The 144,179-nt window shown below is 36.7% G+C and overlaps 6 protein-coding genes across 6 annotated transcripts in view; 4 read left to right on the top strand and 2 right to left on the bottom strand.

Annotated features, from left to right (window-relative positions):
• The first annotated feature begins 895 nt into the window (after positions 1–895).
• LOC127934209 (zinc finger homeobox protein 3) lies at positions 896–26,167 on the top strand. Its single transcript, XM_052531438.1, has 9 exons — positions 896–1,062; positions 8,051–10,777; positions 11,456–11,681; positions 14,631–14,720; positions 15,000–15,121; positions 15,424–15,624; positions 17,048–17,132; positions 17,294–22,549; positions 22,650–26,167. Exons 2-9 carry the CDS (start codon positions 8,087–8,089, stop codon positions 23,933–23,935), a joined length of 9,957 nt encoding a protein of 3,318 aa, XP_052387398.1. The 5' UTR covers positions 896–1,062; positions 8,051–8,086; the 3' UTR covers positions 23,936–26,167.
• A 16,835-nt stretch (positions 26,168–43,002) lies between these two features.
• Positions 43,003–50,884, top strand: si:ch1073-390k14.1 (deoxyribodipyrimidine photo-lyase). The gene is made up of 8 exons (XM_052531449.1): positions 43,003–43,780; positions 44,299–45,076; positions 45,689–45,861; positions 46,539–46,623; positions 46,713–46,945; positions 49,242–49,436; positions 49,692–49,917; positions 50,015–50,884. The coding sequence occupies exons 1-8, from the start codon at positions 43,556–43,558 to the stop codon at positions 50,542–50,544; spliced, it is 2,445 nt and encodes an 814-aa protein (XP_052387409.1). The 5' UTR covers positions 43,003–43,555; the 3' UTR covers positions 50,545–50,884.
• Positions 50,885–50,996: 112 nt separating this feature from the next.
• LOC127934228 (glycine cleavage system H protein, mitochondrial) lies at positions 50,997–53,210 on the bottom strand. The gene is made up of 5 exons (XM_052531467.1): positions 53,018–53,210; positions 52,716–52,795; positions 52,576–52,639; positions 52,284–52,415; positions 50,997–51,538 (listed from the first exon to the last, which is right to left on the bottom strand). Exons 1-5 carry the CDS (start codon positions 53,166–53,168, stop codon positions 51,441–51,443), a joined length of 525 nt encoding a protein of 174 aa, XP_052387427.1. The 5' UTR covers positions 53,169–53,210; the 3' UTR covers positions 50,997–51,440.
• A 2,363-nt stretch (positions 53,211–55,573) lies between these two features.
• LOC127934094 (otogelin-like protein) lies at positions 55,574–89,529 on the top strand. Its single transcript, XM_052531269.1, has 55 exons — positions 55,574–55,646; positions 56,399–56,491; positions 57,547–57,701; positions 57,794–57,915; positions 58,058–58,263; positions 58,503–58,627; positions 58,794–58,900; positions 60,070–60,176; positions 60,255–60,380; positions 60,577–60,685; positions 60,843–60,889; positions 61,578–61,723; positions 61,804–61,936; positions 62,380–62,557; positions 62,794–62,918; positions 63,258–63,467; positions 63,560–63,725; positions 63,841–63,915; positions 64,182–64,225; positions 65,147–65,321; positions 65,426–65,533; positions 66,139–66,277; positions 68,400–68,534; positions 68,679–68,825; positions 68,916–69,035; positions 69,681–69,797; positions 70,135–70,291; positions 71,141–71,167; positions 71,263–71,436; positions 72,402–72,680; positions 72,923–73,040; positions 73,748–73,827; positions 73,942–74,639; positions 76,193–76,370; positions 76,699–76,841; positions 76,934–76,957; positions 77,054–77,146; positions 77,568–77,751; positions 77,963–78,180; positions 78,815–78,956; positions 79,079–79,264; positions 79,350–79,562; positions 80,046–80,150; positions 80,235–80,342; positions 81,844–81,945; positions 82,050–82,154; positions 82,873–82,913; positions 83,028–83,091; positions 83,190–83,368; positions 83,778–83,882; positions 84,906–85,025; positions 85,111–85,156; positions 86,630–86,701; positions 88,212–88,291; positions 88,474–89,529. Exons 1-55 carry the CDS (start codon positions 55,574–55,576, stop codon positions 88,672–88,674), a joined length of 7,530 nt encoding a protein of 2,509 aa, XP_052387229.1. The 3' UTR covers positions 88,675–89,529.
• A 25,345-nt stretch (positions 89,530–114,874) lies between these two features.
• LOC127933869 (IQ motif and SEC7 domain-containing protein 3) lies at positions 114,875–137,866 on the bottom strand. The gene is made up of 15 exons (XM_052530914.1): positions 137,239–137,866; positions 134,554–134,628; positions 131,740–131,854; positions 131,318–131,626; positions 129,767–130,428; positions 127,355–127,516; positions 126,262–126,384; positions 125,953–126,119; positions 124,736–124,875; positions 123,456–123,581; positions 123,257–123,356; positions 122,267–122,425; positions 121,683–121,772; positions 121,552–121,592; positions 114,875–118,212 (listed from the first exon to the last, which is right to left on the bottom strand). The coding sequence occupies exons 1-15, from the start codon at positions 137,688–137,690 to the stop codon at positions 117,802–117,804; spliced, it is 3,132 nt and encodes a 1,043-aa protein (XP_052386874.1). The 5' UTR covers positions 137,691–137,866; the 3' UTR covers positions 114,875–117,801.
• An 832-nt stretch (positions 137,867–138,698) lies between these two features.
• The window catches only part of LOC127934570 (WASH complex subunit 1), an 8,245-nt gene continuing 2,764 nt past the window's right edge, over positions 138,699–144,179 (top strand). Inside the window, exons 1-7 of the mRNA XM_052532048.1 lie at positions 138,699–138,804; positions 139,453–139,593; positions 141,770–141,881; positions 142,214–142,360; positions 143,203–143,339; positions 143,443–143,578; positions 143,674–143,875. Of these exons, the coding sequence (XP_052388008.1) occupies positions 138,797–138,804; positions 139,453–139,593; positions 141,770–141,881; positions 142,214–142,360; positions 143,203–143,339; positions 143,443–143,578; positions 143,674–143,875 (883 nt within the window). The 5' untranslated portion in view covers positions 138,699–138,796. The remainder of the gene's footprint in view (positions 138,805–139,452; positions 139,594–141,769; positions 141,882–142,213; positions 142,361–143,202; positions 143,340–143,442; positions 143,579–143,673; positions 143,876–144,179) is intronic.

Raw genomic sequence — 144,179 nt, forward strand, 5'->3', positions numbered from 1 at the left:
CAGATGCATTTTTGTTAAGAATATCAGAAATCCGTTATTTAAAATAGGCTCTGAATATTTTTATATATAGGCTATTATGCAACGCATTGATAAGAGACAGATTGGGAATGAACAGTAAAACCAATTATTTATTACAAACATTTATATAATTTAAATGAACATAATTAAGACATTTTGTAAATGGATGCCTATCCATATTTATGTAGGCTATTCATCTCCGAGCAACGACGATTACTAAAATAAACCGCTATAATTTCATGCTCCATTTTAAAATTATTACTTCTGCCTTTATTTTACTGAATATCGTATCCAGTTTCCTTTTCTATACAAAATTCAACCAATACATCGATATTACATATTAAGCATAAATGCACTTCTTTCAGTAGTGCTTCAAACTTTCCATGAACCCTACTGATTGACAGAAATAAATGTTTTATATATGTATATATTAATAATAGGCTATTCAATGCATGCATAATTATATGATTATAACAACATCGCGGTCCCTTCTCTACTGCATAGGCTACTCATCATATGACTATTCTATATTTCTGTGAATATGTTTCCGCATATCATTTAGCTTCTCATTTCACGGCAACTTTGTTTTATACTCGTCTTTATTGTTTATGTGCAAATAAAAAATTGTCCTATAGTCTTATTCCACCACTTCCCTCCTCTCTCTCTCTCTCTCTCTCTCTCTCTCTCTCTCTCGTTTTCTTCCATCCTGGAATCTTATTGATCCAGGAGGAGCTAATTATCTCTTCCCCTCGTGACTGTGTAATCAGCACATGCGCAGTGTGTTAATTCCAGCCATTTTTTTACACGAAAGTAATTAGCAGGAATAAAGACCGGACTGATTTTTTTTTTTCACTCTCTCCTCCTTCCTCGAGCCGAAGCCAGGGCGCGTCTGCCGTCTGCAGAACCAGAAACGAACCCTTTTAAATGCTTTAAGAACAGTCAAATACCTCGTTTAACTTCAGCAGCATGATGAGTGAACGCATGCATCTGTGCCAATGGGATCTATAAACGTGTTTACTGGAATACAAAGCGACGCGTCCAAATGTAAGTTTGTATCCGATGACTGTTCTTCTCCGTTACAGTCGAAACTCTACTCATTTTACGCATTTATTTACGCAGCAAGTATAAACGCTAACACTAATCAACTGCATAATTGTGCATGTTTCTGCTTTAGTTTTTTACTAATTACTGTTATGACATGTTTATGACATTTTCGCGAATGTAGAGTGCGTCCTGTTCACTTTTTTTGCATGTCTTTCGCGAGTTCAGTTTGAAGTTAGAAAAGCTCTTCTGGTGTTCTCCTACCTGCTTTCTCCAAGAGTTGTCGCCCTCTTGTTAGTTGCTTGAGAAAAGACCGAAAAGCGTGAAGTAGCGTCCTTTTGTGTGCGTGCGCTTTTGCTTTTACGAGTGCTGTTGTTGTTGTTGTGCATGTCAGCACTGATGCATCAGGCATATTTCAGCGAATGCATCAGTATTGTCCACATCTTCCGTGCACTGATATGATACAGAGTATCCGAAGCCTCTGTGCGTCCTGCGCGTCGCGACGCACTTGAGCGCGTGCAATAGCGTATATTATTTATAGAGAGAAGCGGAGTCAGGGTGTAACTTTTTGGTTTTGCATCTGAAATGAAGCGTAGACGGTGGAAGAGGAAGAATTAAGGTGGTCCTGGTGTCCTGGGCATGTTTGGTCAAGCCTGCTTGCATTTATTCCTTAACTGTATGTGTGTGAATGTGAGTGCGTTTGTGTGTGACCGTGTGTGGGTGTGTTGTCCCCAGAAGTTAGGTAAATATAATAAAACCTAAAAGTGACTCACAAAGAAAGAGTATATTTTATTACATTCTAAAACGCAAGAATAAATTCAAAATTTATTTGAATAAAAAGTTTATGTGTGTCTCTGTGTGTTTACAACAATCCTATACTTTGGAGGAAAAAAAATCTATAAATTATCAATGATAAAATGATTCATAAATAAAGTTTCAATTAGTTGGAATGTAGTAATTGTAATTATTTTTAAATTGATCAAATCAATGCAAATCTGTAGTATGACCTCATTTAGATAAACATGTTTTGTGTGTGTGTGTGTGTGTGTGTGTGTGTGCTTGTGTGTGACCAACTGTGTTTGGGTATTGTTTTTTTGTCCTTTTGTGAATCTGTCACACTGTGACAAATAGTTTCTTTTTTATTCATTATACAATAGTTTTTGGATTAATAGTTGAATAGTTTGCTTTTGAGCAGCTGGGCAAGCACAAATTTCAAGCTTGATTTAGAAAAACAAAAACCTTTTTTGAGAGTACCCTAATTAGTCATTTAGCTCCCTTAATTTCAGAATATTCGCTTTTAGAAATTAAATAAAAACTAAATATTTCTAGGTTTAAAATCAATGCTTGGCCTGAATTGGAGTGCTTAAACCGGAGAAACCAGTTCTACTGCGAGAAAATAAACCCTGCGCTTGAGGAGCAGATACAAATGAAGCAAGCACAGACTCTTTCTTCTGAGAATGCACACAAACACAAGGAGATGGTGTGGGGCGAAAGAGGATTGGCTCACAGGTCAGAGTTCACGGAGTTAGGGAACCGGGTGAAAGGAAGAAGATGGGATGAAAGGGCACAGCGAGAGAAGAGAAAAGTGAACTCCGCAGGGTAGCGGTGTCTAAATGATAGTGCTGAGCCAATGAGAGGGTTTAAAGGAAATTGTTCACCATAGGGTTTCGTAGAAGCATTTCTTTTACTGCGTTAACCATATTTAGTGGATGCATTGTAAAAATCTGAATAAACATGATAAATGTTTATTTATATCATTCATAGCCAAATCAGAAACATATAAGAGTCACACGTTTTAGGGTGTGTTGGTTATGTTATGTTATGTTTATTTGATGTGTTAGTGTAGTCTCTAACCTTGCAGGACAGGGTAAAGATTGTGCAGATGTTGTGTTTGCAAATAAGGTGTCATGAAATCTGAATAATGAATTGTGAGTGTTCGTTTGTGAGTCTGTGAGCACATACTGCCTTCAGGGTTTGACTTTTTCTGTTTATCATAATAGCTGGGGTGGTGGAGAAGTGAGGCACATCGAAAGATCAGTCACTAAGGCCTCTCGTGCAAACACACACACACACACACACACTCACACACACAGCTAGAGAACAATGCAAGGGGGCCCAGCCTGTCAGTTCAAATTCTGCTCTCGATCCACGCCTTAAACAGACTGTGTTTGTGTGTGTGTGTGTGTGTGTGTGTGTGTGGGAGAAACGAGGGTGATCAGTGATTCTGCCTCACCTCCGCGTTACTGTCAACTCTCACCAGAATTCACTGCAAATATTGAACTATATTACACTGTCTGCTTTAGTCCAGGCAGAAGGAGGTCGGCGCTGTTTGCCGTTGCTGCTGAATATATAGATTAAAGGAATAGTTTATAAAAGGCGCATAAACCACAGTCATGCAAAGGTCAATGGAATTGTTGAACTCCTTTTCTCATAAATGGACTGGAAATGGAGACAGACAGTGAGACATTTTGCAGTGTTTTCAAATAGTGCTGAAATATATTTCTCTAGGGGTTCTGCGTATGATAAGCATTTTTCTTACATTTCTATAAAACAGGTTTTATTGAAGGACTGAGGAAAACTGCTCAGCATGACTATTTGGTGTCTTTACAAATGTCCTTCAATACTATTGTGTTGTCATTTTTTTACAGTTTGTATTTTCAGTAGTAATATTAATATTAAGTGTAATTGTAAAGTTAAGCAGTGACTTATAAAATATATAAATTATTTAAAAAAAATTATATATTTGTATTATAGACAGATAGTTATGTATTTTTATGTATATATTGTATCAATGTTTTTTTTTTTTTTTTTTTGCTTACAGTTTCAACATGAAACCAAAATTAGCACTATTCATGCATGTGCATCTGGATTGTTAGACAGTAGTCACATGGCTATTCAATTATTGTTTTAGCAAAAAAGCTAATTCGGTCTGGTTTTGCAATCCAATTAATTAATAAAATAATGTTATTTATCATCTACCTATTTGTCCTCCAACACAATGGAATCTCTTGTCCGTTTGTGATGTTGCATAAATCATTTGTTAATACCACTGATTAAAAATACTTTTTAATTTTTTTTTCCAGCTAGTCCATTGCATTTTTGTTTTGCTGGTTATTAAGCTCTACAGGATTTTGGATTATGATCTAGCATTTAAAAGGAGTTAATCTTGCACAAATATTTTCTTTTTTTTTTCATTTCACAGTGCATATACTCAGGTAATGAATGCGGGATATATACATGAATAATCCTAACAGATAAAAGCTTTAGTTCCCAGTGCCACTTTCCATGAGATGTGTATAGCAAGTGCTGCAATTTGACTGGAGAAGAGCAGTGTGCTCAAGCATTTCCCATGCGTTGTCAGAGGCATAAGATCAAGTCAAATGAATAAGAACTCCTTCAGTGTAGCATTGATTTCATAATCCCGCCGGGTCTTGCTGCAGTTTAGATCAATACGTTTACATCACGCTCAGACTTTCACACTAGAAACTGAAGCGTGTGTGACTTACTGTAAGCATACTTAACAGAATGCATTAGTGTGCATGTGTGAAACACTGGCCTGCGTTCCTGTCTGTCGGTAATTTATATACTCAAATGCAACTATTAATACATGCCTAAATTTTAAGGAGACCACTATCACAACACTGTAACGGCCCTGCCATAACATCAGCATTACCTTTTGACCTTTGACCCTGAATTTTTGTCTGTGACTTCCTTTTTGCTTGTCAATCAGGAAGAGCATCAGCATTTTACTTCCTGTTAGCATATTTTGTTCTTTGCTGGCTGACTAATGTAGAAACATTTTAAGGCCTCAGTTTTCTAAATCATATAAGTAATACATTTTCCCCACCACTCTCGCAATCTTTCATCCACTCTTTCTTTTTTTTCTCTTTCTCTCCTTCTTTTGAAGTTTTGCTCCTGAATAGGCTAGTGTCTCTAATGGAAATGGGGCATTAAATCAAAGATCAAAGACAAGCACACAGCAGAGAGGACAGCTGTCTAAATACAGTGGGAGAAAATGTGTATGTGTTTGCATGACTGCAAGAGAGAAGGGGAGAGGGTGTGGGGTTAGCAGGTTCAAGATTGCTTTGATTTCATACTTTCATTTTACAGTTCAACTCGTGTAACAGTTTTCATTCTTGTGAGTTCATGCATGTGCTTAAAAAGATCAAAAATAAAACTAACGTTTCAAAAGGTGGCTTTTTTTAACGATGTCTCAGGTGCTCTGTAATCTAAATACTTGCTGTGTCATAATGTAAAAAGCATGTTTCATAATTGTTATTTGTATTTGTGCAATAGTATTTTTGCTGTGATACTGAGGTAACATTAGATTATCATTAAAATGGAAGCCGAGACCTTGAATCAGCAAACTGCACTGTGAATGTGAAATCACTCTCTCCAACAAAACAGCAGGGCTTCCCACACCATGTTGTCTTTTTTTTTTTTTTTTTGTCAGGTTAAACTATTTATTTAAAATATAAGAGCTATTTAATTTATATGAAGTTTGCAACCTTTCATGCAATCAGTAAACAAAGTAAACATCAAATTGAAAGAACAGAAAAATACACTTAAATGAGTAACTGTGTTGTTACAGCTTTCTTTAGGGGTCAGTTAGTTTGGTTATTGATTAGTTTATTTCTCTGAATATACATATTATATACATTCAATGATTACTTATTTCTCAAGACACACACACACACACACACACACACACACACATATATCTCACCATCATATATCTTTGATCTCACCATCATCCAGTCTGTCTGGAATAACATATTAACATAAAGAAACAGAACAAACTGAGACGGAGTCAGTCAAGAAGAATTGTGGCAGTGTCTCCAAGAAACCTACAAAGCTACAGTACTGTGCAGTAAGTTTTAGGCACATTGTGTAAAAATGCTGTAAAGGAAGGAAGTCGTCAAAAATGATGCCATAAATAGATATTATTAATGAACTTCTATTTACTTAACTAAATTAAATAAACATTTGTTATGGCCACACTATGTGTTAAAAAAGCTTTTGTCCTAGGTGCACTTGCACATTGTTCTTCAGGTAGCTTTACAAGTAGGTTTCTTAAAGTGTCTGGGAGACATTGCCACAGTTCTTCTGGATTGAGTCTGTCTCAGTTTGTTCTGTTTCTTCATGTTATTCCAGACAGACTGGATGATGATGAGATCAGATCTCTGTGTGGAGCATTGGCTGTTGTATATAATTTTTATTTTTATTTTTTGGTGCACCTATCAGGGTTAGCTGGTACTGTTGGTGTCAGGGTTCATATTAGGATTAGTTCGGTTTTGTGTAATTCTCTGCCGACATCTTGGTCTTAATCTACACACAAAGAGTAATTGGTTTAAGATGTGTCTTGATTCCAGCTGTGTGTCCCCTATCAGGTATCCCATATAGATGGATAATTAACCTAGCAGCTAATGAGATACATCACTAATTACACCACACACACATGCACACACAGAACATATAAGATTGGATATTCAGGTATCTGTACAGGAAGTCTAGTCTGTGTCAGCATGGCAGTGTGTTTGTGAAAATGTATCTCCAGCACTCTGTAAATATTTGTATGCATTTAAATGAGTGGACTTCTATGTTCATTTTTGAAAAGGTTGCTTTTGGCCTTTTAAGCCTATAGTTTTAGGTCCTGTTTGAGCCTAAATCAGTGAACACATCCTTTAGCCTGGTGTGCTGGCATCCTGCTCTTACTTCCAGTAAGATGCTTAGCATTCACGCTATTGATTTTCCCATTAGCACTTTAGCCCCCTCCAGTAGAGAGGATCAGAGAGAGCTCAATATAACAGCTTGAATCTGAGTTCAAGAATCCGCACTCTTTAACCTAGAAACAGCAATTAGCCCACCAAATGCAATTCATAAACCCTACACTATCCTCAGACACCCTCTGTGCATATGCTTGTTGTTTTAACACTATTTAGGTGAGTTAACTGTAGATAAATCCAGTATAACTATAAGCACATTTTAATTATTTAGCTATAGCCTAAGGTGTAACTACAAGGAAGGCCTAAGAAGCAACATCATATGTTTGCATTTGTAAAATGTACCAGCAGCACAAACTTAAAAATAAAAGATTAAAATGCCTATCCAAATGTGAACCTGTTTCTAATTAGCATTCATTTAAATTGCAATTATTTTAGACACCTTATGTAAGTTGAACGCTGTTGTGAAAGGCTGCTTTAATATAAATGTAATTTTATTAATAAGATTCGGGAGGAGCGCGTCAGATACTTAGCCTAATCAACACAGGTGGACCATAATCAAGTAATCAATCCCATAGTATAAATATCGCTGACTTACCTCTATCCATTGACGGTTTATCAGCATCCCTCCTCCACCCCATCTCCTCACTTACAGTTCACTTTATAAATAGACGGGGAAGGGGGGGGTACTCTAGGTTCGGGCCATTCCCGAGCTCGGAGCCCTTCCCCGGACAGCACGCCAAATTCGCATACCATACCTCAGCTAATTATATGTAAGTGTGAACAAGTGAATTCAATTTAATTCACTTCAGCTGCTGTACTGATCAAGTCCTGTAGGGGCATGTCTCTGGAGAAACCTGGGACTAGAGTCAATAGGGAACTTATTCCGGGGCACTGTCATGGGGCAATCCCCCGTAGACACGGCCCTGTGTTCTGCTCAGTTGCCTAAAGGGAAATATAATGCAGATGGAGAAGCCGAGACAGACAGAGACATTTAATTGAGCAGATCTTGGTGATTCCAGGAATTGTTTCATGTAATATTCAGCTCTCGATAATACAGCTTGGCAAATAGCTATTGATCACAATCTAGAACTCTTTCTGTTTTTCTTCACCCTTCCAGGGTTGCTTCTCTCTGAATAGTGACACTAAAGTTTGTTATGCTGGTCAAATTTAATATACATATGTAATTTTGTAAAATTCTAAAAAGTTTCAGTATTCAAGTGATTTGGATTCTAAATTTGACCCCTTTATTCTCTATTTCTCTCTAGGCCAGGGTGGGATGAATTTGCTCAGTAGCTCAGAGAATGGAGTGTTGTGACTCTGTCTCCAACAATGGAGCGTCTGGCCCCCACACACAACAGCCTCCTGGGCTCTGCAGACCACTGGCCCCCAGTCCACTCCTGATGGCCAGAGATCAAGCCATTCATCGGAGCACAGTGAATCTGTCCAAGCAGGGTGGACTAGTGGGGCAGGCTGAGGAGGAGAGACTTGCTGGGAGGCATGAAGAAAGAGTTAGGGAAAAACAGGTTAATGAATGTTCAACTAGAGAGATGTTAAAAGAAGCAGCTGAGAAGGCAGTGGAGAAGGCTGATGAAGAGGAAGAATGTGATGATTTGGAGAGGCCTATTGGAGAGATCCTATACCAGCCTGATGGGTCTGTCTATGTGATGGAGAGTAGACTTACTAGTGGTAAGCCCTCCTCCTCATTAGGCGATCCATCCTCCATTAGAGCCTGTTACATTTCCTCATCTGAAAAACCCACTCCACAGATTTTTCATGTCTTCCAATTGCATAACCTTGACGATGGTGAGAGTCTAGCTCTGGTGACCCGCCAATCCAAAGATAGTGCTCCTGACGTGGCAGGATCATCAGAGACAGAAGTGACATGGTCCGGTCTAACCAAACACATCCTGATGTGCTTTCTGTGTCGGCTGTCCTTTGGCCGTACACACTCATTTAGGGCTCATGCTTCTCAGCAACACAATATCACCTTCAGTGATGAAGAACAACATCTGCTCTCATTTAAACACACCTCTGCCATCTTAAAGCCTGCCGGCCCAGGCAATCGGCCACTCCTCTGTTTCCTAAAACAAAAAAGGAATTGTGAGTCTGAGGTACCATTTAACCTGGAATCTCTGACTTCTGGGAACAGCACAGAGGAAACGGCAAGACTGAAAGAAAATGAAGAGGCTCTGACCTCTAAACCTGGACTCCCTCTCCTGCCCTCTTCACCCAGAACCTCCCCTGCTACCTCAGTACCAAGCCCTGCCAAAGACCCTTCAACCCTGGGAAGAGAGGGCACACAAAGGGGCAAGGAGGATGAGATAAGAAAGAATGGAGGAAGTAGTGAGGTAAGAGAAAGGAGATTGTGTTTAGAGGTAGGCAGCACTGTAGATAATGGTGCTCAAAGTATTAGCAGCAGTAGTGGACAAGAGCACATTACTGAAGCTGCTCTGTCAAACCAAAGCATTTCCAAACCTACAAACTCTGTAACAACAGCAACCAGCTTTATGAACAACACCAAAACCCTTACAGACTCTGAGTCAGAGTGTGGAACAAGCTTTAACTGCCACGACCCTGCACCTGCTTTCCTTGTTGTGGTAAACCCATCCACGGTCTCTTCTACAGAACAACTTGCCCACCAAGAGAGTGCCACAGCAACAGAACCAAATGATCATTTAGATAAAAGTAGCGCCATAGCAATGGAATCTGCCACCAGGTTGTCTGAAGATAACAAACATGTCACTCATTGTGACCTGCCCAATAATCATAGCCATTCCACGTCGCCTACTCTCAGTCCCACCTTAACCCAGACTGGTCAGCCTACTCTTGAAGAAGGGCACCAAGACACGGCCTCTAGAGGAAGGTTGGTGATGGCTGGTGATGGAGGCTTCGTTGCAGCTGGAGACGATGTCCAAGGATCATCTTTCAATTCTGGCATTCAAGCCACTCTGGTACACACCAGAAATTCCTGCAAGACATTGAAATGTCCGAAATGCAACTGGCACTACAAGTATCAGCAAACTCTTGAGGCCCATATGAAGGAGAAGCACCCAGAGTCAGAGTCTGAACAGTGCCCATACTGCAGCAGTGGGCAAAGCCACCCACGCCTAGCAAGAGGTGAAACATATTCTTGCGGATACAAGCCCTTCCGCTGCCAAGTCTGCCAATATTCCACCACCACCAAAGGCAACTTGAGCATCCATATGCAATCGGACAAACACCTCAACAACATGCAGAGCCTGCAGATGCAGTCACATACGCACAGCCCAGCATCCCAGCCCAACCCTTTAACCCATTCACATTCTACTCTCACTCAACCCACCCAAGCCAACTCACCCTCTCCATCTAAGCTCCGAGGTCATGCATCGTGGCGGTGCGAAGTCTGTGACTATGAAACCAATGTGGCACGGAACCTCAGAATCCACATGACCAGTGAAAAGCACACACACAATGTGCTTCTACTGCAGCAGAACCTGGCACACATGCAACATCAACGTAAGCACAATACCACTGAACTTTACCGTGTCTGCCAACCTCAGACTAAACTGCTCTGCAATGAAATCTCCTCACAGAAACTCTTTGAATGCATTCTATGTGGCTGCTTTTCTTGTGACACTCTAGAGGAGCTAAGTCAACACCTGACCATGCAGCGATCATTACCCAATTCCTACTGGAGGAGCACAACCGGAGACACCCATCATTGTCGCCTTTGCCATTATGCCACACCTTTGCGGGCTAACTTCCAACTGCATTGCCAGACAGACAAACACTTACAGCGCTACCAGCTAGCTGCACACCTTCGAGAAGCCAATGGTCAACATGGAAACAGCGAGGAGGAGGAGGAGGAAGAAGAGTGGCGCCTTAGGTGTGTTGCTGCTGGAAGTCAGGTGCAGCTCAGGTGCAATGCTTGTGACTACGAGGCGAGTAGTTTGGAGAAACTGAAGCTACACACCATGAACTCCAGACACGAGTCAAGCCTGAGACTATATAAGGTAAATCTCACAATTCAAAACCAGAATCCCAGTGTACAAAAAGTTTGGGGACTTTTCCCAAACAAAAAGATTTTCCTGTCAGTAAAACAAAAAGCCCAAGAATCCCTGAGTGACTCAATTCTTCCAAAGGCCAGCATGGCCTCTTTGGTAATTGAGATAGATTGTATGTTATTTTTTCCCTCCTGCTAATGTAGTCCATTAACTCAGCACATCTCTAATCAGTTTAGAGTTCTGTAAAACAAGTGGACTGGTGTTTCTCACCGTGGTTGTGTGTATGTGCTTTCGTGATTAGCGTGTGCATGTGATGTTTCACTGGGTTCATTTTCTTTTTATCTGTCTGCTCTGCTTTCACCAGACCTCAGACAGAAGGAGAGTTTTAATGTTTATTTGAACAAAGCATGTTAAGTAACAGCTACATAGGGTTGTTTTGATCCTGAATTGATCTGTATTGTGCTGTCCACATTAGAGGAAGCCACATATGGATAATTTATGACTATATGGTCAATATATGGCTTCTGCTAAAGTACTTGAGTATGTTATTTACTGGTGTTGAAATGTGAGCTCGATGAAGTAGAAGAGTGTTTTATTAATTGATTTAACTTCTCTCCTTATTTCCTTCCTTTCCTTTCACTCTCACACATGCATGTATTATTAATGTTTATCTTCGCTTTCTCTCAGTATTTGCAGCAACTGGATGGAGAGGAGTCTGAAGATGTCTGGCTGCACTGTGTGCTGTGTGATTTCTCCACTCAAAACAGCCTTTCTTTAGTGCAGCACTCCCATTCATTGAGCCACCAGAGAGGGGAGGGGCTGCTCAGACTACAGCGAATCAAGAAGGGTCTGCAGGATGGGGAGGAGCTTGGTGCCATCTTCACAATCCGAAAAAGCTCAGCTCAAGAAAATGGTATGAGACACACATGCACGGTGTGAATTGTAAATAACTTTGGATATGGAAAACTGTGTTACCTTCAAGGGTTTTGCAAAGCACCAGAAACTCTCTTCAAACCAGTTAGTTTAAAGTCACATTTCAGGTGAGGAAAATAAGCAGAATCCAACACAATCATAAGCAGAACACCGGCTTTTGATGCTAGATTCATGTTAGGGAGAAAGTCCGGGATAATTCCTTAAAAACCAAATCAAAGACTTAACTGCCCCTTGTGTGTTGTGCTTTTGACTCTCAAGGCTCTGAAACACACAACAGAACACCAGAGGGGGAGGGGCTGACAGACAAGCCGAAAAATAGAAAGAGGGCAGATATTTACACTGGTGTAATTTAGAAAACCCGGATGGTGGAGGCAGTTAACATTTAATTCTAACACAGAATAAGCTCAGCTAATAAGTTGAACAAAATCCTGTCCTTGGCACCCAGCCTGTTTGTATGTGTATATGTACATATGCATTTGTGTGCAAGATAGAGAGAAAGAGTCAGTGTTGTGCTTTTTGTATAGAATGGTAGGAAATTGATTTTCTTAATTGACTTGCCAATAATCACATTTGTAACACCTTCACTGGCCAGAAAGAGGCTAAACTAGAGGGTTAGCCAGTCAATGCAGCCAATAAAGGTGCAACCCGCTAACAAGGCATGAGTTAATTAACATTCTCCAATTAACATTTTAAAGGAAAGGCACAGAAAAAGCCTGATATATATTCTTAAAAACATTGTTAATAGAAATGTAGAAATCTTAAACATTGTGGAAAAAATCATGAACCATGAAATACAGTATATTAGTATTATATTAGCAATGAATAGAAATGGTGATACGCATAGTACAAGAAAATGTTAACAGCCAGTGTGTCATGTATAATCAATGCTAAAGTCAGTGAGTGAGAGTTGAGTAGCTGTTTCAGTATGAATTTGAACCTGTAGGAATATTGGATCAGTGCTGCGTATGACGTGCTGGAGTTCCACAGCTGAATAGCTGGTTTTTGATCTCTTTAGGAACACCAGGGCATTGCCTAATTTATAATCAATACTGGATCAATGCTGCTGAGCATTTGTATATTGATCCCTGGGACGAGAAGGAAGTGCTGATGAAGTGTGTGTTGAGTGTGCACCTGGAGTGTGTTAGCATGTGTGGGTGCATCTGATCACTTCATTACAGGCCAAAATGACCTCACCACACTGAGCCACGGCCATCTGTTTTGTCCAAGATGTACATACAGAAAGAAGTGCACACAGAAGCATCATGGCCATTCAGAACGAACACATAACCAACCACCTTTAGGTCTTGAAGTGGATTTTGAAAGCGGTTTCAAAATGAAAATATTTGTGCCTTAATTACTCTGATTTATTGCAGGTAAAAAAAAAACATTTTGTCTAAAACAGCCGTTCATCTGTTAAATTAGTTAAATTCAGATGCACTATTTTGTAGCAAATTGAATGTGACCGTAATAATAATTTCCTTCATTGCTATGTATATTTAGTTGCCGTTGTTCATTGATGTATTTGTTAAATTTTTTTTTTACATTTCCATTACTAAGCTTCTTTGTTGTGATTTTCCCTGTTAGAGATGCTCAACAATAGACTAATATTTTTGGTCCGGTTCAAAGCAGTGTGTGTGACTTTGAGAAAATGACTGAGAGAGAGGGCTCAATGGGGCGGTCGTAACTAGAGCAGATTTGACAGTTTCAGGTTATGTGTTCTGTGTTTATGGGTGTGTTGGTTTGATAGGAAATCAATAGCGTGTCTGTCAGGATAATTGGTGTTCAGATGGCCTTTCTCGCTCGCTCTCTCACCCTCCATCATAATCACCTTCTCAAAGAACCACCAGAAGATACCTCAGCCTGCCTTTGATTGGTCTGTTATGACAACCCTCATACATTTTTTTGTTTCCACTGCCCCCCCACCCCTTCCCAAAATCCACCCAAATCAACTCTGTTCTTATTTTCCCTTCCCCCATGTAGCAGAACAATCACTCTGCTAAGAAAGCAGAAAGCAAGAGAGAAGAGGATGAGGAGAGGGAGGGAGGGAGGGCATTGAATGGGGTATCTGGTTTAGTGTGTCCCGAGGCTGTGTGTTTTGTACCTATGGAGCTCGACTGAAGCTTTTAGACGCTGCAAAAGAACAACAGAGCGTCAATGCGCATTTCCAACTCTTTGGATTCTTTTTGATTGTAGATTCATCGGCAAGATTAAAAAACAACAAGCCGAAACTGAAGGCTGTTGTCAAAATAATGCCAGTAAATGTCATCCCACATTTTAGATATACAGTCAGTTCAGTTTTTAGAAAAAAAAAGCCTTTTTTGGTAAGAAAGCTACAACTAGCACAACAGCCTCAACTGGGCACAATGCAAAGACCTATTTTATAAAGATAATTTTTTTAAGCCTCTCATTGCAGCATTGTTCGCCAATTAGTGCTTTGAAATGGACTCTTTGTGTGTGACCCTCCTGACCTCTGCTGCATTATCTTCCTCCTGTGACTTTTAAAATCCCAACCAGTTAAATGAAGCTCTCCTGATGCTGGTGCCTAACTCTTCCTCATTGATTTTCTTTTCTAATATCTGTCTTTGTATGTTTTGCTGTAGAGGATCAATAATTGTAACTTTTGTGGTGTGCATTATTACTGTATTGTGTCAGTCTGTTTTTGTGTTAATGTGTCTGAGCAGGTTGGTTGGGTCTCTCCAAGCTAAGCTAGTGGTGACTGACCCCTATAGGTTTGGATTTGATCCTGCATTCAACCTTGTTTTACAATAGCACATGGAGTACTATTGTATTTAATGTGCTATTGTAAAACAAAAAAACTTTTAAACATAAGACTTTATGCAGTGACCAGTTACATAGTACACCAGATCGTGAATTTGTCAAATGTGATGCACTCTCTGAATTTGTATTTCTTTATTTTTTTGCTTTTAAGGAGATCAGAATGAAATGGACTCGCCCACGGAGGCTAAACTTAACCAGGAAAACCGAAATATGAATGGAGACAGAACGGAGAAAAAATCAGGTCCTTAAAATCTCTTGCCCAACCTTGCAGTGTTGCAGTTTTTCAATACCCAGATATTTCATTAGATGTATTGTTTATCTTGTTAATTGTTATCTTTTTGTTTAAAATCCAACACAGTAACTTAATATTATTAGACAAATATTTTTATTTGCATTGTTTTCCCTGCTGTCCATGATACCAATTGGGAACCACTGTTTTACAATAAGCTTACTGTTTTTAATAATGTGCAACAATGTGCACCCCTTATAAATGATCTCTGTTGGTTGCTTCTACTCCTAGAAGGATTCATTCAAATGGAGGTGGAGCAAAATGAGTCGTCTTGCAGTCCTCAGCATCCGTCATCTGGATCTGACGAGTCAGCTGAGCCCTCTCCCTGCAAATGGCCACGAATACAGGAAGAGGTCTGCTGCAACATGCTCTGCACTCATTTTTATTAAATGTACCATGATACTGCCATGTTATTTATCTTTATAAGTTCTTTAAAACCACTCACGCTACATACCATATTATTATTTATATAAGAAAAACAACCTAATTACTTCATTTAATACCACTGCATCTCTGATGCATCACTATACAATTGTGCACAGGAAAAAAACAAAGCCTAATATTATTTAAAAGAATAGTATACTGCAAAAACAGTATGTTATTATTGTACAAAAAAACCTTAGTTCTGAAGATTTTTTGTTTTTCTGTCATTCAGATGCGGCAGTGTCCATTCTGTCAGTTCCATCATACTGATATTGAGCGTCTTAGGAGTCATGTGATGAACCAGCATGCAGTTCAGCCAGTGGTCCGCTGTCCATTGTGCCAAGACACACTGCACAGTATTGCCCTCTTGCGTACCCACCTCACACATCTGCACAGTGTCACTGCTGACTGCACTCAGAAGCTCATCAACACGGTGAGAAAAAAAGAAACAGTATGCATGTATTATGTAGATTTAGATTTTTTTTGCACATATGTATAGTTTGTGATTTTGCAAAGAAATAAAGCAACCAGGGATTTTAAACAAAACCAAGGTCAGTTCCAGCCACAATCATCACTGCAAAAAAGTTACGTAGTAAGAACAAATAAAATCCCCTGAACAAAATAACTTCCTTAATATATAAAGGGGGCAGGACAAATAATCATTATTTGATTATTTGATAACTATTTTTAGTAAATATTGCATAGTGTTTTATTTAAATTGTGCTATTTTGTGTAGGCCATATCTTATTTGCTATGACTATAAGCCATGCAGTTTTCTAGATGTTAAAAAAAAAACATAAGTTGACCTCTATTTGTATGTATGGTGTAAAAAATGTATGCAAGAAAATGTTCAGCACATTGTGAATGTGCATGTGCGAAGGTGTGTTTAGGCCCTCAGTGACTCCAGCACGAGCAAACGTAGACAAGTAACGACATTGAGTTGGGGGAAGGGAGAGGTAGCTACCTCAGATCCAATGAATATTCAAATTAGTTTTTTTATCTGCAGAATATAAATTGATACTAATGCACACAGCGCTTGTTTGAGCTCCAAGCAGACATGCCTCACTGTCTCTGAAAGGTTAGACATTTTTTGCCAGTTCAGTCAGCTAGCGCTGAGTGCTTTTTTGTAAAAGGCTTTTCTGTCTGTCTTTCCATTCATGTGTTCTCCCCTCTCCCATCTTTCTTGGTCTTCCTTGCCCTCTGTTCTGCCATCTCTCTTGATTTCTCTCTTCGGTACTTTGCGTTCCTCACCCCCCTTTCCCCAGCTGAACTGAAGTACAGTAATGAAAATAATTGTGCTTCATTAGTTCTGAGCCAGTGCTAGGTGATTTTCGTTATGAACTGTGCCTGGTAATTATGTTCTAAATTAAATGTGACCTTGAAGAGGACTTGTGTGCTTTCCTCATGTGCCTTTAATATAGCACTTTGCTGAAATGGTGGGTTTTGTGTTGGAAATAGCAGCCATTTTGTTTGGTTGCTCTCCCTCCCTCTCCCTCCTTAAAGTTGCATTGATTTACACATTTTAAAGATGAGTGGATACAGAAAAAGAGGGAGTTAAATAAAGTGCCATTTTTGATATCCAAAGTTAGCTAATCGTGTTGTCATAGACCAAAGAGGGCTTCCATTCATACTTAACCTTTGAACTTTGGTTCATGACTGCATTTCCATTTTGCCATCTGGAGTTAAGGGTCTATTCTCTGGCATGATGCATCGTTAATGCACACATGTAGCAGGAACACAGCATAATGACCAATCATTTTCAGAGATAACGATCAAATGACTTAATAATGAGATTAATTAATCCACAAAATGGATTTAACAAACCTATTATAATTTCTTTTTTCCCTTGTGATCAGGTGATTGCTTCAGATGTGCTACCAGAGAAGATGTTTTTACCGATGCACAAGCCGATAAATGTTAATGAAACAAAGAGACTGGATGGTTAGTATAAATCTCTCTATTTGTTTGTTTTTATTTTTAATCTTGGTTGAGCATGGTTCTTTATTTGTAATAATTTTAAATAAGCTTGACAGTTTTTTAGGTTTTTAAAAATGAATTTTGCTTTATGATATATTTCACAACCTTTTTTTATTTTTCTTTAGAAAATACAGCCAATGCTGAACCTGAGATAGGTACAACACCTCACTTGGAGGCATCTAAAATCTATAAACAACCATCAGAAGATGCAGAATCCACAAAGGAGAACAATGCTGCTTTTCCTTGTTGGCAGAAAGGCTGTAACAAAGTCTTTACATCCTCAAGTGCACTCCAGACACACTTCAACCAGCTTCATGGCCAGAAATCTCCAACAGCAATGTCTGATCACCACATTTACAAGTACCGGTGCAATCAATGTAGCCTAGCATTCAAAACCCCTGAAAAGTTGCAGATGCATTCTCGGTATCATACTATAAGAGCTGCGACCATGTGCTGCCTCTGTCAACGCAGTTTTCGTACAATGCAGGCCCTCCGGAAACACCTTGAGACAAGCCACCTGGACCTAAGTGAAACCCAGATACAGCAGCTTTACGGTGTTTTAATGATGAAGGGTGAGACCCTGATCTGCGTAGACCAAACTTTTGATGAAGAGGAGGGATTACCAGAAGAACATGGGATGAAAGATGATGAAGAATGTGATTTGGAGGAAAAACTAAGTCCTACAGAAAATGATTCAAGTTTGGTTAAAGATAATGTTGAATGTGACCCCAAACAGCCTGTTTTTCCTCTCAGAAAAGGTCCGAATATCACATTGGAGAAATTTTTGGATCCATCAAGGCCTTTTAAATGTACGGTTTGCAAGGAATCTTTCACCCAGAAGAATATTCTCTTGGTTCACTACAACTCTGTGTCACACTTACACAAACTTAAACGATCTCTGCAGGACACGTCAACTGGCTTGCAAGAACCAGTTAACAATGCAGACCAAAAACCATTTAAATGTAGTATTTGCCATGTAGCATATAGTCAGAGTTCAACCTTAGAGATACATATGCGTTCTGTCTTGCACCAGACCAAAGCTCGTGCATCCAAACTTGATTCATCTGCTTCTAGTTCTGAATCTGTTGGCCCTACCCCAGGCAAGGCATTGTCCAACACTCCTGCAACCATGAACAATGCTTGTCTAAGCCACCAAAAAAACAATCAACTCAAAGGCATACCTGCAAACCCAGACACCAGTCATCCTTCAACATCTGAATTGAGAAACAAGTTGATAAACATGCTTGATTCAGCTACCAAGCAACAACAGATTCAGTCATTACAACAACAGCAGTTAGCCCAGGCTCAAGTCCATCTCCAGCAAGAGCTCCAAAAAAAGGCTGCTCTTATTCAGTCCCATTTATTCAATCCTGCACTTTTACACCCGTTTCCTATGGCAACAGAAGCTCTTCTTCCAGTACAGCAGCAACAGCAATTGCTTCTTCCTTTTCTTATTCCAGGAGGAGAGTTTCGCATGAATCCAGAGGTAAACCTTAAAGGTTCTGGGCTAAATGCAACCAAAATAAAGCCTAATGTTAATGAGGATATTGCGGAGTCATCCAAAAAAGATGTCCCAAAATATGGTTCTAAACGGAAACAAGATGAAGATAAAATGGATGAACAGAAACTTAATGATCTACCATTTGAGAAGGATGTAGATGGGCAAAACAGTAATGAAGAATCAAAGGAATTTGAGAATGTAGGCACCGGTGAAAAAACACAATGTTCTAAAACTCAAGAAAATGAAGACCTACACAAAGAGATGTCAACCAATGGGGAGGGTTTTGGTGAGTTTCTTCCACCCAGAATAGCCCATGATGCATCCGGGAATGCTTCAAAGGCACTGCTTGAAAACATTGGTTTTGAATTAGTCATGCAATACAATGAAGATAAGCAAAGATATCAGAAAAATCTTACTGAGCCAATACCAAATGGCAGGGATTTGTCGGACACTGAAGATGTGGGTCATTCAGAAGATATGGAGAAGTTAGAGTGTGAGTCTTGTGGGAAGCTTTTTTCAAATGCACTGATATTAAAGAGCCATAAAGAGCAGATTCATCATTCCATATTCCCTATCAAGTCATTGGAGAAATTTGCTAAAGACTACAGGGAGCAATACGACAAAATCTTCCCATTGAGACTTGCAACTTCAGATGCTTCTCCTGTCTCATCCCCTTCTCCTACCCCTCTTGTGATTCCTAATTCTTCAGTGCAGCAGCCACAGCCACAACAGCCTGTACAACCCATTATTCCTGCCTCTACACTCAGTACTACTCCTGCTACTGTCTCCATTCCTCAAGTTAAGTCTCCATTAGCTCAAATTCCCCTACCCATGGAACTACCACTCTTCCCCCCACTCCTTATGCCTCCCATACCTTTGCAAGGTTTAACCCCTCAGGTCCCTGTCCATCTGCCCCCAGTGGAGGCTGGATTGACTCCTGATTTGTTGCAGTTTTATCAACAGCAGTTAAATCCAGCCATGTTCCAACAAAGTAAAAGACCTCGAACCAGAATCACAGATGACCAGCTTAGAATTTTGCGTCTGTATTTTGATATCAACAATTCTCCAAATGAGGACCAAATCCATGAGATGGCCAACAAATCTGATTTGCCACATAAGGTCATAAAGCACTGGTTTCGGAACACTCTATTCAAAGAACGCCAACGCAACAAGGATTCTCCCTATAACTTTAGTAACCCTCCTGTCACAACACTGGAAGATGTAAAAGTGGATTCTAGACCACCCTCTCCTGAACCACCAAGACAAGAGATTTATGGGAGTAAGAGGTCCTCAAGGACCAGGTTTACTGACTACCAGCTAAGAGTATTGCAGGATTTTTTTGATGCCAATGCATACCCCAAAGATGATGAGTTTGAACAACTGTCCAACCTGCTTAACCTCTCTACCCGCGTGATTGTGGTGTGGTTTCAAAATGCTAGACAGAAAGCTCGGAAGAATTATGAGAACCAAGGAGAAGGAGAGAAGGATAGTGAACGTCGAGACCTATCTAATGACCGCTACTTTCGTACTTCCAACAACAATTTCCAGTGTAAGAAATGCAACGTAGTTTTTCAGTGCATTTTTGATCTTATTAATCACCAAAAAGAGCAGTGTTACAAAGATGATGAGGAGGAAATGCAGAATGATCTGAATGAAACTGAAGTGGATTTTAAGACTGAGTGTCATAGTCCAGTATCTGGACCCTCTTGCTTTACACAAGCAGCTTCTTGCTCAAGCCCCAGTTCATCTGTGTCTAGTACTAATGTGAAGTTCACTGATTCTGAGCATATGGACACATGTCTCACTGAAGAGCTTAAACAAACAAATGAAGCATCCTCTGACCCTAAACAGACTGTTAGTATCAGCTCTGAGCTTGAGGAATTAGAGAAAAGAATGCAGCAGCCAAAGCCTCACTGTGAAGAGAACCAAAATGTAAGCAAAGAGATTCCCTCTCACCCACCTCCTAAACAACAACAGATTTCCTGCACATCTGAAACAAGCCCAGCTCCGTCAAAGAGCTCCCAAACTATAATTAGTAATTTGGATACTCCTTCAACTGAGCAAAAACAGCAAAAGAAACCAGCCCAGGATATGAGCCCTTACCACTGCATTCAATGCAAATTGAGCTTCCCCTCATTTGAACATTGGCAAGAGCACCAGCAAATGCACTTCCTTGCCCAAAGTTACTTTCCCACCCCACAGTTCCTAGACCATCCTGTAGACATGCCTCTTATGCTGTTTGATCCTGCTAATCCTCTGCTTGCAAGGCATCTGCTTTCAGGAACAATTTCCCAGATAGTGGCAAATCAACCCACAGTGACCACCATTCCCGATTCAACCATAAACTCTCTGAAGAGGAAACTTGAAGAGAAAGCAGGATCAAGTTCTTTCGAAAATGACTGGGAAAATAATGGGGAGGAACCCCAGCGAGACAAACGTATGAGGACCACTATAACACCTGAGCAGCTGGAGGTATTATATCAGAAATATCTTTTGGACTCCAATCCAACACGCAAGATGCTTGACCATATCTCCAATGAGGTTGGTCTTAAGAAACGCGTGGTTCAAGTGTGGTTCCAGAACACCCGAGCTCGAGAGAGGAAAGGCCAATTTCGGGCACTGGGTCCATCTCAAATCCATCGTCGCTGCCCATTCTGTCGAGCTCTTTTTAAAGCACAGACTGCTCTTGCTGCCCATATACGTTCACGTCACTGGCATGAAGCTAAGAATGCAGGCTGTAGTATGGCAATTCCTAATATGACTCAAGATCAGGAAGGTTCTCAAATCAAATCTGAACTCTTTGATTTTGCCAATTATTCTCAGTTTTTGAACTCCACTGATGACTCTCCAGTGTGCAAAAGCATGGACCGGTCTTCACATCAGCTGCGTCTGAGCCCAAAACCTTTTATAGGTGATGGTATGGAAGATTTTGAGATGCCTTCTATGTCAGTTTATCAAAATTTTGAACAAAGCAAGCTGAATAACTGCGACACTAACACAAGCCATGACCATACAACTGGTGAAGGACATGACTCACTAGAGGCTACACATGGCAGTATTGACCACATGTCTCCCAGCACTGATAGAGAGGCTTCTTCTGAAAGTGATGAAAAGATGTCTTCTGGATTGGTTAGCCCTTCAATTAGCTTTAATGCTAAAGATTTTGATAATGATTTAGTCTTGGATTACAGTGAAAATTCTAGCCTGGCTGATCCAGCTTCACCAAGCCCTGGTAGCTCCAACAGTCAGAGCTGTGATAGTGACAGACACAGTCAAAAGCGCAACCGCACTCAGATGACCAACCTGCAGGTGAAAGTGCTCAAAGCCTGCTTTAGTGACTATAAAACCCCTACAATGCTTGAATGTAAAGCCTTGGGCAATGACATTGGACTTGCCAAGAGGGTTGTTCAGGTGTGGTTTCAGAATGCTCGTGCCAAGGAGAAAAAGGCCAAGCTTAGCCTTGCAAAGCAATTTGGCACAGAGAGTACTTCTATTGATAGACCTAAGACAGAGTGTACGCTTTGCTCTGTTAAATACAGCAGCTGCTTGTCTATACGTGACCACGTATTCTCCCAGCAACATCTTACTAAAGTTAAGGAGGCCCTTGGTGGCCAGATGGAGAGAGACAAGGAATATTTAGGATCAATATCTACTCATCAGCTGATGGCACAACAAGAGGCCAAGGATCATCTAAAAAATACAAGTTATAGTCTGGGAATTGTCCAACCACAAAATATGCTGAGCTCAGTAGGCCTTAACCAAACTGCCCTTCATTGTCTGAGCCAGTCTTCAATGTATTCAAGTCTGCAGACGCAGACCACTGCAAGCATGCCAGGTGGTAGCAGCACAATGACTGAAGATTTTCCTTCCATAAAAACAGGTATGTGGCTAACCTACACTTTTTTTTATTATTAACAATTCACTTACCAAAATTCAGATCTTTAGTAATCCTTACTTCTTTTATGCATTCATTTTTATAGAAGGTTCCAGGGACCGTCCTGTACATGACCTGACTTGCAAGCCAACCACAACACCCTCTTCTGCCATATCAGCTATGGATGATAAAGATGTAGTTAGCACAACCAACTCTGTCTTGACCCCAAAGACCACAGAACAAGAATTCCAGTTTCCCAAAGAAAATGACACTGAGAGTAGCAGAATTCCCACAAACAAGCTTGACAGTACTCCATTGGGTAATTCTAATCGTGCAAATTCTTCTCGCAAAAATAAAGAAAAGTCAGACTCTTCCAGACCAACAGTATCTACTCCAAATAATGGAAGAGAGTGTGGCATGGATCCAACTCAGCTACAAGCTCTTCATGCAGCAATGAAAACTAACCACACTGCTCTGCTCCCTAGTCCCCTCCTGCCCTGTCTGATGCCTGGCTTCCCTCCACTTTTTTCTCCCCATATTCCAACACCTATGCCTGGAGGCCTCCTGCAGCCCATGTTTGGCATGGATAGCATGTTCCCATATGGTCCAGCCTTGCCACAGGCTCTGATGGGGCTGTCCCCGGGCTCCATTCTCCAGCAATATCAACAAAATCTGCAGGGTGCACTGATGCAACAAAGACTGCAGCTGCAACAGACACATTTAGTGCAGCTACCAGAGAAACCAAAACCTAGCCAAATCTCTGCTCGTCTCAATGCAGACGACACTGTTTCATCCAAACATGACAAGAAGCAAGGCCCGACCAATAGCACAGATTCCCCCTTTATAAACGCTGTCAACACTAAGCAGCCAGAAGTGGACAATAACTTTCTTCTAAGCCACTGTATTGTCTCCAAAACAGAATGTAGAACAGAAGGCAATGATGGTCATCTTTATGACTGTCTCGCCTGTGAGGTGTCTCTTCATGGGAATGCAGAGCTCATCAAACATCTGGAGTACCCTCAGCATATACAAAGAGTTACAGAGAGACTGAATGCCAAAGAGCATGCTTCTCCTCAATTACCTCATATCAGTCCCTCATCTACCTCTCAGTCAAACCCATCCAGTGAACAGAGATCTTCTACAACTGCCCAGTCTTCTTTAGGGACTCCTTCTGCAACCTCCATCCCTAACCCAACCAATTCTGACCAGCCCAATAGACATCTCCAAAGCTCACCGGCTTCTCCTTCACATCATGTTCTTTCGCCTTCAAATGTTACCTCAAGCCTGACAAGCCCTGCAAAGACTTGTCACGTAAAACCAATTGACTTGGTTTTGCACTTGGATGGGCGTTGCGACAGCAACGAGTCAGAGGAGGGACAAGACTCATTATAATATATTAGAGCAAGAGGTTTGATGCCTTCTATAACCATTGTTTTTATGGCTTGGACACAGCCTGCATCAAAGACTCCCAAAAAAAAAAAAAAAAAAAAACAGGAGGAAAGTTACACAAAATGTCTCCACTGTAGATTACACTTGGGGAAAGCTATGACCCAGAGTTAGTTTGCCAGACTGTTTTAAAAGGACTGAATCCTGTATGATCCAACTTGCATTAACAGAGCTTGTAACCAAAAACAAGTGTCAGTAGAATGTTTTTTTTTTCCATTTTAATATGCTGGTTTTTAACTAAAACTTGAGTATATGTAAAGTGTTTGGAAACTAAAGGGTGCACAGCTAAAGACTGGTGAAGAACCTAAGATGGTTTCATGATTACCTAACTAACCAAAAGTCTGTTTATAATGCGTACGTTATAACAGACATAAAACATACATAAAACGCCCACACTATTTTTGCCCTGTCAAGTGTTAAGATATTTTATTATTGGCTTAATGAAGTTATGTAATGTATCTTGATGTTGTCTTCTCTCAGGTCAACAGCTCTCAATTTTGTTCTGTTACAAGACATACCAATAGAAAATATATGAAGCCCAAAAGAAATGTGTAATTTATGAAAATGTCTAATTCTGTTTTGTTTTCAAAGTCCTGAAATTGCAACTAAGCTAGTAGACATTCTTTTTTCTTCTTCTTCTTTTTTTTTCTTTCTTGGACATGTACTTGTCCAGACACAAAGTGTATTGCAGACTGTTGTAAATTGTGGAAAAATATAATTTAGCCTTTTTTTTTTTTTTTTTTGAAAAATGAAAAAAAAAAATGTTAATGGTAGATACATGTATGAACATTTTGGTGTTGCGTAGATTGTTGGATTCAAATTACTTAATTGTATGGTAGGTTAAAACAAATTACTTGCATATTTAACTTTTGTATTGTCCCAGTCTAAGACACTTGAGGCTGTTAGGCATGCTTATGTTAAAACATAGCATTTACCCTCTAATGCTGTTGAAAATTGTCACTGTACAACCAACTTCCTCTCCTGCACTGAGCCAGGTTGAAAGACCCTATCTGTGTATGAATTAGATCAATGCACATCTATAAGATATTATCTATTTTTGTTGTCTTCTAAGCAGAACATTTCGATTGTGCACTTATTTTTTTTCTTCTGCTTTTGCCTTGAATACTTTCACATTTAAGGCAGTAGCTTTTTTGTTTTATTTCACCTTCACTACATGGTATTGTATTCCTTAACATTTCTGCACTTGCCATGACTAACAATAATTACAGTGATGATATTATGAAACAATAATAACTTACAGTATTGCTTTAATGGAAAATCCAAAGATAAAGTAGTCTTACCATTGGTGCATACAAAGGATGTAAAAAAAACTTTATACTTTAGAATATATTACTGTTTTTAACGAATGTTAATTTTCAGATGATGGAGCCAGCTACGAGAAACTGTTTTAGCTAATTTATTAGAACATTTCTGACCTCATTTATGAAACAACCAGAGAACCAAAAATAAAAACAAAACAAAACAGAAAGCTTACTCTGAGGATGTGGGACAGCACTGTTGTGCAGCCATTGAGGTTTGTATTATAGAGGTGGAGATTACACAGTTTGCTTTTCTGTGTCTGGCCTTTCTCTTTGTCTGGTTATCTCTTTAGATTTTGTTTCTTATCTTCTCGTTTTTTTCTACTAAATGTACTGGGTCTAATTGTTGAGGAAATAGAGTGTGCTGCTAATGTAGGTTTGTACTAAGATGCATGCTTGATTTTGCTTTTCGCTGAAGCTTTAATGACAACCATCAGTAACAACACACACTCTCCTTGTTCCACTGCAGTTGTGTCCACACATGACTGTAAAGACTGTGACTCTCAATGAACTACATTATGTTCTCCTCTTAGCCAACCAATGTTGAAAACCAATGATGTTATATTTATACAAAGTTTGCATTCTAAATATCACATTTGTCATTTCAGTTGATTTTGTTTTGTTTTCTTCATTGTATTCTACTTCTAAGGGGACTGTGTCGTATGCTCTCACTCCTGAGTCTGGACATGCTGTGAGAGACTGTTAACTCTGTGTTCTCTTAGAAATGTTATTACTGTAGCGATCGCCAAATAATGTATGTTCATGATGCACTTGTGTTTATTCATGTGACTCACTGGGCTAATGTCTCCTGTCCTCTTATATACAAGCGTTAAAAGTGAATAAAATCCTTTAAAAAATCTGCCATGTCTCTATGGTCCTCAGAACACCCAGGTAATCTCTGTCTTTTTAAAAGACTTTTATGACTCCCCTTTCTGACAGATTGAAGGCTGCAAGTAACACATTTTCACTGAAATTTGCACACCAAATTTGTAGTGATCGAAGTTCCGTGATTTGATCATGTGTCTTTCTGCTATATCCTTAATCTGAATGCATGGACCCTACTCAGATGAGGCAGTGTAAAGGAGACGGGCAATCAGCCAAAGCACTAGAAATCAATGGAGGTTAAACGAGACAAAATCAATGCAGCTGAAGTTCAAGTTCATGTGTATTAGCAAACGATGGTGTTTATAACAGTGTTGACTTGTGCTAAATATATATATTGCACAAGGTTATTAAGAAGAGGAAAAATATTTTTGGTTTATATGCGAGTTATGCCCGAGTATGATCTACTCTGCAAATAGGGGGAAGGGAAGTTCATGTAAATTTTAGGATCCAATGTTATCAATGTTGGTATACCTGTATGTAATGTTAATCAACATTTTTGAACAATTTTATTTTAATTCTCACAAATAGAAGGTATATTTAAGAGATAACGTAGAGTCAGCTGGTCATTATTACAATAAACACCAAAAGGGTGATCAGGATCGTGTTCTTTCACCAAAAAGAGGTTTATTTTGCCATAATGACCAGGTGACTGTATGTTAAACCATTACCTGGCAAATACATTCAAATAAATTCACATACAATGTTGATTTGATTGAAACTTATCTATCAGCTTACTTAGAGAGACTAGGTGTCCTGGCTAAGATTTATAGTGTTTCCATGAACAATCTTTATTTAGAAATGTTTGACTCACCAGTTGCCACTGACCAATCAGAATCAAGTATTAGTCAGGATGGGTAAGAAACAACATTTCTACCTCTAGTTAATACAATAATATTGTGTATAGTTATCCCATTGTTTAATATCATAGAATATCATATCAATAATCAACTAGCAGTTTACTTATTAAATTAAAATCCTCCATACCCACAGCCAAAACAGACGTTTTTTTTTTCTTCCTCAGGTATTTCAAACGTCCCACCCAAAGAGATTTACAGCCGTGCTCATACTTACCGGTACTGCGAATCTTATTCCTGTCTGAGCTGAGGTAAATCACGGCATAAACGAATCAATACGCACTAATTATGTTTTACTGTACAATTAGTCCGCGGCTTTGCGGAAAACTGAAAGCATTTACCGCTAATGACTCGTGCATCGGCTCCCTTCATCGGGTTGGCGAGGTGCAGATGACTCTATCCACAGGTTTCCAACGCCCCATGATGCCTTGCGTCAAAAAGTGGAAGCGTCGGTTCGAAGTAAAAAAAAAAAAACCGGGACGTGACACTAATTAAACAGTTTACAGGTAGTCTTTCAAGATTTAATGATCCAAACTTGCTAACGATGTGAATTTTCTACCTATTTCTACCAGCTCTAAACCTACCCCTTACAATAATGCAAAAAATGTATTTATTGTACAGTGTGAGAAAAATTACGCTATATTGATGTGTGCATGCCTAGTAATTTTTGCCATGTAGCCTTAACCCATGAAATATATTAATGGAATATTGAGCAGAGTGTCAGTGAATTTTGCGTGCTGAACACTGCTGGCGGTTTCTGCTCATATTTTCGGCCATTTTTCTCTGTTAGCTGAAAATGCATTTTTCGGTGGCTGAAATTTCAGTGCATCTCTATAAAATACCATTGGTATACTTCCACCATCTCACAGAAAGCTGTACCCTCGTTCTTTTTTACAGTAGCACCCCCCGGAAACAGGTAGACAGAATGGCGCCGGTTCGAGTGGGGGCTGCACATCATTGGCTGCTTGGGAAGGTTAATTGACTTTGCGTTTAACATGCTAAATTATTCCAGTTTGCCTGCATGGCATTAGGGGCTGAAAGACTCCCTCCTCCTCAGCCGAGGTCAGCCTGGACCAGTCATTAATTAAACTTGTGACATTTAGCCAGATGAGTTTCCTCTGAGTGAGGATGATATTATTAATATTAACGACCTGTGAGAATAGAAGCTGTAACCGACTGTGTTTTTTATGGCATCAGAGAGATTGAATTTTTCTCGAGCAGCAGATTTTGAAATGAAAATGCAGGTTGTGATATGGAGATCCTGCCTCGTGCATTGTTAGTTTCAAAGCTAAATGTGATGCGTCAGGAGTTTTGTGCGTGAAAGCTTGTTCTCTGGAAGATGACTGGAGGAGGTTTTCTCTTTTCTTTAAGCCACTTCAAGCCTAGAATTTCCGTATGCTAAAACTATTTACTGTCTGGTACTTCTTTAAACAGCGTAATGCAGCAGATGATATGTTTGCCTGGTTAATGGACAATCATTTCTGTAATTGCCTAGACATAATAGATGGAAGATGCAATAGCGTCATTGGTTTTGAATGTCCACATATTAACATGTAGATCACTTGTAAAAAAAAACGCATTAAATGCTAAGCCCATCCGTATTTCAAAACAAAAGTGGATTGTGGTACCTTCAGAGAGACCCTTCCCCCATCTCATTGGTTTTAATACTAGGCAGCGCAGGGCCGTTATGAGCATTTCAGCTCCTCTTGTGTTCTGATAGATGGGCTTTGCTGATACATGATCTATGATGTATGCAGAGAAAGGCCAGCTCATCTTTATTCATGAGCTCGGAGCTGTGATTTCCTCTTAAAGAGACAGAGCTACTCATTTGCTGCACCTTCGTCTAGTTGCTGCTAACCTGCTACTGATGTTGTTGTGATTTTAAAACGGCACCAAAACTCAAAGATAATGAATTTTCATCTAAATGGTTCTTGTTAAACAGATATTGTTTGCTTCAGATTTCATGAATGTTTTTCACAGAAGATTAGCCTGTAGCGGCATTATCATTATTTTTCAGTTGAGTCATTAAGAGATTCACGGACTGTGTGTCATGTTGTCCCTCTCCAGTGGAGCAGGTCGAAGCAGCTATAATGATCTCCCAGAATCGGAGAAAGCACTGGCTAGTGTTCGCTTCCAACTCATTAAAACCACTGTGGTGTTCCTTAAGAAAATTCGCTTCCTTAGCATGGGAGCATTGAGTGGTTGGAGCAGCAAATTTTGCTGTGGATACATGCCATCTTCTATCAGCATTTCATTTAAGAACCCCATTAGATGCAAAACCGCAGGACGTCACCTGTTATCTTTCTATTTCTGGAAATAGGCTATATTGTTTCTGTTTTCTCTTGCGCGCCATTAAAGTATGCTTCCCGCAGTAGACATTTAGAGGGGAACCTGCTAGCTATCTGTCTCTGAAATGACTTTTTAATGGCCAACTGGATTTGCTCATCTATCACAGGTCTGTGGCGCTCTTGATTCTCAGATAAACTCACATAGATTCGGTTACTAATGTTCACACAGCCACTATCGCACTGTTCTATATGCAGTTTCTTTACTCGGCGTGGCAGAGAAATTCATCTGAATTGGTTTTTCTCTTACTGAATCGTTAGCTCACAAAGTCAGGTTGCAAAGTAATATTAAATAGCTGTGAAACCAGGGTAAACTCATAAGGGAGATGTCACTCCAGCAGCTTTTTTGACATTCTGTCAAAGCCTCAGCATTATTTGTATAAGAAAATCTGTGAATGTGTCAAAACACACTTATATATGTATATATATTTGGATTGTGGGTATACTAGTTGCTAAGAATGCTGAGGGATTGTTTGTGTTCCACAGAAGACAGTTGGGTTTCATATAACATGAGGGTGAGTAAATAATGACAAAATGACTTTAACCCTCTACATTTAAACTTGGGTATATCATATAAATAATGAAAAATAAAGATTACTAAAATGCTTTTTGTTTTCTGAGATTATATTAATCATTTGCGATTATATAAAGCAAGATTTTTTTGTGGCTTAATTAAAGGGATTAATTAAATTGGTTAAAATATTTGAGTGACAATAATGACATTAGCATTATTTCTATTTATCAAAGAATTCTGTTTTTAATATGGCTAATAATTAGACATGTTTTTTAAGCACCAAATCAGCATATTAAAAGGATTTCTGAAGGATCATGTGACACTGAAGACTGGAGTAATGGCTCCCGAAGCTTTGTCATCACAGGAATAAATTTACAATATAAAATATTGTATTATTTTTATAAAAAAAAAAAAAAAAAGTTCTTTTAAATTGTAATAATATTTCACAATGTTACTGTTTTACACAAATAAATAGTTAGCATAAGAGACTTTAAAAAAGCAAACACCTTTGAACAGTATTGCAGGTTAACATTTACAAATTTGGTTGCATGATACTCAGATGTAAATGTAACATATTCTTTAGTTATAGTTCATTATTGTTTTGTTGTTGTTCTTTTTGAAGATAATCAATACTTATAAAATAAATAGCATTTTAGTTACATAATTTTTTTACAATTCTTTGTATGGAGTCTACAACATTGTATTGCAACATAACTGTAACCAAAATGCAGCGTAAAATGTCATGTTTACGAGCGTGTCTGAAATGTTTTTTTTTTTTTTTTATATCGTGAAACCGAATGCCATATCCAAACATTTGCTGACTAGCTTTCCCCCCGTGTTGTGGTTTGCACTGTCAGATTGACAGGGTTGCTGTATAATATTTTAGGTGAGCATCTGTCTCTACAGGGCAGGGACTGAGCCATCATGTTAGTGGAAAGGGGGCATGGGGGGGTGGGCTTTTAAAGAATCAAGCCTGTGAAATGAGATGCTAATCAGAGGCAGCAGGAGCATGAACGGGCTGCGCGTGGCTTCCGTGAATATCTCACACTGATATGATAAATTATGCTAAATCTTCGACCCTTTGACCTTAGGGAGTCTGGCGTATGAAGGTTGGTTATATGGTTTTGAGACCCAACACCCCATGTAGAGTGAGTGATTTAAGACTGGTGGTGCGATTGTTAGTTTAGGGTGAGTTATCGAAGGGTTTAGATATCGATATAAGTGGGCATGCTACAGGAAAAGGAGGGCAGGATTGCAAGACGTTCACCAACAGTGAGGAGGGGTCTACCCAAGCGAAGTCATTAGCATAAGAAAAGTATGCAGTGTAGTGGTTGCGCTGAGCTGTCCACACTTGATAACGGCATGAAGCGTGCCAGACAAACACACACTTAATCGTACATGACATCTCACCAGGTGGTGGCCAACACCACATGTCTTTCCCTCTTTCTATTTTTACCCCCTTTCTTTTGGTTTCTTAAAAGAGAATAAATCCTTGAAGCTCTGTTTGTCCCTCAGCAATGCTTTGGGACTCGCTCTATACAAAAGCTTTGGATTAGGGCTTATTCTGGCTTCTGTTTTATTGTTTACCACCTCACCGGCTAGCTTGTGCCATTCGCCACAGCAGAGCTAATATGAAAATATTTTAAAACAATTTTATATTAGAACCCCCTGCATACACACTCTGTCACTTCTTCATTATATATGATGGATAGCCCAATTTAAAAAGCTGCTGAGGGCGCCTAATTTAGGCATGAGATTTTTAACGAGATTAAACATTTCACATTCATAGCAGGTAATCGATGCAGACATTTCTATCATACGTAGACCTTGCTGCTCCAGTGTTTACATACAGATTTAAATATATCCGTCACAGAGTAATTACATTAAAGTCACGTCCAAGAATGGCCATTCTCGGGTCTGGAGGTCGGACACTGTTTTGCACTTTATTTACAAAATATTTAAGGAAAATGACATCATGATGAATATAGTTGGTGAGTGGGAGTAATATTTAAAGTGCAGTTATTAATTTCCTTTCACTTTTCCTTTTCTGTCCCGTCTTGTTCATCTCCTCTCCTTCCCATTTCTGTCCTCCAACTGTGTTTGTCATTATGTTTCTGTAATGGAAAATTTCAGATTTTTCTAATCTCTCCCCAACGCCACGTGGAGTTTTCTCTTTTCTTTTATGGAAAATATTGCAGTGATCCTCTGGTGGCCTGTTGGCCGGGGCATGATTTATTTGAGTTATGTGTGGATGTCCAGTGCAGAATAGCCCATTGTGCAAAACACAAAGAGGAAGGCCAGTCTCTGAAGCCAGGCAGATGGCACATCCTGGAATCAGAGACAATAGTCTTCACCCTGAGTTCTATTAAAGAACGCAAAGAGCTGCATACTAATCATGCATACGTTAAACTGCTGGCCTGTGCTGGACTTCACATCCCCTGAAACATGTGGTTTATTTTATGCCTCAATATCTTAAAATCTCATTTTTATTTTCCCAAAAAGTACTTTTAAGTATTTAATGTCACAGAGCATTGGCATTGAATATAATATGTAGATTATGTGACAGTGTGTCTATACATTGAACATTCATGAAAGAAAATAAATGCATTTTTTTATGTTCATAAAAAACATGGCAATTAAATAGAAAAATGGAATGCATCATCAAAAGAAAGACAAAAAACCTTCTAAGTGCCCATTATACTGTAATAAAACACACACACACACACACACACACACATATATATATATATATATATATATATATATATATATATATATATGTGTGTGTGTGTGTGTGTGTGTGTGTGTATGTATATATATATATATATATATATCAACATAAAATGAAGTAACTGCTTAAGAAAAAGTCTGCATATTGAAACAAGACCCTCTTTTCTCGTTGTGCCATCATCTGCCCCTCTCCCCTCTCTCTGCAGGTGCATGAGCAATTTAATGAGATGCAAATGAGATATGCATACAGCCAATCTCATGTGCCATGATTAAGCGCAGGATATTAACGAATTCTCTCTCTCTCGCTTGCTCGCTCTTTTTCTCTCTTTACATCTAGTAAATCCCATCTTTGTCTCTGTCACTCCATTGCAGGTCTACTGCAGTAAAAATAGCTACAAGAAATTGAGAGGAAAAAAAATGTTTGTCGTGTCTTGGTACATAGTGCATTGAGGAGAAAAATCGTTTCAGATTTCTGTGCAATTTCTAGCATTTTGTTGCTGCTGAGGGTCAGGGAGCGTATCCTCCATTTTCTGCAACACCCCACCCCCCTCTCCACTGTTGCCATATTCCCTCCACCTTTGACGCCCCCCTTTTATGTTAGTGTACGTGTGTGTGTGTGTGTAGTTTTTGGCATAATCCATTTACATAATGAAGATGAGGTAAAATTAAGATCCCCACAGGAGTAAAGAAGAGAATCCCAGCGATACAAACCTCATTAATACAGCGTGATTAGCATATCCGTACATAATTGTCCACAATCGGTACAAAGAAAGACGTGAAGGCAAAAAAAACCCAGCAAATTAAACGGCTCATTTCATCATGTTGTTAACGTCGATTTGAACTTGTTTATCGAAGGTTATGATGAAAACAATGTCCATTTTGGAACCAATCCTGTGTCATTTAACCAGAACGATGCCAATGAAAGATTCGAAGCACAAAGGTGAGTAAATCCCTTACTTCAGAAAGCACCCGAAGGAAGAGGAGGAGAGAAAATCTGTATTATTTATGCTCCTCTACAATGTCAAATGCATCCAGTGAGGGACTGAATTCTTCTCATTCACTCTCATCATCTTCTCTCTGACTCAACAGGACGTTTCGAGGATACTCAGAACAGGTATTCAAGCACAAAATCACTCATTACTGTGTATGTGATGGTTTAAGGTCCTGTCCTTGAATTTGGAAAGCTCTAGTAAGTTGTGCATCTACCTGGTAAATTACACCATACTAACACCCGCCAACATGTATCTTTTTGGTGTTCCCAACATACCTGAGAAAATTCACTCTTTCTTGTGTTAATTTGTGCAATCCATTCTGTTTCGGTTTTGTAGTACATAAAATCCATATTCCATAATGACTTTAGTGTTTGAATTGATCTGTTGAGTCACTGTATAAGTCATGGCCTGTGGTTTCTTTAGTTCCTCCCTGTTTGCTTGTTTCCACAGTTGTTTCCTCAATCTTCTGTCTTGACCAACTTTTGAAACAAACTTGTTTTTGCATGACAGTTTCTTGACTTTTTTCCTTTTCATTCCATTTATCCTTTAAAAAAACTTTATTGAATGTAAATTGTCAATGGCACAGGGTTGGCTGAGTTACAGATGGCATCCGATGACATTCCATCAGTCTGGGTTGCCCATCACTTTTGTTCTCACAAGTGTTTCTGCCATATTCCTCCTCACCAAATCTGTCACACTAATTAACCCAACAAACTCTGCGAGGGTTAATTAAGCTGTCGGATCACTGTGTTTTTCAGTCTTGTTTTGTGTTTCGTCCCTAGGGCTCTTTGTCTTTGCCAAGTGGCACGCGTCAGGGGCTGGTTACCGCAGGAACCTTCTGGCACCCTGCCATTCCCAAGCCACCGCCAACTTCCCAGCGGCATACGGCAGTGCAGAGATCCTGGCACGCTGCCGAAGGTTGGCGCGTGCCAACGAGAATAACAAGACAAGTCGCATATCTCCATTATGACTGAGCAGATGCCGTCATACCCACGATGAGTGCCGTTGCTTACTCTCTCGGGGACGTGCCTACATAGAACCTGGCATGGTCATGAAGGCGATGGCGAAACGCAGCATGGCGAAGCCTGTGGGAAACAAAATTACGAGGTCGTGGTGAAGAAATCTGCGCTTTTCTGAAACCGTAAGAGGAGAAAAGGTTCGTTAAGAGGCACCGCATCAGTTTAACACAATGCATTGTACGCTCCGTTTTGCATACTCACACAGTTGCCATGCTGACGAGCTGGCAGATGGAATCTTCAAAGAGCTCCAACTTTTTGAATCCAATGCTGGGGAACATTTCATTTGGAGGATTGGCAGCAGGATGATGCCTCTCTTTTCTCTCATTATCTGTCTCTCCTCCTCTCTCCTCTTTAGTGCCACCCTGCCTATACGCCCTCTTTGGCAGCGGCGCTGAGTGGATGGCACTGTGCCAACCTCGCAAAACCATGGTGTTCATTCGCCACTCTACATCGTGTCCTTCCCCCCCACACACCCTCCCTCTCTAATTCTTCAACCTTTTTCTCTATCCATCCCTCATTCAGTCGCTCTATTTTAGATCTATGTGCTCTCTTTGATGGCTGAGTGGTAGAAATGATTTCTGATATGTGGAGCATTGTTTACTTCAGTATTTGTGCCCGTACAGCGTCCCACAGCAACTTTCTTTAATGTTTTCTTGTTGCTGCTCTTCAGCTCTGTTGTGCCTTTTATTTCCTGCCATTCAAAGATCACAAGTGCACTTTTATGTCCCTTATGATTCTCCACTTCCAGAGACACCCAAGCCTGTTCACTGGGCCCCAACAAGTTGTACTCTCTTCTGTTTTCTATTCTTTCATTTGGCAAATCTAAGCATGAAGCGTTTCGCAACAGGAGGTCTCTGAGATGCAAATCAAGCAGATTAGCATATCATTTAGTGGGATGAATATGCAACTATGCTTTGAAATTTGTGAGTTTTCAGCTTTGAACAATTCAAAAGTCTCTTGTGTGTCTTGATACCTCTTTCTTTTTACAATCTCTGATTTCTTATCTCTAGCTCCCTTTTTCTTGTTTACGCTTCACCTTTTTGTCTCTAAGGGTTTGTATAGGAGAAACAACATGCTGTCAAGATTACCAAAGGGTACTGAGAGTATTTCAGGGTAAAATAGCCTGCCTTGTGAGCATGTCTGCCTATCTGGGCGTCAAGTTTCATTACACAGAAGAGAACAAAATGGATGTGTGGCACACATTCTGCTGGAGGAAACACTCATGGTTGTGTTTTCTTCTTGGCTATAGAATGTCTTTATATTAATATGCTTCGAAATTATTTGAGAAACCCTGGAAATTATTATTTTAAAAGAAAGAGGCCTAAAATTGCAAACAGGTGCAATAACAAGGCAATAAACCAGATTTTAGTTGCAAGATGTGCTTAGAGGTGCATATTTTTTTTTGTCATGATTTTATTGTAAATACTGATTCTAATTATCCATTTTATTTTTTTTATTTTTTTGTGTGTTGTTTAACTGATAACAAAATATTTACCTTTAAAATATTTACAGATCTGTAAAGTGTCCTTATCTTTGTTTTCCTTAATGTTTTATTTTTTGAGTTATGCAAAATAAATAACAGTATAACTGGGTTATTCATCAGTTTGATGTAAATTGGGTTGGCTTAAACATTGCTTTTCCTATATAATAGACCCTCAAATGAAAACACACACACACACACACAATATATATATATATATATATTTATATATATATAGACATGGTTAGAAAAATGAGGCCCATCCAAAATCTTGAATATGGAGGAATAGATGAGAGTATTAAACACAATTCCAGGCATGATTTATTATGCCAGTTTAATTGCATCAAATTGATTATTTAATTCCAGTGATTCAAGATACAGTGTCTTTTAAAATGGCTAATGAGGTGATTATATTGCACGTTAATTTCTGAAATATTTTGGCTAATATGATAATGCCTAATGTAGTAGTCCTGTTTAATACATTTGACCATACTTGCCAGATTTCCCCCCACAGAAAATGTGATACAGACACTTACACAGTGTCTATACAATATATATATATATATATATGTGTGTATGTATGTGTTTTTGTGTGTGTGTGTGTGTCAATATCTATATATCAGTCTATATGAAAAAATAAATTAAGTGTGTGTGTGTGTGTGTATGTATATATATATATATATATATATATATATATATATATATATATATATATATATATATATATATATATATATATATATATATATATACTGTACGAATGTGTGTGTGTAATTTTAACAAGCGAACAAATGTACTTTGGGTCATTATATTAAAAAAGCTTATCTCTGTTTATTTTAGCAACTTCTTGTCAGTGTACACTTGTTTCGTATGCCATATGCAGTGCCCTTTGGACTGATTGGATGCATTTCCTGTGATTTAAAAAGATGACCGGATTTGAGATGTTTGCTTTGGCAGGACACTGCCCGGGGGAGCAGAACATATCCAGACATATCTGTGTAAGTTTACCCATAATGCCACACACATACTATCATCAAAACATACTAAGTTGCGTTGAAAATGTGTGAGGTGTGTGCTTATAATATTCCAAACAAATGCAAATTGCATTTCAGTCAGCTTATCCACACATACAAACTCGCTCTATGCACACACATTTAAGTGAGCAACAGTAATGGGAGGCCGCATGGTCGCCTTGGAATATAAATCACATTTCCCATCAGCCTCTGCTCTGACCTCTGACCTTCACTCTGATATGGTGTTCAAGAAAATGTATACGTGTGAATGCGTGTGTGTGAATATTTCTCTGTCGATAGCTACAGGATCTCTGCTCTTCTCCACTACATTATTCTCAAATCTGTCCATTAGCAGGGCCACAGAGAGTAAATCTCCTCACCTACACACACACACACACACACACAGACACACACACACACACACACACACACACACAGACACACAGAGAGGTGTGATATTACTTTAAGATCACCATGGAATACAACTTACCATGCATGTCACAGAGCTGTCAGGTAGCGTTTCCATGGAGATCACCAGCGAGTGTCTTTATTATGTGCCAGCATCATGTTTGTCAGACTCTTGTATTTATGTGTGTTGGCATGCTCGCTCACTCACGCACAAACAGACATGTGAGCTTGCAGTGTTTTCTATTTGAAGACACAAGCTCAGACTGTTTTCTACACAGGACAAGCAAACCTCTCGCTTTTGTATATTATTCATATTCCTTCAGAACAAAAGTATCATTTTGAATCCGGCTTGTGTTTTGTTTCATTCTCTTTCCATTTGCGTTGGGAATACTTCAGGGCAGTTTTGTTTATTGGAGCTAATGGCTGAATATTAGGAGCTTCCATCTTTCAAAATGTGTTCCGCTCCGAGCTATAGAATGTGTGAAGTCAACCTAAACTCAAATGAATATCATTAAATCGGTCTTAGCTCTGTGAAACAACGACTACAAAAATATTCTCAGAGAAAAATGAAATAGCATTACTCATTCATCAGCCATTATCTAGATCATACTGATGTTTACTGGTGGAACCGTGAGGAAACATGCAACATTAACAGATAATCTGAAGCACAAAAATATTGTAAACCCACCTGGTCTGGAGAATAGAATAGAATAGAATAGAAAATATACGTTAAGAAATTTTATGCAATAGTATGCAAATTATTCTAAGTACAGAATTTCATCAGCCACTATTTATATTCTACTGATTTTTGCTAGTAGAACTGAGAAGAAACATGCATTATTAACATAATTTGATCAAAGAAATCATTAATCAGCTTTTTTCTGAGAATAGAGTAGAATAGAATAGAATAGAATAGAATAGAATAGAATCGGGGGGGGGGGGTTGGATTATGCAGTTGTATGCAAAAGGAAGGAAGGAAGGAAGGAAACATGCATTATTAACAGATAATCTAAAATATTATAGAATACTCAAAGGAAATATAATGTATAATAAGTGCAAAATTTACATATTATAAAAGGAATACACACATCTATGGAATTGCAGTATGACGTGATATGTTTTAAACTATTTTAAACTGTGTTTTTCTAATTCATTTTTAATTATGCGTGCTGTGTTTATGTCCTTGTGTTAATTGAGAAACTACATGAAATATTTTTACTTTTAAAAATGTATTTGTCACACCAGGATTATTTAAATTGAGCTAGGAAGGGCGGGAGGCAATTAAAAATGGTGGGGGAACAAAAAGAAGAAACAGTTACAGATTCTACAATATACACTTTGTCTTACATTCTTTATACTTTAAATCTTAAAAGATAAACAATAAACTGAACAAATGCTTGGATAATGTTATGTCAGATATTTGCATTATCCAATTTGGCTATGAGTACATGCCACAATGCAGAATAGAAAATAATTTTATTTTCACCAGTATTTTATGTTTACTTTTTATCTCTATTTTTTCTGTATTTTTATTATTTTTCATGTCATAACCTAGCAGGTTGCCGTGTGCTTAGTCTTTGCGTTATACTTTCCCCTAAGAATCAAACCCATTACTTTTATTTTCTTTCTACACTTCAAGATATAGGTTTATAAATTCTATGTGATTGAATTTGACTTTATAACAGAAAGCTTAAACATAAAACATTACACTGTGCATGGCAATTATTATCATACAGTACATGTTGATGATTTAAAATCCCTGTATTTCTTAATATGTATTTTTGGTTTATGACTAGCTCCCATTGTCCTGTATTAGACTGTGTGGACGCAGAAGCTTTGATTTTCTAGTCTGTCTGTGTGTCTGGGAGAGCACACACTGGTCTGAGGTTAGGACCAAAACACTGAGCATATAGCTACTTCAATACATGCAGAAACAGCACTGAAAGAGTGTATCGAATTTATGTTTAATCCTGATCTTTTAGTGACCTTCTCAAAAACTTCTTGCATGAAGGATGTGTGTCACATGGTATTATTATTCATGCAGGCGTAGGAAAAGGAATGAAGGAAAAAACAATATTACTTGTATGACAAGGAAACACCCAAAATAAACTTAAAGAGGGTCTGCACTTGCACACTTCGTCTGAAATACACAGGCAGAAATACAAAAATGATAGTGTCCCTGGAGGGCAAATTACATGGTGTTTGAGTGTGTGTGTCTGTGAGATGCTGCAAAATGAAATTCCGCCTATAGGGAGTCAGACATGCGCTCCAAGTGAATAGAGGAGAACAAAGGATTACGCTCTCCTCTGATTCCTCTTCTACTGCCTACTGCCATTACTCTGTTCATTTGCTTTAGCACTTTTTTTTCTTTGTCCATTTTTCTCTTTCCTGGGTCTCTAACAGTGCCTCTCGAATAACACAGAGAAATGAGCACATAAACACAAACACATACTGCTGTAACAAAAAGTCACAAATAATTTCTGCCATTTTCTGTCTTCTCTCTCTGTCTCTGCAGGCTGTGATAGTGTGGTGTTATTCAGCTAACACTCGCTGTCAAACAGTGACCTCCAGAGGACAGTTAGAAAACTGCAGCCTGGGAGTGTACTCTGCTGCTGCAAACTCATTATTTGAGGGATAAGCGTAAACAAATGCCCAGTGACTGCGAGGAAAAGTATGTATTTTTATGTCCTAGAACACAAACTCTAGATGTTTTCTCCATCCCTCCTATAGACACGTTATACGAGGTCTCATCATCAGCTCCACTGAAATCCAAAGAATGACCTTCATGATCAAAAACTGTTTCCAGTGTTCGATTAAGAATATAATTTTACATCATGTGACAAAAAGTCTTATCAAATTTGTAATTAATGTAGATTAAAATGGCCTCATCATGATACATTTGAAGAAATACAAAACCAAGTCTATTTGAGTAAGATACATAATATAATTAATTCAGCATATGGTTAAATAAAATACAATATTAATAATGAAAAAATGGCAAAAAAAATTATGATTATTCTTATATTACTATTATAAGTATTTTTGCAGCCTATTTAAGCAGTTATATTGTCTTTATTGTTATATAATAAAGCTTGTGAAGACTGCAAAATGATGATAATAATAATAATAATAAGAGCAAGAAAAAGAGGTTTATAAGAGGCAGATGCACATACATACTGTGCATTAAAACATGCATAATAATAATAATTATTATTATTATTGTTGTTGTTGTTAGTATTCAATCAGTTTTAGCAGTTAAATTATCATTATTGTTATACATGTATTAAAGCTTCTGTAAACTGCAAACAATAATAATAGTAGTAATAATAATAATAGTAATTATTATTATTATTATTATGCAGTCTATTTAAGCAGTTCTATTATTCATATTGTTGTTGGTCTTATTTTGCAGTCTACACAAGCTTTTAGATAAAAAATCCTCTGTTTTCTTCTTTTCCAGATCTGTCACTTTAAAGCCTCATCTAATATGACTCTCTCTCTCTCTCTCTCTCTGTCACCTTTTCTCTCTTTTCCCCTTGGTGCGTCCTTCCTGAAAGGCAGCAGTAATGTGATTTCAGTAATGTAATTTGTCTGCGTGTGTGTGTGTGTGTGTGTCGGTGTGCGGACAGTGAGGAGGAACCTGTTCCAGGCTGGGTGATTTATGATGTGTGTTCCACCGTTTTTCTAAAACACGTTTCTCTTCATTTATTTTTAATCTTCAGAGCGATTAGTTCTCCCTGTCAACTGCTATACAGCGTCTGAGCGGAGCGTTAATGAGAGAGCGAGAGACAGATGCACAGACAGGTATTTACTCCACATGAAAACATGCAGAATAGAACGGATAAGAGCAAACAGTGCATTTGATTTTGTCCAAGATTTGGGGTTGAGTCCATCAGCACTGGAGAAAGATGTCACCTCATATGACTCTGAATGAGCATTCAGTCAAATCAGAGGTCAGGCTCAAAGCAGCCAATTGAAATCACTCCCTGCATTTCCATGGCAACATGCTCCATATATGACTACACTTACACACCTTGATAGCTTTATTTCCTTTACTCATATTTTTATTTCCTTCAATTCCTTCCACTCACTCTGTTTTTCCTGCAAAGCGTGTTGTTTGACACAAAGCATTTTCATTTGAATAAATTTAACTGAAATGTTTTATGTCAGTTCATATAAAATATGCTTTATAAAATACAGATTGTGTCAAAGTAGCTTTACAGTAATAAACAGGAGAATGATAGTCAACATGGACTATTATATAAATTATGAAACAAATTCAATTTGAACTATAAAGCAGTTCTACAGAGCACAATATGTCATTATTCAGCTCAGTTCAGTTCAAGTTTTGTCTAAAAGTGTCAGTGCAGGCAAATCGATATTATTACTGAATATGAATTGTCTTTTTAAAAGTATATTTAAAGGAATGTTCTGCACATTACAATGTAGTTGTTGGAGTGTTGTAAATACAATTAATTCAAAAATGTATTTAATATATATATATATATACACACACACACACACACATTTACAGTAGTGAACACTCATATTTTCTTGGAAAATGTAATGTAGTTTATATATGCTTTTTGTAAGATTTAGAGTGTTTTTTTTTTTGAGCCCAATGAAGTGTTTAATTGCTTTCGGGCCACTCTCAGTCTCTTTCATTCGAATCGTCCTTCACTCAGCGGTCGTGGAGCTTTAAATAAAGAGCTGATCAGATCAGACGATGAGGTCAGTGGGACAGAGCGGAGGGAGGTGGGCTCATCTGTATTGATCTGCTGTCTGTTAGACTTGTTCTACCGTCTTAACATTATTGATTACACTGTCCTCAAACACAGGCTCCCTGTTCAATTTTCATTTTAAAGCTATTTGTTCCTCTTTAGAAAGGCTTTTGTCCACTTGTAAGTCAATACACATGAAAGAAAAAGATAGTAACACATTGTTTTACATCATGTGCTGTGTACACATGTCTCTCTGTGTGAGTATATCTATGTCTGAGCTTCAAAGAGAATCAATGATACATTTTAAAGAAGCATGTAAGACACTAAGCCAGTTAATTTTATGAGGCCTACTTACTTATTGAACACACACACATATAATTCTTAAATAAACTTTAATATTATTGCCTCTGTTGGTATTATCACAGAAGGTCGCATTCTGCTTGTGGAGCGCTGAAATTGCAAGCAATAAATCAAAACTAATAAATCAAAATTAATAAAAACATTTCAACAAGTAATATTCTTAATCATATATTTTATTTATTAGATATAAAAAGAAAATCGGCTGTATTTTAAAAGTATACATGGAATTGTACATGCATGTAATATAGGCCCTATAAATAAATTTAGAAAATAAAATTTATTATTATTAATTATTAATTAATTACCATTATTATATTAAAAATATATATCTTTTTTTCAAATACAGGGATGAAAATTGAAAGTTTATTCGGCATAGAATGTAATTTCTTTGCTTATTATTGACAAATAAATAGATAAATACCCAATTGTAAGCTTTTAATGTAAGCTATAGCAGAGAGAGAAACTTAGAAATAAGCACAGAAAATTGTTTTGAAATGTCTGTGATTGATTGGCTCTCGTATATTTGGTTTAACACGTGCCACACTGAGGGGGAGGAGCATCTGCAATATGCTCGATCGGGATTGGCCACACAGCTTATTCAGCACCGCCCCTCTAAAGTCACTGGATACGCTGTTACATAGTCCTCATGCTCCTGATACTAAAGTTTATGTAGTTAACGTAAGTAATCAATCCATCATTATATCCATTTTCGGTAATGAAAAATACGGATGTAATGTAAAAACAAGTAAAACGGTACTGACGATATTACAGTCGGTTATGAAAGCCCCGCAGCAGCTGCTTGTGTAACCTCTCAACTCATTCATTCATGCGTTTTGTAACACGGCTCGCGGATGCATCCTGTCTGTCAGATTGTGTTTCATTTGTATATTTACTGCGTTAAAAAGTGACGGATATCCTTCAAGAGAATGTCTGTAAGCAGAGATATGAAGTCCGTGTCTCAGGTCCGTGAACTGCTGAGAGAGCTGGTGTCGGGTCGCGAGGATCCTGACGGGTTTTTCTGTATGTGTTTATCTCTGCTGGGAGACACAGACACCCGAACACACTTTCTGGACGAGATCAAACCCCTTTTATCAGGACATGAACATTTACACAGTCAGCTGACTGCAATCTTTTTGGAGTACTTCTCCAAGGTAGTGTGGATTTCATACTGTACCAGTCAAAAAGCTTGTATATGTACCTATATAACTAGGGGAAGTTGTGGCCTAATGGTTAGAGGGTTGGACTCCCAATCGAAGGGTTGTGGGTTCTAGTCTCGGGCCGGACGGAATTGTGGGTGGGGGGAGTGCATGTACAGTTCTCTCTCCACCTTCAATACCACGACTTAGGTGCCCTTGAGCAAGGCATCGAACCCCCAACTGCTCCCCGGGCGCCGCAGCATAAATGGCTGCCCACTGCTCCGGGTGTGTGCTCACAGTGTGTGTGTGTGTGTGCTCACTGCTCTGTGTGTGTGCATTTCGGATGGGTTAAATGCAGAGCACAAATTCTGAGTATGGGTCACCATACTTGGCTGAATGTCACTTCACTTCATAACAATATAGCTGCAAATCTGAATGATTTCTGAAGGATCATGGAGTAGCTGCTGGTATTCAGAATAAACTGCCTGTGTTGTGCAATATGTTAAAACATATTTTGTATGTTGCTTTTTCAGGATAAAGCGGATGAATTAGAGTTGGCTTTAGCACTCTCTCTTTATGAAACCAAACTTACCAAACCAGTTCATCAGCCTTACAAAAGCTATGCAGACTTGACTACAGTAACCTCAGGTGTTAATCAGTCAAACATCAGTGATGGAGCAGAAGAAGCAGAGAACCAGGCTGGTGCAAAATGGGCACCAGATACTGAGGTACATAACACCACGTGTGCCATCAAAAACACAAATAAAGAAAATGATGATCTCAAGGTCACAAAGTCAACAAGGTCACAAAAGCGTCGTCTGCGTAAGAAGCAGCATTTGTTGAAGAACCCATCGGGACCACGACCGGTTCTGCTCTGGTTCAGAAGGGACCTCCGTATGTGGGATAACCCTGCTCTTATTGGCTGCCTGGAGCTCGGTGCACCTGTCATTCCTGTCTTCCTGTGGAATGTGGTGGAGGAGGAGGGTCCAGGGGTTACCGTAGCTACCGGTGGGGCGTCTAAATACTGGCTGCATCAGGCACTAGTGAGTCTGAACCGCTCTCTGGAGAAGTGTGGAAGCAACTTGGTGACGCTAAAGGCAGAGGTCTCATCTTTGACAGCTCTGCAAGGGTTAATCGCTGAGACAGGGGCAGCATCGGTTGTGGCAACAGCCCTGTATGAGCCGTGGCTGAAGGAAAGAGATGACAGCGTGTGGGAGAAACTGGAGAAACAAGGTGTTAAGTGCCATGTCTACCACTCCTACTGCCTTCGAGACCCCTACACGGTCAGCACACGGGGCGTTGGACTAAGAGGTGGGTAATGCAGTGCAGACAACAGCAGACAAAGGTGCAGACAAGGGCATTTGATTGGTGATTCTACATACATTTTTATATTCTTCTTTAAAAAGGAATACACTTTTTAAAGTAATTTGTACATTATGCCTTAAAGCAAGATGCTGTAGGCGAGTAGGATACAAATTGTTAGGTATTGCCATACTTCCCCAGTTGAGTCCCTCATTAAGTTAAGATAATTGGAACACAAATGTTCTGAAATGTTGTTTAATTATGCAAATGATGAATTTCTGAAATGTTGTTTAAATATGCAAATTATGCATTTTCTCCTTAAATATGCACAAATTTGCATACATTTCCAGAACAGAGACCTGAATACTGGATCAAGGAGAGAGGGTTTTGGATTATCTTTATTTCATCATTCCACATACCAAAAAAATAATGTCTGGGGCAATAAAAAAATCCACCACAATAACTGCACAGCAAGACACTAAAGAATACCTTGGCAACCATAGCACTGCCCTGACAATGAATTACTACACCCTAGCATGCTAGCGGCAACTTCTGCATAGGCAAACGCCAGCACAATCTTCTAAAGTGCTAATTTCTTAGAGGTTTCTACATTATTTGCAGGTATCGGCTCTGTCTCTCACTTCATGAGTTGTTGCCAGCAGAATCCTGGCAGTGGACAGAACTCTCCGCTGGATGCCCCCGCTGCCCTGCCTGCTCCCTCAGCATGGCCACAGGGATGCCCACTTGTTGATCTGGGACTGGCACGCATGCCACGCAGGAAAGATGGCACAGAGGTGAAATATTCAAGCCAACACTAACACACAACAGATGTGTTCATCTGATTTCAGTCCTACAAGTCAATGTGGTTTTATTATCACTGAGATACATTCTAGTTTTATAGCAATGTTTTTGTCATTTTTAGTAGTTTTAGTTTTTTACAGTATATGTGTTTATATAGGTTTTTAACATTTTTATTTGAGATTTAGTTATTTTAAAACATCAAACTAAATTAAAATGGGAAATGTTGTTTCGGCTACTAACTGGATTTCTGTTTTTTATTTTATTTCAGTAAATGTTTATTTTAATTCAAGCAAATTAGTTTTAGTTAATTATAATAACCCTGAACAAGTTCTTATATCTAAAATTTGATATACTTATTGTTGCTGTTTATTGAAACTAACAATTTTTGGGATTTATGTTAATAATCTTAGGTAATTCCTTTTTGGTGCTTGTTGTTGTGATTGTTATTATTAATATGTTCAGAATGTTCATGTTTTAAAATAAAGAATTTATATGATTTTGAAATGTGTAAGTCATGTGCAAAGCACCGCAAAAGATGCAAGGCTGTAATCACAGCAGTCAGAGACTACCTTCCGGCAGGTTTATGTAAAAAGCAATGGAAAAGTAGTGCAGTTGGATGCAACTTGCCATTCTACATGATTAAAATGCTTTTGTGATGTGGTATTAACAGATTGATTGGGCTGTGAACATTCGGAAATCATGGGACATCAGTGAAGAAGGAGCTCAGGCTCATCTTGAGGCCTTCCTGCGAGATGGTAAGACATATTTCCAGGGCACATGTTTTAATATAGCAGCATTACAAGGCAGTCCATCATTTTGCACTCATCAACTAACTTCATTGTAGGTGTGTACTGTTATGAGAAAGAGTCAAGTCGTGCAGATGAGCCTAACACCAGCTCTCTGTCTCCGTATCTGCACTTTGGGCAGTTGAGTGCACGCAGCCTATTATGGGATGCCCGTGGAGCTCACTGCAGACCTCCCAAGTTCCAGCGGAAACTGGCCTGGAGGGATCTGGCTTACTGGCAGCTGTGCCTTTTCCCAGACCTGCCCTGGGAGTCCCTAAGGCCACCATACAAGGCAAGAATCATATTTGCTGACTGAAATACAGTGCTGGTTTCTTACTAATTTTGGGGTGCTAATATCAAAAATACTGCGTTTTGTTGCGCACTTATCAAAATAATATACAGTCTTGTTCAAAATAATAGCAGTACAATGTGACTAACCAGAATAATCAAGGTTTTTCGTATATTTTTTTATTGCTACGTGGCAAACAAGTTACCAGTAGGTTCAGTAGATTGTCAGAAAACAAATGAGACCCAGCATTCATGATATGCACGCTCTTAAGGCTGTGCAATTGGGCAATTCGTTGAATTAGTTGAAAGGGGTGTGTTCAAAAAAATAGCAGTGTGGCATTCAATCACTGAGGTCATCAATTTTGTGAAGAAACAGGTGTGAATCAGGTGGCCCCTATTTAAGGATGAAGCCAACACTTGTTGAACATGCATTTGAAAGCTGAGGAAAATGGGTCGTTCAAGACATTGTTCAGAAGAACAGCGTACTTTGATTAAAAAGTTGATTAGAGAGGGGAAAACCTATAAAGAGGTGCAAAAAATGATAGGCTGTTCAGCTAAAATGATCTCCAATGCCTTAAAATGGAGAGCAAAACCAGAGAGACGTGGAAGAAAACGGAAGACAACCATCAAAATGGATAGAAGAATAACCAGAATGGCAAAGGCTCAGCCAATGATCACCTCCAGGATGATCAAAGACAGTCTGGAGTTACCTGTAAGTACTGTGACAGTTAGAAGACGTCTGTGTGAAGCTAATCTATTTTCAAGAATCCCCCGCAAAGTCCCTGTTAAAAAAAAGGCATGTGCAGAAGAGGTTACAATTTGCCAAAGAACACATCAACTGGCCTAAAGAGAAATGGAGGAACATTTTGTGGACTGATGAGAGTAAAATTGTTCTTTTTGGGTCCAAGGGCCACAGGCAGTTTGTGAGACGACCCCCAAACTCTGAATTCAAGCCACAGTACACAGTGAAGACAGTGAAGCATGGAGGTGCAAGCATCATGATATGGGCATGTTTCTCCTACTATGGTGTTGGGCCTATTTATCGCATACCAGGGATCATGGATCAGTTTGCATATGTTAAAATACTTGAAGAGGTCATGTTGCCCTATGCTGAAGAGGACATGCCCTTGAAATGGTTGTTTCAACAAGACAATGACCCAAAACACACTAGTAAACGGGCAAAGTCTTGGTTCCAAACCAACAAAATTAATGTTATGGAGTGGCCAGCCCAATCTCCAGACCTTAATCCAATTGAGAACTTGTGGGGTGATATCAAAAATGCTGTTTCTGAAGCAAAACCAAGAAATGTGAATGAATTGTGGAATGTTGTTAAAGAATCATGGAGTGGAATAACAGCTGAGAGGTGCCACAAGTTGGTTGACTCCATGCCACACAGATGTCAAGCAGTTTTAAAAAACTGTGGTCATACAACTAAATATTAGTTTAGTGATTCACAGGATTGCTAAATCCCAGAAAAAAAAAATGTTTGTACAAAATAGTTTTGAGTTTGTACAGTCAAAGGTAGACACTGCTATTTTTTTGAACACACCCCTTTCAACTAATTGCCCAATTGCACAGCCTTAAGAGCGTGCATATCATGAATGCTGGGTCTTGTTTGTTTTCTGACAATCTACTGAACCTACTGGTAACTTGTTTGCCACGTAGCAATAAAAAATATACTAAAAACCTTGATTATTCTGGTTAGTCACATTGTACTGCTATTATTTTGAACAAGACTGTAGATGCATTAAAAACCAATTGAACGTTTTTTATTGATTTTTTTTTTAACTCTGCATCATTAAAATAGGTAATATCAGGCCTTTTTTATTAACAGATTTGTTTTTCAAGATGCCGAGCTGTTAGGCTCCAACCTAATATGCTTGTATGGAAAGTACAAAAAGATTTAGATCATGTTTATTGCAATAAGAATGGGATATTGGTTTCAAAACCATGTGACTTGCTAAGGAAAGAAATGCTATTACTTGATCAGATTTATAATTTTTGCCTGCCAAATAATAAACCGGGTGAAAAAATCCCATAGACAAGCTTTGGAGAGATTTGTGGTGGACTCTTTTAATTTTAATCTTTTTAAAATTAATAATAATTATACTTAATATTATAATTTTTTTTTATAAAGTTGAATAAGTAACCTCATAGAATCCCCTAGTAACTGCATGTTAATGCCCAAGCCACCACCCACAACATCCTAGCATCTAAGTGGCACCATAAAATGTATGTATGTAGTTATGTGCTTATTGTTACAATTTCACTTGCATACTCAAATGTTAACCCATGAGCAGGCTTTGCGCTGGAGTTCAGACCATGTCCATCTGAAGGCATGGCAGCGTGGATCCACAGGATACCCACTGATAGATGCGGCAATGAGACAGCTGTGGCAAACTGGCTGGATGAACAACTACATGAGACATGTGGTTGCCTCCTTCCTCATCGCTTATCTGCATATTGCCTGGCAGGAAGGATACCGCTGGTTTCAGGTGAGACATGCAAAATCCTTTTACATCTAATGATTTTTTGCTATCTTGTAGCTTCTTGCGAGTTTGTCTATCACATTTCTGACTTTTTAACCAAAAAGCAACACCCTGGCAACCACCTGCAAGACGGTACAGAAGCATTGTGCCAGCAAGTTCAGTATTAATGCACTGGGTTTCCTGTTTGTTGATCGAGAATGTGCCAACTTTAGCATAACTGACCATTCAACAGCATCTCAACTCTCTTTCTCCATTGTACAGGACACGCTGGTAGACGCTGATGTTGCCATTGACGCCATGATGTGGCAGAATGGAGGAATGTGTGGACTGGATCACTGGAACTTCGTCATGCACCCTGTTGATGCAGCGCTGACCTGTGACCCCTATGGCACCTATGTGCGGCAGTGGTGTCCTGTACTGAAGGCACTTCCTGATGACCTCGTCCATAAGCCCTGGAAGTGCCCAGCATCAATACTGCGTAGAGCAGGTCTGTTGTACAATTATCAGTTAATCATAATGCTTTGTTTAGTGTTTTATATTTATAGTAATGAAAATGCATATCTATTCTCACTTACTGTTCACAGGTGTGGTTTTAGGTGGCAACTACCCAGAGCGGATAGTTGTTGACCTTGAGGAGCGACGTGCACAGTCTCTACAGGATGTGGCGACGGTGAGAAGGCGCTTTAGGGAGTTTGTTGACCAGCGATCAGGCTGTGACCTGGTACCTGTTCCTGCAAGGTTGGTGCAAGACGCTCTGGGCAGTATCGAAGATGTTGTGAGTCGTGAAGGAACCGGGTTTCTCCTCCCAGTCATCACACGCATGGAGTTTAAACACCAGTCAGAGGATCCAGACAGGCAAGATAACCCGTGCAGTGCTGTGCTGAAGGGCTACGTCAGCCGCAAACGGGACGAAACCATTGCCTTCCTAAATGAGAGAGACTTCACAGCCAGTGTGATGTGTGAGAACACACAGCGTAGAGAGAGGTTAGAGAGGGACTGGTGTCTTCTGGAGGGTCTGCCTAAGCCCACAGTGTCACGTGGCAGGGCCAGACGGACCCCAACCAGAGACCCTTACAGCAAAGTGCCTGGAGGTGTCGCTGTTCCCCACAGATAACCGACTGACATGTTAAGGCTGGAACACACTACACAACTTTCAGCAGTCGGAGATGATTTTGCACATATTCATGTAGTGTATTATGGGCACAGACTCTGATTTTTTTTTAGCTTCAGACTTTCATTACTTCTAGTTCTAGTCTAAAGATATCAAACATGTTTGATATTTAGACTTTTTAAAACTTTAGTAGATAGTAATCCAATACAAATGGCCTATTTTGATTTCTCATCCTGTACAAACCCATCCATTATGGTGTTGGAAACTCTCTGATATTTAACATGTATGACTAAAGCTTTGTTTTCTTTAAAGGTGTTTCATAAAACAAAACTACTTAAAATAATTCATTTGTAGACATTGGGTTCTTTATTCCGTAAATTAGATCTCTGTCAGAGGCACATTTGACATCAAAAAGCAAGATTTCTAATGCAATAAAACCATTTAAAGCAGAGAGGTGTTTTAAATAGATTTTTAATGTTGTTAATTAATGATGTTAATCACTTTAACTCAGTTATGAGTTCTTTAAAACTAAGACCAATTTCACCAGGTTTCATAGCTGTCCTCAGACTGGACATTAGGTGTTATTCATCCATCCACATTTTATTTGTAGCTTATTCCAAGAAATGACAAGCTTTTACAGGAACAGTGTAACATCTACCAAAGAGATGAAACCGTGACATAGTCTTTGTCTCTGGGGCTACATACAGTAACTGGCTCAATCCAATCAGGTTTGCTTGTTGCTTTCCAGGCAAAGTGCATAATGTTTTGTCCACGTGGTCCCCTCCTGTGTCTGGGAAAATGTAATTTAAGAAAACATCTACACTAATCAACTACTATAAACATTCCTTAATTGATTGTTTTTAATTTCCCTCTTATATGCAACATGGCAGCAACACGCTCTAGTCCTCTATAGATTTGATGTATCTCTCATAAGCGGCTTCATCCATCAGTCCATCCAACTCCTCAGGAACAGACACAGTCATCTTTATCAGCCAGCCTGTGTTCAAAACAGACAATAACTGATGAAAAAAAAAAAATTACATTATGTTTTGAGAGGCCATTCAAAATGTACACGAGTTAGTTTCTTCATCTGAACAGATTTGGAGAAATGTAGCATTCCTTCACTTGCTCATCAATGGATTCTGTGCAGTAAATGGGTGCCGTCAGAATGAGAGTCAAAACAGCTGATAAAAACATCACAATAATCCACATGACTCCAGTCCATCAGTTAACATCCTGTGAATCGTAAAGCTTTATGTTTGTAAGAAACCAATCCATCAAGACAACAACAGAAAAAGTAATCTTGTCTGAATCAGGAGAGGAATATACACCTTTGTATTTTGATGTGTGAGGACAAAAGGTGATGGACTTTTTCAATGGAGGAGCGTTATAATGAAATATGAACTCATATTTTATATTTAATATAATAACATCTTAATGATGGATATGTTTCTTACAAACACAAAGTTTTTCACTTCAGAAGACTGGTGACTGATGGGGATAGCTGATGCTTTAATCAGCTTTTTGGTCTTTCATTCTGGCACCCATTCACAGTAGAGGATCCATTGGTGAGCAAGTGATGTAATGCTACATTTCTCTAAATCTGTTCTGATTAAGAAACAAACTCATCTAAATCTTGGATGGCTTGAGGGTGGGTTCATCTTAATTTCTGGTTGAAATATGCCTTTAAGTTCAAAGATTCCAGACTAGTTTGAGTCAAAATGCGACTAGTAATGTCTCACCGTCTTTATAGCATGATTTGTTGACCAGTCCTGGGTTGTCCGCCAAGGCATCATTGACATCCGTCACCTCCCCCGTCAGAGGACAGTACAACTCACTCGCTGCTTTAACACTCTCCAGAGCACCAAATTCATCTACAGTACAGATAACAATTCCTAAACAAAATAACTGATCCTAATATTTGCTTGATTTACAACAAATAACAGTATGTTGTAACACATAACAGTATCCTTCTTTACAGAGGAACAGAACAAGTTTTTCAAAAGCAGTGTTCTCCGGAGCAAGAGTAGTTACCCGACTGTGCCAACTTTGTGCCAACTTCAGGGAGCCCACAATAGACCACGTCGCCCAGTGCCTCCTGGGAACATTACATTATAAATGCATGACAATACATCCTATATAGTACAAAAATAAGCTTCAATAAACAGTCGAACCTGTGCGAAATTACTGATGCCCACTGTTGCCACACCACTGTCCACGCGAACCCATTCGTGTTTGTCTGTGAACTTCAGTGCTGCAAAATATGACAGAGAAAACTTTTTTTAGGGTCACAGGAGTATCAAGGGGAAAAACAAGAAACAAGATTTAAAGATGCATTTAAACGTACATGTACTATAGTTCATTCATTCTAAATGTATCGCTACCATTGCATTTAAATGATTGCAGCATAAGTGCACAAACAGACAGATCTAAACTTTGACGCGAGTCGCCTGTAAACATTTATAAGTTTGAATACCTGCGCAAAATCGAGTGGTGGTGCTCAGGGGTCTTTTATAGCATGTCCTCGCCAGCAGTCTACCTGGAGTCACGGCGTTTCTATTTGACAGTCGAGGCAGAGAGGAGGTCAAACTAACAGAAGCACATCGTAATATTGTGCACATCGCCATTATTCCCCGCACGCAAACATTAAAGGACGCTGACGCGCCTTGATGATGTCATTTTTCGAATGGCCTAGGCGCGCCAAAGCGGTGCTTTGATGTGTCATGTTTGTGTTTGCGTTGGAGGGAAAATGTATCTAGTGAAAATCTAGTGATTAATTTGTCTTGTATATGTCTATGTCTATATCTATAACCGGATGGTTGACAATTAACACTTATAAAATGTTTTAGGCAATAACATCAAACGTTTGCGTTAAAATTATTTATACGGTAAATTGTATATTTGTGTGCTATTTTAATCTCATTTTACTTTTGTGAAATTCACACAAAAAGTCATTTTAGTCCAAATAATCCATTACGTAAACACGTAGTCTCGCAATAAGATTAGAAAATTATAGGCCTAGGTAGCCTATATCAAAAAAAAAAATTTATGGCACTTTTCTCTAATTAAGCCACACTATTAGAAAGTAAACAGATTTTGACAAATTTGTAACCATAGCAAAATAAATTGGGATTTTTACTTAAGTCGGCCTACCCGTTTTTATCACTGCATTCACAGAGCTTTCTGTGAAATGTAGCCTACTATCATAAATAAGTGTATAAGAAAAAGGGGTTTTCTTTATCCAAAGAGGGGAACTATGGTTGGACTAGTCTCGAGATTTAACCCCCTCCTCCCCCTTGAATATCCCCGAGCAATTTTGACGAGATGTAGCGCAATGGTTTAAACTTTAGCTATGTGAAAATAATACTTTCCACCAGTGATTCATCACCATTGTGACACTGAGCAAGACAATATCTTCAATGAAAGTTAATATATTAGAAATACTAATCTAGCTATCCATTGACTGTCTAAAGTTACAGTAAACGTGTGTTCGGAGAAGGCTACTTCTGCTGGAATCAGACAGCAGATCTGTATACGATTCCGTGCATCAGGTGGATGAGTGCTCGTGCGCTCTTACCTGCGCGCAGGTGCGCTCCGTCCTCCTGATGCCACAGGCGCGCGCAGGTACATCATCCTCCTCTGACTGCACAGAAGATGGACGTTTTATCCTTCACTACTCTTGGACAAATCACATTAGTTTGCTAATCGCACCTCAGAGATTTTAATTTGACTGATGAGAATCTTTTTCTGAAGGAGAATTTCAATCCATCCTCCTAAAATGAAACTCGTCATTTCATGATCTTTGAAGGACGCCCGTCGCTCTGAGATGAACGAACAGCGGGGCATTCAACTGCTTTCACTCTGTACACTTTTTATTTTCAAGCTATTTGTTCTGCAAGGTAAGTAAAATCTTAATTTTTAACCATTTTTGCAAATTATTCATGTACCCGCTGCAGTTGGGCCATGTAAAACTGTAATATATTAACCATAGTTTTTCTAAAATATCATATCTTTTTATTCCTACTGCAGTAAAATTGTTCAAATATTGTGTTAGTCGTAATACATTTAACGAAATAACAAAAAGATTCTGAAAGCTTCATACACTTATTAAAGGAGATCCCAAATTAATTAATAATTTGACGGGGAAGATAGTGTACAATGATACAAATCTGTATGAGAAGTGTGCTATTTTGGATTAATTATATATTCTGTAAATTTATCTTGAGCCTTGAAAAACTTCGTAAATCTTCAATAAGTTTTAAGTGTACTAAGTATACTGTTTTTCATAGAGCAGCTCTCCAAAAGTAGTTATGCAAGAATTTACTAAAAATAAATAAATACATAATGTTTTGTTTTGATCTTTTATTTACAGACAGAACTCGATTAAGTTCAGAAATACACATTTGTTTATATTATTTTACTTTTGACAGGATTTATTTGCCAGGAATCAAACTCAGAAAATAAACTCCCCAGGTATGTGGTTTTCTATGTATCTAACCTCTTGTTCTGATGATGATGGCTAGGTGTATGATCATAATGGTTTTAGATTTTTAAACATGTTGAGAATAGATAGCAGTTTGATTTTACCTTTAAAAACTGGTGAACCCTATCGAACATCCGCTATTACAAGGAGATTTTGAGCTGAGAAACAGTGTCAAGTTCTACATGCAACCACTGATAAGATGTTAAGTGTTTGGACTAATGTTTTTCAGTAACCATTAAACCAGTTCCTTGAGAATCATGCATCTGTATGGCATCTAAAGTGTTTCTGAACCTCACAGTCGCCGCACTTTTAATACTGCTCTCTTTGTGCCACTTTTAAAAGGAGGGTTAATGCACTGCGGCAGAAACGGGATCTCTTCCGTGAAGAGGTGAGTATACCTAAGAGAAAGCGACAAGGGACAGAGTGGAGTAACCACACACACACACACTCACACACACTCACAAATACCGAGATACACTCTCAGTGCTTACAAAGCTGTCTTTGTGGAGTTTACACAAATGCTACAGCCACTGAAAGCTCCACTCCCAAATGTCTGCAGTGGCAAAACCATGTGAAGGAATGCCAAGACAGGTTCACCAACATGGCTTAGTGGCTAGACTTGGTACTGTTGCCACCATAACCCATAAGAACAATGGACTTGACGAAATCTTAATACTGTATTCTCTGCAGACCCTTAGCACAGTGCTGTCTGATTCAACTCTCCCACGAAGACTTCTTCATAATTATACAGCGAGAGATGCATCAACAGGTATTGTATACTGTGCACTCACGACTTGCAGTGGTTTGTACAGTCTCACTTGAGTTTGCATGCTGGTAACATCAATTATGAAGTTATACTTCAGTAAAACAATGTTTTGTGAAGTTACACCACTGTCAGCTTCATTGTAAATTAAGCTTTGTATGGTTTAGTCATCTAAAGCCAAATCTGGTGTATTATGGTGTATATAAGGATTATGCAGGGTTATTATAGTTAACTAAAACCATATTATGGTTTAATTAAATTCTTAAATAAAAAAATCAAAACTAATTCCATTACACATTACATAATTAATTACATATTACGTAGACACTTTTTTTTTTAAATCAACTAGTAAAAATAAACAAAACATAACAAAATTGTCAATAAGAAAAAAATACAAACAATTATTTTAAATGTTTTAAATAAAAATTTCTGGTCCCACTTTATATTAGGTGGCCTTAACTACTATGTACTTACATAAATAAATAAGTACAATGTAACAGCAACACTGGAGCTAGTCATCTTCAGTGCTTGGCCAATCATTTTAAGTTTCATTTGCTTGATTATTAATGTTTTGTGAAATTTGCCACAAAACGTGTTTCTGTGTGTTGTAGAACATTGTGGGTGTCTTAATGGGGGCTGGTGCCAGGAGGAAGGCCGCTGTGATTGTGCTCAGTTCCAGGGTCTCGGGGATCGCTGTCAGATCAGTAAGAAGCACACACACACACACACACACACAGGTTGCATTCAATTTAAAATGATGCTTGCCTCCATGGAATTGTAGTAAGGTACTTTCTGATGTTATCATCTGCCACCCAGTGCTAAGCATTAAATATGCATGAAAGAACCCTGAATTTAATGACTAGAATTCAAGTGGCATTACTCACTGGTTCCAGTTAATCTACATGACTATGTCTTACTGCATTTGTTGGCATTGGATTACAGATGTGCTGGAAATAGATTGCTGGTCACAAAGAGCTCTGTATGTGTGTTTAATTAACCACGCAAAATAAAGCTAGGCAGCTGGTTTGACCGACAGAATAACAGCATTCTACATATACTGTCTGTATTCATATAAGCCATAACAGGGCATAGATTACATGGAGCACAAATATTGAATTAAATGGTTGAATAATCATTAACAAAAAATAACAAGAATTACAGTAACTTGATACTCCCACCATGGACATTTGGACATGGTAGCATAGTAATTTACTATGACAATATCATGTTTTTGGCCATACTGTATGTATTTTTTGAAATACCATGTTTAAAATAAATTGTACTTTTATTCTGCAGGGGTTTATTGAATTGATAAAATGGGACAGTAAAGACATTTATAATGTAACAAGGTTTCTATTTCCAAAAAATGTTTTCCTCGAAACAGTTTCCTCGAAAATAATAAACAGAACAACTGTTTTCAGCATTGTTAATAATCAATGTTTCTTCTGCAGCAAATCAGCATATTAGATTTCTGAAGGATCTTTTGATGCTGGATAAATGATGCTGAAAATTCATCATTGTCATCAAAGAATAAAGCAGATTTTGATATAAAGACTTTCTATTTCAATATACATTTTAAATTGTAAGAACATTTCATAGTATTCTGATCAAGTAATGGCAGTCTTGCTGAGCAAATGAGTCTTCTCCAAGCCTTTGAATGCTAGTGTACATATTTTGTAATCATTCAGTCCATAGTATTATAAGCACTTTATTGTGTCTTGGTACTACCACAGGAGATTTTAATCTTTTTTTGTATCAGTTCCCAACCATGGTCAGGACAGGGATGGGATTTGCCGTACATGGGGTCAGCATCATTTTGAGACCTTTGATGGGATGTATTACTACTTCCCTGGAACCTGTTCATATATCCTGGCCAAAGACTGTCATTCCACAGAGCCCCAGTATACAGTGTGGGTGAGTTACATCTGTGCCAGGTCTGTTTGCTATGTATCTTATTATTATAATTTTTTTGATACCTGCATTGCTAATTTATTTCTCATTGGCAGGTTCATAACAGTCGTTCATGTAGAGGTTCAGTGTATTCATGTCCACGTGGTCTGACTCTGTTCTTCCCAAATGAAGAGGAAATCTATATTAGTGGCTATCAGGTGCTAAAGGGAGGACATAGGTGAGTTTGGGCATTATATTAATATTTCATATTAAATCAAGGCTTTTATTTAGCAAGGATACATTCAATTGATCAAAAGTGACTGTAAAGACATTTATAATATTTATAATTCTTTTCGTCTGTTTCTTGTGCATGAATTCAGGCTGAGTCTGCCGCAGACAGTGCGCAATGTTTTCATTGAGCGTTTGGCTGACTACATCCTGGTGAAGAGCACATTTGGCTTCTCTCTGGCATGGGACGGGAGCTCTGGAGTCTACCTCAAAATGACTGAAGCACACAAAGGAAGGCCTTGTGGTCTGTGTGGAAACTATAATGATGACGGATCAGATGATCTCAGCAACAGCCGCGGTGAGACAAACAGGCCCGGACACACACTTATCATCTCAGTCAGCAGCAAATTCAGGACAATTATATCAAAGCCGAGTAGTGCTGGATACTCATCCTGAACACTTCCATCCCACTATTGTCTATTTACAGATGAGTTGTAACATTTTAGGGACAATTTAATCATTATTAAGAAACCATTTTTTTTATCATTTCTGTTGGAACAAGTGTATTGTGGTAATCCTTGCATTTTGCAATGTTAGGTATAGTCTCTGACGACATTGCTGGTTTTGGGAACAGCTGGGCAGTAAATTTGCCTCAAGAGAGACCCTGTCCTGAGGTCGATGATGATTTCCCTGGACCTTGCTCATCTGAGTCCGATATGGATGTACGCTTTCACGCATTGCATAATGGGTTTGAACTAAACTAAATGGGTCTTAGTATGTATTATAGGTTAAAACAAGAGTTAGAAATATTAATATGAAAATATCTTTTTGATATTCTACTTAAAATCAGTTTTTGTAACATTTCCTGTTTGTGTGTTATCTGAGCAGGATGCCATTGAGAAGTGCAGTGCATTGCTTTTCTTTCCTTTCATCTCCTGCCATGAGAACATTGACCCAAATCCATTTGTTGCCAGCTGTGTTTCGGACATGTGTGTGTAAGTCAAGTGTGGTGCTTCTTTGTCTAAATGGTGTAACTGAAGTTGAACCCTGCTGCAAAAAAACAAAAAACAAAACCAAGCTAAAGGTGAATTGCTGCACTTACTGGTCTCCCAGCCGGACCAAGCTGATGTTTGCTGGTCTAAACTCCTCTCTAAAACCATCTAAACTGACAGGCCTTACCAGATTTAGCTACACTATGAGATGACCATAGACGGGTTTGATAGGCTTTTTTCATCAGTTTTATTTAGAGTATTATTTATGTAATATTATATGATTTATTTATATTTATTTTCAGTTTTCAATTTAATGTGTAGAAATGTTTACGTTTTTTTAAATATATTAAATGCATTTATTTTTATTTCCATTTTAACTTCAATTTATTTAATTTCAGTTTAATTTCATATTTAAATTTTCTTTTATTTGATCTTTATTTTAGTAAGCAAATCATTTAAATTAATTACTTAAAACATTAATACCTTGAAATTCCTTCAATGTTTGGATCACTAGAGCATTGGGATCATTTGCCTTAGAACTAAATTTAATTGGGAAATCTTTTGCAATTATTTGCTTTTAAAAAATAGAAAAAAAGTAACATAGCGTAAGAGGACTAATTGTGGAATACTTGCAATATAAATATTAATCTTGTGCTTATGTTAATATTGAACATTTTTGTTCCTTACATTTAGAATCTTTATTAGAATTTTTAAAAATTCTCTCACCCTCACTATTCATGAATGTATTTTTTTTTCTTCTAAGCTTATTTCCAGCATTCCACACCTCCCAATTCCAACAGGATTATGTTAATTATAGAGATGAAAATACCTTGCATATGGCAACAGCCGCAGAGAGCATGTTTGTGAATATGTAGCCTATAGATACGTGTGTGCTGTGCCTGTAGGTATTCGTGCTCATATGATTATTTGTAAGAGTGTGTATTGATTACAGTGATGAAATAGTTGCTAGAGTTTATGAACAGATTCAGACCCAACTGTTGATTGAAGAGGTAGTGAGAGGATCAGATTGCAAGAGCATGTTGAACTTGCAGCTGTTTTGCCCTAAATGTCTCCTATCACCATACTAAAATGTACTGAATGTTCTTTTTTAAGAACTATTTGTACTCTGGTCTGTGTTGGGTTTATTAAATTAAAGTGTTTTTAATCTCCAGATCAGATGATGAGGAGACATTTTGTCGGACTCTTGTTGAGTACACCAGGGCCTGTTCTCATGTGGGATACCCCGTCAGAGAATGGAGGGACAGTTTTCCTACATGCGGTCAGTCGGGTTTCATGTCATGAAGGAAACAGATGACATAAACTGTGCAGCTTGTGATGTGATATGTTTGTTTTCCAGCGGACGGATGTGAGGATAGTTTTGTCCACAGAGACTGTATCAGCTGCTGCCCACCTACATGCACGTTCGAGAAGGAGTGTTTAGGCACCAATCTACACTGTCTGGATGGATGCTACTGTCCAGATGGTAAGTCCAATAATCAGATGCCTAAATGAGATTAAAATGTTAATATGTGTGAATGTTTGCTATTTATAAGGAGTATACAAATGTTGTTTAGCTGTTGAGCTGCAGTTATTTGTTGAGCATTTTTAACTTGTTGAGCATGATTTTAGTGAACTACAGCTAACGTTTTTCACTCAAGGCTTCTTGTGGGCTGTCTCAGGTCTGATTTTGCAGAATGGAACCTGTATAGCAGTGTCTCAGTGCCCCTGTGTGTACCATGGCACAGCATATCCTCTTGGTCATGTATTGGAGCAGGGCTGTACTGTCTGGTTGGAAAAATCTAATTTTTACTCATTTACACCTAAAACAAATTTTGAACCACTAGTTTACCACAGTGCCTAAAAATAAAAAAACTTTCCATAATAAACAAAACTGTCTTGTGTTAAATTCATGGCTGAATGCATTTAATATGAATTATATTTTCAGCGTCTGTATGGGAGGAGTGTGGAACTGCACCGAAAACAATTGCACTGGTAAATAAAAAAACATATCCTCCAGTTTAACAGAATACCATACTAAAAGCATTTGTATTTTAGGTTTAATGTAACTACTAGGTTCTTTTTAGATAATGTTTTTTTAATGTAACGTTAATTTTAGAAACTTCGCTAACAAAAATGTTAGCATCCTTTGCAAGCAAACGCAAAACCTTTGTGTATGAAATTTAACGTTTTTTGGGGGGCAAATGCAAAAGTTAATGCAATGAAATGGAAAATTTAAAAACAGTTTCTTAGGCAAAAGCAAATGTTTTGCAAGCAAATACAAAATTTTTAGCAGGTAATGCAAAACCTTTTTGAGTGAATGCAAAGTTTCTTGGGCAAACACAAAAGTTTAGCAAGCTTTTTTTTGGGGGGGTGAATGCAAAGGTTTTGTGATCAAAAACAAAGTTCCTAGGGGGAAAAAAACCTTTTTAATTCAAAGCGGTGAAGTTACTTTAAAAGTTATTTGGGAATGCAAAAGTTTTGTTAAGCAAACAGAGTTTCATGAGGGATTGCAAACTTTTGCAAGGGTATGCAAAGCTTCTCAAGGGAGCACAAAACTTGTATAATGAACGCAAAAATTTTCGCATGGACTCTAAGGTTTTATCAGCAAACTACATTTTTCAGGGAAACTTTTGTGAGTGAATGAAACAATTCAAATAATATGATTTTTTTTTACCCCAAGCGGAATGCACAGTAATGGGTGATGCACATGTGACCACATTCGATGGGCGGATCTTCATGCACATGGGCTCTTGCCAGTATGTGCTAGTGAAGAGCCGCGGCAGCACCAAGTTTACTGTCACACTACAGTACTCAGCCTGTGGAGAGGTAAGAAGAGTGTTTCTGGGTATGTTTGTCATCACAGATGTTTCGTGTGTGTTTACTGGAGGCTCTCTCACATCTCTCAGTCTCAGGAGCACTCTTGCATCCATTCAGTGGCTCTGGTGGTGGATGAAGATGTCAGCAGGCAGCTCACTCTCACCAGAGAGGGGGAAATTGTTATTGGGGCCAGTATGGCTGTCAATTTGCCTTACTCCGATGGTAAGGTTCTCAGTTTTACATCAGTATTTGGCCACGTTAATGGTAAATGTATTCTTATGTCTGAAGCCTATTTAGTTTGATCACAGCACGACTGTGAGCAGCAATCTTCTTTTTTAATTTTTACTTAGGTCCATTATATTTTATTTCACATTTTGTAATGAAACTTCAATAAATATAATATGATTTAAGTTAGTTAAAAATGCTGATCAATAGGAAGATTAAATAATAATAGTAAAAAGAATGGAGATATAATTAATAATATTAAAAAGCTATTAGTAGAGCAATGGACAGCTCTAAAATAAATAAAAATTGAATTGAATTATTAAATTCAAAAATAACCAAAAGTGTCACAATTACACATTTAAATATTTATGTTACCTGAAAAAATAATATTGAATTAAATTGTAGTTTCCTTTCTTTTTTTCTGTTTTTTTTTTTGTTAGACATGGTGAAAGTTCGCCGGCTAACGTCGATGTTTGTGGGTCTGCGGTCTGTCTTTGGCCTGAGGTTTCAGTATGATTGTCAGGGTGGACGAATCTACCTTCAGCTGGACAGCACCTGGATGGGCTCAACGATCGGCCTCTGTGGGACCCTCAACGGAAACCTACGGGATGATTTCCTGTGAGAAATGGAGGCTTAGCCTCTGAATTTCTTTCAGCTAAAAATGTCAAATGTCTTTCAATATCTTTCTGTGTTGCATTATGCAGTCTCTTTTATTAACTGTGAGTATGTGCTTGGCTAGAAACACAAATGTCACATTTTCATTTACCGTAAACGCAATGCTAACACCCTTTTAATAAAAGCATCTCATAAATGTAAATGCTTGGTGCATAACTGAATGTGTTATTATATTCCAGCTCTCCTGCCGGAATGATTGAAGGAACTCCACAGCTGCACGTCAACGCCTGGAAAGTGTCTACTGCATGCTTAAGCCCTGTCAACATACCTGTTATCGACCCCTGTGAAATGAACCAGCAAAATGGTACATATGCTTTCCCTTTACTTATCACAGTTACAATATTCATGCTTGTCCCAAAAGTCAACTCCAAGGTTACAAAAGAGAGCAAGATGTAGGTGCAGTTACTTATTTAGAATTTATTTAGAACTTACTTTACTACTTTAAGAACCAGAGCTCCTTGAAACCACAGCAGTTTGTTTGCGTGTTTGTGCACTCTTGGCAAATAAACCATATTCTGAATGTCATTCATTTTTTATGGCCTCCAAATCAAGTTCTAATTAATTTATCTATCCTTACGTTAACGTTTAATCTGTTGTTTGATTTCTAGACGTTCACGTGATGCTGAAAAGGTTTTTGTTTCAGTGTTTTATGCTGCCCAGTGTGATGTGCTTATGGAGGAAGTGTTTGCGCCGTGCCATGCATATGTGAGTCCCAGCATGTACCACCAGCAGTGCCGCTACCAGGCCTGTCGATGTGGCAGCGCCTGCCTCTGCACTGCTCTGTCCCACTACGCATACATCTGCAACAAACATCATGTCACCATCAACTTCAGAGCACACGTCTCTGAGTGTGGTTCGTTGGTCATCACTACATCTGTTCGTCTGTCTATCTGTCCTTTGTTTAAGTATGTTAAGGAAATAATTTGAGGATGCGTGTGTGTGTAGGTATGGTGTGCTTAGGAGGGATGATGTATCACCCGTGCACTTCAACATGCGGGAGGACGTGTCAGTCAATCAGCAGTGGTGAAGAGTGTGATGGCGACTGTGCTGAAGGATGCAGCTGCACAGAGGGCACATTCTACGATCACGCTCGCCAGCGCTGTGTGCTGCTGTACGTCTGAACACACCGAACACCAACAACCCCACCCTCGTCTTTAATTTCCAAAAAGTTGTATATAAAAGGACATCCCTTCTCCTTTTTTTAACTGGGTTTTGTTTTCTTTCAGCTCCCAGTGTCACTGTTATTTCATGGGTTCAGTGTTTCAGCCTGGTGAAGTGTCCTTCAGCTCTTCTGGACCATGGTGAGTTTGTGGACATGGAGGATGTTGTTGTCAAACATGTACAGTAGATTCTGAACGCACCATTTCCAAATCTTGTAACTTTTAATTGTTATAATATTTCACAATAAAAAGTTTTTAGAGTATTTGGTGAGCCTAGTGAAACTAATTATCCATACATAAGAACACATAATACATAGTTTATTTTTTTTATTTAATAGGTATATATTTTTAGAATTTATTTTGGGTATTGCTGTGTTTGTTTAAATTTCACAATGATTTTTCTTTAGTCTCTGCAGTAACGGTCGTATGGAGTGTGTTTCCGAAGAGAGAGGTACACTTTTAGTTTTTTTCTTTTCTTTGCTCCATTTCATCAGTCTCTTTGACCCTCTATTCACTCTTACCTCTATTTTCCTGAGAAAAAGTGTTTTCATCTTAGCCGGTCAGCAGTACATTCCTCAGAGGTAACGCATTGAGCGGACTGAATGCTGGACAGATCTGGACCTCAGATACACATGCACAAAGAAAGAGGGAGACTTCTTGTGGGGTTGGAGATAGCAAATTCCACTTTTTTCTTTTTTTTTCAGACTTTTCCAAATGGCAAAATAGTAAGACCTTGCTCATTTGCAAAATTTGGCTGTGATTTAAAAATCTTCAATAAAACTTGTTCCTGTAGCTCAAGTGGTAGAGCGTTGCGTTAGCTGGCACAAGGTTGGGGGTTCGAATCCCAGGGGACAACTGTTAGGGGAAAATGAATGCAACGTAAGTCACCTTGGATAAAAGCGTTTGCTAAATGCATAAATGTTAATGTATTCAGGTTGCTGCATTTTTAATGTGTGTCCATTTTTGTTTTAGATTTAACTGGTTGCCTGTTAACCCTAATTCCCTTTGATAATTAATAGTAGTGCAGTCATCATTATTACTCATACTAATGACTATGGTTTTAACACAGTTCTAACTCAATTTGCTAAACATTGGCACACACCTCTTTCTGCATCATTTGAAAGGACACCTGAAGTCGTGTGTCTTGTTGAGGAGAGTTGAAAATTTAGACTGAAGCCAGGAGTCGTATCTAGAGACCAGAGTATCATAGAGGGGTGGACGTTTTTGACTTGGTCCAGCAGCAAGCAACTTATTAGAAATTTTACAGCAGCTAAATTAAAAACTACTTTTGCTTGGACTAGCTCCACTTTAGTTTCGTTTGATATCATACTCTTTCTTTCAGCCATTCTCTATCCATCAATTTTTTTTTCAGAGCCTGAGAGAGGAGATTGTCCCAGTGGAAAAGTCTACTATAGCTGCAGGGGTCAGAGTGGGCGTGGACCATCAGGTGTGGGCGTGGCCTGTGAGCTTACCTGTCGAAACCTGATGCTGAACCTGACCTGCCCTCCCATGACCCCATGTGTACCAGGATGTGGATGTCCTGCTGGGTAATCGCTGTCGTCTTTGCATTTGGAACAAATGTTTTGAAACATATGCATGTCCATTGACACCAGAGCATGTAATGTTACACCATCCTCTTCAATTGGTGCAGGCTAGTGGCTCATAATGGAGAATGCTATTACCCGGAGAACTGCCCCTGTGCATGGCTCGGTCTAGAGTATCTCCCCGGAGAGTCAGTGGACACTCCATGCTACCGCTGGTCAGTTTGTTTCACTGTGCTTAGCTTCCATAATTCCTGTTAATGGGTGATTCTTTAATCAGTGGAGCTTTTCTGTTCCCTGTTTGTGTTTAACTACTATTTCCAAATTAAGTGTTTCGAAAGGTTATATATGACAAAATTCAGTACCAAAACAGCATATTATACTGATTTCTGAAAGATCATGTGACGCTGAAGACTGGAGTAATGATGCTGAAAAATGTAGCTTTGCAACACTGGAATAATGACATTTTTGCATTACATTTTTACTGTATTTTAATCACATAAAAGCATACGAGAATTCTTTCTTAAACGTTGAAAAAGTGTTACCAACTCCAAACATTTCTCCCAAAAATGATAAATATTGTTACCATTATAAGTCGTAACAAAATATCCACACCATGATGCATTATAACAAAATTCACTTTCTGGTCATAATTATGTATTTACTCTATATGTGGTCAGAATATGTGTAGAAGAAAAAATGCTAGAATTTGTTTTTTTTTCTAAGATTGAATAATCAGAAAAGCCTCTGACTGCAGAATTACAGTGTATATGTGTGTGTGTGTTTCAGCAATATTTCACTTGGTTTCTCTGTTTCTCTCCAGTGTGTGTCATCGGGGGTTCTTTAACTGCACATATTCACCGTGTCCAGCTGTGTGTACCATTTACAGCGATCGACATTACCACACATTTGATGGCCTGGAGTATGATTACGTCAGCGACTGCCAGGTCTACCTGGTCAAGGTACTTCCTGAGTGTGGCCAAAATAACCCATGCTGTTTAATGATAGACACATGTTGACCAGACCTATACATCTGATATTTGTCTATTTTGTAATTAGAGAATTTGTTAGAAAGTTTGAGGTCGGTAAAAATGTATTGTCACTTTTTTTAAATCAGTTTAATGCATATAATATTTAAGTATTATGTCATTTGCAAAGAAAAAAAACTTACTTACCAAACTTTCATTTTTAGATTACAGGCGTTACTGCATATTGCCCACCCTCCACTGTAGATATAACCATCAGTCAATTGAAAAAACCCACAGTGGTCGACAGTTTTACCATTGTTTCTGGACATGTACCATGGTAATAGTGCTTTTTCTGTGTGGGTAAGCTTAAATGTAAGAGGAAGCGTATCTTTGTGTACAAATGCTGTAAATGGCGGTGAACCTTTGCCTTGTGTGCTGGTCTGAGGACCAAGTGGAGAGGTGCTTACCAGCTTGCCTTCAACAAAGGGTGCGTTTCACCAGTTGAACATGTTGCACCTTTAAACTGAAGAATTTTTAATGAAGGGCCAAAGAGTGTGTGTGTGTGTGTGCTCTCACACGTTGCGGACTTCAGTAAGGACGGATAAAGTAGCAGGAAAAGAGATCTGCTTCTACCGCCTCTAATCTTGGGAAAATCAGAGGGGATTTTTAATTAGAACAGGGCTGTGGTAATGGAGCCAGAGTTAATGTCAGTCCCAGCACAGAAACTCAGCAAAGAGCCGCACATAACAAAGAGCAATCTGTTCCCTATCAGCCTACGCAATGCAACCTGCTACTGCCCTTAATGACTGAGAAAGTGTGTATGCATGTGTGTGTGTGTGTGTGTGTGTGTGTAGATGCTTAAGGTGCAGGTGAATAGACTTTGGTGTCTACTAAAGGTTAGCGATTCTCTGAGGAGTCTACTGATCTACCCGAGGGACAGACTTTTCCATCACGACAAAAAGAAATGGCTTTAGTCACACACACACACACACAAGCACACACACACACACACACACACACACACTTACAACAACAAACAAGGTTTTGTTGCATATGATATAATACTTCCTATGAGCTGATACATCAGGAATGCATTGTTTATTTAAATATGTGTCGCTTTTTAATGTTAAATTACTTTCTCCTATCCTAGTTTAATTATATAGATCTATAATTAAGACATTCATTGGTTGAATGCCCGAAGAGTGTAAACAAAGTGGCTGTATGACGCTTTCAAAGCATTGCTTGTTTGAGAGGTAAGACATACTGTATCAGCTTCTTGCTCAACCACTGGGATGAGACTGGGATGGGATTACCATTCAAAAGATTGGAGTCGGTATGATTTTACTCTCATAAAATGTTTAATTCTCTTAAACTCACTAAGGCTGCATTTATTTGATCAAAAATATAGTAAAAACAGTAATATTGTGAAATAATATTTTTATAATTTATCAGAACAGTTTACTATTTGAGTATATTTTTAAATGTATTTTATTCCTGTGATGCAAAGCTGAATTTTCAGCATCATTACTCCAGTCTTCAGTGTCACATGATCCTTCAGAAATCATTCTAATATGCTGATTTGAAAAAAAATTTTTATTTATTATTATTATATTGAAAACAATGCTGCTTTATATTTTTGTAGATAACATGATTTTTTTTTCGAATAGAAAGTCTAAAAGAACACTATTTACTTGAAATAGAGATTTTATTATAAATGTCTATTTCTGTCATTTTTAATCAATTTAATGCATCCTTGCTGGATAAAAATATTGATTTCTCAAAAAAAAAAAAAAAAAACTCAAATGCTCAGCTCTCCATCCAAATATAAAAGCTGCTGTTGGTTAATGAAAATTTGACGGATGAACTCGGAGCTCGATTGGACTCTTGTCATGTCAGAATGTGATAAGACTTTCAGTTTTATGGATGTTGGCATATTACTTTGGTCACTGTTGCTGTGATTACTGGTAAAGAATACAGGCTTTGACTCCTGTTGCATATTCGTACAGACACTATTTTAGATGCTACTGTGAGTTGCTGTGTGAACGGGACATTTCGAGACTCACACCTGTAAGTAAACTGCTCACTATACTTGTGTTAATCTTGTGTCTATCTGTAGAGTGTTGGTGATACAGAGGTGACCATCATGGCTCAAAATAAAGATTGCTACGAAAGTGGGATTGTTTGCATGAAGTACCTGCTCATCTATGTTGGCCTCACTAAAATCTACTTCAGTGATAACTCTGGTAAACCTGTGAGTACAAGACTTAACCCATCTTCAGTTGTTGTCCTTTCACAAACTAGAAGAGTTTATTGTTTCTGTGTTAAAATGCATACATTTTAGTCTGTATTGACTGTAATCTGTTTCGAATTGAATTGGTCTGTGTTTGTCCTCCAGAGCTCGTCTACTGTTGTGGGAAGAGGATATGAGTTTCAGCTGTGGGCTGCGGGATACTACACTGTGGTCCACTTTCCTGCTCAAGATCTGACCATTTTATGGGACCGCAAGACCACTGTCCATATTCGTGCTGGACCACAGTGGAAGGTCAGAACTTTTTTTTATCTCGATCATCAGTATCATTTTATACTGTATCAACCATGTGTCTCACTATAATGTATTTGGCTGTGTTTTTAGGGTCAAATGAGTGGTCTGTGTGGAAACTTTGACATGGTAACAGTGAATGACATGACCACAGCTGGACATATGGAGGTCAGTAACGCACAGGTCCTTGGAGACAGCTGGGCTGTTGGACAGGTATGACACATCAGGATACTAGGAGACAGGACTACACTAAATGTACACTACTCTTAGAAAATTTGGGGTCAGTTAAATTTTTGTGACATTTTAGCCATGTGGAGTTATTTTTTATGATGGATGGATGCACTTTATTGGACTTCTATTGGACTATTGAATCCCAGCAGCCATCCTTTGCCATTATAAAGCTTGGAAAAGCCAGGATTTTTTTGTTTTTCATTTTTTGGGGTGAACTATCCCTTTGATCTTTCCTGAGCAGCAAATCTGAATATTAGAATGATTTCTGAAGGATCATGTGACTCTGAAGACTGGAGTAATGATGCTGAAAATACAGCTTTGCATCAAAGGAATAAATAGCATTTTAAAATATATTCAAAAAAAGAAAACTTATTTTAAATTGTAATAATATTTCACAGTATAAGGGTACTTACTGTATTCTTGAACAAATAAATGCGTTCCTGGCGATCATTTAAGCCTTGTTTTAAAAACATTAAAAAATCTGACCCCAGATTTTTAAACAGTATGTATTCTTAAAATGTTTTAATGTTAACCATAGTTTCTGCCATACTTTTATTACTAGTGTAAAACCATAGTAAACTGTACTAAGTCACACTAATCAGCTTTTATGTGTTAATGTGTGTGCAGTGTGAGAGCGACTTTGTAGTCCGCCGACTGTGTGAAGGAGATCTCAGTCGGCAGCCGTATGCGAAGCGGGAGTGCGGCCTTCTCTACAGTGACGTATTTGCTCCATGTCACAATGTGGTGAGCAGCTCTCCTCTGGGGTTTAACAACACTTTTGGCCAACAGATAAAAAGGCCATGTCTTACCCACAGCCACACACAGGCTGGCAGAGCATGAGACAGACACACACACTGTCTGCGATGAACCAGCTGATAGATAGAAGCCTGGAGACTGTTTGCCATTCAAAATATGGCCACTAGGGGGCTGCGTAGGTTTGAAAAGCTAGAACATTCCACCATTAACACATTCAGTCCTGAGTGTGTGTTGCATAACAAATTGTGTGTTCTTGACAGGCTAATTGAGGTTTTAGATAATGTTAGCCATATATTGTGTGTAACTCATCCTTGTGGTCCCTCAGGTGGATGTGACTTGGTTTTATAAGAACTGTCTAACGGACACCTGCAACTGCAACCGTGGGGGTGACTGTGAATGTCTGTGTACTAGCATTGCAGCATATGCACACAAATGCTGTCAAAATGGTATCACGGTGAACTGGAGATCCCCCACCGTGTGTCGTGAGTACAAGCACACATAAACTTTTGACCTGTTTGTGCTGTCTGTCATTGTAGGTTACTGGGTAAAAGACGAAAAGGGGTTTTCAAACTAAAGTTGAATTCAGCTTTAAATTAGAATTTATTTCGGTTTCTGTCATATAAAATTGTCAGGCATATTTAGAACCAGAATCATTAGATGACATTAAAAACTATTTAAGGATCACAGTGCAGCCCTAAAAACTATTAAACTGCATTTTAAATATTTACCAATCTTTGCCACTATCCTGAAAACCACTAGGTTGCACCCAAGATTTTTGTTTAAAATACAATGACATTTAGTATGAACTTATTTCTTTTCCTTTTATATATTTTTAAGTATAGGTCAGAATGAGTATGTTATTTCTTTTTTACATAAATATATATCTTATATGCTGGTTGAGGATGGAGCATTATTTCAACATCCATATTTTGAAATTTTATATCCATAAAAGTTGAGATATTAAAGCGGACATTGCTTACATTTAATATGCTTTCTTTGTATATCAAGTCACTTTTTTAAATTGAATCTGATGCAGACAAATGAGATGTCTTGTCTTTGACCCTAATTCTGTATGCATAGACAAACTAACATTTCTAATGCAAAACTAATCCAGCATTCAGTTTGTACTTTATTCACAACTGCTCCTCTTTGCTGTCAGGATCTATTTATTTAATCAGACTCTTTCAGTTGCAGATTTGTCACATTAAAAAACTTAAATGCACAGCTAGTGCTTTTTCATTCTGCTTTTTAAGCTGGTAATGTTGAAATAATGCATGCAGATGCATGATACAACCTGATTGCAACTAATATAAGTGTGTTTCTTTTAACAGCATATGACTGTGAATATTACAACCAAGGTAAGAATGATTTATTCTGTTTATTTGCCTAGAATACTACTGTAAGCACCAGAAGATCTTGCCCTAACCTTTTTTATGTATGTATGTTTGGTTAGAGCTGGGAGAGGGTCCATTCACTCTGTCCAGTGCAGAGCAGAATGACTCTGTATGTGTGTTTGGGGCGAATGTGAGCAGCGGTGAAGTGTTTCCCCTTCTGAGGACCAATGCTCAGCCCAGCACCATTTTCCACTTCATGATCACAACTGGACTATACAAGGACCGAGCTTCCAGTGAGCACATACTCTTCACTTCAACAGCAAAACAAAAAGCAAAACGAGTTGCAGAAGAAAAAGACTAAAACTAATATGCATCATACACATGCTTTAATGCTAAATACAATAATCTGGTGTTTTTTGGAGTGTATTATTTTGCATTAAATGCTGCTCCACACAAACTCCATCTTTGCAAACTTACGAGCTTAGTCGCTTATAGCATGCATTTGAAAATTTAACATTGCCAGCCACATTCCCAAATTTGTGATGAGAATCAAATCTGTTATCAAAATAAAATCTCTGTATTAAACATTTGAAAGCAAAGTAATTAAGACATAAATATTAATAATGTTATTTTACCGTTGCACTGTAAAATCCAACAATAACAATACTTATAATCTTTTTATTTTACAGTTTAAAAAAATAGGAGTTGCAATAGTTACATATTTCTTCATTCATTTGAAATATTTTAATTGAAATATTTTAAACAATATTTTTTTTATCATTATTTCATATTTTAGTTTTTGCTTTACAGTAGCATTATTGCAATAGTAATATTTATGGTTACACTATTTTAAGGTGTCCTTGTTACAGTGTAATTATACATTTAAGTCCTGAGTAATATTAATTATTAATATATGAATTTAGGGCTTGGCTAAGGGTTTTATTTGCATGTAATTATGCATAATTATTTTGTATTATAATAATGAGTGCATGTAACGTATAACAAGGGCACATTACAAATTGTTTACCATATTTCTTTATTTCTTTATTTATTATTATTATTATTATTATTATTATTATATAGCTATACTGAATGTCCTTGGCCGATCATATGTCTGCTTCTTATTAGACAACTGAACAAAATCGACCAGCCTATGAAAGAAAAAATATATATTTACATGTGGTTTACCTCTATAATTTATTTGAAAGCTGAATAGTAGCATCTACTGATGTTGTATTTGATATTTGCACTGCTTCAGGACTTCCTGTTGTCTCACTGGAGTCTGCAGAGAGGCCCAACTACTTTCTGTGTGTTACTGGGAACCGTGGGCTACGACTGGAACTCTGGCAGCCTGGGGAAGAGTTCCGACGTAAGGCCACCTTCATCCACCACCAGGGCCTGTGGTTACCTGGTCGAGCGTCCTTTGAGTTGCACAGTCAGAAGGGTGTCTTCCTCACTCTTTCTCATACACACGTGCGAGCTCAGAACTACGACCACTCGTATACCTTCAAAATCAGCAGCAGCTTTATCATTGAGGGTAAGACCGGTCTGCAAATATCTATATATCAAATATACTGTGCAAGTGTAATTTATCATCTTATCATCAGGCCCATATTACCTGCACTGATTGTGGAATGAAATTTAAATATAATGCAATGTATTAAACAGAGCAGAGACTGACACAGATTTCTGTGGATGCACGTCATATACTGTAACCTTGTTTGAAGTGCTTTCTCTTATGTCTCTAATGTTTATGATGGCTGTGTTCCTGCACTTTAGAGAGCAGTTTTTTGATCCCCTACCGCTTGATGTGTGAGTGGAAGTATCATGCATGTGCCAGTCCGTGTGTGAAAACATGCAACGACCTCGATGCAACACGCTGCCAGTTTTTACCTCCGTAAGATCATGTGCATATGCTAAAATTATAATTTATGTGACAGCTATTCAAAGGGTGCTTGCTAAGGCAGGTATTATACATTGTCATGTTTCGCTACAAAACCAAAAGAAAGATTTTTAGGAAATATAAGTCTTTAGTTCAGTGGTTCTCGACCACCAGGGCGCCTCAAGGATGTAAATGAATAAATTATTAATATTTTAAAATAATCAAACTAATCTGATTTAAAATGCTAAAAAACACACATGAAATCTAGATGTCAACTGAAATTTATTTTTATATAATATAATATAAATATAACAAATACTAAATGTAAAATAATTTTTTTTTAATTAAATTAACAACCTCAATGATGGTTGTTTTTAACAGTAGAACATAAAGTACAGTTCTTGAAACTCTTGATGTCACAGAATCAATCATGGTTAATTCATTTTCTTAAAATAAAAATCTAATAAAAATCTAATAAAAATCATCAATGTAGATAATGAGGACAAAAAAAAAAACATCTTGACATATTGTGACAATTTTGGGGTGAGTATGTACTTACTTGTCATTAAAATCATATCACAATGCATAAGAAAATGTTAACCAGGCTTCATGTTCTTTATGCAAAATCTAATATTATGAAGAAGACATGACCTAGACATATTGTTATGAGATTCACCCTCACAATTTCTTCAGAAAGTCTTTCATTCTCTGATCTGGTTTAGAGTTGAAGGTTGTTTTCCACGCTGTCCAAAGTCTATGCTGTTGGACGAAGTGACCAGGCGGTGTGTTTACAAAGAAGACTGTATGTGTGAAAGCATCATATGCATCACTTTCATCATCATCATATCTTTTATGAACATTTATGTACACTGTTCAATTTGTCTCAGCACTTGCATTGCTTCTTATGTTCTTGCAGGTGTGATACTATCTCCAACTCCGACTCCTTACATGTTTGTGACCCGATCAAACAGAACCACAGCGGCACCAACCTCTGCTCCTATAACCTCAACTACAACTACAAAAACTCCCTCCACAACAACAGCAACAGCAAGCACCGCTCCGAGCACAACTGCCAGTACTACAATCATAACTACACCTTTGGAAGCAGAGGATTTAATTGGCAGCCCAACTACACCCACATTACCACCAACCACACTCTCTTCAACTTTGGCCACCACCACCACCTCCACTGAAACTCCCACCACTCCCTCTCCACCAACCACAGAACCCCCTCCAGTCAGCACCGCCCCGCCCACCACCACAGCCACTACACAGCCCATAACAACACTTTATACCACTTTATCAACCTCAACTACAGAGGTGCCCACCACACCCGAGCCCACCACCGAACCAGAGACGACCTCGCTGACATCCACCGTCCCACTCGTTACAACCAGCACTGTCAGTACGACCGAGACCACAACGTCAGAACCGACTTCAACAACCATCACCGCAGAGACAACATCTGTCTCCACGATAACCGAGGAACCCTCAACTACTACAACAGCGGTCCCGACAACCTCTGAGATAATGCCTTCTCCCTCCCCTTCACCTGAGACAACAGGAATAACAACAGTGCTGCCTCCGTTCCTTCTACCCACAGGGCCCTGCACTGTAAGAGTGTCATTCTTATTAAATAGTTTCATTTTATAGTATTTGATTCAATTAATGGTAAAAAAAAATACTTTAAAGCTGCAGTAGGTAACTTATTAAAAATATATTTTTTACATATTTATTAAACCTGTCATTATGTCCTGACAGTAGAATATGAGACAGATAATCTGTGAAAAAATCAAGCTCCTCTGGCTCCTCCCAGTGGTTCTATTGCCATTTGCAGAAAGTCATCCGCTCCTGGTAAAAAACAACCAATCAGAGCTGTGGTCCGTAACTTTGTTTGTGTTCAAAATGTAGAAAAATGTATGTAATAAGCGAGTACACCATGAATCCATTTTCCAAACCGTGTTTTCAGCCTGTCCTGAATCACTAGGGTGCACCTATAATAAGTGTTTATATTCGGACTATTTTAGATTGCTTCAGCGGAGTAACCCAGTACCTTTGTGATTCTTCATAGACATAAACAGAGAGAAGTAGTTCCGGCTACAATGTTCTTCGGCAAGATGCAAGCAGTTCTGTTTATTAACCAGTAGAGCGTCAAAAGTTACCTAACGCAGCTTTAAATATGAAATTAAACAATGTTTTTAGTGTTCAGTTGAATGAATAATGGTCATAATACAAATACATTTAATGGACAAGACATCTTTCTTGTATTGTTATTGTTAACTAGACGTTAAATAATGTAAAATAATTTTCATTAATTTAAATAAAGCTGAAATTAAAAAAACGAATAAAATGAAAACTGGAAAAAATAGATTAGATTGGATAGAGTAGATTAGAGCTTTGTTTAATCAAAATATATTTAAAAAATACAAAACTATTAAAAATAACAAAAGCAGATGACACATCAATCTTGATCTCATGGGTTGAATTTGTTTGAATCGCTCTAATGGCTCACTTATTTGAATCAGAGAATCATTTGTTCATCATTTGTTGACTCAATCCTTGAATTTGAAGTCAATAAAATGAATAGAAATTAAAAATAAAACATGATGCTTGCTTGCTTGTATACCTGTGACTCATGAGACTAAAATTGGAATAATTAGTCAGTGATTGTTCAGGCAACTACTTGTAGTTAAAGATTTAGAATCAGAGAATTGTTCAAATCTAATTCCTAGTATTTCTGAGTGTTCTAAGAAAAATATTTTGCTATATAGTTTTGCTTTTGCTATGTTTTGATTCATCTTCCCTGAGATATCGGTGATGGATTCAACAGTACTGAGTGAGAGTTGACGTCTCCCGTTTCCCTCCCTCACATCTTTAAAATGAGTCATTAATCTACATAGGGTGAACACTTTTACCAGTCTTAATTCTTTCTGTTCTTGAGTCACTCCTACTTGCCAGGATGTTGATGCCCTGAGAGTAGAATCATGGATTAAGATGTAGAACAGTAAATAACTGTTAAATCTGTCTCAAAAACTCAAGAACAAAAACAGATAATTAATCATTGCAACTTACCTAAAATCATCCAGGGGTGCCTTATATAGTTTTTGATGGTGGAGGAGTTTATATGCTTTCTAACTTGTGAACGTCTCTGTTTTGTATCCATACAGCCTCCATATTCATTGCGTGTGGACGAGTGCAGTGAGTACATCTGCTTTAATGGACAGCTGATGCTGCATAATTCCTCTCAGCACTGCAGATACAACATCAGCCAGCCACAGTGCAACCTGCTGGGGACCCCGATCCAGACCAACACAGACCCCTGCTGCCCACTGTGGCAGTGCCCATGTAAGACAAACACACATGGCCATTCAGATATGCTCTAGATGAGAGGTGCTGTTGGCTTTGTTGTCAGTCTCCATCCTGCTTTAAAGATCTCGAGGATTTAAAACATCAGACGATAAAACTGCAGCACACGCTTATAATAAATAGAACATTATCGTGCATCGCTGTGGACACACGTTATCTTTATAGTTATTGTTCTTGGTTTGAACAGGCCTTATGTTTTCCATCTAATATTTATATTTAGTTTCAGTTACTAAAAAAATCTCTGATAAATTTTTCTTCAGAAACTCTTTATCATGTTTAAAGTTTGCCTGTGTTTGTCTTCTTTCAGGTCGCTGCTCTATAATCGCTGACCTGCGTGTGATCACGTTTGATGGGAATAATGTGGCTCTGTATGATATCGGTTCTTATATTCTGGTCCACCTGCCCAGAGAGAAAATAGTCGGCCACATTGAGAAATGCCCAACCAGTGAGGTAAACCCACACTAACACTCTACCATGAAGAAGTATGCTGTCTTTTATACATGCTTTTTACATTTTAATAAACACTTGACTTTTCCTTTCAGAGTGTGAACTACATCAGAAGACCTGTGAGTGTGTTATAAGCTTATTTATGTTCAAATTTGATCTATTATAATCATCCTTATGAGGATGAGAAGCTCATTTACTTTCTCTCTTCCTGTTAGACTCCCTCTGGTGGAACCTCTGGTCTGTGTTTTAAGAAACTGAACATTACAACTCTATCCTATCGAATTATGGTCAACCGCTTGGACCGGAAGGTAATGCTGGCAAGATTTAACCAGTTTTAGTCACGATGTTGTTCTAAACCAGGGATGTCCAAACTCATTCCTGAATGGCCGGTGTCCTTCAGAGTTTAGCTCCAACTTGCCTCAACACACCTGCCTGGAAGTTTCATGCAAAGTAAGACCTTAATTAGCTGGTTGAGGTGTGTTTAATTAGGGTTAGAGCTAAACTCTGCAGGACACCGGCCCTCCAGGACCTGATCTAAACACAACAACAAATAAATCTGTATTATTAGTAGCTATTAATTCAGCAGACATTACATAATTTAAAATTGTTTGCGGAGTAAAATCAAAGAAAATGGCAACCATTAAATTCTAATTTATTTAAAAGTCATTATTTCATGCATCTTGTGTCTCTGTTTAATCGTGACTCATAAACATGTTTGATCTGATACAGGTGTCGGTGAATCAGATCACGGCCCGGCTTCCTCTCACCAGACAGAACCTCCATATTGATGACACCGGGACCATGTACATCATTAAAACACCTAGTGGGATCAACATAAAGTGGTACCACAGCACTGGCATCATGGTCATACAGTACACGGTTCCTGATAACACCTCCACTAGGGGCCTCTGTGGTCAGTGTGTTGCATTTACATTACACGTAATATCCTACATTTCACAATATCACAATGACCCACCCTGTAAGATTTGTAAGTTAGTTTAATTCTAAAATATGTCACATTCTAGCACCTGAATGTGTTTTTCCATGTTGCTCTTATTAATTCAACAGCCTTTGGTCATTTGTGGTCATATAAGTGTGTGTGATGTATTTTGGTTTTTTCTCAGGATGTTGTGATGGTAATCCAGCTGATGACCTGCGGCTGCCCAACGGTACTGTGGTCTGGGATGTTGAGGACATCCCAGTGTTCCTGCACGGATGGATGGTGGATACGTCAGAGGAGACAGATTACTTCCGCAGAGTGGGAGACAACTGCACCACCGGCAACTGCTCCAAATGTTTCACCATGCTCAACCAGAGACCTTTCTCTACATGTCACCACAAGGTACCACACACAAGCTTGAATACATATTCATGTGCAAACATGCCACTTACATCCATTGCACAAGCTGTTTGTAAATACTGGTGTTTAACATTAGCTATAAAATCATAGTTAGCTTTTACCTATACATATTGATATACATTTCGATATACATAATTTGACCCATATATTGTATTAACCCCTTATAAAGGGGTTGTTTTAAACTATGTAAACTATTACAGATCATTTACATTAATTCACTAAATTAAAAATGAATATTAGATCAAGGAAAAAAAATGATTTAACTGCAATTGATTTAAAACTTAAACTGCAATAGAAGTTAATAAAACCTAAATGAAAGCAAGAATAAGATTGAAGTTGAAAAAGTTGGAAAGTTAAAGTACTAAAATAAATCAAAACAAAATAGTAGCATAAAACAAAATTACTGAAGCAAATAAATTTAGATGAAACTTGAAATCTAAAATAAAAGCTAATTCAAGTTATTAATAAATACTATAATTGTATATAAATAGTACTGAAACAACACTGATTTTACCTAATATTTGGGGAAATCTCGAGAAATTTCATCCCCACTGGCTTGTGAAAGTTCAAGCTTACCTTACACGTGACCATTTTATCATGGATTATTCTTCCTAAGGTTTCTCCAGAACACTTCTGTGATAAGATATGGGCTGGTGACCTACATTATAAAGAGCATGAGTGTGACTTCCTGGCTGCTTATGTGGCCATTTGTTACACGCATCAGATCTGCTTCAGCTGGAGGAAAAGCAACTTCTGTCGTGAGTGTGTTCACAGATACTGTTTAGATGCATTTTCATAAAGGCTTTTGCTTAAATGCTTCACTTTTGACTGGTAGCATATTTATTCACTTTTGCGTATTTGAATGTCTTTGTACACGCAGCACTCAAATGTCCTCCTGGTAAAGACTACAAACCCTGTGTGAATACATGCAAGACTCGAACATGCCAAAACCGAGATTACTACGAGGAGAGCACCTGTTCTTCTATCAGAGAGGAGTGTGTGTGTAAAAGCAGCACCATCCTGCACCGAGCAGACTCTGCCTTCTGTGTCACCGAGGAGCAGTGCGGTGAGAATGCCACACACTATGTGTTTGCATGCATGCTAAATAAAGTGCTGTTTGCTTTAATGGCCTGTTATTTCCATGTGATCAGTGTGTACGGATAACGATGGTGCTCCACGCGCCCCGGGTGAGGTGTGGAACGGCTCTCTGCGTGGCTGCTGTCTGTTCAAGTGTCTGGAGAATGGTAGTGTGGTTCCTGTGGAACCCGAGTGCAGTTATGATCCTGCCCCGCTGTGTGAGAGGGAGGGAGAGTATGCAGTCGATGTGCTGGAGGAAGGAGTCTGCTGTCCTAAGAAGATTTGTGGTATAAACACACATGGATGTATACTGCACAAATCCATCCTGGCATCATTGATAATAATAAAACATGTTTCTTGAGCAGCAAATCAGCATATTAGAATGATTTCTGAAGGACGGTGTGACACTGAGACTGGAGTAATGATGCTGGAAATGCAGCTTTGCATCATAGGAATTAATTGCTTATTAAAATGTATTACTATAGAAAACAATTATTTTATAAAATAAAAAAAATCTTAATTTGAAATATGCAAAACATTTATATTTTTTCTTTCTGTTTAAAAATTGTGCATCCTGTTTGTTTGCCCCCTTTCTCCTCTCAAATATGTTTATTTATTTTATTTCCCCGTTTTTTTGTTCTTGCCATCAATATGGCCTTAGATGCAAAACAAATCACAAATCAGAAATGCACATTAAAAATGTACAGTATTTTTGCTTCAAGAAAATGAACCAAAATGTTCTTGACTAATGCTTGTGTGTTTGTGTGTAGAATGTAACCTCACCATCTGTCAGAGTGAAGTGCCCAGCTGTGAGAATGGAGACAAGCTGGTGATTGGCTACAGCGCTCTGTCTTGCTGTCCCGAATACAGATGTGGTAAGAGCTCACGTAATCCTTACTCTGATTGGCTGTGTATTTGGTCATTGGACAAAGGTCAGTCTTCTGATTGGTCTCTACTAGAATGTGATCCGCTGGCATGCCAGAGTGTTCCTGCCCCGCTCTGCAGAGAAGATCAATTCCTGGTGGAGGTCAGAGGGGCACACGCTTGCTGCTACAGCTACATGTGTGGTAATAATATCTTAGAAATACTTGAATTCTACAGCTGACATTCTCATCTCTGTGCTCACAATACATTCATTTATATATTCAATTATAAATAATAATAGAATAATAATAAGAATGTTATGTTATATACACTTATATAATTTAGTACTAAAATCTAAGCTTTTGATAATACATAATGTTTTTAATAAAGGTAATTAATAATATCAAACTTATATCAAACTATTTAAAAACGTAATTATCAATAACTAAAATTCCAAGTGTGCTTTATTTGTGTACTATTTTTAAGCATGTATGTATAATTCTAAATATAGATGATTTTAAATATACAAAGGTACAGAAAATACACATTATGATGCATATAATACACATAAAGTGTGTTTCTGTGTTTCTTCACACACACACACACACACACACACAGAGTACCCTGCAAAGTCTTAGGCCACTAGTATTTTCACCAAAAAAAAAAAAAAAAACACACACATTAATTTTGCCATTAACTGTAATAATCCAGTGAGATTTTTGTTTGCACATGGAGTCTGACAACAACCAGTGCTCCACACAGAGATCTGATCTGATCATCATCAGTCTGTCTGAAATAACATGAAGAAACAGAACAAACTGAGACAGACTCAATCCATAAGAACTGTGGCAATGTCTCCAGGAAACCTAGAAAGCTACAGTACTGTTAAAAGTTTTAGGCACTTATGTAAAAATGCTATAAAGTGAGGGTGAAGAGTGAAGTGCTTTAAAAAATAATGTCATAAATACATTTTATTTAACAATTAACTAAATCAAATCAACATTTTGTGTGACCACACTTAGCATTTAAAAAAGCTTTTGTCCTAGGTGCACTTTTGTTTTTCAGGTAGCTTTACAAGTAGGTTTCTTGTAGCATCTTTGAGACGTTGCCACAGTTCTTCTGGATTGAGTCTGTCTCAGTTTGTTCTGTTTCTTCATGTTATTTCAGACAGATTGATGATGATGTTGATCAGATCTTTGTGTGGAGCATTGGCTGTTGTCAGACTCCTTATGCAAAAATAAAAATGTCCCTGGATTATTACATTTGATGGCAAAAATAATGTTTGGAAATTTAAAATGATATTTCCTATTAACACACTACAGCAAAAGATAATAATAATAACTGACTTAAAAAAAAAAAATGTTGTTGGTGAAAATACTAATGAACTAAGACTTTTGCATTGTATTCTATACACAGTATTTATAATTTATAATTTACTAAAACTTAAGCACCTTAGCTTGAGACAAAGCATGATTTAAAATAATTATAATTAATAATTGTGTAATGTTTGAAGCCAGTATTTAAAAATTAATTATATATAAATTCAATGTACTGTATATAAATACACAAAGATCTAAAATTATGTATAATGCTTCAAAGTATACATTATAATGTAAAAAAAAATACATAAAATGCTCTATAAATGTTATTCTTCTTTGATATTATTATGGCATGCTATAGTAATAATTTGCACATGTTTTGCAGTGTGTGAGTCCTGTATTGACCCTGTACCTGTGTGTCTGCCTGGAGAGATACTGGCTGTGGATGTGAACACCACTAATCACTGCTGTCCACATTATCATTGTGGTAGTTATAACACACACACACACACAGCAATTACTGTCCTGAAGTGCCCAGTCACTTTGTGTTTCATAATCAAAGGAGAAACTGTCTGTGTCGTGATCTTTCAGTGTGTGATAGGAGTCTGTGTCCTGAGCCCAGTGTGAGCTGTGCTCCTGGAGCTGTGCTGGTGAAGAGACCCGCGCCGGACAGCTGCTGCCCAGAGACACACTGCGGTACTGGACACACACACACTTACCTAGATATCTGAACAGTGCCTTCCCTCTGACTTCTTTTTGATTTGAAGAAAACCAGGTTCATTCTACTTATTATAGAATAACCCTTACTCAAACTCTCAAATTCAGGCAATTTGTTTTGTCCCTTTATGTACTATTGTTCCTTCTGTGGATGCTTTTTTCAACAGTTCTCTCGTAAATATAGCTAAACTTATACAAGTACACAGATACAGAAATATTACACTAAAAAGTACCATGCCATTACTGTGAGTACAGTGTAAATCACATGATAATCATCAATAGTCTGTAAGATTTTTTTAAGTGCTTGTTATTATTGTTTAGCAAGGATTCATAAATTGATAAAAAGTTACAGTAAAGACATAAAATTTCTATTATATTCATCAACTTTCTATTTGTCAAAAAAAAAAAAAAAACTGAAAGCACAACTGTTTTCAACATTTATAATAATACAAACATTTTTCCTTGAGCAGCAAATCATGTGACACTGAAGACTGCAGTAATGATGCTGAAAATTCAGCTTTGATCACAGGAATAAATTATTTGTACAAATAAATGTAAATAGAGAATGAATGATATTTCACAACAAAAATATATGCAGCCTTGATGAATCCAATAGTTCATGAAATTCCATTTAATGACATCACTTTTAAATGTTATACTGATACACAGTTACATTTGTAACATCTGTTGTTTTTAGAATGTCAGTGTCACAACGTTACACTTCCTGTCTGCACTGTGGTGAGTGTTCTAAAATGTATTCTGTTTGTGTGAATACTGTGTATATAGTGCATTTGGTTGCCATAGTGAATTCTCCTGTAACCACCGTATTACACCGTGACCTTTGTGTTAAAGGGTGAAGTGAGAGAGGAGGAACCAGACGCCGGCGGCCCGTGTGGATGCCCACTGTATCACTGCAGTAAGAATCAAACAAACACTCACACTTTCCAAATCGACCTCACTATTCAATGAAACTGAAACGTGTTTATGTGTCTGTGTGTATGTGTGTGTGTGTAGAGAAGGCAGAAGTCTGTCTGTTTCAGGGCGTGACGATATTGAACCCGGGTCAGTCTATGGTGCAGTACTTTGAGGGGGAGCTGTGTTACACCGTTCAGTGCCTCACACATAAAGACCCCAGCACCGGGTTCTACGCCATGGAGGTCACCACTGCCAACTGCTCTGAGAAGTGTGAACCTGTAAGTCACATGACTAATTCAGCTTTCATTAATATGTATTAACAGATACTTCCCCGTGATTTTCCATGAAATTAATTAACATTTAAAAGGCACACATCATGTACAAATCAATGTACAAATATAGACTTAGGTTAGTCAATCATAACAGAGGTGATCTACATACTGTATAGATAACTCAGAGAGGAAGTGGAAGACAATCATGTAAAATTTAATTATAGATGGTTTTTGATTCAAAAGTCTATATTATGGCCCATTTATATATTATATTATATTATATTATATTATATTATATTATATTATATTATATTATATTATATTATATTATATTGTTTTCCCAATATTATGTGAATTATATGTCTTTATTTATTTATTTTAATTAATATTTAGTTTTATATTTTTGTAACTACAGTATCAGGTTTATGTCCCATCATCTGATCCACATGTGTGCTGTGGCTCCTGCAAAAACATCTCATGCTCATATCCCAGTGAAAATGGGACTACAGAAGTATTTATGGTAATTTTTTCTCACTGTCTGATCCTTTTTGTTGATCTTGTAAAGCCTGACATATATATCAAATAATGATCTATGTGCATATACGTTTTTGTTGAGTATCATATTTGACACATCAGGCTTTTATGGCACATGTGATAGAGGAGAAAAATATGGAGCTCATTCTTGAGGAGGGAAAAAAAACATTATTTGGTACAGTTGCTGATATTCATGACCATAAAATATAAAAAGAAAGAAAGAAATTCAGCTTTTAATGTGAATTTAGTGAGCTCTTTATAACAGTACAGCAGACTACTCTCATAAATCGCATATAAATAGTAGTTGTTGTCACTCTATATCTTGCAATAATATGTCTCATTGGATCATTTTAAGATAATATTTTATTATTTTATTTATTAATGCTTAGTTTTATGATCATATCAAATACAAAGATAATTGACAAATGTACAAATAAACATTCCTCGAAAGTCAAAAGGCTAATATTAATGATTTGATACATTTAATCATAATGAACCTAAGTTGCTTCAGTCTAGTAATTTTTCATCTTATATAAAATCCATTATATATCGCTGTAAATAATACTACAATCTAAAAGTGATTTTTAAATAAAGATTTCACAGCCAAAAAAATGTGAACCCTGAAGTTTTTACAATTATATACTACAGGTCCTTTTACATGCTAATAAAAAGTATAAACCATGTACAGATTTTGATCATGTTTATAATTTAGAGTCCATAGAAATTTGCATATTGAATGTGATCCAGTAGGTTGTAAAGGGTTAATGTAATCTTAAACATATCCTTAAAAAAAAATCTTTTTTTGTGAACAATTTCCTCTTAGAGGAGGTGCACAAATGGATGTTTTGTCAGATTTGCTGAGGGCATTTTTCAGCAAATTTATCCACAAAAGTATTGCTGCTGTAGGTCAAAAACACACACACAAAACCGCGTCATTGTTTTCAGGAAATACAAAAAGGCTGAGCCTCCGATGCATTAATCTGAGAGTGTATTTTGATGTGGTTGGCAGGCAGGAAGCTCATGGGTGGCTAACTGCACGCGCTTTGACTGTATGGAGACGGCGGTTGGCGCAGTAGTTCTGGCCTCTGGAGTGGTCTGTCCTCCTTTCAATGACACAGAATGTATTCAGGTCTGACTGAAATCAGTGCATTCCTTCAGCTTTTTTGTAACAGTTTGTGCTGTTGTGCTTCTAACCTCAGTGCTTTGTGTTTCAGAATGGAGGCGTAGTTCAGACGTATGTGGACGGTTGCTGTAAGACATGTGAGTATGTGTTTCTGGGGCTGGCTGTGCTTTCTGGGAACGCTGGGGGCTGTTTGGAACAGCATGACGGTGAAGCAGTGCTGGGCTTTACTAGCTGCTGGTTGCGTTTTGGTTAGATCCTGGGGAAAAATGAGCACTGCTGTACACGTCTCAAAGGGCTCTTTCATTCTTTTCTTCCAGTTTCAATTTCATGCGCTTTTCCTTGTTCTCAATCCCTCAATGATTTTATATGCCGTGATCTGGGGAGAAATTTGTATTTCAGCACGAAACAAAATACTTACAGGGTTTTTTGTGATGGAATACTAATGAAAGCCAGATAGTTTTAATGTTGTCCTCTCTATGTGTTCTTTGTCTTCTGTGTAATCTGTGGCTCGGACTGGATTTTATGCTAAGGGATTGGTGTTTGTGGTTTTTAGCTGCCGCTTGTCAAAGCTTGGTGCTTTACATACAGAATAAACAGGTTCAGATGAATAACTTTAGCAGATCTTGAATGATAACAACATTAGTAAAGCAATCAGACTCAGTATGTACAGAAATAACTTATGTTTCAGTTACTAAAATAGGTTTTTCAGTGGCCCATGGTCCAGTTTTTATTAACGAAATCAAATTATATTTATACAAAATCTGGGTTTCCATAGTACAATAAATACAATAAAATCTCACAATAAAATCTAAAAACAAGATACGGAAACATGATGAACATTTTTGTAGTCAATATTCGAATTTGTTTAAATTATTGTTAAAAATCCTTATCCAGTTGTTTTTAATGACTACTAAAAAAAAGAATTGAAAAGTCATGGGAATGAATGGGTTAAAAGGTGTGGGCACCCTATATATTGGTCTATTACTAATAATAAAAAAAACATTAAAAAAACAAACATTTTTTATGTTATGTTGTGCTGTTTATGATCTAGGATTCTTTGATTAATAGGAGGTAAAAACAGCATTTATTTGAAATGGAAATATTTGTATCATTATGAAAGTCTTTAGTTTAGATAAATGTAATGCATATTTGCTGAATAAAAGAGAATAAAAAAAAGAAAAAATATCTTACTGATCCCAAAACTTTTGAATAGCAGTGCATGCATTTTTTAATTTTTGTGAAAGCACATTGGAAAATGCTGCATGAATCTGTTCTTAATAAAATCTTCGATAAGAGCCAGTGGTCTTGGCATGGCATGCTAGAGGGATACAGGGGTGATTTTAAGGAAAAGCTCAACATGTCTGGGATCTGCCTTTGCTGGCTATGTGCTATATTTGCTTCCAACAAACTGGTATGTATTTTTTGTTTAAGTGGTGGTCTGTGCATCTTTTTACGCTTGAGGGCACTTGAGGGCACAGGTTTGTGTGTATTCACATTGGTTTGGGGGCTCTTGCATTTGTGCTGCGTGCTGGAAGCTTTACAAGCGACTTCAACCATTGAACTTGTTATGGACTTGTGAGTTTGTGAACCTGCCCCTGTGTGTTTCTCAGGTGCTGGACTTGGTTTGTTGCCTTTTTCCGTTAGTCCAGTAACACCCACTGCTAGTACTAACTGTGATACAGGTACTCACTCATCTACTGAATTAACTTGATCTGTGTCTCATAACATTGTGTGTTTTGAAGAAAATATTTGACACCTGTCTCTTTCAGTCTTGCCGTTATTTTCTTTTAGTTTGAGTGACCTGAAGTGTGTGAGACTTTTGGCCTGTAATAGGAAGTCACTTCTGTTTCAGTCCCTTACACTGTTTTTTATTTTATTTTTTTGCGAAAAAATAAATAAATAATAATTTTAAAGAATGTTCATACTTTGGCTGCAAAAACTTATTTTTTTTTAATGAAATATATATTTTTCATATTTATTTTTTAAAATAGGCTTATTTTTTTTCACTTGATTTTACTAATAACGTCTTATTGCACTGAAATGTAATCAACTGTTTTATTTATAAAAGTATTTGTAATCTTATTTTAATAATGATTAGTTTTAATAGTTTTGGGGGAGGGGCTTGACAACATAATGAACTATAGTGAACTGTCATTGTCTGGGAGAACAATACTTACACATGAACGTCCGTTTAACATTCAAACACAGACACAACTGTTTTGTGAACAAACTCATCCGCTTCCCTTCCACCATCTCAAACACGGCTGTGAAGTCTTGACTTTTCTGTTGAAACCCCTGATAAATCTTCCAAACCTGTTCTCCATTTCAACCCACAGACTCTCTGTCAGAATTAATGACCCAGAAATGATACTCACACTGTCCTCAAAAGGGTTAAATGAGTTTAATTTTATCATTGTTATTCAAAAAAAAAAAAAAAAAAATATATATATATATATATATATATATATATATATATATATATATATATATTATGAGTGAAAAGTTCAGTTCTCAGTGGTCCCACTTAATCATTGTCAGACAAATGTCACCATGGTAACTAACATGTCAATCAAGCGGAGCCCCCAAGGTGCAGCAATAATAGTCACTGAGCCTGTTAGTGTGTTGTGTGTGTGTGTTTGACTCGTTGTTATAGCCACATTTAAAAAGATTACACTGCACTTGGTTTAGCTGTCAAAACAGACCTCAGCTGACGAAGTATCATAGATGAATTTTGTGAAAATTGTGCAGCTGTATTACTACCAAACATCATTAAGCTCTTTCACATGTATTTTCTTTTTCAATAATGAACATGAAATTTCTTAATGTCTAATTGCATGTTCCTGATCTTATTGCACATTCTTCCATATATATGTATAGTAGGTATATGCAACCTTTCTGAAATCAATATTTTAAAATGTAATAGCAGTTAATATAATATTACAGCAGTAATTTGAAATAATACTAGTCAAGATGAATAAAAAATGTCCTGTTGACAGGTTTTCTAATTTTATTTTTTAATAAAAACACATTAATTTTTTTCTTCAACAGTGTTCCATTACAGTAGTACATTGGCTTCTAAATATTGTTTGAAGTTGATTTAAAACAAATAATGTCATGTTTGTGTTTATTTGTAAGTCTCATAGTTTGTGTGTGTGTGTGTGTGTGTGTGTGTGTGTGTGTGTGTGTGTGTAGGCAAAGAAGATGGCAAAACCTGTAAGAGAGTCGCCATCAGGACCACCATCAGAAAAGATGACTGTAGAAGTAATGCACCTGTAAGTGTAAAAAAAAGAAAAAGAAGAGGATATTCTGCTTCTGTTGTATTTTGTATTTGGGACTATTCTCTATTCCTTTTCTGCTCTATTTTTGTTATTTCTGAAATACAGCAGGATTGAGTACAGTTTTTCTTCTGGAATATGAATTGTTAGCTTTCATGTCTCTTTATTTTTCTCTTCAGGTGACTGTGTACTCGTGTGATGGAAAATGTCCATCTGCCACCATCTTCAACTTTAACATTAACAGTCATGCACGTTTCTGCAAGTGCTGTCGTGAGAACAGCCTCCAAAACCGTATCATTCAGCTATACTGCACTCGAAACGCCACTACGGTGGACTATTACTACCAGGAGCCAATGGACTGCTCCTGCCAGTGGAACTGATTCCTTGTGGACTGTGTGCAGTAACGTTAAGATCTCACTGAGAGCACTAGCTTGATGCAGACAGGCCCGAATCCAACTGCATATCGCTGTATCTGATGTGTCTTAAAATCTATAATTTATCTGCAAAGAACAGTAGGTTAATCAAACATTTATTCAAATAAGAACAACAAACTGCTGTTAAATTGGTATATTGTTTAGATTTTAGTATTAACATTTGTTAAGTGATGAAATGACATGGGGAAGAGTATTATTAGAATCAATATTTAGTATTTAACATTTTAAATACATTTATACATTGTAAAACCAGATGCTTTGTTTGTGCTTTTCTAACAAAAAAGTGTTTCTTATTAAAAAAAATTATTACAGAGACAATAAACATGCCAGTCTCAAGCCCCGTTCACATCATGATAAAGATATCTGTAGCAATAACTATATTAGCGTCCTCACCAACACAAATTTCAATATTATGTCAATTATTAGCATGCTTAGCATTTTTGTCATCCTCCATCTAAATGCTAAAGCTCATCAAAACAGCATGGAGTCTGACTGGATGTCAATGTTTTTATCGTTCATCATTCTGCAAAACTTTATCGTTAGACATTGTCTTTTGTGTAAACAGGCCTTTGGCATTTGATATTTAAAGAGAAATCTCACCGTTGCTTGACAGGCGCATATTCACACTTGTTGATGTCCATCTGTATAAAAACATGACGTGATGAACTTGAATTTCCATACAATAGCCATAATGCCAAACATATGATTTCTGCTGCAAGTGAACTGAATTGTATAAGCATAGCATATAGTAAACTACCTATAAACCTGCATGTTATTGTCACAGTTTTTTAAATAATAAAATAAACATACAAAAAAAAAAACAATTTGTCCATATGCACTGAACAAATCAATCATTTAATTGATTTACCAAGCTATTTTGTAATATCCCGTTCAATTTGCCACATATTAGTAGTCACGAAATACTAATTAATAACTTATTCTTAAGAGCTATTATAAATAGTTTTGAGTTTTGAGAGGCAGGGGAGGCATGTCCTCAAGGAATGTGGGGTATTTTTGAAATGCTCTTATGACCACAAAGACTGCTGCTGAAGTTAGACTGACCAAACTATTATAGTGTAGGTTATTATTACACTGTAAGCTGCGAGGCTAAACACATGAGTGTTTTGCTTTAAGGATTTGGTGTCATCTATGGACACTGGAATTATGGATCAAACTTCACGGACAAAGCTCTAGTATTGTTTTGGCAACTTCTACACTTAACAGGTAATCATTTATTCAAACTGTTATTGGATTGCATCATATTCACGTTAAGGAAAATGAATCTTCTGTGAAGGAAAATGATATATGGCTTTCTGAGAGTTAAAGAGTTATGTAAATAAATGCTGTTTTTGTTAGAAACTTTCTAAGATGGAATAGATCTTTAGAAAAACTATTAGGCCCTGTTTGCTTTTTTTATGTGCTATTATTCATTAATGCATGTTATTCCAAAGAGAAGATGTTTGTCTTTGCAATCTTTTATCACAATCTAGTACTTGCTTCGCATCTGAAATGCCTTTCCTTTTCAGTTGACGTCATATAGTCCAGAAATAATGTAAATTAATTGCCCATTTTTATTTTGGTCATTGTTCTAAGCAATGCAGCCTCGTTTTATACCAGTATTCCATTCAGAGTTTCAAATATCCACAGACAGAAAGTGAATTCCACTGGTTTGATGGCTGTACCTACAACTTATTTTGAAATGACATCATCGCTTGCATCCAATCAAACGGCTGTGTTGCACTGCTGACGAATGGGACTGGAGCAGGATACTTCTTCACTGCTTTCCTGTGTGACCTGCAGCTTCCTGAATGAAGTGTATGAAGGAGCGAGATACAGAGTGTAGTTACTTTCACTGCGATAAGTTGGATATGATTTACACAAGCAGGACTTGTTCCTCGATCAACCTCCACTGTTGTTCCTGGAAAAAGAGCTTGGGTTGAATTCAGGACTGATCGGGTTGATATGAATGTTGTTCCTGGATCAACAAAGCATTTTGATCCAGGAATATGTCCTGTTTTGATAAATCAAGCTGAGCAATAAGTATTGCTTGGTCAGGACTGAGCATTTTCAGAGAAATGACCAGAGAAAAGCCGTATTGCTCAGGGGTTTCAATTTATAAAATTAGTCTCTAATGTTTCTCCATTAATTGAAACCAAGCTGATGTTAATTAAAATATACATTTTACTTGAAAAAAATTAGCTAATTAGTTAAAATTGTAATCAAAAATGACTAAAATGAAATAAAAATAAAGCTAACTTAATATAAATTACAAACAAAAAGTTTTTAAAAGCACATCATAAAGTTACTAAACCTAAACATTACTTGTTAGGTTGTTACTAAACAACCTAATGCAAAGTATTAACAAAATAAAAACTAAATTAAATTAAAGTGATGTAAATAGCATAGCTCAGATCATTTTATTTTACAAGATTTGGATGAGAAATTTTGTGATTTTACTGTAGGCTTTATTATCTATGTAGCATATTTTAAGAGTGTTTAGATCTTTTTTTATGAAACTCTAGAAAATATACATGAGATTACTGGGATCATTTCCTCTGGAGACTAAAAGTAATAAGTAAAAGTTTTTTTTCATTTCATCATTTACTGACCCTCATGTGATTCCAGACCTGTATGAATTTGTTTTATACTTTTGAACATGAAAGAAGATATTTTGAAGAACAGTGTTAACCAAACAGTTGCTGCTACCCATCTAGTATGTTTGAGAAAGAAATTGAGAAGCAGCAGGCCAAAATGACACGTTCAGCTCATCTCTGAGTCTGTGTTTTGCAGCATGGACTGCTGGGTAATAGTACACTGTGATTTCTGCACCGAAGGAGCCACTTGGAAGGACACTTCTAAACATTTAAATCACACATGGGACACTCCATGGTTTTGTGTACTTTCACAGATCACCACAAGACTACTGGTGCACATGAAATGTGCCATTTGAAGGCTCTTAGTCTCTGTTTTCATTTATTTATTTATTTGAATTGCTGTCTAACAGAAATATTTGAGATCTTAAGATTTGATTTGAGAGTTTCTTTTTAGATGAACTGTCTCTGTTGCAGTGTTGCAGAGCAGCAGTGAATGGCTGAAACTGGAGAGTGTGTGTGAGACAGAAGTAGCATTTATCTGGTCTAACGAATCTCACCTGGACTTATCTGCTGGTTTAACTCTTGCTCTAATCAGAAGATGAAGGATGAAACCATCTCACACATTGCACTTACAAACACTCCAGACAGAGTGAGAGTTCAAGGTCTCTCTCCTGGCCACATCTATCATTTCTCACGGGTTCTTACACGCCCCAGGGGGGCATCTTAGACACTTGGACCCATTTTTATTGCCAATACAAGTAAGTCTCTATATCTATAGTACCAACGCACATTAAATTAATTATTTACTCCAAAATGTACTGTTTTGTAACAGTTAATTTTCCTCAGAATCTCACAGTGACAGCTGTTACATCCAATCAGATTGCATTGTGTTGAACTGCTGCTGATTCTACCCAAAACGCTCAGTTTGAGCCCTTCATCCTGCACTGGGTGGATCTAGCCTCTTTCAGAGGCCATGCTATTCGCATAGACGAGATGAATCAGAGGGTTGAAGGCTTATCTTGCTCACAGGATCACAGTTTTGTCTGTCACAGCTCAAGGTGGGTTATAGGCAGGCCTATAAAATATACTGTCTGTGTGCATGTGTTTGCATCTTTTTCTTTTATTGTGCAAAACTGAAATCTGTGTGTTTAATGATCTACCGCAATATATAGAATATATACAAAATATACCATAACTGCAATATGAATTTCTTGCTAGAAATGATATAAAAAGTGGAAAACGTTGATCAAAAACATACATTTACACACAAACTGACCACCGACTGCAACTTTCAGACGGCATCTTAATTTTTTGGCTTAACTGTCACAGAATGGAACGCACAGGATTGTGGGATATCAAAGGCAGCGAAGGATACATCTATGCTGCCTTCAAAAAACGTCCAGATGAAGGCATCTCAGGAGACAGAAACTGAAGCTAACATTGAATTTGGACATGCCTTGATGCCTTCCTACCTTGGAAGGCGTCCTCCAAAGGGAGGATTTTTCAGTTTAGGGATGCAGGCCCTGAGTCACTGCTCTCCCGCAGCTGTATGCCAGGTGTCAGGGAGAAGACTATCTGTGTCAGCTGGGCAGAGTGTGTGGAGAAAGAATTTCACATTTAATTCACTATGTTACTTGCCATTTACATTACACAATTTTCTGCATCATTTTACATTGCCATTTATGTACACCTGGGTGAAGTTAAAGTAACTTTCTTTTAGATCTTGGGATCAGCTGCTATGCAAGATGGCTCAAAATAGTAAAATAAGTTAATGAGAAAAGCTCAAGATGTATTTGTCAGCAAATGCCACTTGATTTATATGGTTGATATTTAATTATTTATTTGCAGTGAAATTCAACTGTGGCTTATGCATATATATGTAATGCAAGTAAGCAAGAATTTGCAATCTTATCCTGTTTTACTGGTGAAATCAGGCTATTTTATCCTCAGATTTGATAAAACTATTGTTTTTCTGGAACAGGCGGTGTGACATCACGTACCGTAATTTAGCCTGTCGCTGTTACATTACTTAACAAACCTTGTGTTTGTGAACATGTGACAGAAGACCACAGAAGATGCTTTTGTTGTATGATATTTATGAGCAAATGATTTCTGATAAAATTATTGCCAGTTATACACATCATTTGAAGTGCACGCAAACCCCAGACTCCTGTGTGTGTTTGTGGGAGTGTCTGAGGTGCATGTATTATTAATGGTATCTTGATGTTTTGAAGACAGTTTGATGCATGATGGTATTTTGGGGGAATATTGCTGCGTGTTTGATTAATGTGAGCCATTGTCTTCAGTCAGGCATAGCCAGTGCTATAAGAATCACATTCATATATCCGATCACATTTAAAGTGTGGTTTGCTGATTATCTTGTGCTGACATTTAGATTTTACCTGAGGTTTATTGTGTAGTATATTATGTTTTGGTCTTCCAGGAGAGACGTGACTCAGCAAGCTTTGTCGTGTACTGAAAATGAGCCTTATTTGAAAAAATTATACTCCATTCAATTATCAGAAATGCAACCACTTAATAAAAATAAGCTAAAATAACCCTGAACTTGAAGGTGCAAAACAACTCCTTCAACAAAACACACAAAAACATAAGATCTTATCATTGCACAGGTCAGTTGCATGTTTTTGCACTGCATGACATGCATTATGCAGGCTCTTTTAACAATATAAATATTAATTAAATACCTAATTGAATACTTGAGATTAGCAAGGTTGTCTGCAATTTAATAACCTAAAAATGTTTTTTTAAAGATTTAATGTAGATTTAATTTTTTGCACTATAAAGTACAATTGGAAGATTTCATGGATGTTAAAAGTTCTTAATGGAACCACAGAGGCCAATTAAAGAACTACCATTTGTAAGATTTAAATACAAATGCAAGGTTGAAAATGATAGTTTTAGTGAGCCAAATGCCTTCTGCAAGACTTCTAAATTTGATAATGACCCGAATGATACAAAATCTAGGTCAAAGCAACAATATCCGTCCTGCTTCATTACAGAAGAATAGGAAATAATGGCAACATAAATGCAAGAAGTGACAATCATAATGAATTGTGTGTTAAAAACTAAATAAAAAAATTTCTGTAATTAACCAATTAGATTCAAGTATTGAATAAAGCTGTCATACAATAGGATTATATACTGAATGTTTTTCTGTGTTTTTTATCTACGTGTATGCAGTACCCACGGTCCCCTCGAAACCAGAAGGGGAGCAGGTCGGTTCCTCAGGGATCCTGCTGTCCTGGCGAATGCCTCTCAGATACAAGCAAATATGTCCACATCCCGACCCAACCTTTACTGAGGTCTTCAAGAGCCTGGACATCCCAGAAACCCTGCTGAACACCCTCACCCCTGGAGCCACATACTGTACAACATCAAGGTGCACGCTTGAGCCTCATCTCATTTCAGTTGATCATTTGATAGCAAAAATGAGATACAGCACAAAAAAATACATCATGTTTTATGCACATAAATCTTTGTCCACAGCATAGATTTAACCGAAGCAAAGATTTTTTTATATTATAGGAACAAAATGTCAAGCTTCCTAGAGTGCGCATAACACATATGACTACAATATGTTTTTATGGAAATATTTGTGAAACTGTGAAAAGGAACTCAAGTATAATCACTTCTGCAAAGCTACATCAAGCAAATGGTTTGATATGTAATTTATGATTTCATATGTAATTTAATCTTGTGATGACAAAGCTGAATTTTCACTTTTCAGTGTCACGTGATCTTTCACAAATCATTTTAATTTGCTGATTTGCTGCTCAAGAAATGTTTCTTATTATTATTATCACCGTTAAAACAGTTGTGCTGCTTAATATTTATTTGCAAACTGTAAAACAGTTTTTTCAGGATTCTTTGATGAATAGGAAGTTCAAAAGAACAGTGCTTTTGTAATATAGATCCTTAATTATAAAAGTCTTCCCTTTTGATCTATATAATGCGTCCTTGCTGAATAAAAGTGTACTTTTCTTACAAAAAGAAATTAAATTAACTGACCCTAAGTTTTTGAATGGTAGTGTATATACAGTATAAAATCACAGAGTTGCAAATGCATTAATAACAAAAGCCATAAAGTAATAAAATAATAATAACAATGTCAGTGAGCATGATTGTAATAAGGACATTTTTGCTTATGGAGGTTGGAAACAGAGGCTGAAGCACTTAGAGACAAGATACTTGAGTGGATAAATGTCACAAAAATGCATCCTCAAAAAAATTATTAATCATGGCAGGTCTGCCTCATTGAATACTCATAACCTATGACATTATGCACAGAACAAAGACTATGACAAAGACAAAAGTTGCACACAGACAGATGAACATTTGAGGAAAATCTGATCATATTATTGCATCTTCATTATATATTCTGATTCCTCTATGTGGTAGAATAATGGCCAAAGATTATGAGAGTTTACATGTTTCCTCATAATATACTAGTATTGCAGGGCAGAAGTGTCCTAGTACATATAGTGCTAAACAAATTCAGATGTGACTTTGTGAAAAACTACCTCCCATACATTTCTCAAAGACTCTGAATGGGAAACTCTAGAGATCTCCAATTTATTTCCAACAGTAGTTGGTAAAAACTTTTCTGGAAGTGTTTTGTTGGGAAAGTCCAGCGTTCAGCAGACACTACTGGATTAAACTGTCCATGGGAAATTTGCCAGCGGCCTCTATTCCATTGATCCCACTCAATAATTTATCAGCTATGAATTATTAATCTCCTAGAGAGAACTCTGGATCGACGAGGGATCTCTGTTTTCCCTCATTTGTCTCATGAATTCATTGGCTGGGTACACCGTGAACTCTGATTTGACTCTCTGAGCTTTTGTGCAAGTGTGTGTTGTCTGTACGTGTGACAGTATTTGATGGATCTGTTGTCTGGAGTAGATCTTCTTGCATTGGAATCTTCATTCACAGTGTTTATGAAACCATTTCTGCTAAGTCATGGTGATAAATCAAGCAGACGTTCTCCTGCTGTGTGCAGCTTGGCTATATTGCCTTTTAAAAGCTCTTCTTCTGTCTTTACTTTATAGGTTGGAGCAGTAAACAAAGCAGGAATTTGACCTTTTAGCCAGGCTCTGTACTACAAAACAGCAGAGGCCTGTAAGCAACATCTATATATTACACAAAAGCTGTTTTCAAAGCCCTAGTGAGCCTCTTCGCTGTCTACAAATGCAACATCTTAAGTAACAGATTCAAAATGCTCTTCATGGACAGCAAATCTGTTAATGGTCACTCATGTATAAAGCACTAATGGCCCTCCTCCTGTGATGTGCATTTTTATAATAAGCACAATAATACACAAAACCCACAAACACACACACACACACACGCACACACACACACACACACACACACACACACACACATACACACACACACACACATATATATATATATATATATATATATATATATGCCAAAACTTTTTTATTTATTTTATTAATAGTTTTATTTAGCAAGGAGACATTAAACTGACCAAATGTGACAGTAATTATATTTATAATGTTACAAAAGATTTTTGTTAAAAAATGCTGTTTCTTTGAACTTTTGTCACAAAAATATTAAGCAACTATTTTCAAAAGTGACATTGAGAAATATTTCATCATATTATACTGATTTCTGAAGGATAATGTGACACATATACTTAGTTGATTTAAAGCCTGTCAAATTGTAGTTAAAGCTGCGGTAGGGAACTTTTGACGCTCTAGCGGTTAATAAACAGAACTGCTTGCGTCTTGCGGAAGAACATCGTAGCCGGAACTACTTCTCTCTGTTTATGTCTATGAAGAATCACAAAGGTACTGGGTTACTCCGCAGCGGTACCCCCGAAGCAATCTAAAATAGTCCGAATATAAACACTTATTATAGGTGCACCCTAGTGATTCAGGACAAGCTAAAAACACAGTTTGGAAAATGGATTCATGGTGTACTCTCTTATTATATACATTTTTCTACATTTTGAACACAAACAAAGTTACGGACCGCAGCTCTGATTGGTTGATTTCTTACCGGGAGCGGTCTGTAACTGCAAATGGCAATAGGAGCACTGGGAGGAGCCAGAGGAGCTTGATTTTTCACAGATTATCTGTCTCATATTCTACTGTCAGGACATAATGACAGGTTTAACAAATATGTAAAAAATATATTTTTACAAAAGTTACCTACTGCAGCTTTAAGTTAAACAAAACTCGTTCCCTGTATGAAAATGTTATTGCATCATACACCATGAACAAATTTGGCTTCGCTGACTGAATCTTAAAGAAGCGCTGAATCATTTTAGATACTGCTGATGTGGAATTGCTTTTGTCCACTCCATTTTCTTTCTGCATGACCCAGCTACACTTTAGTTGTGGTTCATGGATGAATTGCCACAAATTCATCTTGTGTATTTTCCGCTACAGTGAAGAATGAATAGTTCCTTCAGACATGCAGGTTACCGTCACATGGCCTCCGCTATGATTGATCTTTGGTGTCATGTGTTTTCTCAAACTGTGTTTGTGTATGCTTGATGGTGACATATTGGGAGCCATGTCACACAAACAATTCAATTTTTGATTCATCTGTTTGGAGAACAGAAGGCTCTGGGAATGTGTAAGTGTTTGCAACGTCTGTAACTGTTCAGACTCCGGGGTCAGAGTAAATGAGAGTTATAAATGAGGTTTATATTTAGCCGGTCTCGATGTAATTAAGTCTGTCTGCGAAGTCAGCTATCTCTAATTATACCTTTAATTGGGTTCATTTGGCTGGAGGAAATTAATTTTTAATACAGAGCTAGTTGGTGCTGAATAAGAAACTGCTTATTAAATGCATTGAAAAACAAGAAAGGTTATTTTTTCACTTAGGTTTGCTTTCATTTCAAATTATATTTTGTTTCATGGCCTCAAAGGATTCAATGCTGAATATGTTTATTCCCCTACTCATAATCCTAAAGATAAATCCACCAATCAGAGTCACTGTCACCGTGAAAACTGGTTGAAATTGGTGAAAAGAGCAACTGTGACCTGTATTCTAATGTACATTTTGATATAAAAATATTTTAAATTCATATAGTTTTATTCTTATGTACATTTGATATAAAATATAGGCATTTTATATAAATCAGAATTTTTTATTTATTTATTTAAATAAGTATTTTATGCTTAGTCCTTACAGAAGTCCATGACTTACAGTCAACAGTTACCATAATTTTTTATTTGATTACTTATTGGAATTCACAGTGCTTCGTGGGAAGCATTTTCTCGAATAATTTTGTAAATCGAAATACTATTTTGTAAAGTCTGTAATGTTGTTCTGGTAGTTCATTTGCTTCCAGAAATTCGTTATAATTATCATGGGTGCTAAATGTGTGCAGTCATTGTTGTGCTCTGTTGCTTGTGTTTTCTGTTTTCTGATTGGTTGTGCTTTTTGATTGACAGTCCTACCAGCCACTGAGGAGACTGCAGACTTGTCATCTGACCACATGTGGGTCCTTTCACAGAGTAGACATTTAGTGTAATGGCAAAGAACATCATAGAAGAGGGATCTTCCACAGAAGTTGCAGTAAAAAGCAACTGAACAGGGTAAAATACCCTTAGACTTCTGAGTTGAAGTACATTAGTTGTAACATACAAGCACTGTATAAAGTACAGTGACCCCAGTGTTTCCACACAGTGCCCAGCTCTGCTCAGAATGTGTCCTATCAGAACCTGACCTCTATGTCTATCCTTGTTACTTGGGCGTCCCCGCTCAACCCTAATGGCAAGATAACTCACTACACTGTGTATGCAGAAAATCTCCTTACAAATCAGCAATTACAAAAGATGACAGACACCACCACTACAGTGCTCACTGGTAACACACTAATACTCTAAGTACACTGCCATTCAAAAGTGTTTTTTTAAAGAAGTTAATCATTTACGTTTATTCAGCAAGGATTATATTTATAATGTTATGAAAGATTTATATTTCAAATAAATGTTGTTCTTTTGTACTTTCTATTCATCAAAGAATCCTGAAAAAAAATGGTCCATCAAGGTTTCCACAAAAATATTAAGCAGTACAACTGTTTTTTCATCTATAATAATGTTTCTAAGAAATGTTTATTGGGCAAGAAATCATCACATAAGCATGATTTCAGAAGGATTACATGACACTGAAGACTAGAGTAATAATGATGCTGAAAAGTCAGCTTTGCACCACAGGAATAAATACAATTTTAAAATATAGTAAATTAGGGAACTGTTCTTTTAAATTGTAATAATATTTTGCATTATTACTGTATTTTCTGTATTTTATATCAAATAAATGCAGCCTTGGTGAGCACAAGAGGCTTCTTTCAAGAAAATTTGACTCCAAACTTGAATAACTTTTGAATGGTAGATTCAAAATTGGTCATTTTATGATAGGAAAATGGAATAAAAATATACACTGATGCCAAAATTATTTAGGCACTTATGCCACACCCCTTTGAACTTCATGCATCCACTAAAAATCAGCAACACCAAAGATACTTAATTTAAATTATAAAATTGTTTGCAGATTCATCCTGCTCTAATATTTTATATCTAATGCAAGGACATCCAGACATTTTTAAGTATGGCCTACAAGTATGATGAAGTATAAGTGTTTAATAGTTTTGAGGCTGCCATATAACACTACATATGCTTATATCCACAGGTCTGGACAAGTACAGCAGTTATAAGATACGTGTGGCGGCGTCCACTGCCGTTGGGAAAAGTCTACTGACCAATGAAGACTACATCTTCGTTATGACACTAGAGGATGGTATTGAGCCAGTTATGTTTCATATACATACAGAAGAACCCTTAAACACTTCTGAGATCTCTTAGCATGCCTCCCTCTGCCTTTCAGAGCTGGATTCACCCCTGCGGGATCTGGCTTTAGTGAAAACTACCTCCTCCACCGCTACTCTCACCTGGTCTCCTCTCTAAACTTCTCAAAAATCTTTTGAACATTCTTTTCATCAAATAGTTCTCAAAAAGTATCACAGTTTGCACTAGAATTCTTTCTTTCTTCAGCAGCAAATCGGCATTATAAAAAGATTTCTGAAGGATCATGGGGAACTGAAGACTGGAGGAATGAAACTAAAAAAATCTGATCGAATAAATGCATCCTTGGTGGCCATAACTTCTTTCAGAAACATTAAAAAAATCTTTACTAACTCGAAACTCCTCAGTGTTCGTGTATGAATACACCTTCAATTATAAAGTCCCACATCTCGGCACATGTTGAGCCATGGTGCCTGTCCTCTTTGTACTATTTATTATGTTAATAAAAATTCAAGAACACCATAAAACAGGACAAATAAGGGTCATATTCGAGAATGAAGTCCTTTTCCACAGTATTGGGTCTATAATAGCTGTTTTTCCTAAACAAGAGTACCCGGTTCCCCGTCAAAATTCCTAATCGCCAGGAAATTGAATGATACTGACCCGGCTGTTGTCATACTAGATTGAAACTTACAGTTGTGTGTTAGGAATCTGAGCTATTAGTTTGTCACCAATGTGACGGATACATCAGTGGTGTTGAGTGTGGATGGACTGGATCAATATAATGCCTCCATGAGCAGCTGGACTTGACTCAGAGATGGAGGAATGCTGATTAACATCACATTCAGTACCATAAAATTAGGTAAACACAAACACATTTTGTTCCAAACCACCTAGACTACACTTTTAGACATCATAAGCCTGTTTCTAATGTGTAGGCCATATGCATTTTGGCCAAAATTAGTAGCAGCATCGCAAGTGTATACTTTAATGAACTGTTCAAACATTTGGAGATGTGGAAAATATTAGATTTAAATTAATTACATTAAAGTAATAAATTAAATCTTAAAATATATTAAACAAAAAACAGTTATCTGACATTGTGATCAAATGCTCAGATAAATGCAACCTTGGTGAGCATAAGAGACTTCTTTCAAAATCTTACCAGCCCTGAAATTTTAAAAGATCGAAAGAGTATATTTTACTTGGTACTAAAAAGATTCATGGAAAATAACAGAACGTTTTACATCTTTCTGGACGTATTTATTCAGTCTGTTGTAAGGTTTAGCTTCATTTAGCCTTGAGAGGGAGGCAGCTCGCTAGGTTCTGAAAAAAAACCCACAGTATCACAAAACAGCATTGCCCTCCCATTATGGTAAATCATTTCTCTGATTTGCAGGCCCCTCTGACCCTCCACACAATGTGTCAGCTCTGCACCACTTTTCCAACAGATTAGACTCTCAAAAGAATCACAGTGAAACTCATAAACACACCCATGCATGCACACCGAACACATTCAGCACATTTTGTGAAAGGAGAAACTTCCTTCAAGCTGCAAACTGGGATTGTTGAGCCCTAAACATGAAACCAAGTCGGTCTGATCTCAAAGCCTTTTATTTGTCGGTCTCTAGACTATCCCAGCTTGCATTTCCTCTCATGGGATTTGTTGAAAATAGAAAATAGCACATTGTTGTAAGTTTCTGGGTGCATTATGCAACATGTTATATATTTATCTTCAAAAACATTGTAAATGTGTCAGTTTCACTTAAGAAACATCATAAAACAGTTTGAGAGCAATCTGAGATGTTTGTCCTAAGATAAAGAGCACAGTAATATCAGATACTTAAAAAAAAAAAAAGATCTCAACAATGTCTCAAACTGTGCTCAAATTTGCCTAAATCTGCCGGTCAGAGATCTGCTCAAAATATTTCTCTTGAAGCAGCTATATGCTTTATTTGTAAAGCTCTAAGCTTTTATTATATGCTTTCACATACTCTCACATTTGTGCCCTTCTAAAATGAATTATTTAATTCCATATGTGTTTATATGAATATGCTGACCTGATTTCAGAATCTATACCGCATGCCGAAGTTTTAGGTAAGTGTCATAAGACATTTTTGTGTGATTTTGGGAAAAACGGTGCAAAGACAGATGTGACCTGAGACAGATGAAGGTTTTTTTCCCTGGTGTCTGAGATTTTGAAAGTATCCTATATGAATAAATAATGCCATGGTCCCGTTTGGCTCTTTGTGAGTGATGGTGTCTGATTGGTTTGAGGTTATTGGAGAATCACCCAGCTTCAGCAGCTCAGTCCAGCACAAAGCAATATCTCGGACACAGAACATGCTCCAGACAAACACAATCAGTCTGTCTCTCTCTGCTTTTCTCTTCTTTCCTGTATCTATGATCTTAACTCTTGATGATTTTTCAGATGCTGTGATGGAGGCTATTTGCCATTTTTCATTTCCACAGAAACACAGATGTTTGATCTTTGAAAATGTGAAGTTTTTTAAACACTGACTCTTTAAGGCATGGCTTTGAAATTTGAATTCAGAATAAGTTTGACCTAATAAATTGAAATTGAAAAAATGAAGTCTTAAGTCAAAGTTGAAGAAAAAAAACAACAACTTATATTCAGTTGGGACAAACCATCGGTCATCTCAGGGCCCACCACATACATCATTCACATCACAGTTCAAGTTCATAAACTTGAGAAATCTTGTTGACTTTCTGAAAGTTTCTATGTGAGTTTCTCCTTTTCCTCTTCCAGTTGGAAGGTTTGCGATATAGCATAAGCCTAGTGCGGTATTTAGAGGAGGTCGGAGCGGTGGTTGTCAGGAACCTGACAGCATTTACCCTGTACTCTATTGTCATCACCGCCGTCACGGGACAGCTTTCCAACGCTCGCACAGACGACAAAGCATCTGAACCCATCCTCGTCAGAACCCTGGAGGACAGTGAGGATGTTTGTGCATACTTGATTATCAGAGATCCATTGAATGCATGCATGCATGAACTATTTGTGACATTCATGGTCATGTTTTCCCAGAGCCCAAAGACCCACGTGACATTGACGGTGATCCCAGAGGAAGTGGCACATATTTATGTAGCATTCTCTCCACTGGATAATAAGCCAAATGGAAACATCAGTGCCTATACTGTACTATGTTGCCGTCTATCGCAATGGACAACTCTACATCAACAGCCTTCCTGTGATCAGCAACCCTAATAATACCATGACGGCCATTAAAGATGGACCGAAGGGTGAATTGAATTACAGCATAAGGGTAGGAAACTAAATCCTAAACATTTTAGGAGCCTTTACACAAACTCAAAGGCAAATGAAAAAGGTACAAAGCTGTCACTGGGGCAGTACCCTAAGATACAAAAACTAAAAAGTACATCTTTGTATCCTATTTTCCCCTAAATAGTACATACTGTATTAGTACCTCAAAGGTACATATTAAGAGTTTAAAAATACATTATTTGTAAATAAAGTACATGTTACTTATTAGTGCTTTTTGAAAGTGTACCCCCCCAAAGACAGCTTTTGTACCTTTTTTACTGAGATTGTACTGAACTATGGTACGTTTGCATCATCTGATACCACTGTGAGCACTGGCAGCAGCTATTTAAAGCTGTATCTAGGTAACAACAGAGAAGCAGTGCCGAAAAATGGAAAGCAATGTTTGCATTATGTTTTTATTCCCTCTGGTTTTAAATACTGAAACTCTACTTGCACAGAATGGTACTTGTTGCTGTTTGCTGACTTTCACACTTAGGCTAAATGCATTTCTTTTGTACTTGTTGCAGATAGCAGCCATGAATGGAGCCGGTTTAGGACCAAGTTCAGAGGTTCAGGTCACCACAGGTGTGAAAAACTCAATGCTTTGTAAGTTAGCCGTACTATTTTGCTGAAGTGACTTTCATTTTAAGATTCTGGCGGGTTTATTTAGCACCACCCAAAGTTGAGGAGGCCACTGGCTGTTCTGAACAATCATCATCTCTACCTCCAAGACCATCACCATTGAGATGCTTGAATGTTTCTTAGATGACCATGAACCAATCCAAAAAGTCCAGGTCATTGTTTCTGAACCAGCAGGTATTATAAATGTACATTTAACATTAGCAGTAATGGCACTTTAAATTTATTTTCTTTTTTTTAAAAGATATTAATACTTTTTTCAGCAAGAATGCATTAAACTGATCAAAGGTGACAGTAAAGACATTTATAATGGTACAAAAGATTTCTTGTTCTTTTGAAAGTTCTATTCAACGAATACTCCTGAAAAAAAAAACAATGTTTAGAACACTGATAAAAATAAGAAATTATTCTTGAGCATAAATAATTTTTAAAGTCTGCAGAAAATTTGGCCTTACATACATTTGAAAGGTTTATTGTTATACTTTGTTGTAATGTTGATGCAGTGTTGAAGTACGGTTATCTGTCCAGTACACAGACTGTGAGTACTGTACTCAGAAAGGGTCAGAACCGCAGGTATGAATGCGTGTAGCACACAAGGATTGTTACAATATTATTGCACCGAGCTCAGCCGTGATGTTTCACTCTCATTTTCCCTCTTTCCCTCTCAGATTTTCATACTTTCAGTATTGTTTTTTGTATACTGTCAGGTGTTTCACATTGAGTTAAAGAGATAGGTCACCCAAAAATAATAATTCTGTCATAGTTTTGTCGTATGGACAACTTTTACAGAGGTGTAAAGTACTTGAATAAATGTATCTATTTACTATACTTAAGTATCTTTTCGGGTACTTTGCAGTTGTTCTGAGTACCAAAGATATTAGCAACTTTTACTCGCTACTTCACTACATTTTTGAATGAGTATCTGTACTCTTTACTCTGTAAAACTTTAGAATAAGGTTCCATTAATTAATGCTAGTTAACTACTTTAGTTAACATGAATCTTAATGTTCATTTCAACATTTACTAATGCATTATTCAAATCAAAAGTTGTGCTTGTTAACATTAGTTAATGCACTGTGAATAACTAACCATGAATAACTGTATTGTCATTAACTAACATTAACAAAGATTAATAAATACAGTAATAAAGGAATTGTTCATTGTTTGTTCATGTTAATTAATACATTAACTAACATTAACCCTCTATTGCATGAAATATTACTTAGACATGGTAAAAAATGTTTTGCATGTTTTTATTACTTAAAATGAGCTAAATAACAGATGTAAAAAAAAATTGTAAAAAAAAAAAAATTATAATTGTAAAAAAAAAAAGTTATAGGGGGGGTTGTTGGTAAATTGTTGCCGTATGGCAACAATATGCAATCATGGAAAGTACCATAAAATCAACATTTTTTTTTCAAAAAACTAATTTTATTTAAAACAAGACTCAACAAATCCATCTCATACTTAGTGAAATATTTAAACAAACATTTATACAGTAAAAACATTATATAATTTCAACAGTTATCTGAAATGTCTGGTAATAATAACCAGGAACCTGGAACCTGTCTCATTGAAATTCACTATTCATTAGTTTCATTTCATTTCATTCTCTTCATGCCTTGTGAAAGTCAAAAAAGCAGTTCCTCTCTGCAGTAAAGCAGAGGAAAACTGCACACTTGGAGCACTTGCTTCTCATAATGCCCTTGTATCCTGGCATTTTGCATCTGCCTATATCTTGTGCATTTTGCCCTTACCCAAACATATATGAACAGATGTTGGTGTTTAGATGATGCATGGTCCCATGTGACGTGTAGTATCAGTATTTTCATTCGTTTTCACGATAACACATTTTATTTTCCTAGTTGCATGTTGCGCTGTTAGTACCTGGTGTTGAATGTTTTAATATGAATGAATATGCCACACTAAATTATCTGCTTTGCCATAATTTGGGGCTTTTCGCTTTCATAATGCTACTCTGCAGTTCTGCTCTGCTTTGTGTATTTCTTCTGAAAGATCACATAGAGTGACTCTCTGACTGGTTTTATGTTTATGTCTTACTCTTATTAGATGGTGTGGTGAACTTCACATGGGCTTACAATAAACCTGAACCTTGAACATTTTATACATCTATTTATCACTGGAAGTGAAAAAGTAACCAAATTTTTCAGTGCAAGGCCATAAAATTCTCTAATGTCTAATGTACCTGGCTGCTAACTTACAGGAAATTTCTTAAGTAAGGGAAAGAGATCTCTTTTTTTATTTTTTTTCTTATTCCTTTGTCTGTAATAATGCTTTCTGTATTGCTAAAGATGATGATTATTTATGGTTTTGTTTTTGGTATGTTTATGCTCTGTTTATCTCTCCCTCACACATTTGCAGGCCAATCAGTAAGAAATCATTTCTTCAGCATGTGGAAGATCTTTGTGCTAATGACAATGCCAAGTTTCAGGAGGAGTTTGCTGTGAGTTTTCGTATTAAATGTGTGTAGGTGGGTGAGAGAGAAAGAGAGTACTAGTGAAATGAAAATTGAGTTTCGGTGAAACTTCATTCTGATTGTAGACATTTTGTGGTTGATTGATTTTCTTTTTGGTGTGTTTCATAATAAGACATTTTCTGTTGTGTTGCAGAAGCTGCAGAAACTGCTTCAAGATCTGGCCACATCAGACGCTGACCTGCCGTGGAATCGCTCCAAAAATTGATTCACAAACATTAAACCCCGTATGAAATTTTTTTATTCTGTCATTGTTTAGTAACTCATTTCAAACCTGCTTGACTTTTTTTGTTTTGTTCTATGCAACACAAAAGATGAGGTTTAATAGAATGTTAACAGGCTGTCAAGCTCCATAAAGGACATAAATGCACCTCAGAAAGTGTCCCATAACATTCAAAAGAAAATTAGAGAAAAAACAGGAACATTGTGAAATTATATTTCAATTTAAAATACAGTTTTTCTTTTAGAATGTAATTTATTCATGTGAAGCAAAGATGTATTTTCAGCATCATTACTCCAGTCTTCAGTGTCACATGATTCTTCAGAAATCATTCTTATATGCTGATATGCTGCCCGAGAAACATTTCTGATTATTATAAATGTTGAAAATTGTTGTACTGCTTAATTTTTTTTTTTTAGTTACAAAGTTACAAATAAAAGAATAAAAGTATTCATTCTCAAAAATAATATAAAATAAATAAAATCTTGATAGCTTTGCATGATGAACAGAGCAAATTTTACCCGTTCTTAGTTGAGAATCTTCTCAAATGTAAATATGCAAAATGGAGCTACTAGTACTACAGATTATCATATCACAGTTAGAAATGATCTCATGAACTATTTTTATATGTTTTTTTGTGTTGTTGTTGTTCAGAATGTTTTATTTTTGTTCCAAAAAAGTCATGCAGGCTCTGAATGATGTGAAGGTATGATCATGATGACAGAATTTACATTTCTAAGATATTTATTTCTTTGAAACTTACCAGGCCTGCTTTCTATAAACGTTAACACATATTTTAACATGTGCTCTTTGGATACTGTCTGAGCCAGGAATGCCGGGGTCAGACTACATCAATTGCCAGCTTCATCTCTGTAAGAGCTCGAGAGCAGCCCACTTACAGTATCAGCTGTCTCTCTCTTTTATACAGAGGCACAACTTTAATTGAATTGGCCCAAGCTCTTGTGTCTGTGTCTCAGGGCTATCTGTGTCCTAATGAGTTTATAGCCACTCAGGATCCTCTGCTTATACCATCACAGACTTCTGGAGGATGATTTGGGAAATGGGGACCAAAACCATCATCATGCTCTCAATGCTTTGAGAAGGGCCGGGTGTGTATGTGTGTGTTTGAATGATACAATATAGCCATTACATATATGTTAATATATACTCTATAAATACAATCTTAAAAATATTTTCTACGGTTTTACAGTCTGATGTCAGTGAGTCCCAGTCCCAGGAGTCCCACAAATAACTTTTTTCTTTCGTTTTGATGCCATTGACTCATAAATATCATAATGTCTTTGTGAGAGACTTCCTTCCTAAAATATAAAGGCAGATATATATTATATTAAAATTTTTCACTACATAAATGGATTTTATATATTAAATAGAAGAATTTATTCAAATTTGTACAGTGAAAAATATATATTTTTTGTATTTATTTAATGTATAAAATCGATATAAAAAATATAAATATGCACATTTTCTACCCACCATAAAAATGTTGTTTCATCTATTAACCTTTAAAAAGTAAAAGTAGAAACGGTAATAATTTATATGTCTGAATTGATTATTTTTTTATTTATTGTACATGCTTTATTTTATTTTAAGAGTATGTGTGTAATATGTAGATGTTACCGGTCTCAACAAAGAAGGATGAGATATGGTAACTGTATAAAATGATGAGAGAACACACATTAGTGTCTGCAGCGTTTTGGCGCTTTCTTTTTTGACTTTGCCCTTTTTTTTTAAAACCTTTTCAGGTAACAGGTAAGTGTAACTCATTCATAACAGGTCATGCATACAATTTAACTCACAGCATTTAAATGTATGTCCATTAAGTCAGCTAGTGTAATACATTTGACCATTTCTCTTCTATTTTACACTTTTGAGCAACTTTAATAACATCTGGATACAACTTTACATGTGTCTTGTCTTGTAACATCACACCGTTTTCACTCAACACTTTAACGTTTCACTTTATCCATTTTATATATATATTAAAGTTCTAAACAAAGAGAAATCAGAATACTTTCTATGAAACAGACAGAATAACTCCGATGAAATAACCAATCAATAATGATTAACAGTCTCCACTAATGTAGATATGTTTTTAAACACTTACTAGTGTATATTTTTAGAGAAAAACATCATTTTGAATTTCACTTTTACACATAACAAAATGGTGTGAGTAAACACAATACAACCCATTATACAGCTCAACCTGGAAAATCTATCAAGATTACACCTGAACTATAGTTGTTGTTGTATAATTGTTTTAAACCTCTTACTTACACATACCATCATCTATAAGCTTCATGAATTTAGACTGTTTACTCATCTGGAGATTGCATCGACGGAATTACAAATAAAATAATCATTTGAACACTCACAATCAATTAAACTGAACAAACAGAGTCTTAAAGCATTTATGAATGTCTCAAGTGTCACAATTGATCGATATTGATCCATACAAACATTTTACATACCTGTATAAAATGATGAGAGAACACACATTAGTGTCTGCAGCGTTTTGGCGCTTTCTTTTAATGACTTTGCCCTTTTGACCCTAACGTCATTCCTCATCACTCTAGTGCAATGCGCCACCTACAGGCCTCAATCAGAATACACTTAATTCTGTGTAGCATTAGAATAACTTTTTAGACTCTTTTAAATACTTGAACTGAAGAAAGAGAGAAAAAAAAGAATAGTTTTGGGTTACCTATTATTACTCAGTACTTTTATCTTTCACTGTAATATTTTCAGTCCGTCACATAGACACTGTTCATTAATTCAGACTTTTAACCATGCTCATTTAATTTTACGTCCTTGTAGGTCTATATAAAGAATCATTATCCAAAACACAACTAAAACACAATTAAATAAATGTATGACAGCGATCCGCTGAAATATATGCATGCATCATCATAATAAACGATACATGTTATGTGGCTGTATCTTTTAGATCCGCTATCATCAGTACTGGCTAGAAGACAATAAACCTGTTACTGTTTTTGCTGACATCATAATCACTAAACTCACAGAAGACGTGTATCCTGACTGGACGGTCCGGGCATTCAGAGAGGAGAGGGTAAAACAATGTCATTTTTATCTTTTAGGTGAACTGCTGTCATAGCAGAGCATCAGTTGAAGTGAAGTTGCTGACATGTTTATTTGCTAGCTAGTTGAATTTATACATCCAGTTAAATGGCATCCAGTTTAATCTAAAGAAACCTCTGTTGCCCCCTGAAGTATTGAGTTTTTTGTTGCCATAGAAATATGTGTTGCATGGGGCTGCATGCTTGCATGTGCTGATTGTGTAGCTGAGTCTGCATATGCATGCTTGAATATGTCTGTGGCCTTACTATGAGTGCATGATAACACAGATGTGGATGGTTAGTTAGATTAATAATCCCCAAGAACACATTTAGCCCTTCCTCTTTCGCTTTCTCTCTCCAGAATGGAAGTTACATGATTAATCATCATTTTAACTACACCACATGGCCAGAACACTGCTTTCCGGTGTCCAGCTCCACACTCGTCCGGTTTGTCAAAGCGGTTTGCTCACACAGCGGCCATGATAACAAAACCATCACGGTCCACTGCAGGTGCATATATCTGCCAATTAGATTAACAGGAAGTCTTGAGGCTTTACTCTACAGTCAGCTATCGGTGCATGTTTATGTTTGAGTTTGAGTTGCATTGAAGTCCATTTTTTTTTCAAAACGTTAATTGCAAATCCATATCTCAAAATTGACTTATTTCACAATCAATATAGTCATGTTATAATAATTGTGTATTGTGACAATGTGACTTTATATCTCACAAATAATATTATATATCTTCTGATTAGGCCTTTATGTTCATGTTTATGTTTTATATCTTGCTAATTAATTTATGTCATTTTTGCTACTTTATTTCTTATAATTCTTTCTCAGTTTCTACTTTATCTCACTTTTTTTTAAATGCACAATTTTAATTTACCTTATAATCTTATAAAAATCATTGTTTATTTTTTTTAATTATATATAGATCACGAGGGATCATGATTTTGTGGATATATATGGCCTGGTCGCAGAGCTCTGCGATGAGAGGATGTGCATGGTGCAAAATCTGGTAAACATATTTTAAAATGGACACATTTCATTTTTTATGCCAAAAATAGTGAAGTGTCATTAGACTTGTGTGAGATGATCATGTTCTCCTGCTCAGATGTGGTTGTAGATGTAGATATTCTGCATGCCTCTCTCTCAGGCTCAGTACATGTTTTTGCATCAGTGCACTCTGGATCTGCTGTCTGCAAAAGGAAACAGTCAGTCCATATGGTTTGTAAATTACTCCGCTCTGGAGAAGATGGACTCGCTGGATGCGATGGAGGGTAAAATACATAGCCTTCAGTCAATGACTTGTGCAGTGAAGGCTGGTGATTGAAGATCTCCGTCTTGATGGAAACATATTTTATCATGTTTGTTCTCTCAGGTGATGTAGAATTGGAGTGGGAAGAGATGACTATGTAACAGGGACATTGTTTCCTGAAGGTCTGGTTGTGAGGAGACATGGGACACACTCATTAAAAATCCAGACGCTGGGACTTTGGACCCTGGGGACAAACACGCTAAACAAAGGATAAACGAGGAGTACAAGTGAATCAGAAGCAAACTCAAATATTCTCATCTAAACGGATTGTCTCTGTCTCTCAACCTCACATTTACATCCACCAGACAGTCTCAAGTTCTTGTACAACTACTGCAATTATTTTATCTCTACCTAGAATATGGTACACCACCTACTTATGGACTCAAAATATGTCTGTTTCTTAAGAAAGTAGGAATATTCAGCAGACAGGAGTGAGAAATTATGGGGATTTTATATCCTGTAGTCAAATGTATTATTACTGCAAGTATTACGGATGAGAGTCATAAATTTTTTTTGCTAAATTATTCCCTTAACAATTCTTTTGTTCATGTTTTTATTTTTAAATTTGATCAAATTATGAGATGATTACAAAAGAAGACTATAGCATTCACACAGAACATGTACATATCCCTATTTATAGTCTTCCTTACACCAAGAGTGAAATCTATAACAATAGGTCCACATCACCAGAGAATAACGTTATGTTTATTGCTCTGATTTGAAATATCTGTAAATGTTTATAGCGTTCATATGGAAAAATTGCTCTGAAAGAGATTCCAACGATATCCAACAAACTCCATGCCGTTATCTTAAAAGTAAATGTAGACTATCCTTTTTTTAAGGCCTATTCATACCAATGATTCACCCCCAATCTATAGTAAATACTAACAATGCAATAAATAGTCTATGGTATCATTTTACAGTGTTCATCCTTTCAAAACAGAAAACATCTTTCATAAACATCTACATCTCTGTCTCACCTCACTAATTTTCACACCCTGGCTATGGCCATGATAGTAAGTTTTGAATTGCAACAGAATGAGTGTCCTCTGATGATTGGTCTCATATGTGCTTAGTAGACCAAACAGTGATCTCTTATTTCATGCAAAATTAATTAAAGTAATTGATACAGACTGCTATGACTGAGTTATCCAGTAAAACGCTCAAATCTGCAAGCAAGCCACATCACAGAACAAGGAAAGTTTGTAAATGAACTGCATGCAAAATAGTTGCATTACCATTTATTTTAGCCATTTGAGACAGAAAACATACAACTAAAATAGGATAGTGAATGTATGTATTTGTGTACTGTAAATAATTCAAATATGTGCACAAAAATGTTCTTTTAATTTAGTTTATTCACGGTCAGTTTTTTATCATTTATTAGCTGGAAAGAAGCATCCTGGACATCACCCAAAGATATATTTCCACCATGTCATTATTACAGTTGTGGTCTGGTTTGGACTCCTCTAAGCAGGGACACACTACACGACTAGTTGAGGCATTCTAAGACTGAAGTCAACACACTAGAGTTAGAATGACTTTTATAACTAACTGTTACCATTCTTGATGTGAACGGGAAATTATGCTAGTCTAGACAGTCTGAGGTCTGATATGAACGATTTACCCACAAGTGATTGGGAGAAAACGGCACTTATTGTTTATGTCACGTGTATGTCTATGGCAAATGTTTTTTTAATCAGGAACTGTGAAGTTTGAAAGAGATTTGTCACACAGCATATCTTCATAATCATCTCTGAAGTTGCAGACAGTGGTGCTTTTTTGTTTATTCGGTCGGAATACTTTTATTTTGTTATCAACCCTCCATTAACTTCCTAAAGCTGATGGAGAGTGAGGTAACACATACTTTATATGTTCATTTATTTGCAAATAATGACTTAAGTCGTTCATATGCCTTTTGTTGCTTTGTACATTTGTTCATGTTACACAGGAAGTGAGGTAATTTCACAAAATTGTAAAACTCTTTCAAAAGTTACTTATCTTTAGCATAAATAATTATGAAGCCAAATGAGTATCAGAAGATGACATACAGTTTTGTTGTGTTTATATTTGGAAATCAACAGTATTTGTGTTTTGAAATAAATAGTCACGATTTTCACTGAATAGATGTTTATTATTTTTAATATAATTTAATTTAATTTGACTTTACAATGGACAGTAAATGACAGCCCCAGAATTAACTATACAAAGCCAATCTGTAGACCTTTATACATAAATCATGATCTGTTCTTCACATAAAACTATTGCATGACTAAGAATATAGTCCTTTTAAGATATGTTTATGATAGAATAGAGCTTTTTGTGATTTTGTGAACTTGGTCCTCATTCACTTTTTTATACTTGAAAAGACTGAGCTGAATATTTGTCTAAAATTCACCAAAATCAAAAGAATGAAAGTCATGGGTTTGGAATGACATGAGGGTAAGTTAATGTTCTCTCTGTCTCTCTCTTTAAATAGTTACAGTAAAGAAAATTGTGTTCTGTTGATGATGTTCAAAAAAAAAAAAAAAGAAATCAGGACTATTAATGTAAAGTTTTCAAAATATCTGATTGTTGAAATCATTACAGGAACACCCCAGAGTGCACGGACTGTCTCTCCATGTGGCTGCTTTGAAGAGTGAGAGAGCATCAGGCGTGAAAGCAGCAATTCAGGACCATGGAGAGCAGCACTGAAGCTTTCAGATGAAACAAAGGGAGGACGCTGAGAGAGCACAAGGTCCCTAATTGAGAGGTACTGTGATTTTACCATGAGTGAGAAGAGTCATTAGATATTAAATGAAGTGCAAAAACAGCAATTTGAAATGTTCTATAAATAAAAAAATTACTAACTTATATGAGGACACAGGTGTACATATTACTCTTTTATAGGTGTACTCTTTTATATTTATTGAAAAAGAAAGTATTTCAAAACATCTAACATTTTGGTCATTTTGGTTATGTTTATTAGATAAGTCTCTTATGCTCACCATAGCTGAAAATGTATTTGATAATTAATTAAAAACAACAACAATAAAACCGCTAGTATTGTGTAATCTATCCATGTGATGCAAATCTGTATTCGAGTCTTCAGTGCCACATGATCCTTCAGAAATCATTCTGACAGCTGATTTGCTGCTCAAGAAACATTTCTATTAAAATTTAAAACCGTTGCTCAAACTTTGTGTAAACTGTGATATAGATTAACAGAAAGTTAAAAAGAAAAGCATTGAAACTTTTGCAAATATCTTTACCTGTCAATATTGATCAATTTAGTGCATCCTTCTATGAATTTTTAATTTTTTTTTTTTTTAAATCTTACTAACCCAAAACTTTTTAACTTTTTGAATTAGCAATTTTTTTTTAAAGTAGGATGATTATAAGATTCTTATTTTTAATAAATTATTTAATTAATTAATTCATTCATTCATTATTATTTTTTATTATTTAATTTATTTTTGAGTTACATTTTTCTTCCAATATTGCTTATTGGGTGGCAATGTTCTCAGTGCATGCAACAACTAATCTCATTTCAAATTGTGCCTTTGATAAAATTATAACATGAGAAGGTCTAACTGAACAATAGATTTACTGTATTATATATTATATTTACCAGGCTGCTGATTGCTGTCTTAAATATCATTGTGATATTTAAGTCCAGTGGTACTGCAACACAAATAAACACAAACAAGATCTGTTCTATTTTCTGCACGTTTATTGATTGTTGAGATATGATTACATGACATTGCATATACAGGATATAAATGTGTGTATCAAGTGTCTTTTCACCATATAAAACTTCATAATAGATTTCAATACAAATATAGATCATAAAAACCTATTAGATGGGACCATTGATTTGATTTGACCATAACAAGGTTATATTTTCATATTCAAGTTATAAATGAAAATCTGCATTTTCTTCTTAATGATATTTTTAGCTTCTCTCTTTTTTTATTGAAGTTCTGGAAAATGAATTCAAGAAGTTCATGTTAGACTAAAACTGTGGATTCTAGGATGGAGTTTATGATGCATTTTCCCAAAAATGCTGTGCAACTTCACAAATTCACAGCCAGAATACAGCCCCTCGCTGGGTTTGAATGTGTCGCTATGTTCTTGGAAACAAATATGTCATACGTGCTAATTTAACCTAGCGAATGAACAGCTTCTGACTCACTGTTGTGTGCAGTAGAGGAGTATATGTGAGTTGAACAGTCCCATCAAAAGACTCTATTTGATCAGTGCATCTTAATGAATAAACAGCTGTGCAAACTATACAATAAAGCTTTTCATTCTCCTACTCCATATGAATAAATAGATTTATAAATACATTTTTTTTGCTGCTTTTCTGTAACTTCTGTGTCTAAGCACAGAATGACATCATTTCCAATAGTGTCTTGGAAAAAACAGATATGTAGATATTTGCAATTAAAAACAAGTTTTGTCATTCAAAACTGAACAGGAAAATAGAAACATAAATATTAGTATTGTACATCTGAGTTATACTCCTGATAAAAGCTATTTATAGATTTCTGCACAGAAACATAGGAATCTCTTATGACATGCAAAACAGAAAACATGAATTCTAAGAGGCAAACACAAACATAATCCACCAGAGCATTTTAAAACACAGATCACCCCCCCAAATTTTAATTTAATAGACATTTTAAGTGATAAGTTAAAAAAAAATACAATTTATCAGTCATAGCCTTGTAGTATGCAACATTTGATATTTTCTCAGAGGTTTGATGTGCACCTGGTTTTCACATGAAGCTACCTGAGCACCAGGCTTGATCACAGTAACACGCTACAGGGTCGCTCTAGAGGACCAGACACAATAAAAAGGTTGATTTAAGACGATTAGCTGGGTTAAAGCCAACCCCTGGCTCTAGTTTGTAAACTGTCTCACCACCCTCATTCAAAATTTTAAAGTTGTTTTAAAGAAAAAGCATTAGAAATGTAAGAAAACCTAAATTTCTTCCAACACTATTGGTTCAGGGCATTCACAACACAGCTGCAATAATTCTCTAGAAGATGATTTGATTTGCAGCGATAAAGTCATTCATTTTCAGGAGCTGTCAATTTAAATAAAAGTTGAGCTTAATTAATGCAAATGTGTAAATAGATGTCACATGACCTGCCTCCTGATACAGTTGATTACTGTAGTTTAGTTTAGTAGAGTCTTATTATTGGTGCAAATTGTTATTTGAGGCATCTAAACCAACTCAAGGGGATGTTCTCCTTTCTAACCTAGTTATTGTACTTTTGCATTTGTTTTGTTGTTGTTGTTTTTTTTCAGAAATGCTGCGAGGTATGATTTATATCCAAATACTGATATTGGATTTCATTTTCGAAAGATTAACAGGTAAGACCTTTGAAAGAGGGTGGTGATTTTCTATTTCCACACAAAATACAATGTGAACATTTATATAATTGAAAAACATTGTTCTATGGTAGTGTATGGTATGGTCGTTCAGGTCAGGGGCAACACAAGACGTGGGCATTTCAGGAGAAATTAAAATTTCATATTTGTACACGGGGTCGTGGTGAACACACAAAAAAAGATCTGAGAAAAAAAAATCCCTCTTAAAAAAATACTGCTCACTTTAAATAAATACAGGCTTTAAGGCCATGAAGACCTAACAATTCTAAGTGTAGCTTTCTTTTGCGCGATGTGAGCCTAACAGTTCAGATCAGGCTGCTTGTGCTATTTTGTGTCTTCAAAAATAGTGTACACAACAGTTTAGTTTTCAAGCAATAGTTCACATATGAAAATTATGACATGGTTTATTCGCCCTCATGTTGCTTAACATCCATATGCTGTTATTTTTTCCATAGAACACAAAAAGAGAATTTTTGAAGAATGTTTATACAGTTTTTTTCCATGCAGTAACAGTTAAAAACATTTAAAAAATTAATTTTGTTAATTTAAATAAAGCTGAAAAATAAAATATAAATATTAGCTGAACTTTAAAAATGTAGATAAAAATTATCATGTTGCCTTGTCTACAAACTAAATAGTTCAAGTCGAAGTGCTAAAACTATGAAAAAATGAAAACAAATAAATAAAATAAAAAAGCAAATTAATAAAGTATTAAGCTTTCTTATTCATAGACAAGTGTATTTGGTCTTACTGCACTGGCAGATTTTTTTCTTCTTATTACTCTAAAATAATAATAATAATAATAATTATTATTATTATTATTATTATTATTATTATTATTATTATTATTATTATTATTATTATTATTATTATTATAATGCACTAAATGTTTCTATTAAAGACATTTTAGAATTCCACTGGCAGTTTTCAGTGAACATAAATTTATGGACATCAGTTTTCAGCTCACATATGGCTTAATTAAGAGGACTTCAAAGTCCACAAAATGTACAGACTACATTTTATTGTGCTTATCATTAAATTATTTCACTGTAAATATTTTTATACTGAAAAAAAAAAACTAAGTAAACATTATTCAAAATGTTTTTTTTTTGTGTGTTCTGAAAAATCTTTTTTTTTTTTTACTCAAAAATGAAGTTGGAATGACATGAAAGTGATTCTATAAAGATAGTGTGAACCATCCCATTAACAGCTGTGAACTCATCTGAGTGTGTGTTGTTCAGACTAGGCTGCGCGTCCCGCTGGAGTACCTGCGTTGGCTCAGTAGGTGGCGTGGTGGTGGAGGGGTCGGGGGGCAAAACTGATGTGGGTGATGATAAGGAGGCGGCGGGGGAGGGAGGGGCGGCTGCTGCTGCTTGCCTCCCTCCCGTGACCTGGTGGGCGTGGAGACAGCCGATTGGATGAGGCGATGGGCGGGGCTGTGGCTGAGGAATGCCTCCACGTGGCCACGCCCAGCAGAGTCCACCACGATCACTTTGACGATCTGCTGGCACTGGATCAGGGTGTCGGGGGAGATGGTGAGGGCGGAGCCAGGGGCGGGGCTAGGCAGGACGGCCAGGTGTTGCTGAGCGCTGGGTGTGGCCAGAGCAGAGCTGAGTTGGTACGTTTGGAGCCTGTTGTGAATTGACACCTAGTTTAGAAACAGCCAGAAGCAGGAAGCGTTATCAGCCTGGCCTGCTGCACTCTCACGGCCCTCTGGTGCGGAAACACATGAAAAGGCCATGCCACAGAGCATGCAGGCGGCAAAAGACGGTATGACACACATACGGTGCGGTCGGAGTGGGTGAATGCGGGCGATGCTGACTTCCTACTGCTGTGATTTGGATAATTAATTGCTATAATATCCACTTCCTTTTATTATGAATGTTTCTGAAGTCATTATTTTATGCCTAATCTTGATTTCAGTGTCAGAATTATGGCCAGTGACAGAAGAATTAAATTGAGAATGTGAACATATTTTCCAAGTCCTTTGAAGACTTTAATCTAAATGTTAAAAAATAGAAAAGAAAATGTAATCTTATTTTGTAAAAACAACAAAAACAACAAAACTGTATATGATGCAAAGTAAAATTTGTATTAGGCCCTTTTTTGTACATAAAAGATTATACTCAAAATGTAATTATTTTCTGTCTATTTTTTAATTTATCTAATAATATTTGTATAATATTATATTATACATATCTAATAATAATAATAATAGACTGTATCTTTAATAGAAATTTCAAATCTCAAAGTGTATTTTGCTTTACTGCAATGGCAGATTTTTTTCCAAAAAAAATTTTTTTCTTCTTTTATTTCTTCTTTTTTAATGAAAATGCAAATAATCTGCCAGAGCATGCAGGCAAAACACATCATGACTACATACAGTGCAGTTGGAGTGGGTGAAAGTGGGCGACGCTGACTTCCTACTTAAACTGCCGTGATGTGAATAATTAACTGCTATCTTATGCACTTCCGTTCATTACTGCACTGCTAATCAGACCGTTATATTTTTATCTGTCTGTAAGAAGCATTAAAGTGCCCCTCGAGGGCCTAGACGCTTGGCAGCGAGGGTCCTTATTGCATGCTGAGCAATTTGCACCTTGTCATGATGTGTTTGGCATCTCCTGAAAGAGCATTTGTGTAGCCTGTCTCTCTACAGTAACCACAGCTTGGTCCTTTCATTTCGGCTCTTTTTAATGAAGTATTTGAATTTGAATGACTTCCAGTGCAAGAGCTATTGAAACTATTAAAATGGTGTTTCTGGACGTGCATTGCAAATCTTATATTTGTTTTTCCACAAGCAATAAAATTTTTTATTTTATTAATTTTTTTGCCTCTGGTAGGAAAGCCATTTTGATATTCTGTGATTTAATGTACACTTTTCAAAGGTGTCTCGTGCTCACCAAGACTGCATTTATTTGATCAAAAATATAGAAAACTTTTGAAATATTCGTATAATTTACAGTTAATGTTATCTATTTGAATCTATTGTAAAATGTAATTTATTCATGTGATGTTTTCAGCATCATCATGTCACATGATCCTTCAGAAATCAATATAATATGCTGATTTGCTGCTTAAGAAACATTTATGATTATCAATGTCAATACCAAATATTTTTGTGTAAACCCTGATGCTTTTTGTTTTCATAGTGAATAGAAAGTTGAAAGTTAAATATGAAATCTTTAGAAACATTAAAAATGTCTTTGCTGTCACTTTAAACAATTTAATGTATATCTACTTAATGAGAGTATTAATTTATACAAAATAAAATAATACTGACCCCAAATTTTTGTACATCTGAGTGTAACAGGATATACATTTGGGCTTAATTCGTGCATGGTATCAGTGTCTGCATTCCATTGCATTGCAGTCAAAACATTAACCACAACATTTCCTTTAAAGGCAAAAGCTGTATGTGTGAATGTGCGTATCTAGTGTGTCTTACTTTAATACCCTGCTGACATCATTTCCACTAAAAATTTTACATTTAAATAATTTCACCGCATAACAACAGCAGCTGTATGCACCATTAAAACACAGCATTCAGCAAAAGCCCGAGTGAAAGGCCATAGATTTCAGGGTGGTGGATTGTGTTTTTTTCTAGGGGGCGGCAGTGCTGTTATTGCTCTGCACCAGTGGTGTGAGATTGCAGTGAAGACACCGAGGGCGGGCATCTCCAATCTGATGGACAACGGGATCAGGGTGAGCTCAGGAGTCAAAGGGTAAAGGGCAGGAATTTGGGAACGGTGGGGAGGTTATCTCTGATTCTGCAAGGAGATAGTGATGATAACTAAATAGACAATTAAAAAACGACAATACGTGCTGTCACCACATACAATGTTCCCAAAAAATTTTTAAACACTCTAGGATTTAAAATGGTCCAATATCAGCATAAATCCTCAACATTTTTATAGTGAATGCATTAAGGTATTATACAATTATCATTGAAGGTCATTTTCTTTTTATTTGATTGATTGTTTGACAGAACAACAGACCAAACAGAACTCAGTTTAGAGATGCTCTAAGTCCAGCTCTACACTCCTTAAAATAAAGGTTCTTCATTGGCAGTGATGGCATTTTTCTATGCTTTGAATTTATTTATTTATTTACTTCCTTTATTTACAGAAATACCTCACCCAAAAATGAAAAAGTATTCACCTTCAGGCCACTCAAGTCCATCAATTAACATCTTGTGTAGGAAAAAGCTGAGTGTTTGAAATAAACAGATCCATTAAAACGTTTTTAACTTAACAGTCTGCTAAAATAGCTGCCATCCAGCCTAGATACGAGTCCTTAAGACATAAAATTGATTTCTCCATTGAAAAAGTTGTCTCGTCTGAATCAGGAGAGAAATATGCACAGATCAAGCACTGTTTACAAGCAAAAACAGTCCAAAACAGATCTAAACAAATATTTCATTGGATTTTGATGTGAGAGAGCAACAGGGAAGGACTTTTTCACTGGAGGAAACATTATTATGGATTATGAGCTCATATTTTGGCTGGTAATTGTATGAAGACATGATGGATTTGTTTCTTATAAACAGGCAAGTTTTCACTTCAGAAGATGGATTGGATGGTGTGGATTACTTGTGGATTATTGTGATGTTTTTATCAGAGGTTTGGACTCTCATTCTGACGGCACCCATTCACTGCATCTATTGGTGAGCAAGTGATTTAATGCTAAATTTCTCCAAATCTGTTCTGATGAACAAAAAACGCATCTAAATCTTGGATGGCTTGAGGTTGAGTAGATTTTCAGCAAATTCTCCTTAGGTGAATTATTACTTTAATAAAATATGCTTTCATACTTTGAGTTGTCCCTTATCAGTGCAAAGACATCACTAAAAATGACAAAGATTTATGCTGATATCCAAAACCCCACTTTGCCCAAACTTTTGGAGGACACTGTACATACAGTACATGCACCGAGAATCGAAACATAATTTTGCACTGCACTCAGACCACGATGTTTTGATACAAACCTCTACCATGTTGCTTCCCGTTTTCTCATATATATCATCCCCTGCAAGCCACACAGATGCACAAGACATCAAAAACAGGCTTATTGTTGTGTATGGCATGTGTTTGTATACGTGTGTGTGTATGTGTGTACCTGAAGCAGAACTAGGTCCAGCATGGATGTCTAGTTGTGTGTCGTTCTTGTTAGTTTGATATCTCACAACCTGTTGTCTTTCTAGTTCCCCTGAGGACCACATACATAATTCACTTTAATGATGGCCACAACCGTGGCATTCAAACCACTGAGGAATATAGAGAATTCATTATATTTCATGCTAAGTTTTAAGTAATGATAAGGAGTTAAAATGTTACAAATTATGAATAAATTATTTATAGTGCTAACAACTTAAAATGAAGAAAACATCAACTGTTCTAAAATATACTGTATGCTTTTCCAATGATGTTGAACTGAAAAAGTTGCAATGTGTTTGCTAGGTGGTTTGTTACTGGACCAGGTCAAAAGTGTCTAGATTTTGACTTTTTAATGCTAGTCTTTTTTTTCTTTTCTTTTTTTTTGACAAAACATGGACAACTAGAAACCCAGGGATTTCTTTATATTCAAATTTGAAATAAATGTGACTATCACTAGCCTAAAGTGTGTGAGCAGGTAAAAGTAAATAAGTACTTGCATGCTCCTGATAAGTAAATGAGTATGCAATAACATGCTAAGACACTCACACTCAATCCGTATTTGTTCCATCTCTGCCACCTCTGCCATGCTCTCTCTCAGGTCCTCTACAAACTTGAGCAGCTCCTCAGCGCTCTGAGAACAGAAACTCACTACCTGCTTCTTCTCAGACGAGAACGGAGACAATATCGTGATTCCGTGAGGGTAATCTGTGACAGAAAACACACATCTATGACACTGCAAATATTGAACAAGGCTCTGCTCTGTCAGGTTCTGTTTTTTATTATTTAAAAAAGAAATCAAAATGAAAAAAGATACATTTGAAATAAAAATAAATACATTTTGGATTGAATTTTCATGTAACTAAATATAACAAATATTTTCTTTTTGATTACAAAAAAATGGCAGCATATTAACTTCATACTCAAGAAATTTATTTTTTTGAAGATTATTGCATCAAAACAATCTTTATAGGTTCACTATTTGATTGACAGAGCAACCGACAAATCAGAACACAGTTTGGAGATGCTATTTAAATAGCTTTAGTATTTTTCTGAAACCATACATTTTATATTTAATAAAATATATGTTCATAGTTTATGCTGTCCCTTATCAATGCAAAGTCATTATTACAAATTTTAAAGATTAATGCTGATATTATCCAAAATCACTCTGTGCCTTTTGAAAGGCACTGTTCATATTATTATTAAATATTATTATATTTTTATTATTTAATGTATCCATTTGAATTGGGTAAAAACTATAATAATATCATTTTTATAAATGTGGACTTAAACTTCAGAAGCAGTTTGTTTATTTATTAGTAATATTAATATTTATGTATGATTATTAAAAAGCAATATAACAGAGTAACCACATTTAGAAAAAGTATTTTATTTGTATTTTAGTAGTTTCATGGTCACCCAGTTGAAAACTCTTAATTATAACTATACTATATTCTTCTCTAAATTTACAAATATAGTCAAATATAAATCTATACATTATTATATAACTATTTTTGTGTTTGTTTGTATTCTTACACTCATTCTCAAACAGATGAAACTGCATTCCCAGTAAGCCCATGGCCTTGCAGAACGTGTATGTGGCCGCACTCTTCTTCTTAGGGCATAGTTTTAGGATCTAACAAAACAAAAGAAAGAATAAAAAACAGTTTTTATGTTCTGCTGTTTGTGTGTACATGTTGGAATCTCTTTCCATGTATGAACACGTGTCTCTCACCACAATCAGGTCATTGAAGAGGAACACCTCTCTCTGATGTGAGGCCTGTTTCTGTGGTTTATTCACATCGGTGACCTCATAGAGTCGACTGCAGCACACCAGCCTACGGTGAGGAACCGACAGTATCTGACCAAGAAAGACACAGATCAAATTTCAGGTAAATTCATTTCAGAAGGTACAGTTTCCATCAGCACAGGAAATGCGCTGAAAAGAGGGATGTCTGAAGCAGCATGGGCTGAAGAATGAAATTAATATTTCATATGGAGGTAGAAGGTTTTGCAGTGCTGTCATGTGAAATCTGAAATGATAACACCAAACTAATGAGCAGTTTTAGTCTCAAGTTTCCTGTTTATATAGCTCACGTACTGATAAATTCATTCACACAGCTGTTAGCATACAGAGGTGGGGAAAATGAATGACCAGAAACTGTTTTTGCTTTGAGCAAAGTTTATTTTTACCTCATCGTGTTCATCAAAATTTATGTCAAAAGTTTATATATATATATATATATATATAGATGGATAACTAAATAGATAGATATAGATACATAAAGAATAAAAAACATTTATCATAACCAATGTTGTCTAATTCACCAAAAGAAAAATTAAATTCTTTTGAGCTGGTTCTTTTTAGTAAATCAAAAAGTATAGTGCAACCAGTAATCCAACTCTCAAACTCCGAAATCTTTTAATAAATCAGAAACATATAATGCCATCAGTGTAGTCCGATTCACAAACTAATGAGTCTATTTTACTGAATCAAACACACACAGCTTACAAGTAGCTGTGACCAGACTTCAACTTTTTCATCGTTTGTTCATATGACAACATGTGGTTGAAGATGTTAAAGATGCTCATTGCACATTTTCTCAGCAGTACTTTATAATTAATGAATTAAATTTGTAACTACTGTGTAGAAGGTGTAAATGAACTGTTTTCAAAAACTGTTTTGGCAATGTAATTGCACTTATTTTTTCCAAAAAAGAATTACTTAAAACTGTTATGATACCTGAATCATTAAGAAAAATCACTGGTCTATAGAAACAGTTCAGGATAAGTTCAAGACTTTGTGTTAGGGTTGCTGAATTCATTTACACAAATGTGAGTGATAGTAATGCTGATCTTTGGCTCACTAATAAATGTAATGCCAGCTGTTCGGTCAGAGATCTCACTGTCTCTATCACCTTTTCAAATATGAATCAAGTGCAAACTGAACTGAAAGGTGATGCACTTCTCACATTCACATGACCTTTGTGTTTAATTGGTAGAGAACTGACTCACCGTCTTCATTCCAAGAATGCTTTGCTCTACCCTGGTAACATAAGTCACATGATCCTCGTTGGAGCGCAGCTCCCTCTGCTGAATCCGCTCATAAATCCTGGCTAACATCTCCCGTGGAATATCTGCCCCATCGTCCACTCCTGAGGGGGAAATGAGTTATTACCTTTTAACATTTACTATATAGTAATGCAAGAATACATGAAGTCTGCTGTGTACAATGTTCTGGATTGCCTGTTCTGTAATAGGAATGAATCTTTTGTCGACAAGGACCAAAGTATGTGGAGAAGCAATGGAAAGCCATAGAATAAAAATATTTTTATCTCAGGATCTGGATATTTTTATTGCACTTCAATCTCATAATTCAGACTACTTTTTCATCGGAGTTATTAGTTGTGAAATCTTAACTCAGAATTATGAGGGGGGGAATGATTTTTTTTCTCAGTATTGCAAGTTTATATGTTACAAATATGAACTATGAAACTATGAACTAATATAAACTGGTAATTCTGACTAATTAACTGTGAAATGTTAAACGTTAACTTAGAATTCAAAAAAAAATATATATATAATATAAACTTGCAACCCTGAAAAAAACTTTATAATGTTTTTTTCTTCCAGAATTGCAAGTTAATATCTTGCAATTGCGGGGGATTAATTTATAAAAGTTTGAATAAAAAAAAGTCTGAATAGTCAGAATTAAAAACCTTACGAGTTTATTACTTAAAATTGTAAGATATCAACTTACAATTGCAAGAAAAACAAGTCTTAATTGAGAGAGAATAAAGCTTCCATAAAAAGCAGAAGTGTCACTGTGTAATTTTTCTGAAGTGAGGATTTATTTGGTTTATAGAAAAGTCCCATCATAAACCAGAGCTCGACTAATAGCATGCTCTGATTTTGTTCCAATCCCCATGTCTTTTCATCGCCCTTTAAAGTACAGCTCTCTTTCACCGTATATGTTTGTTATATCTGCAGAAAGCAGGCAACAGATCAAAACTATTTGATCAGAGACCAGGAATCGGTCCAAGACACACACAAACACTGCCTACGCTCCTAGGAGATAATCAAAATGTCAATTTTGATATAGAAAAAAATGCAAATTTAAACATGAAGACGGAAAGCTGATTAAAATTGGCAATATTTAACATCAAATATCCGATCTCTGACATCAGCACACAAACAGGCTCTGGTTTTAATGAACAGCACACATAATGCACCTCGGAGGTTGCGTATGAAGTCTTCCAGAAGCATCTTGCGCTCTGGTTTGATGTTGGGACTGTACATGTCTGTGTTCAGCAGCACGATGGCGAAGGCCAGGATGAAGATGGTGTCAGGGTTATGAAACTGCTGCACCACGTCTGGGTTACACATACAATATCTCTGACTGAAAGAAAGAACAACATTTATATGCATTATAGTGAATGTTCAGCACCCAATGTATCAAATTAATTCATTTAGTTCATTTGGAAAATTGCATGTGTGTCTAGGAAATGACACTTAATTACTAATTAAGAACTAATTCTCACCTGAATGCTTCAATGAGTCTCTCGACTTTTTGAGCTTCTCCTTGCACTCGCACATGAGCCTGAAACTTCCTCAAAGCTTCATCCAGCTCCAGCATGGAGAAATCCATCTCATCCACCACACAGCTGAGAGAAAGAGACCACATAAAACTCAGACATTAAGAGCCCAATTTATGAGGCTCCAGCTCTGAAAGAAATGAAAATGTGCCATTATTACCCTCAGTGGTTGGTTCTTATATGAAAACCCCGATCCTGAATATATGTGGTTATATTCATGCACTGGCTAATAAACGCTAATGCAGCCAGGTTAATTCAGTCATATTCATAACTCAAAACAAGAATATCATTTTAGAATATGTTAAATAAAAAAATACTGCAGTTTAATCATATTTCAGACAGTATTTTTTAGTTTAGATTTACATTGTATTGGCAGTCACAAATATTCTTATTTCTTTAATAATCTTGATCATTCCTTACATAATTTTGAGTAAAAAGCTTATTTGTATATATATATTTTGTGTATTCCGTCAACTGTGTACATATGTTATTTGTTTATATTGTTTATATTGTGTATATTTATTTTTTTATTAAAAGGGATTATGTATTTATTATTATTATTTGTTTTAAAAGCAACAAGAGATTAACCAAATAAATATGTTTAAATGTATGTTTATTTAATTAAATATATTACTTTGTTTACTACATTTACAAAATAAATGTATACTATATTTAACTATATTTTCTACTTACATTTTGTCTATTTTTTTCTATTCATACATAATTTGTCTATTGTGTTTATATTGTGTATATTTATTTATTTTATTATTTTATTTATTTTGTTTTTTATTATATGTGTCTTGTTTTTGTTGTTGTTCCAATGCATTGGAAGCCTCTTTTCTCCCCTAAAGCAAACATACTGTAACTATGCTGTAAACATACCCGAGTATTTTTATTTTTTTAATTCAACTGTTATTATTTACATTTTCAGGGCTTATTATAAATGTTTTATATGACTTACATTTTTGTCTCATTAGTTGCAAAATCACCATGATACAGAGAAAAGTAGAGTGCATAAAATTGTAGGAAGACCACTCACTCTAACACATCTCTGTTGAACTGCCTCTTGCTGTTACCCAGGAACTCTCCTATCATCTGTCGACTCAAACCCTTCCTCTGCAACAGGAAGTGAGCCACACCGATGGCCGTGTCCGGAATAAAGCCCCTGGATATCAGGAACTGGATGCCTTTGTCTGGATTTCTGCAGCAAGGTCAAGAAAGATGTAGGTGAGCACTGACAACTCATTTTTCTCAAGAGCACTTTATAATAACATTCATTAGGAAAGTTAGTTAATGTTACATTACACAATGATATAATATGTTGCTTGTACATTTAATGTTATTGTACAAGTTCATATTTATTTATTGTACACTATCGATTTAAAGTTTGGAATCATTAAGATTTGTATTTTTAGCTTTTAAGTTTTTTTGTTCTGTTTTGTTTTCAGTTTGCATTCATTCTGGTTATTATGAATTGTTTCCAGGAAAAAAAACAGAAGAAGTCTGAGTGTGTGTGTGTGCAGGGTCACATGTATAAGTGTGTTAAGAGAGATATTCATAGCTACAAACATGCAGTATTTACATGCAGATTATTCTTTCCATGTCAGTTCACATCTTGTCGACATTCTGTTCCAGAGACGCAATCGTCCATATGTGCATCACAATATCTACTGTACATGAGCAGCCCTCAGGCAATAAAAACAGGACTGAGAAGCTTATATTCATGTTTATGTTGACTACTCTTTAAAAGTCTGGGGTCAGTCAATTTTTAAAGAAATTAATACTTTTATTCAGCAAGGATGCATTAAATTGATCAAACTAAATCTGTAATTTGAGTCAAATAAATGCAACCTTGGTGGTTGAAAGAGGCCTACTGTACTGATGCCAATCATTTAAAATCATTTGAAAGTACAACAGTCTAAAAGGATATTTAAACACTTTTTCTTAGAGATTACGATAAAAATGTAGCCCACAGGTTTAGACTATTAAACTAATTTTGCTGCTAATAATGTAATGTTAATCACAGAAAACCAAATATTGTCGTTAAATCTATTTCTCTCAATAAAAATTTAATAAAAAAAAAAATAGAAACAAATCAAATATGAATGATTAACTTAAATCTTGGGGGCGTGAAATCATAAAGATACAGAAACGAAACGGCCTGTTCAATCTGAAAATGGTCACTTAAAACCAAATTCTGATTTCAAGCATGAGATACTTAAAAAAAAAAAAGGGAAATGAAAATCTGTCTGACCTTATATGGTGAGCACACATGCACACACACACACGTGCATGACCCGAAACATGCTACATGCCACTTACTCATTGTGAGCAAATAGCTAAAAAACTAAATTCCCTCATACATCCTGACAGAAACCTTATAAAAGCAACAGTGTCCCTTAGTCACAGCCTGAGTAAAACCGTGTGTGTGTGTGTGTGTGTGTGTGGATCGCCTGATTACCTTGGCAACCGTGGTGCCGCTCACGTCAAGCAAGTCAAAGAAAATCTGATCTGTGATTTCAATTGAGTGCTGATGCACTCTGAAGCCTCTGACGATTGGCTTTATTCTGTGTGTGTGTGTGTGTGTGTGTGTGTGTGTGTGTTGTTTGAAAGAGATACACACACAAAATGGAGTGAAGAAAGAGCTTCACAATCACCCCTGAGGGAGTATAATATAGTCTTCTTGAGTATTTGTGTATGTATACGTAAGCAAGCGTGTGTGTTTTTGTCAGCGTGTATCAGCAGGTATAATGAAAATGCACTCTACGTTTTAGTCATGGGCAAACTGACCCTGTGAATAAAAGTTCATTTCTTTAGGATTAGTCATTTGAACAATTCTATAATACATTTGCTTGCTTGTTTGCAAGGCCAATAAAACCTTTAAACCATAAAGTTATTTCAGAACTTCCAAACAAGGTTTCGATAAGCCAAAATGTAAAGTTTACCTTGCCAAACTTTGCATTTCTAGTTAAATATGAATTTTATATTAATTTATTCTAATCCCTTTATGAAGCAGTTTTCCTCATAATGATGGTAAGATCAGCAGTATTTATTTATTTTTTTTGTAACTAAAACTACTCATTTTTTTCAGTAACTGAAATAACCTAAATATTAGTTGAAAAGCTTAAACTTATAAATTAGAAATGTAGCTTTGGGAACTAACTAAATTTTAAAGTACTAAAATTAACGCAACAAATGCAAAAATATAATAAAGCTATATAGAAGTACAGAAAAAAATTATAAAATGTCAAAGCAACAAAAAATGTAAACTTAAATTGAAAGCGAATTAAATTTTAATAAATACTAAAATGGTATACAAATAATATTACAATATAACTAGATTTAGTAGATTTTACTGGGACATCCAAGGCTTTCTAACATAGCATAACCTTTAGCACGCTTAAAAAGCCACTTTAAATGGAAAGATTTGACCTTTAACCTTTGTACTCACACATTGAAGAGGTTGAGTCCAATGCGGTAAAGACGTTTACGTGCAATATCCGTCGAGAGCGTGCCACAGGGTGTGTCCTGGCAATGTGGGCGGGGCAGAGACAGAATCATCGTCTCACACGCTGATGTCGAGGTGCTGCTGCTACTGACGGGCTCTGAGCTGTTTTCCGCTATCTCTGGTGCAATCTGATTGGTCTGTTTCCCCCCCAGTCCCGCCCCTGCTGTCGGTACATCTATTCCAGTTGGCTGTAGGTTCTCTATCTCTTCCTCACTGGGTGGCGGAGCTGGAAACTCAGGCTCCGCTGTGGTTGAAGATGCCGACTGGCCTGCGTTCTGTCCAGCCGTTTGGGGTTCAGAGCTGGTGTCCCTGGATACACCATTACCAAGAGAAACTGACTCCAGCATTGAGGAGGAGAGGCGAAAGTTGTGGTTGTCTATTTGAACAGTCACGTCCCTGAAAGCCATCATAAGTTTACTGGCGCTGCGGGGCATGCTCTCTCCACAGCTGCTCTGTGTGGTATCCAGTAGGGAAGCGGGGTCCATCAGGAGCCCCTCAGGATGGGATCCAGAGGGAGGGGCCACAGTGGACTTCTCTCCTTCCCCGTCTCGAACAGAACTCCAGCTGTTCAAAGCTTCGTCAATAGATCGTGCTAATGACTGAACCTGGCAGGGAGAATAGTATAGAATATAATGGAATAGAATGTTACAGAATGGAATAGAATAGAATATGTGAAAAATATAGAACAGAACAGAGCAACATATTTGAATAGTACAGGATTGAACAGAAGAGAATAGAATAAAACTAAATATTTGAATCGAATACTACAGAATAATTCAAGACATTCTAATAGAATAGAATGGAATTGAATACAAAAGAACAGAATACAACAACATATTTAAACTCAATAGAATAGAATAAAATATAATACAACAAAACAAGAATACAAAAAAAACATATGTAAATTGAATACAATTAAATAAAATAGAACTGAATACAACAGAAAACAACAACATATTTAAACTGAATAGAAGAAAAACAAATAGTATAAAACCAATTACAACTGAATAGAATGGAATACAATAGAATATAATAGAAGAAGATATTTGATTTCAATAGAAAGGAGCAGAATGAAACCAAATACAACAGCACTAAGATATTTGAATTGAACAGAATAGAATAAACTGAAATGCAACAGAACAGAATCCAACTGAAAATAACATATTTTAATTGAATAGAAAAGAACCAAACAGAATGGAACCAGATACAACAGAATAGAACAAAATATTTGAATAGAATTGAATAGAATGGAATACAACAGAACAGAACAACTTATTTAAATAGTACAGGATAGAATAGTACAGAAGAGGATATCTGAGTAGAATTGGACAGAACAGAACCCAATGCAATAGAATAAAACAATAAAATAGAATAAATAGAACATAATAGTTTGTGTACTTCAATTAAACCAATTACAATGACTGTAATAGAAATATACTGAATAGATAGCACAGAATTCATGCTGTTTCATGTATGCCGATGGTGTAACTGTACCTGTTCAGTGAATGTGTCCTCCAGGTGTGTGAGTGTGGTTGTTGTAGCCACCGGCAGTGAGGTGGAGTGTGTGAGCGGGATGCCCATGAGTGAACATCCCTCCATCAGCGCTCGTTCTGCGGAGAAACCATCCCTCTGTACTCGGACCCTGCGCACTGACATGCGCCGCGGGATCCCGCTCTCCAGAACCGAGTTACGGATCTTCTGGAAGTTCTTGCTGAGCTGGTACTGACGAAATGCAGTCTGAATCTTACAGGCTGCACGCCGGGAAATCAAAGGACCACCGTATTTCTGCTCCAGTTCCTCTATCTGCAGATAAAAAAAGAAGGCACAAAAACATTGAGACAAAAACTTATCGTTTCATGCTTTTAATATCAAAGAATCGGTATTGCATGCATAAGTGCATGTCCGTTGGGCTGTACCTGTTTTAGTTTGAGATCAGGAGAGAGCTCATATTCTGGAGGATGTGAGCAGGGTGGTGGTGCTTCATGCTGGCCATCTTTTTTCTCATCTTTTTGTTCTGCTGCAGGAATCGGGCTGCGTTTCAAATGACACAAGTGAGCAGTGGCTGACCCAGATTCACCGTCTTTTAATCTAGACTGATCAGAACCCACTGTGCACTCAGGACTAATTAGTTCTGCTTAATTACTACATGCAGGCTTTCACAGATTTCAAATTCAATGGAAAATTAGGTAATCAAGTGAAGGTTTGAGATCATATTTCCATGTCATGATTTAATCTTCAGTAACTGTTCATGAATGAGACAGCGAAAATTGAATTCATTTTTGTTTTTTGAACTATTCAATGAATAAGACAAAAATTACATTAAATTACATAGTTTTAAAATACATTTTTTACATTTTTTAGCCTATACAATTATGCATTATAGAAGTCATTAAATCAAGAAATTGTTAAAATTAAATTTATTAAATATATATGTGTGTATATATATATTCAGTAAATAATAAAATATGTGTATACATTTTAAATGTGAACTTCATATGTATAAAAATGCATGTATTATATACTGTATCTGTACACACACACACATCTTTTTGAAAAACACTGCTTCTGCAAAACCTTAAATTTAATTATTTATTAAATACAATCAAATATATATTTGTCTGCTCAAACATATTTAAAAATTGCAATGCAGAGGTTTCATATAAAAATATTAAACATATACTAAATCAAAACCAAATATCCGAGGTTAGCACCCCACACAATCTTACATAAGCCCATACATGACAAAGCCATTTTCCTCTTATGCAGAGCTCATGAAAAAGCATTTCTAAATGGAAAGCAGATGTTTAAATCATGAGAGATGTCACAAAGTACGTTCCTTCTCCTTAACACAGCTCAAGCCCATTACCATTTTCTCCAGGTTGTCCCTCAGTGTAGACATGTTAACAACACACACAAGCACACTTCTGACTGCTTTCACTGTCAGCACAATTTGAAATCACTCCTTGTTTGAGAAAAAGTGTGTGTGTGTGAAGTGATGCAGGCAGCAAAGAGTTTGATGTAATTTCCTATGTTATGAGAGGATATTTATGCTCTCTCTCTCTGTCTCTCTTAAGCTGTTTATAACAGGTTTAAATATCAAGCAGAAACCTAGGTAGTTGATTTCAGCAAATAAGAGGTGAGAAACTACTACATGCTTATATTTTCTCCATTAGTCCATCTTCTCTCTCACCAACCCCCCTTCCTAATCATTTGGGAAATAACTTGCACACAATCACTACAGGCTTTTCTGCAGAAATTAAAGCTGCTTGTTCTCCTGTTCATCAGTTTGTTCAAATTGGCATCAATATTGGCATCAAATTGGCATCAATAAAACCTTATTAGTGGTGCTTACTCAGGCTTCTGGTTACTTAGTGATTTAAACAAACTTTCTAAAGAAAAATACTGTAAAAATGCTACAGTACAAATATTTGGTAAGCTGTAACAATGTACCATTAAAAAAATGCCATTATGTTTTGTTGTTGTTTTGCAAGTAATGTCATTTCTATAGAAAAATACTATAAAAACCATATACTGTGAAATGTTAAAAAAAAAAAGTTCATTTACAATAATATAATTTACAATGGAAAAATAATAGGAAAGACCCTTCGTGACACATCATATATGGCTATATTTTGTATAATTGATTTTGTTTCTTCTTATTTTTATTTAAATTATATATTTCTTTTCTATTTATTTCTTCTTTTTTGTGCGTGTGTTTTTTGTCAAGTGGCTTTCAATTGAACCACCTGTATTATTTTTAGATAAAAGGTAGATTTTGGTAATTTAATATTTAATATTACAGCACTTAATGAAATATAGGTTCACAGTGTTATTATTTTTTACAGTGAATTTCTGGCAACCAGAATTTTTTTGTTTTTTTTTGTTTTTGTTTTTACTGTCAATTTAATATAATATTTTTTACACTGTATTGCAGGTGAGAAACAAAATGCACTCTGACTGCATGTTTATCTTGGTTCTTTCTTTCCTTTTTTGTCCATTTTCAACCATTCAAGACATAACTGGCACAAAATTAGAATTTTCTGCAGAAATAAAGCTCTTTAATGTTTACCACAAAAAAATCCTGTTAGGGTCAAAACATAATGAGCACTTTCCACTTTATCAGTTTGCTGCAAAGACTAGGTCATGATTTCTTAAAATTTCTATACAAAAGTAAAGATTTTCTGTATAGAACTGATTTTGTTCGCAGTTATCATGTGCTGTTTAACTAAGCATAGCTTTTTGTTGGCAACAAAATATGCAGTAAACAAAGCTCAGATGGTTTGAAGTTCCCGAAATAGTGCAGAACTGCCACATTCACACACAAACACACACACACACACACACAAACACACACACACATGCACACAGACTCTCTACCCACCTGAGTGACGATGCTTATCCATGCCGAAAGTTTTCTAGTCTATCAGACAGAGGAACGGACCAGGGTTAAACTACACCTGCAGCATGCACTAACTCTCTTTCTCACAAACACACACACACTTATACTCTGCTAGCTTGAATCCCATCACCCAGAATGCCTCAGGCCAAGAGAACAGGGGCTGCAAACAGAAACCACTAACATTCAAGAATGGAATACTTAACTAATGCAGACAGCTGCTGTAAACACGTAGATTCACACTGTCCTTACTGCATCACTTGCTCATATTGTACATATTATTTGTTTGGCATGTAGAAAGACTAACTCTCATTACAGAAGATGACATCCTCACCTGGAGCAGATTAGGGAGTCTCCCTCTGGAGCCTCAGGTGCTGGACAGCAGAACTGGTGCAGGATGGTCTGGCTCCTGTAAAGGTTCGAATCCACATTACTGTAATTAAATGCAATGCAATACTCTTTACACGTTACTTAATTTTAGTTCCTTGATCACTTATAGAGATTGCTGTAGCTTAGTGTGTTGGTTCCCAACTGGTTTTAATTCAGAATCCACATTACTGGCACTCAAAAATACCCACAAAAAGTATCTAGGCATTAATTTCATATTTATGAATTTGAAATGCACATAGAATGTCCATCCAATTGGAAGACACAGCTTCAATATAAACTAGTAAACTTAATTTGTTGATGCATATTTGTCTGTCAGTCATACATGAAATGAGTGAGATTTATTCACTCAAAAAATCATGGCATAGTTTATTATTAACTATTTGTATCTATTTTAATTGAATTTAAATAAACAAATGTAGGAGATTGAAACGAATTGTATATTTTTGATGATAAATATATAAACCTGGTTACTGTGTATTTAAAACACATTTAGTTTATTAGTGCTACTATAGTAATCAGTTTGTTACCTGTTTCATTTATGTAGGTTTATTAGTTTGTTAAAACTATCCAAATGGATGGAAATTTTATATGCAATTCAAATGCAATACAAAAATCTTACATGTAGCCCTAAATATTCAGTGTTGTGAGTTTTAACCCACCAGGTAAAAAGCTCTCTAAATAACACACTTAAATTAAGTTCTAAATGAAGTCTTAGAAGAACAGTTCATCCTGACAATCACAAAGCAATGGCTGCTCTCATTTTTTTAAGAACTACTTCCTGATTTATTTTAATAATCTATTTATATATATACATATGTATTAATTCAGTCTCTAATTCAGGAGTCCAGGGAAATTGAAAGCTCAAGATGAGTTTTTTCTGAGCCCTCCATTGTTGACAGCACATCAAATACATTTGCTTCACACTCAGCATAACATGAGAATGTGAAGTGCTAATAATATTATCGTATTTGCATATCACTTCCTTGCAGTCCTGGTATTGTTATTATTATGCAATATTCATTATTAATGTAATATTCTGTTGTCTTAATTTCCCAGCTGCTTCCTTGGTTAAAAAAAAGTGTGTCACTACATTTTTGTGATCTTCTTTTATGCTCAACAGAAGAAATTCATGCCAGTTTCACTTCTGGCCAATTTGCATGAAATATATAGAAATGTCCATATTCCATAATTATGCTACCTGCTGTGATAAAGTCTGTCCCCTGTTGTCCTCTCATACCAAAATAAATTCTGTGCTTGTAAATTATATCTGATCTGTATATGTCTCTCCTCATTTGATGAGAGGATTTTATCTCTGGTGAAAGCAATATTATGGATAGATTATATTTAACCAAGTCAAAAACATCATGATGGGTTTGTTCATTACAAACATGAAGCTTTTCACTTCACAAGATGTTAACTGATGGACTGGAGTGGTTTGAATTACTCTAGGATTATTGTGATGTTGTTATCAGCTGTTTGGACTCTCCTTCTGACGGCACCCATTCACTGCAGAGGATCCATTGTTTAGCATGTGATGTAATGCTAAATTTCTCTAAATCTGTTTAGAAAAAAAACTTGCTATCTACATCTTGGATGGCCTGAAGGTGAGTAATTTTTCAGCATATGTTCATTTTTTTGGTGAACTATTAAAAGTGTCTGGTGCAAAAACTCTGTCTCACTCGCTAATAAGGATGCAACAGTCTCTAAATGTACCTGTCAAAACCATAGTGATGTGAGATTAGCTTTAATGAGCTGCATACATAAGTATAATTGAGCCCTAAACTCATTGGCAATGGGCATCTCATACTTCCAGTAGAACTAAGTGCATTCTGCCATAAAAAAATAAAAAAATATCAAATAAATAACATAAAACAAGGTAACACTCTCAGACTCAGGCCTAAGTGTTTGGTACCCTAGATAATGCTCCCATTAAACAAATCAAAGCAGAATGTATAATTTCAGTTTTGCTTGTGGGATACACACACAGAGTACTCTACAAATGCAGCATGAGATGTGCACTGAAGCAGATGAGCAGTCGTAATAGGCAAGACACACGCACACTCACACACACTCACTCACCCACTCAATCTCCCGTTCTTTCTCTCTCTTACTCTGGATTAGATTCCAGCTGGCGGATCAACTTCACATGCACTATGGGAATGTCACTTAAAGCCTCACTTTACGCATAAATCTGTGTGTGCGCATGAGTTGCATGCTGATAAAGTGTTTTTAAGTGCTTTTTAAAATGCATTCTTGCTGCAAATTAATCAGGTGCATTAAAAACCTCTTGCTCAAGACCTTTTGCCCTGGAAAGAGTGAATGTGCTGAACTAATGATGACCTATAATCTTTTTTCTTCCGTTTTACAATGTCAAGTTTATTTAAGACTGCAACACACACTCCTGCAAAGACACTGATGAAAGATTTGATAAATGCATTATCATGCTTTTTGTGTTGTTATTGATGTGCAATATGTGATTATGAAATATACACTGTGGCCTACATAGAGTTAAATTCCTATGTTATGTAATCCTGATTGCGCATGTAATCTGCCTCAACATCTCACCGATCTCGTGTTTTCCTAGAGGAAAAAAAAAGACTGATTTGTTGAACGTGTGATGAGAACTTACTCAGATGCCCGTGGGAGTCCCACAGCTCGGCACAAGGTGGCAGGTGTCTGTGGGACCAGGGACCGACAGCAGGGGTCCTGAGCGTCATTATCATCTTCATCAGCAGAGTCCGGACTGGCATTGATGGGTCCCGCAGGCACGAGCTGCATGTCCAGGGGGGAATGCTGCTGCTGCTTCTGCTGGGTTTGAACCGGGGGCGTCCCGGGTCTGTTGGTTCGGGGCAGGCTGGAGGTCCGGGGAGGCGGAGGCGGATGATAGCGGGGAGGGTGCCGGTGATGACTGCTGGAGTCCCGGAGCTGCCGATTCTCAACCGCTAGATCTTCCAGCCGGCGCTCGAGTATGTCTATCCGGTACCGTTGGGTTTGAATCAGACTCTGCTGGTTCTGCACGATGGCGGTGAGCTCCTTCAAATAGAGCACAGCCTGCAGAGGGTTTTCCAGGAGGCTCGACATCCCGGTGCGACGCTCCTCTTGAAAAAGTAGAGAAATGATCCGATCCAAGCGGAGAGTCTTGGAGTCAGAACCCCTGACCAGTTGCACGGGTTGATATTTAAACGGCTGAAAAGAGAGAGAGAGACAGAGACAGAAAGAGCGAGAGACCCCCGCCTCCGCCTCCACCTCCACCTCTGTGCCCAGAGCGCGCACGAAGGGATGCGCGGAGTGGTGCTGAGGCGAGGATGTCTAAACACTGGATTGAAGGGGGCGGGGCCGCGTTCGCGAGTGACGTCAATAACAGAGTTTGGTTAGTTTATATGTCTTTTTTAGATTTGTTGTTTGTAATCAATCATTTATTTACATATTTTTACCTCGACGTGGATCTGTTTGCTTTTCAACGCTCAATAAAAAATAACATTCCCACACATGAAACATGTTTAGTGTCTTATTATATTGCTACAAATTTAGATTTCTGTTGCTTAGTTACCAAATTAATGTTCTTTTCCACCTTATTTTCAGAGTTTATTATTAGTATGACTGTTTCGCCAAAGCGTCAATAATAACAAGAAATAATAATAATAGAAAAAACGAGGCAAAAATCATAAAGTTAATGATGGGAATGGTTCACTATACCAACAAATCTGATCAAAACGCTTTCGTATATAGCCTACACGGATTATACAAAGACAAATTACTTATGAAAGCTGGATATTCTTGCGACCTAAACAAATGTATACATAATGATAAGTGATTTTAGAACAACAACTACTACAACAACAGTTATAACACATACAAATAATACAAATTAAATCATAATAACAAAATTATTAAACAGATGCTCAAAAGTGTCATCATGTCTCAATCACGAGTTATTTTAGCATTTTGATACATTAAACATTTTATTAATATTAATAATTTATTATTCATATGAATTTATATTTAAATAATTCATTAATATTACTAAACATTTATGTTGTATTATTTTATTTTATTAATTTTAATTTAATTTTTTACTGTTGTTGCGCGCCGACGTTAGGAGTCACGTGATCTGAGAGTGCGGAAGTTTTGATCCTGAACGTCTGAGCGCCTTCGATCATATAAACGTTTGTGCTTTTGACATATAAATGGTCAGGTAAAATGTTTCCTTTCTGTTTTCATTGCGATATTTCATAGATATATTAATAATCATCCATTTGAGCTTCTGGCCGCTGTGTTTTCTCCATCGGAGATAGAAGGAGGAACTCGTCGTGTAGACTAACGTTATATCAAATCATAATACGTGTCTTAATCCGCTAACGTTAGTTTGTTTCAGATAACTGTCATATTATTATTATTATACTCTCTTATTAAAGGGTTTGCATTGCGACACACAGCACAACAGTGTTAATTCAGCTTTATCCGAATCCATGTGCGAGTCATCATGTGACTGTCATTCGGTTAAGCCTCTGTTTAGGTTTAAAAACCTCTGTTTAAACACTTTAGTTGCCATGTTTCTGTATTAGATCAGAGTCTCTAGATTGGATCCAAGTATACCGTAGATACCTTGACTAGAGAGGCTTGTTCCAAAGGATACGAAATTTTCATTTTCATACACTGTTCAATGCATTATAAACAGTAACGTTATGTGTGTTGACAACTTCAGTATGCAGAGTATTTGAGTGTTATATTATGAGTTTATATATTACCTTGGCAAATGCTAACACTAGATAATTGAAAATTATTTTTAATTTACTTATGCTGATTGAATGATTCTTTGGTTTGTGTTGGTGTATGCGTGTAGGATGATTCAGAAACGTTACCTGGAGGGACAGGTGTACTCTGTCCCGCTCATCCAGCCGGATCTGAGGAGAGAAGAGGCTGTGCATCAGATCACTGATGCGTTACAGTACCTGGAGATGATATCAACAGACATCTTTTCTAGGTAAACACACACTTATTCTTAGGTTCTTTACCAAACAAATATTCACTATAAAAAAAAAATATTATTTCATGTTAAATAAAAAATGTTTAAAAAAAATTATTATATATACTAGTATATATACACTACTGCTTTTTTATAATTTATTTATATATATATATATATATATATATATATATATATATATATATATATATTATAAAATAATACAACTATAAAAAATTTAAATTAAAAATTTAAGTCAGCAAAGATGCATTAGATTGATCAAAACCAACAGTAAAATATTTATAATGTTAGAAATGATTTCTGTTTCAGATAAAAGCATTCAAACTTTCTATTCCAATAAATGGTTCTTAAGCAAATCCGTATATTAAAATGATTTCTGAAGGATCATGTGACTCTACTGGAGTTACTGGGGTAATGATGCTGAAAATCCGGCTTTGGATCACAGACAAATATTAAAATATTCAAATACATTAAAATAAAAAACAGGTATTTAAAATTCTACTAATATTACTGTTTTTACTGTATTTTTTATCAAATAAATGCAGCCTTGATGAGCATATAGTACTTTTAAAATATTATAAATCTTATCAATTGACAAAATTTTATTGAATAACACATAGTAAATATTTCTTCGTGCAAGGCATAAAAACACATGCACATGATCAACAAACATAAGATGCAGTCAACAAGGTGTGTGTATAAGGTAAGTGACAGCTCTGTCCACTGGCCCAAAAACCCTGGGCCTTCCATATTGTTGCACCTGGCTTCTGATGGAGAGAGCATGGTTAGACCGTTTCAAAATAACAAAGGAGAGAAACACAATAAAAGGTGTGTGTTTTCCATGAGATGCAGTTGTGAGGGAGTGAGTGCTCAAAATTGCTAATTCCAGCTGAACAGGCTCAAAAACCATCCACAGTGTTACCATGACAACATGGCATGTAGGGGTCCAGGGAACATATTTGAGTGTGTGTGTGTGTGTGTGGTGAAGCAGTGCGTTTCTAGGTCAGCTCCATTAAGCCTCTCCTTCCCCCCCCTTCTCTTTTAGTCATTCTTCTGTCATTTTCCCTTATTTCTAATAGAGGGTCTTTTCAGACAGCGTGTAGTGCCATAGGCTACACTGACTCAGAAGTGATGATAGGACTGTACACATGCACAATTACGCTCTCATTCCCGCTGCATTTAGTTGATGTTTTCAGGCTGGCGTACTGTAGCTGCCTCCTGTAATCAAGGGATCTTTTTTCCTGTTTGTAATGTTTGTCCACAGAAACAGTGTAGAATGGACAAACAAAGGAGATATGTGGCTGGTAAACACTGACTGGCTTACAATAGGTATAATAAAAAGACATTATAATATCCAGCCAAGCAAATGGCATTGACGTAGAGCCACCAAGGTCACAGTATACTTGCTGTTCCATCTGCTATTAATGTGCTGCAGTACACCATTGTTCAGCATGATGTTTGGAGGATGTTTTTGTAAGAAGTCGCTTATGCTCACCAAGGTTGCATTTATTTTATATATATATATATATATATATATATATATATATATATATATATATATATATATATATATAAAAAAAGAAAAATACGGTAAAAACTGTAAAATTGTGAAATATTATTACAATTTAAAATAACTATTTTCTATTTGAATATAGTTTAAAATTTTATTTATTCCTGTGAAGCAAAGCTGAATTTGCAGCCTCATTACTCCAGTCTTCAGTGTCACATGATCATAGTTTGTGGAAACCAGTATGCATTTTTCAGGATTCTTTAAATAGAAATATAAAAAGAACAGTATTTATATGAAATAAAATCTTTTTTTTATAAAAAATGAAATAATTTTTTATCCACTTATTGCTCATAGCAAATGAAACACAAAATTTCTAAATTAAATTACTTAATGCAGTATTAACATAGACTTAATTTAGAAATCTTGAAATGTAATGTTTAATTGTTTAGTTTTTTTTGAAGATTAAATTGTCAATGTTGAGGATGTCAAAATTAGTCAAACATACTGCTTTAAACAGGATTCATTATGAAACGGTTTCAATCACCAACAAATTAGTTGAGAAAGACCTGAATTTTTTACTGAATTACACTTTTGTGAAGTTATTATCTAACTGTGTTCACCTGTATTCTGCTGCTATAGTTTGACTTGGTCTGGTTTTGACAGGGTGTCTCAGAGCGTGGAGAAGAACCGTGTACACCTTCAGTCTGTCACAGACCGGATCAAACTGGCTCAGGCCAGAGTCCAGAAGATCAAAGGAAGCAAGAAAGCCACAAAGGTGATGCAGATGATTCAGACACAGAGAATCTCACAGTCAGTCACACAGTGTAGAAGAGATACAATTTCTGCAACATATATTTGGAGTTGTAGGGTGGGCATAAGCTAATGGTTAAAATGTCTGGGTCGTATTTTGACTAAAAAACAAACAAAAAACAATAAATGCACTTTATTATTGAGATTTGTACTGCTCTACTGTTTGAACTGCTGAAATGTTGTTCTTATAATAATTGTACTGTAAGTCACTTTGGATTAAAGCACCAACTAAATGACTAATGAATAATTATTGCACAGTACGGATAACGTGGTTATATGTCTGATGTGTTTGTGTAGGTGTTCTCCAGTGCCAAATACCCCGCTCCAGAAAAACTGCAGGATTATTCGTCTATCTTTACAGGTGCAGTAGATCCCGCCTCCCAAAAGCGGCCTCGCTTTAAAGTTCAGAGCAAACTCCGCCCACTGGATGAAAAGACCCCACAGGTGAACAAATTTAGTCATCTGCCTTTCAGCTCCTTATCCTCATACTTTCTTTTCTGTTCACTTTTAAGTGTATATGGCTCATATTTTGTTAAAAAATTCATAATGAGAGAAAGTGAGAAAGAAAAAAAATCACACATAATGAGAGGAAGAAGACAGCTCTTCCACTACAGATGCAGGATTCTCTCCTCTTTTTATTTTATTTGGCTTATTTAATTTTTTTATTTAACAACATTTCAAACATTAATTAATTTTTTTTTTTTAAATATGTCTATTAATTTGTCTATTAAAAAGTGATTTATTTCCGTTTTATTTCCAAAAATCATGGTAATGTTACAATATCAACTCTGTTACCATGATTTTGTGGAAGACTGAAAGTGTCACTTACAAATAAAATGAAGGAATAAATGCAGTTAAAATAATTACTACATCATTTTCTATTGAAAAATTTAAATCTTTTAAATTATTTAAAACTGTTTAATTTACTTAACTGTTTATTTAATTAAAATAAAATTGTAACAATTTTAAATAAATTTTATAATAATTTTTTTATCTTTTTAAAATGTTATTTAAAAATGTTTAATGTCATATCTTAAATTTCATTTTGATAAACCATTGGCAGGTTGCTTTTCATTGTTATGTTATATGCTTTACATATTTGCTTCATCCAAGTAAAAAAAAAAAAAATGCCATTGGATTTTATCAGCCACACAAGCACTTAACTATTATAAATTGTGGATATTTGTGAAACTATCAGCATCAAATTCTTTTTATAAGAAGTCCTTTGTAGTTTCAAATTTATGTTACAAATATTTACTGAAATGACCCACAAATGTGTTTCATAGGAGAAGCTGATGTATTTGCCAGTATGCGTCAACACTAAGAAGCGCTCTGAGGATGAGACAGAGGAGGGTTTGGGAAGTCTGCCGAGAAATGTCAACTCAGTCAGCTCCTTATTGCTGTTCAACACAACAGAGAACCTGTGAGTATCCAAACTCCTACACATACTGACTGAATGCTGCGCTGCTGTTGCAACCTTATTAACGCTCGTATAATCATCGCTGTGTGTGTTTGTGTATTTTCAGCTATAAGAAATATGTGTTTCTTGACCCTCTGGCGGGCGCCGTGACTAAAACACACACCACGTTAGAGACGGAAAAGGAAGATAAACCGTTTGATGCGCCACTGTCGATCACCAAGAGAGAGCAACTAGAGAGACAGGTGAGCTGTTCAGTCACATCTATAACGACGTGATGCACTGAAAACAGGACGCAAGCTCAGCTGATTACGTGTATTTCTATATGCTTTCTTCTCAGACTGCAGAGAATTATTTCTATGTGCCAGACCTGGGGCAAGTGCCTGAGATCGACGTGCCGTCTTACCTGCCTGACTTACCTGGCATCGCTGATGACCTCATGTACAGCGCTGACCTCGGCCCAGGGTTCGCACCATCTGTTCCTGCCAGCAACAGCATCCCTGAACTACCATCGTTTGGCACAGAGCACGATGAATCTAGCGGTGGGATCATTATTTATTATTTTTTGAGAAATTAATTTATAATTATGTAATTTGGAAAAATATATCGTGATGTAATTCAACTAAAAAAAAATGTTTTTTATTAAAATTATATATAATTTTTAAAAATATAAAAATACATGTAATTACTAATGCTGTCAAACCGCATACAAAATAAGTTTTGTTTGCATAATATATGTGTGTTCTGTTTATATTTATTATGTATATACACATATAGTATATATTTTGAAAATATTTACGTTTATATTCATACAATTTATATTATAAATAAATATATTTAATATAT

The sequence above is a fragment of the Carassius gibelio genome, chromosome A18, assembly GCF_023724105.1.
Source record: "Carassius gibelio isolate Cgi1373 ecotype wild population from Czech Republic chromosome A18, carGib1.2-hapl.c, whole genome shotgun sequence".
Taxonomy (NCBI): domain Eukaryota; kingdom Metazoa; phylum Chordata; class Actinopteri; order Cypriniformes; family Cyprinidae; genus Carassius; species Carassius gibelio.

Bases quoted from the DNA above. Each gene is read 5' to 3' on its own strand.
- LOC127934209 (XM_052531438.1), top strand. From the start codon at position 8,087: ATGGAGTGTTGTGACTCTGTCTCCAACAATGGAGCGTCTGGCCCCCAC. The intron at 11,682-14,630 runs GTATGAGACACA...TTTGCTTTTAAG, and splicing joins AAGCTCAGCTCAAGAAAATG to GAGATCAGAATGAAATGGAC. The intron at 22,550-22,649 runs GTATGTGGCTAA...TCATTTTTATAG, and splicing joins TTTTCCTTCCATAAAAACAG to AAGGTTCCAGGGACCGTCCT.
- si:ch1073-390k14.1 (XM_052531449.1), top strand. From the start codon at position 43,556: ATGTCTGTAAGCAGAGATATGAAGTCCGTGTCTCAGGTCCGTGAACTG. The intron at 46,624-46,712 runs GTAAGACATATT...ACTTCATTGTAG, and splicing joins TGAGGCCTTCCTGCGAGATG to GTGTGTACTGTTATGAGAAA. The intron at 49,437-49,691 runs GTGAGACATGCA...TCCATTGTACAG, and splicing joins AAGGATACCGCTGGTTTCAG to GACACGCTGGTAGACGCTGA.
- LOC127934228 (XM_052531467.1), bottom strand. From the start codon at position 53,168: ATGGCGATGTGCACAATATTACGATGTGCTTCTGTTAGTTTGACCTCC. The intron at 52,416-52,575 runs GTAACTACTCTT...TCTGTACTGTAG, and splicing joins CACAAAGTTGGCACAGTCGG to ATGAATTTGGTGCTCTGGAG. The intron at 51,539-52,283 runs GTGAGACATTAC...TTTTGAACACAG, and splicing joins CAAATCATGCTATAAAGACG to GCTGGCTGATAAAGATGACT.
- LOC127934094 (XM_052531269.1), top strand. From the start codon at position 55,574: ATGTCTGCAGTGGCAAAACCATGTGAAGGAATGCCAAGACAGGTTCAC. The intron at 68,535-68,678 runs GTGAGTACAAGA...TTTGTCCTCCAG, and splicing joins GTGATAACTCTGGTAAACCT to AGCTCGTCTACTGTTGTGGG. The intron at 69,798-70,134 runs GTGAGCAGCTCT...GTGGTCCCTCAG, and splicing joins TTGCTCCATGTCACAATGTG to GTGGATGTGACTTGGTTTTA.
- LOC127933869 (XM_052530914.1), bottom strand. From the start codon at position 137,690: ATGTCGAGCCTCCTGGAAAACCCTCTGCAGGCTGTGCTCTATTTGAAG. The intron at 127,517-129,766 runs GTGAGTACAAAG...ACCTTGCTGCAG, and splicing joins GGACTCAACCTCTTCAATGT to AAATCCAGACAAAGGCATCC. The intron at 121,593-121,682 runs GTACACACATAC...TGTGGCTTGCAG, and splicing joins TGGACCTAGTTCTGCTTCAG to GGGATGATATATATGAGAAA.